General features: G+C 41.0%; 1 protein-coding gene and 1 long non-coding RNA gene across 7 annotated transcripts; both read left to right on the plus strand.

Annotated features, from left to right (window-relative positions):
* Window positions 1-4,390: 4,390 nt before the first annotated feature.
* Window positions 4,391-97,152, plus strand: TSC22D1 (TSC22 domain family member 1). 6 transcript variants are annotated; one of them, XM_032678350.1, is made up of 4 exons: window positions 4,391-4,824; window positions 5,470-8,336; window positions 94,574-94,625; window positions 95,735-97,152. In XM_032678350.1, the coding sequence occupies exons 2-4, from the start codon at window positions 5,503-5,505 to the stop codon at window positions 95,990-95,992; spliced, it is 3,144 nt and encodes a 1,047-aa protein (XP_032534241.1). In that variant the 5' UTR covers window positions 4,391-4,824; window positions 5,470-5,502; the 3' UTR covers window positions 95,993-97,152. The 6 variants fall into 6 exon arrangements, with proteins under 6 accessions (XP_032534241.1, XP_032534240.1, XP_032534243.1 ...); XM_032678349.1 differs by lacking the exon at window positions 4,391-4,824 and having other exon boundaries at window positions 5,461-8,336; XM_032678352.1 differs by lacking the exons at window positions 4,391-4,824; window positions 5,470-8,336 and adding an exon at window positions 81,835-82,351.
* LOC116782154 lies at window positions 35,248-45,812 on the plus strand. The gene is made up of 4 exons (XR_004355154.1): window positions 35,248-37,360; window positions 38,779-38,840; window positions 42,651-42,842; window positions 43,817-45,812. It is a non-coding gene; the product is annotated as an uncharacterized LOC116782154 (long non-coding RNA).
* Window positions 97,153-144,179: the final 47,027 nt, after the last annotated feature.

Consider the following 144,179-nt stretch of genomic DNA (forward strand, 5'->3'; position numbering starts at 1 on the left):
GTCTAAAGAGAGCTGATATTTTCAAAAAGATTGCTAGGTTTGTTGACTTCTACAAGCATTTATTTTATAAAAACCTGTGAGAAAATTTCCTTTTCCAAACGTTCAACATTATTTAATAAGAATTAAAATACGGCATGAAAAATGTCTCAATAGGCGTTTTGGAATAAGTAAACTCAATCAACTCAACCAACCAGCCAACTAAAAACAAAACAAGAAAGGAAGATCAAGACTTGGCTTGAACTTTCTAAGAAAATGCAGAAGCAGAATTACCACATTTTCAGAGCTGAAAGGTGAGAATTTTCTTATGAGCACTTCTCTAAGAAAGAAGAAAAATCTGCATACATCTTTGCAAATCAACTTAGGGACTACAGTCAGCAATATTAATGAACACAGAAAAGCCTTCTGTCTAAACCAACAATGGCAGCTTTTTAAGAAAAAATTTCTTTTCATTAAAGTTTAAAAAAATTATTTATGAAGCAGTCACATAGGATTTAAAGCAGACTGATTTGTCATAATTCTGACTGTCTTGAGTAAAAACCCCATAGTATTCCTGTTTGTTGGCTTTAAAATTTCTCTGTGCAAAGACATAAACTACTGCATATATGAATGCATACAACTGTGTAAAATAGTAAAGGAGCCAAACAAAGAAAATATTAAAATACTGCTTTTTTTGGTATCCTTGGAGAATCTGTGGTAGTAACAAGGCTTGTTGTTTCCTGTCTGAAGAAATATTACATATATGGGAGACAGATCTCTAAATATTTACACTGTGAAGATCTTATTCTCTTGCACTAGCCTGAATCATAAGATTTTGAAGTTGAAATAAGTGTTATTTCAGATATTCACTCTCTCTGCCTGGCAGCAAGGACTGCATCAATCTCATCTGTGCTTGCTCATTTGGGAAGCGTGTATTCAGGAGATGCAATCCAAAGGGATTCCTCTATCCTGGCAACACTGCAGCAGTCTACCGTCTCCGACCTAGGTAAGGATGGGATTGCAGGACTGTCTGCCCTGTAGTCATGAGCAGTGACCATGGTCAGCAAGATGCTGAATCCATCCAGTGATGACACAAGAACCTCTGGCTCTAGCTAGCTGATCAATATGGTTAATTAAAAAATAGCAGGTGGACCTGTTTGGAATAACTATTGGGTAATTTTACTTACTGTCCACCTGTGATCAGTTGTGTGGTGGCTGAATTTTTAAATATTTGGTGTTTGTAAATCAGGTATATGATGAAATTTCTTTCCCTACTTTGAAAAACTAGAGAACACAATCCATAACAATTATAAATTTCAGTGGTTTAATTTTAATTTCGTAAACCTTAATGAGTATGAAAAAAATTAAAATAATTAATCTGAGAATCCCATTTGCATGCTTAGACTGAGGTTTACAAAAAATGAAAGCATGAGAAGTAAGAGTATACCTGAAGAAAACAGATAAACAAAGACAAAGGGTGTAACAGGGAAATGTTCATATTTACAGCATTAAAAATTAATTTCAAACATACCACTTCAGATGTGCTATGTCTAGTCTAGACCGTCATTTGGATTGTTAACCGGTCAGTGACCACTTTATGCAGAAAAAAATAACACTGTTATCTAAATTTCATTTTTTCTTCAGTTTCTCTTGTATAAGAAGAAAACTATATACACCAAATTGAAAGAAACTGTTTCATATGCTGTACTAAAAAGCAGCCCCAAAGACTACCAACTGTTTAAAATGAACGCAAGTTAGTTAGTGTGGGCAAAACAACCAATTCAGCAATAACAATACTACTATTTTAATTTTTTTTCAGGCTTGCTGATGTCGATTAGGTGCATTTGAACTTTGCAGCTCAATCCTTTTTGACTTGCTTTTGCACAAATTTTTAAGGCTAGAAAGCAACTAATCTGTATTCATAGCCTATGTGTTTTAAAAGCAGTTGGACTCTGTTCAAACATTCAAAAAATCATCTTTGAGCTGCAGCTCATCATAGAAGACTTAATTCCTCAAGGAAATTGTTCTGGGAAAGTTATAAGCAGATAGAACAAGAATTTATAATGGAAGTTGGCTTGCAATATCAAGCTCTTATCTCAAAAATGTTTACACATGTGAGTATCTCATTGAAGACAATCTAAGACTTCAGTAGTGCACCAAGCACCAAGATACAGACAGACTGTGGGCACCTTTCTGATGCTGTCCTGAAATCTGGGAGAGTTACACAAAGAGCTGGAGGGAGCTCACATTCAGGCAGTATTACCTTAAAATATGGTCTTCTATCTGATTATCAGTTTTAAAAAAATAACATTTTCTGGCTCTCAGAAAAGGTAGAATCTTATTTAATTTTGTGTCAATTGCTCTGTAGTGCCTGTCAAAGGTAGTACAGCCATGGAAGAAGCCAGGGCTGCAAGTCTACCTTTCAGGTACCTGGAGAGTTGAGCTGAAAGTCTGCATTCCAGATAAAAGGAATTAGGCTGCAAAAGGCAGGGTTTTCTCAAAAGCCACCCCTATCCCCCCACCAACTGAGAGCTAGATAAGCCAGGTTAGGAGGGAGAGGCAAGATGGTAGGGTGAAATTCAGTAACAGGCAGCAAAAGCTCCCACTGTGTGTGTGACCTTGAATCCTCGCCCTTTTCACAAAATGGAGCAAGAAAAACAGCTTTTTAGTTCCTCAGTGATTAAACGCCACACACTAAACATGGGAGACTCAAATCTCCTCTCTGCCTGAAGGAACTAACATTTACATCTCCCACAAGAACTCTCTAATGACTCAGCTATATGATATAATACCTTGGATTCTCACAACTTTTTTCTTGTTAAAGCTCTACTACTCTTCCTTATGTGCTTAAATATTCACTGCAGCAAAAGCCAAGCCCTGTGCCCTGTTGACTGTCCTAATCAGCAGACTTCATAGTCAGATTACAACCTTAGCCAGAGCCCATCAAGTCCTGCAAACACTTTAGCACTCCATGCAACCTAGGGCAGTTTCAAAGCAGTGATTTAAGACATCTCCACCAGCTTATGGCTGCCTCTGTTTGGAGACAAGGCCATGTTGCCAGGAGGTCGGAAAAGGAGCTGCTCTCCAGGTACAATGCATACCCTACTACCAGGCTGCTGGAGCAACAGGGGAGAGGATGCAAATCTGTCCCACTCTCTATAAAAACTCGGGACACCCAAGCTATCGTGCTCTGAAAGCACACCTGGAGAGAGTTCTGCTGATAAGAGAGGGTTCCACTGATGGGAGAGGCAGAGTGATGCTGATGGTGCAGATCCATCAGGCTTGTGTGGCCATGAGATATCTGCCAGGTATCTCTGCAAGCCAACAGGCATAAGGATGCAAAGGAAAATCTCCTGGCAGATATATGTGCATCGAGTGTCTCCAGAGATCAGATGGTTGTCACTCTACAGAGAGGACAAACTCCATTTGGGATGGGATGAGGGCAGCCCCACAATGGCAGGTGTGCCAAGCTTTGCTGCCTGACTCTGAGGATGCCTACACTGAGACATCGAGGGAAGGTCGGCTGATTTCACCTCAATCCCATTTAGCAACTTAAAAATACTTTTGAACAGCACTTTTTTTTTTGGATCAGTGCTTCGGAGTGGTTCCTCTCGAGCTTTCATCAGAAGCTCCTGCACACACACACACACACACACACACACACACACACACACACACACGTAGACACGCCGCTTGTGGATGCAGATGAATGATTCCACCTGACCCGGCCGCCTCCGGGCATCGCCCTCCTCAGCACCGGCGGTGCCGAGAACGCCTGCGGGGTGGGCGGCGGCCATTTCGGAGCGTGAGGGGAGTCACCGGCAGCGACCCCCGCCAGGCTGGATGGAGAGGGGGCACGGAGCGAGCCGCCCGAGGCACAAAGGGGAGGGCCGCCCCGAGCAAGGGAGGTGCACGCGCACTCCGCTTTCCTCCCCGTGCGCGGGGGGAAGGAGCGGGCAGGAATATTCTGGACCGAGGGAGGGGAGGAAGGAGAAGGGGGCTGAGTAACTTGAATAAATCTGCAGCGGAGCTGAGGAGAGGGGGAGGGAGGCGGCGGCAGGTCATGTGAGGCACAGTCATGCTGCAGGCAGTGAAGGGGCATCTGGGGAGGGAAAGGACACGAGGCAGCCTTGGGTGGCGGCTGCCCGCCATGGCCAGGGCCGCAACCTCGCCCCTTCCCCAGCCGGGGCACCCCCTCCTTGCCCGCATTCGGCGCCGCTCGCCCATTTCCGCCACGCGAGCCGAACCCCATTTCCGCCGGCCCCGGCCAGACGGGCTTTATGTCTGCTGGCGCGGCGCGCGTGCGCGGCGGCCGCCGCCATCTTACGTTGTCTCTCGCCCGCCCTCCCCTTTGGCGAGCTCTCCCCTCCTCCCCCCCCGCGGCGCCTCCTCCAGCGCTCCGTGAGGAGACGGGGCCGGCACGGCGAGGGAGAGACCCGCGGCGGCGGGGAAGCTGGGAGTAGACCCCGAGGGAAGAAAGGACGGGGCGGACGCGCACGCGGCAGGAGGAGGATAGATTCCAGGCGCGGTTCTGCGGAGGACCAGTGGGTGCCGCCTGTTATAAAGGGGGAGGAGGCGGCGGAGGGGGAAGGAAGAGCGTGCGGAGCGGAGCCTCCTCCAGAGACAGCCAGACACAGAGGGAGGAGAGAGAGAGGCTGCCTGGCTGGCTCCCCCTTCCTCCCTCCCTCCTTCCTTTTCATGGACTCTCTTGTCGGGTTGCTGCTGCTTTTCTTCCGTCCTTATTCCATCTGTCTAATGCCCAAAATGATTCAGCTCCATGGCTGCCACTGACGGGGATGTCCCTGCCCGGCTCAGCCTGCCGCTGCCGCCCTGCTGTGCGCCAGTCCTGTACGTATCCGCGCCTTCCTCCTCCTCCTACTTAGCAGCGGTGATGGCGAGGGGCGCCGGCCGCCTCGCCGGGCTATCCTGAGGGCCCGCCGGCTGCCCTCGCCCCGCCAAGCCGGGGAGGGAGGGAGGCAAGGAGGGCGGTGCTGCCGGCGAGCCGCGGCGCCCGGCGGAGCCTCCGCGGCGAGGAGGAAGGGGCTCGCCCTTGGGGTGGCCGGCTGGCTGCTCCCCGGGAGAGGCGAGTCGGGGGGCTGGGGAAGTGTGTGTATGGGGGGGGGGGGAGTAGGGGGCGGCCGAGGAGGGAGGTGGTGGTGGAAATCAAAGGAAGGGGGGGCGGGTAGGAAGAAAGAAAGTGAATGGCGGAGGATAGAAAGTGTCACATTCAGAGGCGGCGGAGGACCGGTGCTCGCCCCCTCCCTGTCTCGGAAGGGAGGAGGAGGAGGAGGGGAGGGGGGTGGTGGTTGGCGGTGCCGAGCCGCCTCAGCCCGTGCGCTGCGGGAGCCGGGGGGGGGTGGTTGTGCGTGGTGGTGTCTCTCTGCCCTGCCTTAAGCGGAAAGCTAACTGTGTGTGTGTGTATCTGTGTGTGTGTCTGTCTCTTTCCATACCGGGGGATTGCACTCTTAAAATACACCCGATACAATGCACCAGCCTGACTCAGCCGCAGACATTAGTGCTAGGAAGATGGCGCACCCGGCGATGTTTCCTAGAAGGGGCAGCAGCAGTAGCAGCGGCAGCAGCTGCGTTACTGCTCCCACTGCACCAGGTACTGGCGTTGGGAGCGCTGCCCTCTCTGCCGAGGATTATCAGCCGCCTTTGCTGGTCCAGCCACCGCCTCCATCTCCTGCAGCAGCTTCATCAGCGGGTCCACAGCCGATACCCCCTCCTCCACAAAGCCTGAACCTCCTCTCACAGTCTCAGCTCCAACCGCAGCCTCTTACACAGACTGGAGCTCAGATGAAAAAGAAAAGTGGCTTCCAAATTACCAGTGTGACCCCTGCTCAAATATCAGCTAGTATGAGCTCTAATAACAGCATAGCTGAGGATACAGAAAGCTATGATGATCTGGATGAGTCTCACACTGAAGACCTTTCGTCTTCAGAGATCTTGGATGTGTCTTTATCCAGGGCCACTGACTTGGGAGAACCTGAAAGGAGCTCCTCAGAAGAGACTCTAAATAACTTCCAAGAGGCAGAGACTCCTGGGGCTGTTTCTCCAAATCAGCCTCATCTTCCTCAGCAGCATGCTCCTCTTCCTCATCACCCACAGCAGAGTGTTGTGATCAATGGAAGTGTTCACCCCCACCACGTTCATCATCACCACCATCTTCACCACCACCATCATGGACACCATCATCCATCACATCCTGGCGTAGGTAGTGCCCCTATTTCTGGAGGACCACCGCCCAGTCCATCATTTAGAAAACTATCAACAACTGGAAGCTCTGACAATGTTATATCAACTGCACCAGTTTCTGCTGCATCATCCACTGGTTCCCCGGCATCTGCTGTGTCTAATATACGCACTACAAGTACTCCTGGCAATTTAGGTGTAAGTCCTGCTACTGGAACTAGTACCTTAAATAATATGGGTGGTGGTAGTTCTAGTGTGGCAAGCAATGTGCTTGGTACTATAAATTTAAGCAACATCACGAGTACTGGTAATGTAAATGCTTTGTCTGGAACAAGCAGCAATGCTAATGTGAATATCTTGAGTGGTGTTGGCAATGGTACGAGTGCTTCCTCTAGTGTCATTAACAATGTTACTAATCCAACGGCAGGAATGGCAATGGGATCAAGCCCACAGCCGGCTGCATCTGGCACCTCAAGGTTTAGGGTTGTAAAATTAGATTCTAGTTCTGAACCTTTCAAAAAAGGTAGATGGACATGCACTGAATTCTATGATAAAGAAAATACTGTTGCAGTTTCAGAAGGAGTAGCAGTAAACAAAGCAGTAGAGACGATAAAACAAAACCCGCTTGAAGTGACTTCTGAAAGGGAGAGCACCAGTGGGAGTTCTGTTAGCAGCAATGTAAGCACACTGAGTCACTATACAGAAAGTGTGGGAAGTGGAGAAATGGGAGCACCTACTGTGGTACAGCAGCAAGCGTTTCAAGGTGTGGGTCCACAGCAGATGGATTTTAGCAGTGCTGCTCCTCCAGCAATTCCAGCATCTAGTATACCACAGAGTGTTTCTCAATCACAGCTTGCACAAGTCCAGCTGCATTCTCAAGAAGTAAACTATCCACAGCAGAAGCCAGGGGTCCAACCCCCTGCACAGGCCAGTCTAACCACTGTTACTGGGGTTCAGCCAGCCCCGGTTAATATACTAGGTGTATCCCCATCCCTGGGCCACCAGCAACCTGCCATTCAGAGTATGGCTCAACAGCAGCTGCCATACTCACAGCCAGCGCAGCCTGTGCAGACTTTGCCAGTGGTGCAGCAGCAGCAGTTGCAGTACGGACAACAGCAACAGCAGCAGCAGCAACAGCCGGTTCCTACGCAGATGGCCGCAGGTCACGTTAAGCCGGTGAACCAAAACTCTGTCACGGGGGCTATGCCGGACTACATTCAACATCAACAGATCCTTCAGACTCCAGCTCCTGCCATGCAGCCAAGTTCTACAGGAGTAGGAGCTGGGCAGCCAGTTCCTGTTGCCCAGGCACAGGGCATGCAGCCTTCAGTGCAAGCACATCCAGCCGCTGCCCCAGCTCAGCCTGTTGCTCATGCTCCAGCAGCAATACCAGGTGTAGCTGCCAGTGGTCAAATGCTGAATGTTGGGCAGCAGGGAAGCGTAGCTGCTGTGGTGCAACCACCCTCTGCTGCAAACCAAATTCCACCTCCAGTTATGCCGTCAACTGCTGCTCCTCCATCTTCCCAAGTAGTGCAGCCTGTGCAGACAGGAATAATGCAGCAGGGATTACAGGCTAGTGCTTCAGGCCTTCCTCAGCAAATGGTCATTGCTCAGCAAAATACCTTGTTACCTGTACAGCCGCAGGCACAAGGAGTGGAATCTGTAGTCCAAGGGATGGCTGGCCAGCAGCTGTCTGCGGTTAGCCCTATACCCTCAGCTAGTACTGTTCCTGCAGCAAGTCAAGCTGGTTCAGCTGTGCCTCCTGGCATACCTTCTGCTTCTGTAGGTTTGGGACAGCCCCAGAATATAGCACAGGCTTCGGCTGTGCAGAATGGCAGTTTGGCTCAAAGTGTTAATCAGCCTCCCTTGATATCAACAAGTATAGGTATGCCAGTGGCACAGAGTATGCCACAGCAAATGCCACTAAGCTCTACCCAGTTCCCTGCACAATCACTAGCTCAGTCCATTGTAAGCCAAATTGAAGATGGCAGACGCCCTACAGAACCTTCATTGGTGGGTTTACCTCAAGCTGCCAATGTGGAGAGTGGCGTTGGAGCATCAGCTGTTTCGGATGGGGGTAGCAGCAACATGCCATCTTCTGCATCCCTCTTTCCACTGAAGGTGCTGCCGTTGACAACGCCTCTCGTAGATGGTGAGGATGAGAGGTAAGACTGCCTGTAACTTTATTAAAATATGGACTGTCTGATAGTTTGATTTGCAGTAACTTGGAGGTTTTGTTACAGCCATTCGGTGAAATGAAGCAGAGAGATGTTTCTGTCTAATTAGAAATATTGTTTCTCAGGTCCCAGCATATGCAGGTATTATATTAAAGAACTAGTTTTTCTCTTGAGGGGGTGGGTTGTATTGATTATGCTTTGAAATTACTGCGTGGGTAAATGGTGTTTAACAGTCTGTGACAATGTGTATATTCCCACTGTACAGGGCAAGACAGAAGATTACTGTGGAATATGGGTATGCTAGTGGTGATTATAGTTTAGATTTTTTTATTATACTGAAATAATATTTATTCTTAGGTAGATTTTTTTTCTTTCCACAAGACTAGAGTCCATCCTGCCTCAGCTTCTCTTTTTTTAAGTATTGACTTTACGAAGGTTGAACCAGTTGTGAGTCTGTGGTGTAAGTAAAGCCTTCTCTTTGACAGCCAGGAGATGCTTTAGGCAAATGAGTATGGTGGGGAAAAGGAAGTTCAGCAACACTGTTGTGGCTCTTTAAATTGAACTTAGGCCACTTTTGGTCTTGATGGTTTTGCTTCAAAGCATTAATCCCTGGTGAGAGCTGCTCAGGCCTGCAGAGGGATGGTGAGCCTTTGAATCTGGTGCACCAATTCTGTGCAGTCAGAGTATGAAAACTGCTTTCTTTCTCCCACCCTCACCTATTCAAACTGTGGGTGTTCTCCCACCTTCACATTTTCAAGTAAATGACCACTGGCTGGTCTTAATAGTACGTACATGTGAATAGTCTAATTTCTTTGACAGTGTGTGCAGAGAAGTTGTATCAGTTGTGAAAGGCTATTTTGTGTGCAGCCTGAAGGAATCCAAAGATCAGTTTTGAAGTGTGATTTTTTGATATTAATTATGTGTGGAAATTCCTCAATGTATTGAGGACGTCTTATGATATGGGTTTGCAAGTGGACAGGAAGACTGGTGCTTCTCCCAAAGAACTTCTTATGTAAGAAACTACAATAAGGGGAGAAGTAACTGTTAAGATAAATAAGCAGCCTTTGGAATGTGTGGGAGAACAGAAAAGAATATTAGAAAAACCACGCCTCCAGTAAGGAGACAAAATAAGACACTAAACACAAGGTGGGAAAAATGCCTTAGCAATGGGAGGTGAAGTACTTCTTAAATGTCTTCTTGGTGCCATTACTTAGGAGTATTGTCATTGGCCAAACTTTATTTTGAAAAAATAATAAAATAGGTTGCTGAGAAGGGCTGGATTATTTCCTAATATTGAAGATCCTAACTCTATCAGCAGTCTCTGATTATGTTGATCATGAGGTGTTGACTGCCTTAGTGACTTTCATCACGTCTATCTAAGATACCAGAGAACTATAATGAGTAGCAGCTTGTCTTCCAGGAGTGCTAGGAGACAAGTTCCAACAGTTTCATTCTGATTATGTTTTTTTTAGTCAATAAGTACTTGAAGGTGGTAGAAGACAGACTGAGGTGTTAAAGCCGACAGTATCACCATTGTGCTGCTAGCAGTTAGTTTTCTCAGAAATGTGTTTTGGTTTTCTTTCATTTGAACTTTCTAAACCAAGACTCTAATCCATTTGTTCATGGGTCCCACTTGTCTTTGGTGGTGTGATTTGGTTTTGTTGTTGTGTGGTGTTTGTTTTAGTATTTTTTTACCAAGTTAAAAAGCCCCCTTAGCTTTCAGGGGGATCCCAGCTGAGTAAGGGAATCATAAGCTCATTGATACTCAGCATTTTGGAAAATGACAGCTAGCATGTGTCTGTACCCTGATTTTAAGAGCATATGTTAGCAGTTTGTCATGATTGGTAGTTTTTCCAGAATGTTTAAATCCCTCAGGGTAACAATAGCCAGAAATACCTTCTTCCTCTGTTATTTGGCTAGCCAAAGATCATATCCTTTCTTCTCCCATGCACATTGCCTCTTTGTTCAATCTGTCATCTCCAGGTACACTACACTTTTGTTTAGCTGCAGTTGGAAAATCATTTAGATTCTTTACACAGAGCAGGATATGACTCTGTTAAATGGAGACCAAAAATAATTGTGGTTTTTTTGCATTACCGTAGTGGCCAGGTCACTTTTGTGGACTGTCAGACAATTTACAGCAGCACTTCTCCCTGCATATCTGTATGTAGCATTAAAAACATAGTGAGATCGCCTCTGTTTCCGCTTCCAGGGGATCTCAGGGCAAGGTACTTACATTGTCATCTCAACTGGAATTTTGATCTGCAGCTTAGGTTTCGTTACTAACTAAAGGTAGTGTAAGATACGTTATTTTGCTTCTTTGGCCATCAGATATCTCTAATTAGAGGGTTTTTTCTGGTTTGTTGGATTATACTCTCTTTTACAGGAGGTAAATGGTAACGTGTTTCAGAAGTACGTAAACATTTAAGAAACAGACATATTGTAAATACTTGTGTTTAAAATCCCAATTTCTCTCTGTCTCATCTGCGCACACACGTCCATCACTGAAGATTTCTATCAATACATCCCAAGTGATTCTAAACCTGGCAAGGGAAAAGGTAGAAGAAAGAAGTGAGTGATGACATAATTGGGCCAGCAAAGAAGCTGTAAAATTCCATTTAGTGTGCCTTTGAAAAAACATCTGACCCCTGTAATGCCTTGTATAGATTAACTCCCAGCTTTTCTTAAACCTGTATATAATTGCGTTTAAGGACGCACCAGTATCTTTAAGTCTTTAGTCTGTTCAGTTTTTAGAACACCATTTGCATCTCTTTCTATGTTTGTTATCAGGGCATGGCCTTTTAAATATAGACAGTGTGGAGCGTATCTGCTTTGAGAACCATAACCATTTATTTCCCCAGTGTGAATAACTTTTATTTCAAGTCATAGTGAAGATCAGAAAAAAGAGATACTAAAAATGAACTGCTTGGCAGAATGCTGTGTGGAAAATTAATTTGGAAACTTTATTTATTAAAGAGAGGATACAAATAATACTCTGTATTTTCTGTATTTAAAGAGAAACAAAACCAAAACAAACCACCAAGCAAGAAACCCCAAACCCCACCAAACACTGGTAATTCTTCTGGTTAGTCTTTCTTCGACCTATTGGGTATACCATAGGTGTTTAGATGTTGGTAGATTCGTCATCTCTTTTAATTCTTCAGTCTACAAAAATGAAGGCCAGGTTTTTGGTTGTTAAGTATCTTTTTTTTTTTTTTCTTAGCTTGAAGCATGATATGACCTCAGTGCGTGATTCTCGTAATTTCTTGGATTCGCAGCAGTTACCTTGATTTCTTCAGTTCAGTTATTAAATTCTGTCAATTTTAGACATGGTCTTTTGAGCTTAGTATTTCATCTCTAGAAGTGTAGAAGAGGATTTCTTTTATTTTTATGCTTTTGAAACTTAAGCATGAAAAGTGCATGTTTATATCACAATGAATTTTTTTATGTATTTATACTTAGTGTTTCAAAATAAGTTTTATGTCTTTGTAGACAATGCTCTATGCTTTACTATGCTATAGATGCTTGCAGTAAGATTTTGTACAGACATATTATTCTTAAATTATCTATAAAGTGAAAACGTAAAAAGTCAGTTTATTTTACAGCATTTATAAAGGCTGCTGTAAGTGAATTTAAAAATAACTTAATCTGAAATGTTGTTTACCATTACTAAAAAGCAGATTTTGTGAATGAAGGATAAGAGAACTAATAACTGCCTCCCTGTCCTTGATGGCATTTCCTGTAGAGTTGTTTGCATTCTTTAGGCTGGTGCAAGTTGTGTTCAGCTGTTTTTTCATTTCGTCCAACAGCGAAGCAAAAGAGAAAGGAGGAAAAGGCCATGCTAAACACATAAAAAGTATTCTTTATTATGTGACAATCTTGTAATTTTTTAAGAGAAATTTTTATTAAAAGATCCCTTTAGAAATGTTTTCTGTGTGGGACATATGTTTTGGCTTGTTATCAAGTCTGTGTAGAGGCTGGAAGATTAAAGTTGAACGTGAGAACTGAATGACCTGTGAACAGCCTTTGAGAATCTCTGGTAGTAGCAACTAGTCCTAGATTGTAAAGCAAGAGTAAAGTCAGGAAACTGGATTAATTTTCATCATGTATGCAACTGTGTAGTGGGAAGGCTGATCAGGTACAAGTGAGATTTTTACAGATATAATTGAATACTTTTTGAAGATTTTAATAAGTAGCGGTGAATGAAAATATTAAAATAGAACTGGAAATTTCAGTTATATTTTTGATGTGGAACTTTTGCATACTTATTTTGATTTTGTAAGCAGTTTTAGAGTTTATATGGGCTTTTTCATTTACTGAAAGTTTTGCTGCTCTGTGTTTGAGAAAGGGAAAAGATACTTTATGACAAAGGATTTAGGGTGGATTAGCATAGATTTATGGTGGTATTTTTTTTTTTAGTTGCATCCTAGGGGCAGTGTTATTTTCTGCTTTGCAGATTTTAAACTTGCTTCATAGTCTTGTCACCATTTTGAAAACTGCATGATTTGAATTCTAGGAGATTGACTGTTAAAAAAGTCTGTTCATATCTTCAATGTAGCTTTTATGGAACTTAAGAAAATTGTTAACCTCAGTAATGGCAAGTCAAGTGAGTAAAAAAAGAGCACTTTGGTGAAGAAAATGTGCTTGCTGTTGTCATGCTGACAAGTCCAGTTTCTCATTTCATCTGATTAAATAAAATACCTACTGTTGGTGGAATTGACTTTGTTAGCTCTCTGCTCTGAGTAAAGAACAATAAGGAATTTAGGGTCTGCACCTTGTATGTCTGCTGACCATCTGTATGTGGTAGTACCTGTTTTGATGGACCTTTTCCTGATGTCTTTTATAGATGCATTTTCTGCATGCCAGGATATCCTTTGAACTAAGGACTGCTACAGTGCTTGGCATTGAGTTGTCTTTCAAGACAGGAAGGACCAAAAGATACCAGAGGGTTGTAAAAGCAGTAATTTAGCACTTAAGATAATTTCTCAGCATCTGCCTTATCTCTCCAACTGATAACCTAATTTCCAGAAAACGTTCCTTAACACTACAGTTTTGGCTACTCTTTGGAGCAGTGCATAAGTAATAAGTCATCTATATATGCATATGTCAAACAAACAAGGTTTTAAAATATTTAATGTTGAAAAGCAATCTTTGTTACTGTCTCAGGATTTGCATTCTTCACAGGCTAATCTGGAAATTAGAATTAAAAATACTGACAAATGGATCGGTAGTGAAATGTTTCAGTCTTCAGTAGTTACTGTGATCTAAATAATGCAAACAGAGTTATGACTATAACTGTTTGTGATAATCTGGCAAAGACAGGAGAATAGGAGGGGAAAATAATAAAAAACCAAGCACCACCACCCATCCAAAAAAACCCCCAACCCAACATAGCAAACCCCAATATGTTAACATACCTTGCTTAAGCATAAAGACCCCCTATAACTTGTTCAGTTTACAGAGGGTAATAAAGTAAATAAGCCTTTTCAGACCTGTCTCTAACAGCTTGAAGTAGATCAAATTGTAAACAGTAGTATTGCTAGTATAGGATTTTAAACAAGAAGCTATACAAACATCAATATCACTGATAATAGCAAGTGTATTCTCAATATGACCTTTTGAGGAATAATTTGTGATATGGGCTTGCAGTTTGATGTAGGTGAAACCTAAAAATGACTAGAAAAGAATAGTGTGTCTTTGTTCTCATTGATTAAATGCACTGGTTCTTTTGCTGTTCTCTTGATTAATTTATGAGACTAAAATGTACTGTATGTAATAGATATTACACTTCAACAAATGATTGAAAACTTCTAAAAGTGGGCCTATCCCTTTCATTTAGTGCACTTAGGGCACCAAAGACAGTGCTATTAAGCAAAAACATTCTTCAACAACATGTTAAGAGGGACTAAGGGTAAGATTATTCAGTAAATTATGTCATGGTAAAGATCACCGTAAATAACAAACTAGTTTATTCTCAGCATGGTTGTACAGGAAACCATAGCCTAAAGCTAAGATGGAAAGAGCTCCTGAGTGACTGGGGATACCACTTTATTTATTTAAGCCTGTTTTAAAGCATTCAGAATTAGGAATTGCATGATTGAAGTGCAGCATAATTATGGTATCAAATTGGAGCACCTGATCATCCTTCTGGCTTTAATTTCTGGGAACACTTTAACTCTTGTTCTGCCTTTGGAATTTGCTAACAAAGACAGTAATTTTGCTACAGTCAGTGGTGTAAAAATCCTTATCAGCTCATTTTGTACAAGCCTCCAAATGCCTGTTGTGCATTGTCAGTGTTGGAAGCAGGATTTGGTTTGTGGTTGCAGTTATATGCAAATTCTCCATCTTCCACTGAAGCTGGAGATCAGTTTTCCCAAGAGAGAGATTTAGAGGTTATAAATGCTTGGCAGTCAGGGATTGTAATGACCCCATACTTGCCAATGGTGGAGCCAGGGATAGTTTAGGTATTTTATCATTGTTGGTTACCTTATGGACTAAATGACTTACCAGTACTAAATGAGGACTTCTGACTTGGGTGCTGTGCAGAGGTGAAGAATGATACTCACTGTGGTTCAAACAGAACATTATGCTTTAATAATGGGAACTTGTTCAATTTTATGAAATGTTTTACACTTGCAAAGTAAGATCCTTAACACGTGTTTTGGTAGAGTAAAAAAGTTACAGTAAAGTTGTTCACCATTTTTCTTTGAGCAAGCAATTAATTCCTTTAAATTATTTGGGCATTATTGTGTGCCAGAAATAACTCATGATTTTTTTTTTCCTACTTCACTCTGTGTTATGTGAATTTTGTTAATTGTTTGTCCTTTGTGTTTAATGTTATATGATACTATTTTGAGGTGTTGGTGAGGCTTCATATATTTAAGAACTGTAGGCATTCAGGCTTGAAGTTCTTGTCCCAGTTTCTGTTTCTTCTTGCAGTACAGAGTTGGGGATGGTCCAGAACAGTAAAAGTAGCTTTCCTTTGTTCAACAGAGAATGGACACCTAAACAAACTACTCTTTATAATTAACCTTCCTTGCTGGGGGTTGTAGGTGTTGTACAAACTGAAATGAGTACAGAATTTTGCAAGTACATTAGAAGAACAGAGTAGGAAGTAAAGTAGTTGGAGGTTTTGGTTATTGTTATGGTTTAGAAATTTAACACACTTTTGAAGCTTACTGTAGTCCTTGAAGAGCAACAAATGCAGGTACCACTGATGTTTGGTTTTTGCCTCAAGGAAACTTTCTGAAGACAGCTTTGTATTTGTTTTAATTAAACTTAAGGGGTATCTTGATCATCTCTTTACATACTTTGGAATAACTGATTCTTCTGAGTATAGTGGAGAAGTGCCATTTTATAAATGGCTAAAACAGGCAGCAGAGGATCTTCTCTAAGTTTACACTTGATGAACTTACTACTAGATGAATGGGACCACAGGCTTAAAAATGTAGGCAGTATTTCTAGTAAGGTATAGATTGGATATCAACTAAAAGTTGGTTGTAGAGTGTTTTATAACCTTCTGCTTAAGTGTGTTAAACAAATTGGCCAGCCAAATTGATTGAGGTCCTGTGTGACTTAAGTATTTTTCCAGCCTTCTGTTTGTATGGTTTTGTTTTGTTTGTTTGTTTGTTTGTTTGTTATGGTTGTGTGTGTTTGGTTGTTTTAATTAGCATCAGGAAGTTTTCGGGGCTCTGATTTTTTGGTATGTAATTAATTGAGATTTGAACTTTTCCAACAGCTGTTTAAGCAACAGTGTCTAAGTACTATGCTAAGTATTAGGGACAGTGTTGAAAGCTGCTGAAAATGTGGATCCACATTCAACAATAGTCTTAGTGTCTTAATGCATTTAATAATAGGATGTTGGGTTTTTTACTACTGTACTGTAGTGTGGTTCTTAATGATGAGTTACACGAGTAACAGTAACAGGACTGTGTGCTGAAATTATATGCTTATTTCTGTATCCCCAGTGTTACACTTGTTTCATTTTTTCTGGTAGCATCCGAAGGTGCAAATCAAGTATAAGATACACTATCTTTTTGCAGATATTGTTGGTTTTTTATTTGTAGTCTGCTGTCTTGCGGGTCAATAACAGACCTAGTTATTGGTAACTGAGTGATAATCTTCTTTGGTGCTTACATATCTAGTCAGCAGTCCTTTTAATTGTGTAAGTGTTAACTTTCTGAATTTAGTATCTATTGAGACTTGCTTGTGCTTGGTTTAGAAGTGGTATTTTTCCTTTAAATTTTTGTAGAGAAATGTAAGTTATAGAAATAACTCTGAATGCTTTTCCAGTAACTTTGAACTCTGTGCAATGTAGAGGGATGAAATCCCTGTCAATATAAGAGAAAACTTAAATGGCTTTTGAGCTTCCTCTGGCCTTCATTTCACCTAATTCTGTAACAGTTGTGTATAGATGACAGAGATGATGACTGACAGTCATAACTTGCATACAAGAAACTGTGGAAATAAAAAAAATCAGAATGTAACCATACTAAATTTGTGTTTCTATATATTTAGTGCTTTTGTAGCTTTAAAGGAAGATTGTGACTAAAAATTAACCCAGTAACTCATGTATGATCGCTTTGCTGTCTATTGTGGCTGCAGTTTTGAAATACTTCTCTCTTTAAAGAAAAACAAGCAAAAACTCAGGTGGAGGCTGAATAATGAGTGACTTGTTTGGCATATATTGCTACTGAGCTGGGATAAGCAAAGGAAAAAAAAAATGTAAAAGACTGCTGTAGATTTCCTGGAATATTATTTTCAGCTTGGTAATTTTACTGGATGTATGCGTGTTGAAGTATCATAATGTGTTTTTGTACCATATGAAAGATTCCATATTTTTCTGAGGATGTCTGTCTGTGGACTATAAACAGCATTTTAATTCGTACTTCCAGATTGAGTCTGACAGACGTGGAATGCTATTTTTTCCCTTTAGGATTTCATGAGGGTTCGTGCTGCAATGCCTGCTGTGTAGGGGAAGCAGAACGACCTGGGATGTTTCGTGGTTGTCGTGTGTGTCCGTGCGTGTCAACTTGTGTGTGGTATTAATTGTCATTGTCCCTTGATGTCACTTGCAGTAGAGGATTCTTGGACTCTGAGCATCTCCAAAATCTGACAAGGATGGATTTTGTAGTAATAGTTTATATTTAGCATTATGGTTTATGTTATAATCTGTTCAGTGAAAAATCTTGGCCTGACCTTAACTTGAAATGTCTACTAAACATCTTGATTAATTTTTTTTAAATCCTTTGGTCTAAAATCCTTAACGCTGTTTATCTGTATATATGCATATAAGAACATATAAAGTTTTTTTTTATAAAACAACCCTAAACAAACCTCCTGGTGAGAAAATGAGCAATTGCTGCTCCTACAGCTTCATTTTTTTGCAGTCTTACAAAATAAGACCAAGTGAAAATAAAATGAAAGGAACCGTGAGTTAATGACTATGTGCTTTAAGTACTTGTTAAGTAATTTACTGTTGCACTCAAATGAATTCAAGGTATAAATGTACCTCTTTAATCTGTTGAATGAGGTTATTATGTTAAGAATGGATCAGCATATTGCACTGCCAAGTGTTTCTTTAGTAGTCCTAATGTCCCAAATTGGGTGAAATGTCAAATTACTCATAAATGCTCAGGGATTGGTGTAGGATGTGTGTGTGCCTCCATGTTATTTTCTTTCTTTCCAAGTGTATGAGACTATTTCCAGTTCTGTAATTGCTTGTGAAAAAGAGGAGTTTCTGAGCCTGTATTTGATTGGAGAGGGAGGAGGGAGGGAAGCTCTGAAATGTTCATGATGCTTGTTTTGGTTTTCTTTCTCTTTTTCAGTGAGAAAAGGGATTTTAATTTTTGAAATACTGTCCACGTGTCAGTCAAGCATATACAGTTGTTGGCAATACAGCCTCTTATTTTTGGGATAGTAGCTAAAACACTTAATTGTGTATTGGTGCTCTGCTTTGCTGACTGCTTTATAACGAGGAGAAGAGATGGTCCTGAAGGACTTGGTGTCTGATGTTCAGGTAATGTCTGAACTGATTTTAAGACAGTGATGCTTTGAAACAGGCAAAATCATAAATGTTTTTAGTAGTTTATGGAAAAACAGAGCACCAATTCCGTATAGTGATCTGTGTGTTCCTGTAGAGATGTACACTGCTAATAGTGAAGTACATCATCTCTGGAATACCACTGCATGGAAAATTGAGTCACCGTGTCATCCTGAGAGCTTGGGTCAACCTCTTTGTGGGGTCTCACTGGCTGCCCTTGGGACATCTGGATTCTTAGTGCTGCTTGGTGTTGGAGCACGGTGAAGTAATTGAGCAGTCTTGTTATTTCATTGGGAATTAACATGTAAATAATGATTTGCATGAAAGCATCTCCAACTTCTAGAGAGTAGTGTGATCTGTGGAAGGGGAAAAAGAAATACTAACATATTATAGCACTCATTTGTGGTTATCTTTGCTTTTTGCATTTGTCTGACCATCAGAATCCAATCTCTGGTAATCTTTAACATGTATGTTTACTGTCGAAATACTTAAAATATTTAGAACATGTTTTTTTAGTTCCTTTGAGTTTGTGAGATAGGTGTTTTCTCTGAAAGCATCACAAACAGTTCTGCAAAGAATTTTGTAAAGGACATTGAAATTGTATGAAGTATTCATAGGTATTTTCAAACAGAGGACTGTATTGATATTTACTAATATTTAAGTGGTTAAGCATGTGATCCTCCCTCTTAATACTTTTTAATTAGGGAGACATTTAAGGAAACTTTTTTTAAATTTTATTTTAAAAATGTTTTTTCCTATTCCAACCTCTGAACGTGATAGACTGAACCATTCTTAATGTTTCAGGAACATGTAAATTTTATGAATATCTAAAATGTTCTATTTATTTTTATATTGCAAGAACAACAAGGAAAAACCTCAAACCCCAAAATATTGGGATATCTTTTTGTTAAATGATGGAGTTATCATGATGTGTTAGATGGAAGATCAGGTCAGATCAGTGTCAGGTCCATGCAGTTATCCTAAATGCCAAACACCCATCCTTCTAGTTTGGCTTTAAAAATCCTATGATTTAGTGAATTTACAGGTACTCTTTAGAAATACTTTCTCAAAGTTGCTGTCAGATAGCTCTGGAACAGAAGTACTTTGTGATAGTAATAGACCTGCTATCTGTGACTTAAGAAGAAAGTTGATGCCTGCTGGATTAGGTCTGTAGCCTAATCAGGGAAGTTACAAAATCTTCCCATGCTTTTGTAACTGTAATCATTGGAGTCACACAGATTGCATTCATCAAATGGTATTGCCATGTAGCTGTCACAAATTGGCACAGGCAACTTGGCACTCTGAGGTCTGTGTTCAGAAATGGTCAAGGGTAAGTTTTGGTTGTCTGTAGTAAATTGGAATATGTGTATCTAGAGCTTTTATAAATTATACGCTAGAATTTCTTAATGCCTTTTCTACTAAAAACTTTCTTGGACACCATTCTTAAAAAATGTAACTGTAATATGAAAAACCACATGATATGAAACAAATAGATTCTGTAGCATGTTATATCCTAAATTATATACTCTAACCTAAGATGTAAGTTATTAAAATGGTTTGTTCTGGTACAGAATCTGTTCCTGTGCAGAATTCTTCAAGCGTGATGGGTAAACACTAGGGGTTTTTTATTTTTGCTCATCAGTTGCATGTTTTCCACCATTGATTTATGTTGTCTGCTTCTAATGAAGAGACAAGATTTAAAAAACAAAGCCCCTTCAGAAATCATGAGGTTGCTGGAAAGATCTGCATTTCGTTTCAGAAATAAGAATTGAAGCTACTTGTGGTAGTCTCATCTGCCTAAAGTGACCACAAGAGAAATGTACCAAAAATGATTGCCAGTAAAAATAGGCTCTTTTCTTCATGAAAAAAGATCCAACCATGTTTAAATATTATTTAATTATAGTGCCTGTCAGTGAATGTGACTAGTTTCTGTGAGATTGTTCTTAAGTGACAAACAAAGGTTGTTTTTAATCTCCGACTAGTAAGAAATGGTTTGGAATGCTGTGTCTAAAGAGACTTGCAATTTTTTTTCGTGAAATAAGCAGTTTTTCTCTCACTGAGTATTGATGTGGTGGGTTGAATTAAGATTGGACAGATAGGATACATTAAAGTTAGGACTATTCAGTTCTGGCTCTTCTGAAAATTAAAACTGAATACAAGTTGTGTTTGAAACATGGCAATGAACACTTAAAATGCCAGCATGGCTACTGTTGACTTGGCAACTTTGTTTTCTTGAAGGAAGATCGAGTTAATTCATCTAATCAAGTAATTGATAATAGTAATAGAAAGAGCTGCTGAAGAGGAAGCTCTATAAGAGCCCTATGAAGTGGAGAACTTGAAAATCCTGAATAGAGGTTTACATTTTGGAGCACTTTGCAATAGAGATTCCAAATCTTTACCTACAAGAGCCTTCTGAACCTTTACCTACAAGAAAGGTGACTAGAAATATATGCGTCTCTGTTTCCTTCAATGTAATTTCTTGGGAAGTGGTGGAAGAGTTTACTCTCTCTTAATGATTCATGGCCAGAGGCCCACTTCCATAGGAAGAAGTGACTAGTAGAGAAGCATTTGGCCTGCTAGACTGGGTTTTGTGGAGTCTGACTAGTATGACCAGGTGTTGTAGGGATGCCATATATCTTTGGAAGTGACTGTTTTAATTGGTACTTAACTGTTGAGGCCAGGACTGTCCAGATTTATAAGCAGTAGACCCAATTGTTGGATGCTAATAGTAGATTACCAGGTTAGCATGTTTTATGTGTGTGCAAATTGCATTTTAAGATTTCCTAGTGTATGTTCTTTTCTTGGTGTGAAGTGTTTGTATTGTATCATCACTATATTGCTCTGCTTATATACGTAAGTACAGGCTTCAGAAATTTGTTCTCTTCCTTTCCTGATAATGTTGGCAAAATGAAGGTAACACTGCGTGAACTAATGCATCCTGTTTCTAAGTCTGGAATGGTGTCTTACAGTTCTTCTGCTTCAGCATTGCATCCTGTGCTTTTTCAGTTGTCCAGTTTGGTTCAGCATGCATCTCTCTCAGCATTTGCTGCTCTTTGCTTGAGAACCATTTCTGATGAATGATAAATACTTGGGAAAATGAGGCTCTCTCTTGGTGAGTCTTAAGAGCAGAAACAATAAAAGGGGTTAAGAAAAAGAATGGTATGAGCGATTAACTAAAGTTGGTGCGCTGCTAATTCCTCTTGTCAGACTGTGGGAAGACCTCCATTTGTATTATTTTTCCTTCTTTGTTTTCCTAGAGAGTCAGTCCTTACTGAACCATAAGCCCTTTCTTTGTCCTTGTAGACTAGTTTTGCTCGCTCCTAACATTTGGTGTTAGTAGGAGGTGGAACCACTGTCAGGGTCAATGGCTTTCCTTTTCTCTTACATCACAGATACATTCCCCAAGTACAATGGAGTGTCTTACCCTGGTCATATTTGCCTTCCTAAGGATTTTTCACACTTACCCACTATTACTGTGGTGAATTAATGTGTTTAAGAGTTCCAGATCTCTTGCCAAATGTACCAAAAGGCTAATTTGTTTTTGGTGTAGACAGATGTAAGCCCAGACCATCTTGTAAATTAAGAAGGTACTTTAACTTGAGTCTTAGAAAACAAAAAGCTAATGAGTTAAGGCCTGCTGTGACACTGGAGCCTGTCCTGCAAGATCTCAAAATTCAGTTGTGGTGGTGTATTTTTTTTTAAATGACAAAAGATAATCTACAGGGATTAGAAGGAATTCAAAATGAAATGACCAAGTAATACCTAAACCAAGAAATAAATCTCTAAAGCTGAATGATAAACCTACATCAGACTTGTGATTGAGACCATGACTCACAAGGAGCCTTAAAGCTATGATAACATATTCACTTTTTTGTACTTTACATCCTGATCTAAGCTAGATTTGTAGTTTAGACCTTATGTGCCCTCAAATAATTTGGGAACAAGAGACCATGGGTAAAATTGCCTTGGCTAATATTAAAAATGATTTTGTCTGTGGAGCTCATTGCCACAAGAGTCTGTGGAGGCCTAGAGAAAAAAAAATGTAGTCTGTGTATTGTTATGTAGGAAACGACATAGAATTATAGTAGCACATGGAAAATGAAGATACTTTTGGCTTCAGCTTTTAGGATGAATTCTAGGTAATTCAGGGGAATCAAGTGCATCTTTTGAGATAGATCTTCTGTAACTTCTACTGTGACCTTTTCAGTGACTTTTGGAGTACCTGGTGCTGGCAACTATTGAAGACAGGATACTGCTCCATACTGTCTTTATACTAACTAAAACTTAAAATTCTTTTTATTTGAACTTCGTTGAAAATATCATTGAAGTATGAAGGCAGGAGAGAAAACTCAGAGTCAGATGAAAAAACTGAGGTGGAATGTATGGAAGGAGGCCTTATGACTGCTGATTATAGAAATGTGAATGATCACAAATGATGGCGATTGATACCATGGCTGCTAAAAGCGAGCTGGGATGCAGTGGTGTGTTCTTGAATTTACAGAGTAGCAAAAGTTCAGAGGTTGTTGCACATTTAAAGTAGGGAAAGGTGTAACAACTGCCCTGCTCTATCTAAGTGTAGGTCAGAAATTAAGATGTCATGTAAGCAGAAGCAAGATACTGTTTCATTAAGAACAAAACCACTTATTCACAATCCTTATTTTTCAGGAAGCTGTTCTTGTGCTTGAAAAATGTAATGGTCAGCACAGCAATGGCTTAAAATAGCATTTTGGATGCTATAGCACTGGCATTAGAGCCTCATTGGCAAACGTCCAGGAGGCCTGTAAAAGAAGATGCCTTAAATGTTAAAGCTTCAAATGTTTCTGTTTAAATTTTAAATTTAAATTTTCATTTCTTTTTAAATTTTCTTAAATTTTAAAATTATATGCCTATTTAACAAAATATTTGAGATTAAGCTTAAAGTTCTTTAAAAACACACTAGATAGCAAGAATTCTTATTGGCAACACAAAATAATTGAATTGGTTATAAGAGTGCATGTAGGGTAGGTAGCTGCAAAGAATTACTCAAGTTGTACAGAGTAAAGTGGTAGCTGCACCAGTGAGGTAAAGAAATAATTTCAGCAATCAGATTTTTCAGTTCTCCCTGCTTGTGTATTGTTCAAATTCTTAGTTATATGTCAGGTTGCAGTGCAGGGCTTTCTTTGTAGGCTAGTTCTTTCTAAACATGTAAGTTTGTTTGATGTTATATGTTTCTAAACATATCAGTATGTTTAGTGGTTACATGATGGAATTGTACTGTGTTGTTTGTTCTTTTGTAGGACACTGCAGGTACCACAGAAAGGGGACGGCCTTTAGCAGCCTCCTTCCCTGTTTCTCCCAGTCATTCTTAGTAGTTACATCCCGCCTCAGGGAAGGAAAGATGCCTTCTGTTGTAAAAACCTCTCTCAGTGTATCTGGATAACTCTGTTAGCTGTTGCTAATGAGTAAATAGTCAAATAGCAAGCACTTAATATTATCAGGTTCTCACTTTTACTGCTGCCTGGAAAGGACTGTGAATAAAAGATGTTAAATGTTTCCTGTGCTTCCACTTGTAATTCTGTCGGGTAAATACTGTTACCAAAATTGCTCTGAACTGTCCTCAAAATAAAAAAAGAATGGGACAATTCAGCTTGATTCATGCCTGTATGGTCATGTTTGCAACTGGGGCACTAAGAGTTGTTTTTTAAAAGGAGTGCTACCAGGACTCTTGAGATCTCACATGACTTTTTCAAAACACACCCTCATCACAGTGCTCGTTTTTCAAATGTTTTTAGTAATACTAAGGAGGAATTAGACTTTATGCTAAATTCTGGAGCCATTTTCTAGACCTTCCAGAGTTACCGGCATATCAGATGCTCTGCAGATCAGCAAGCACGTCAGAGGTCACTAAACCCTAAAGGAGACAAGTAATCTACTTAGGGATTTTTTTTTCTGACTTTATTTAGAACTTCTAGGTTGTAATATATTAAAAATAACTTTCTTTTCGTTGTGTCATTTTTCTACTTTAATCCATCCAACAGCAGAGGAGCATGTTTTTATCTTGTCCAGTGCGTAAATCAGTGTTTTGGGGTTAATGAATTTGTGCTTGGACAAGACCTGAATGTGCTCCCCAAAAGAGTACCATTGTGGGAAGGACTTAGGTGAAAACCTAAGTTAAGACAAGCCCCAGGTACTGGATCTGCCTGTTTCTCTCCTTGTTATGTGGCTGTCAGCTAAATATTAGTATTGTGTTTGATCTACAGCACCTCCTCCAGGAATCTTAATTCAGAAGCTGGAGGAGTCTGCAGATTTTTCAGGGATTGTAACTGGTGTTTGTAGAGGATATTTGATTAGGTTTTAAAGTGGATGTACTGTGGATTATACAGAAATAATGCAGTTATCCTGCAAGTTAACAGTAAAATGAGTAATAAATTTAGAAATGCAGGAAGCTTGTTGATCTCATTTTAAATATAAAAATATTTGGCAAAACGAATGCTTCTTTGTAAAAATAATTGTAGTTACCGAAGTCAATAAATTACCCTGGTTTGTATCTGCTGTATAAAAAATGTTATCTCAGATGTTCCCAGTTTGCTACCACACCAGGTAATATTGGAGGGATTTACTCTGAAAATACAAAATTCAAAAATCTTGATGTGTAATATGTTCCAAGTCTTCACATGGCGTATATCTAACATGTGAGACCCTTTAGAATATGTGGGTTTGCTTTGTGTTAGTGTCTTGGCATTAATTTCTTAATCCATTTTTTCCTTCTTTAACCTGTTTTATGTAGTAATTTCTTCTATACTGTCTTTCCATAGTCTTAGTGAAGCGTCTTGAATATGAAATTAGAATATGCTAAATAGGATTAGGCAAGTCCTGAGCTTTGCCATTCAGGAAATTTATCTTCCTCATGCTGGATAGTCTGTTTTTGAACTTTGCATCATCATTGTCTGGGTGATATTGTAATATGCTGTGTTTATGGGAATGCTAAGATGATGAATTAATTGTTCAGTTAGTTTTGAATATCTTAAACTTCTCAGAAAATAGGTGCAGAATTGTTGGAAATGAAATAAAATACCTATAAAGAAATAATGACTGAAATTCTTATTATTTGAGTCCTTACCATGTGGCACATCTTGCTCATGTCTACTGGAAGAGGGGCAAACACGAGCATTTTGTGTTCTTGGAAGACAAACTGCTAAAGGTTGAGGAGGGGGGCAAAACTACGTGTGTAAACTACTTATGTGCAGCTTTACTCTTAAGAAAACGTACCTGACTCTCTCTAATACAAAAGCTTCTATTATGCAATGAGTTAGGACTTCAGTGTGTTTCAAGTATGCAGTATTGGTTAATAGGCTGTAGGGAGAGATGGAATTTTTTTTCTGCTGGATGAGGACTTAAGGTAAGGTGCTCCTGATACTCTTCTTTTTAATTACTTAGAACCGAGAAGTGTGTTGACTCTGTTTTGCCTTTGAAAAGAATTGTCCCTGCTGTTTGTGCTTTAGAAACAATCATACTCTTGTAATTAGAGGTTTGAGACTAATGGAAAAAAATGATGAAAAGGATTGCTGAATTCTAAGTATTTAGATACTTTGGTTTGATTAATTGATGTGCCTTAAATAGTTTTAAAAACTGTATACCAAGATGGTACTGAAGTTCTTTTAAGCAAAAAAACCCAAAAGACAAAACCAAAAAAATCATGTAAGTAGAGTGAGGATGAAAACAAAGCTCAGAGGAAAAATAAGGAAGCCAGAACAACTAAGTGCATAATTTGTAATGTGTAAATTGCTTTGAAATTTGTGACTCCTGATGTCAGTGCTCTTAAAAAATGCAAAAGGGTATAAAAAGGCTTCCATATTATGTATGTCTCTTCTGAAAAGCTTGTTACTCTTATCAGTATGTTTCTTATTTTAAAATAATACGAACTGCTACAGTCCAGAAGCTTTGGGAGATATCAGATGGCAAAGAACAGCTGTAGAACTTCAGTAATTGTATTTACCAATAAATGTATTACTCATATGAGTCTGAAAAGCAAGTTCTTTTGCATTATTTTAAACTCGTATGGAAAATATGAACTGTCCTGAAGGCTTTGGGATCTGATTCAGATACTCGTGTAATGCTTATTTTCTCTTCTGTTTTGGATGGTCTGATCCCTCCTGTAATTTAAGCTTTCCAGTTGTTGCACTAAAGAACCTTCCATTGCGTTCCCGCATCAAAACAAGCTGTTAAGTTCTTTTATTTGTTCTAATAGTTTTTGTCCTCTAAAGGTTAATGTAATCAGTTGAAATAATTAGCTGTGTTATAGAAAGCCTACTTATTAATTAATAAACTCCCATTAAACCTGAGGTTTAATGGAAGTCCAGCTGAAGGGAGATGAACAAATATTTTCCTTAACTTTTTAATTGATACTTGATAATTCTTGCAATCCTGCATAGATCTAGGAAAAGGATTCTTAAGGTATTTGGATGTGATAGTTATTTCTGTGCTGTATTCAGGCAGGATTAATTTCAAAGCCTTTGACAAATGCTTATTATTTCTAGATATCTGGTGCCCATTTTTCCCTGTAGGAAAAGGAAGAGTGATGTAACCAGAGAAGAATTTTCTATTACAATTTACTCATAGTTGTCTAAAAATCCATTGAGATTTTATACTGCAACAGCTTATTAAAAGTGTTTTGGTGTTTTGTTTTTTGGTTTTTTTTGTCAGAATGGCTCTCTAAGGGAACATTAACAAGAGAGAAGGAAGTGTGAATTGCTGTGGTTTTGACACAGAGTTGATTATATTCTTTGAACTTTTCATCTATCTCTTGTAAAAAATGAAACTCAAAAATAGGAATCTGGATGTCTTCCTTGAGAATTTTATTTCTCACAACTTTAACTTTTGAGTAGCTTTTGAAACTATTTATATACTTAAGGTTTTTATTAATGTAACTTTAGTTGAAAGCATATATGTAATTCAGGAGTTTTTATTGAAGCCACTGAAATTATTAATGAGTTGTGTTACATCTCTTCTAGTGTATTTGCAGTATAGTGTTTTCTTTATCATTAATGTGGCCATTAGTTTATGAAAACTAGAAGAGATGTCTTAACTTAAAAAAAATTCTTTGATGTTTAAAACCTTATTTTATAATACATAATATAGAAATGTAATGTGAAATGCCCATGACAATTTCAGTCTTTGATCCGGTTTAAATGAATCACTGTCTTTAATAGGTCCCATATGACTGACAGTGTTTACTTGACAACTAGGGAGGAGCAATTTTGTCTCCTTAATTCTTCTTATGGATTTGAGTTAGTATAACTCAACACTAAATGTCACAATAACAGGAAAAAACAACCAAAAAACCTCATGTTAATATTCATGCTTCAAGACTGGTTACATTATTTGCTTTCTTGATCTTTTGGTTTATTTAGTAGTCTTGGCATGTACTCTCTTCAGTCCCATGTGTCCCGAAGCGTAATCTCTTGAAGTCAATCAGAATAGTGTCCCTGAATATTATTTGCTGTCTTTGCTCTTTTTGGAACTTGCTCTTTGAAGCTTCTGTATCTGATCACACTTTTTTCCATGTCTTTTGGTGTTTCCTGGGTTAAGTCATGCAGATAGAAGAAAATTCATGTTTCCTGTAGCTGTCTCTTGGCTCTTCAGTTTCAAAACAAGTAGTTGGAAATAAATAATACAGCTATTGGACTGTATCAGTTGGAGAACAATTTAACATCTTCACAAAACGTTTTACTCTTGAAATTAAAACTTTAAGATGTCAGGCTTTTGATGTGATGCCCTAATTTTGTTGTATGTAGATTTTTAGTTACAAATCAATAATAGATATTTCCTGCCAGTGAAAGAATGATGTATGGCCTGGAAGAGGCTCTTGACAAAGAGAAAGGTTTCCCCTAAATTGGGAAATATCAAATTGTGACAGATGTGTGAACAAGAGAGTTTACTGATTTGATAATCAGGTGTCAGAATGATATGTTAAATATAGTTGCCTTGTGGCACATTGTGCTTCACATTGTGATAGTTTCTGTAAAGAAAAAGTCTGGTTTTTTTCAAAAAATAGTACACTGGTCTCTAAAATGCAGCTTCTGTTTCCCATAATGAAGTACAAGTACCATTACTACCCACTTTTTAAAAAATAGCCTGGAGGAGAAGAGACTGATCTGTTAGTTGCTAGCCCTGTTTGTTTCCAAGTCTCAGAAGTTGGTACACTGGAACATCTCGCAGCTTGCTCTTCTTTTGTAGCTTCTTTTTCCTTTCTGCTAGCTGACTCTGCTGTGAGCAGTGGGATTTGGACCAGGGGGTCTCCAGAGACCCCTTCCAGCCTCAGCTAGTTGGTGATCCTGTGCAAAATTCGATATACGTCTATAAAATTGGGACCAATGATTGTAAAACAGGAACTGAAGGTGGTGCTTCACTAAAACGGATAACATTCTTCCTCCATCACAGAACTGAAACCAAAGACCTTAAATATCTTAGGTTGATGTGCAGACAGCAAGCCTGAGTTTTATTAGTCCTCTTAAGCTTGCAGTTAAGTCTTGGTTTTCTAGAGCACTTTTAACTAATTTGTGACACACACCTGCATTTTATTTAATTTTTTTCCCCTAAGAACATTTTGCAAGAAACTTGATGTTGATGCTGCTGTAAATTCCAGTGTCTGTCTTATTTCAAACATCTTGCTTCCTTCCTAATGTCCTTTTACCTTTCTCTGTTTGCTGTCTGTATCTTTGCCTTTCTCCCTGACTTGTTGGTTTGCTTTATTTTAAGGCTTCAGATGGGATGTTTTGGAAAGGTGAAAGGAAAGGCAGTGTGGGGAATTCACAGTAGTATTTTATCTCTGCTAAGCCCACAGTTTTGGCATTGTTTGTTATCCATATTTAGTTTATTCTAATACATTATACGATTGTAAGTTTGACTTAAACATAACAAGTTTTCAGAAGCTGTAGAATTTGTGTACAATTTTATATTCCAAGTGTTGCTATGGTGAATTTATTTTTAATGAATTTAATTTACTATACTGTAATTTGAGAGAGAGAACATTTAGCTTTCTGTAAAATTTCCGTAAGGACCTTGAGAACTTACTGTTCCTTCTGCAATCTGTTACTAATGCTTGCCTGTTTTACGCTTTGTTGTGTGATAGCCATATCATATCCCTTTTTCTGGCTCCTCCAGTCTTGGAATCCACAGTGCTATCAGCAAAGCTGCCATGAGTTGAACCCTTTAGGATTGAGGGATTTTTAATTTTGTTATGCGAATTTAGTGGGAGACACCCAAGGAAAGAAAAAGTCTTAGTTTTGTTCCCGTGTTTGAATTTCTTTTCATTGGTACTTGTACAGGGGGGCATAAACTTGAAGTAAAGAACTTTAAAGTTTGGCAGAGTATTGCAGGAGAACCTGCTGTTGTCTATCAGCTCTTCCATTTTTTGTAGTATACTGTGAACCTGTTGCTTTGGGCAGCAACCTACAAGCTTCTGGACAGCTGTCACCTTGTGCAGGCTCTGATACTCCTCCCAGAAAAAGCAGCAGCTGGATAGGGAGATCATCACACAAGGGGAGGGACATCGATTGGACTTGCTACCTTCATCTCTAGCTCTCAAGGGTTCACTAGGCCTAATGAGGTACTTCAGACTTAACTGTTTCTGGATGTTCTAGCTTGGGGAAGTTTCTGTTCATCACTTTCCTTTCCTCATTTTGTGTCTTCTGACCTAGTAGAGAATGTGGCATAAGTGCATGATGGAGTGCAAATAACATGCTTAGAGTATCGTTATTGTAGTAATTCAGAACTTGTTAGGTTTTTGTGTGGTTTTACTTTGGCCAGTAAGCAGACTGGAGTGGATGTATTGGAGCCAAGGAAATGGAATATGCTTTTGAATCATGGTTCAGATTTATTCAAACCATTCTTTTTCCTGTTTGTTGAATTGCTAAATGGCTTTGGTAGATAACTTGAGGCAAAACAAAGGTGGAGGAATTGCAACTGCATGTCCCTCTTCAAACACCCGGTCGTGTGCCTGATGATTACCTTTTCATGAACTTCTGTGAAACTTTTTCAAAACACTTGGGCGTTAAGAATTAAAAGAAACAGGAGAGGTGGGTATTTGTAAGTCTGTCTGTCTTCCCTTTGCCAGGTTCTCTGTTTTGGGGACTGATGGTTTCATGACATCAGAAGTTTCACAAATGATAAACCTGTTTTCCCATCATGTGTTTTTAAGATATATTAGTGTTATGGCTGAGAAATTGCCAATATTTCAGATATCGTCCCGAGTGTGCCTTGATGAAAATGAAAGCAAGTCTAAGGATCAAGTTAGCATGAGAAATAAACCAATGATTCTAACTTCCTAATTGAGTTAAGTTACCTGACAAATCAGACTCTAAAATGTTTTCTGAGATTGTAAACTATCTGAAAACTGTATGAAGACACTTCTTTAGATACACAGTATAGGAACTGGGGAAAGGTCAGCAAAACTGCCTAAGACATTCTGTTGCATTTCTTCTGCAGTGTTAAGTTGAGAATTCCAAAATTCTTCTTTTTTTTAACTAGCCTTTTAGCTGAGCTTGTTGAGTTCTGAGAGAGTATTGCACTACCTTTCATAAATGTCTCATAAATGTGGTTTTGCTTCTTTGAAAGTATTTCAGACTTTGGTTTGTGTTAGGTGAACCAAAACCAAGGCATTCCATTTTCTTTTTTTTTTTTTTTTTTTACAGGATTGCATTCTAATAAAACCACTTTGATTTTAGTTGATCCTTTATTTCATGCTGTTTCTTGAGTGATCCTTATTCTAGCACAGGCTAGGTCTCACTTCATATTTTTCTAAAACACACTCATACTGGTGGTCTCAAAGGAGGAATGCTCCTGAAACTGGGGCAAGGATACTTCAAACTGGGCACTCAAAACTATTTGCAGTCGGTGAACACATTCAAAATGTTTGTGCTTTGGTTGGTTAAAGAGGAAGGGATTTCTAAAATGTTGGGTACTTAAGAACTGGGAACCTAATGTTCTTTCCCCCAGTATGTGCAATTAAAACAAATGTGAGGAAGAACAATTATATCTGTTGCAAAATATTCTTGACAGAGCCTAATTTGTTCTAAATGCTTGATGTCCAGCTCTGGTAAGTGCTGATGTGTTCATTGATCATCCAAAAAAAGTGCATGTGCAAATTCAGAGTTAAAATTACATTAAAACTTTGAGCTGTAAATTCAACTATCAGGCTCTTTAAAAAACAGCATAAAAAAGCATGTAGTTGTTTTAAGTTTTAAGACTGAAAACTCTTTAATTGTTTTAAACCTAGATATAATCTGATTTTTCAAAATGTTCATTGTAAATTCTTGTGCCTTTTTTATGTTTGTTTTATTGTGTATCTCTGTTAGAAAAGTTTTGGTTTCAAGGTTTAGTACCTGTGATGCCTTTTCAATATTTTGCACAGTGATGTCAAACATTTTTATACTGTCCTTCATATGACCTACAAGTAGTAAAATGGAAGTAATGGCAAAAAATGTTTTTGCCAGCTTTACATATTATTTAGAAGGATAGATTTTAATATTAGCAGGTCTCTTGTCAAGCATAGTAATCCTTGCTGTTAATGAATGTTCCCACTGGTAGATGTATGATATTGGAAGGACTCTTAAATATTTGGCAAATAAGGTAGCATTGAACAAAATTGCATTGGAACAGTGTTTAAAAACAAACTAAAAACTATATAGGCTTGCATCAGATTGTGAAAGAGAAGCTGAATTGTACTTAAAAATAGCATGGCTGATGCAATAGTCAGGCTAATGTTGAAGCCTAAGTGTTATACCCATAACATTGGCTCCAGTCCTGCCAATGGCTTCATAAATGAATAAAGTTAATGCTTCAAGAGCATTGAAGTCAGTGGAGTTCAGTCCTGTCAGTGGTTCTGCTACAAAGGGGAGTGTAGGATGTAGGAACTAACCTTAAAAGATTTTACTTTAAATTTGTTTGCCCCCTGGGTATTTTCGTTTAATATTTGAGAAACAAACAAAAAGTTCCCTGAATACTGGAGTTAAAAAAACAAAACAAAAAAAAAAAAACAACAAAAAACCCACTGTGTGTAGGACTTGCAGAGATTTCTATCAGAAGTCTCTATGACTGTGGCACTGCGGTTACCCTTTTCTTATTGCCATATTGCTCTTCCCTTTGTCCCCAATAATTTAATTTCTCCTTGTATCTCTTCTGTGTTCCCCACTGAAGTTTCCCTTTGTGCATTTTGGCTTGCTGAGTGGCTGAAAAAAACCCAAACCCTGCCTGGGCTACTGCTCTCTCCACTTGAGGTGTGCTACCTGGAGCTGGTTGTTGTCCATCAGAATGAGTAATGTTGGGGATGCCTCTTGCTGTCCCTTCCCTTGTACTTGTGGAGGCAAATGCAGGGCCATACTGATCTACTCCATTCTTCCATTCTCCTGTTTTTGGAGGTGTCAAGCTGGGTTTAAGTTGAATAGGGGCTTCAGAAGTTGTTTTGTAGGGAACATGCACCAGAGATACTTGTTGGTGTTTTTGTTTTTGTTATTTTGGTTTTTGTTTTGTTCTTGGAGACCCAGTCAAAATTGAGATTAAATTATGTGTAGTGGGCAGTAATCTTATTGAGTGTGAGAGATTTATCATTGCAAAATGTTTAAATGTAATAACTAAAAATTGGTAAGTTTATGGAGTTCCAAACTGTTTATGTAAACGAAATAGATTTCTATTAACTTTTAGTAATTTTCTGAACAAAATTAATAATTCTAATAAAACGTAGAGACAAGTTAATTGTTATGATAGCTTTGAGCCCTCTTTTCCTGTAACTTGTAGGTTTTTGCATTTAATGCTAACTCCAGTTCTGAAACAGATTGCAAAGTTTGTGTGAATTCTGCTTCCTCATAGTAACTCTGGTTCCTCCCATTGGATTGTGTACTTTATGACTAGGCTGCGTGGAGATGGGTTACTGACGTCCTTGTCCATAGTATCATGTTTTTATTTCAGACTAACTTTGTGTACGCTACATATACATAGTGCAAATGAATGGGTAGTGGTAGTTTAAATCTCACTACCCTGTTTTCCAATTATCCTAAGGCAGATGACAGTGACTTCACTGACTGCAAGCTGCTACACAGGCATAATTTTTTAAAATTATTATCTAGGACACTGCTCAGAATAACCATTTGCTCTGATATCAGTGATGAAGAAGAGGGAAGGAATATGTGTTAATGCATGCTGGGGAATGGGTGGGGAAAGAGAAGATGGATTGGTAGTGTGTAGTGAGAAGAATGTTAAGGTTTACATTTTGTCTCTTTCCCTTTAAAATACTTAAACTTTCTCAATAATGTCTTTTACCACTGCTTATTAAGTTGCAGTTAGATTCATAGAACTGTAGAATGGTTTGGATTGCAAGAGACCTCGAAGATCATCAGTTCCAATGCCTGTCATATATTTGCATACTTCTTTTTAATCTGTACTCAGTATTGTTTTGCTGCAGTTGAAAACTCTAGATACAGTGGAGTTCAAAAATCTGTACTGTGCAGTTAATGATTCATTTTCTTAAAGGCCAGGATTATTATGGTTAAATTATTGGCTCTTTTAGAACAATCTGCCAATGTACATACTTCTGACAGTGATCAAGGGATTCCCCTGAAGCTGTGGAGTTATACCCTTTCTCATGTCCTCCTCCTCAGCCCCCTCAAGTACTGTCTGCCCCCACTTTGGAGTTGGGAGGCATCGTCCAAGTAATTTTCTCTAATGCAGAGTATATGTCTCATTGCACTTTATTGTAGTGAGCCATATTAAGTATGAAACCAAATTATTATTTGATTGTGGTACTTAATGAATCAGTATTTTGTTAGTGCTTTTGTCTTTTCTATGGCACCCCTTTTTCTGTCTGTGTATTTTACATGTACAAGAGAGAGAAAAAAAAATTAAAAGATTGAGTCATAATAATGAGTCAAGATACATTGCCAGAAAAGCATAAGTTGAATATGCTGTAATTCTGAAATCTGCATTTAATTCATCTGGGGGGAAAAAAAAGCTTAATGCTGTACTGAAGTGTGACATTGTGTGCTCACCCAAATACTTCTATAGCTTCTCTTCAACAAAGTTGTGCAGTTGCCTATTCCAAGTACCATTAGAATGCATATTTTTGGGTACCATATATGATTCTTCTATTATGAAGGCTGCTTAGATATGTATGCATGCTTTATTTTATAAAATAGAATGAAAGAACTTGACTGGTAAATGGAAATTCTCTGATGACTTGGAAGAAGGATATTCAAACATCGCCCAGCTAGGAGTAGCAGGCTGTTACAGTAAGTCACATCTTGATGGCAGTTGTGTTTCTGTTGGACTAAAGTCTACAATAAAAACAATTAAGAAATAAAAGAGTAGAAAATGACTTGATGTGCATGTGTAAAATTATATGTATGAAGTAATAATATGCTTGACCATCAAAAAAAGGAGGAGCAAAAACGCAGCTAAGCAATATTAAACTCTGGCCTAGTTTGCTAAATGCTTGTGGGGATTTCAGTTATGCAGATACTAAACTATGAATTAAGAATCATTTTAAACTTGGGGAAATAGCTGTTTGGAAGAGTAACTACACTTAAAAAATACGGACTCATTCTCAGTTGCAATCTATAGAATGTAATGCTTAACTACAACCTCTAGAGAATGGATTTTGAACATGTGCCGACAATTAAGGACTTTACTAGGCATCTCTGCAGTTTTCTTTATGTTGACTGTGTCAACCTTTGTCACATGCACTGTGGTTTCCTTTTTGTACATTTTGGTAAACTGGAAGATGGAGTTTGACTTAATTTAAGAGTATATAGAAGTAACAGCAGCATGGAATGTTTGTGAGGTTTTTTTTAATTTTTTTTTAGGTGGCTAAAAAGCTATTTAGTAGAAAATACAATACTTTGCATATAATATACAGCTAAAACCGGATAACTTTAGGTACAGATCTCTTCAGTCCTGCTGCAAACTAATTTTAGAATCTTACCTTTAAAAGAAAATGGAAGGAAAGGAGACATGTTAGACTTTAATAAGAGAGTTGATCTTAGGAATTTACAGGCAGAAAGGTTTTATTAAATATAACAACTCTTCTGAGGAAACACTGACCTTTACATTTATTTGGTGCAGAAATCAGATCAGGCAACTAATTTCATGGTAAAAGAGTCATGTCAAGAATATCTCTGTTGTATGTTGTCTTCAAAATAAACTATGCACGTTGTAGATACCAATCATATAGAGAAATGTTCAGTAATGATCCAAATGGTGGTGGTTTTTTTCAAGAGAATTCATAAGTCTTTTCCAACCGTAATGATTCTATGGTAGTGTCTTGTGTGTTTGCCTGAGTGTGTGGGAAGCTATTTTTTATCTGCCCTGGATTGTGGTTATTTTTGTCAATGAAATCTTGACTCAAGTGAAGGAAAGAGGGTCCTGTGACATTCAGTGTATGGTTAGACACTCTCCAACACAGATCAGTCAGTGGGGTAAGTTTCTATTTTGGTACAGATGTTTGATGTCTTGTCTTTTTCCCTGTTCTGAATAATTTTGTGAAAATAGTAAACCTAGGCTAGGAATAGTCTTTTTGTGGTTTTGTATGTATTCTTTTATGTGTGACTTGATACTGTTTTTTTGTTCTTGCACACAACCTAAACCAAATACTAATATTTCAACAGGTACAGAATGACAGTCAAACACTGCACACGGGTATGCCTGTGAAGAGGCACTGCCAAAGTTAATCGTGTCTAGTGCAGAAGCTGGGAGTTCTGGCTGATCAAAGCACGTAGGTGTGAAGGTGCTTGCATGGAGGGAAGATAAAGGGACAACTCAAGGCAAACAGTTTTTACTTAAGCAGAGCAAAATGATACATTTCAAAAAGCCTTTACCTCAGCTGACTGATAAACATTTTTAAGATAAAACTTGTGGCAGTCTTATTTAATACTGAAATTTGGGTGAATTTGAAGCGCTAGTCCAATAAGGAAAGTTAAGTCAGCAATTCTTCAGAAAACATTTAATCAGCTAATGAAAGACAGCATGTTTTGTATGGTGGTAGCAGTACAAGATGATCTAGAATGCTTTTTTTGTGTACTGTTAACACATACTAGGTAAAAATAAAAAGTGTAATTCTGATCTAAAACATCGCTGACTGCACTGAGACTTTTTAAACTTGTATCTTGAACCTAAGAGTCAGACTATATATTGCAGAGCTGTTATGGTGTGCTTGCACATCACTTGCAAGTCATAACTAAATCAGTTTGTCTCCACTCTCAACAACTCATGCTAGACAAAAATAAGCCTCAGTTGCATCACAAACTTCTTAATGCTGAAGAACTAACACAGCTTACAATAGCATTTGACATCACTCTGTCTTAGCAGTTAACAGTTTTGTCTGTAGAGTTCTTCCTGCTACTGAAAATGAGGAAAGGATCAAGCCTGTTGGTCAGAGTGCATACTAAATTTATAAACTCTAGACCTTTTGTAGAAATTAGGATTTGGTATGGAAAGTAACCTGGTAAGTGCTCAAATCTGAAATGCAAGTTTTGAGTACTTTCCAAAATAAAACTTTGTGAAACTAGTGACTTTAAAAAAAGTAGGTCCTTTGTTTAGCTTTTATTTACCAGTGTGTCCATATTGCCCTTTGTTAATATTAATCTATTAAATATATATATTAGAGTAAATAATTGCATGAGAGGGGCTTTTTTGCTGTATTTGAGTTCTCCAGAGGTCCCAAACACCAGAGGAAAGTCATGGAGGAGATGATCAAGGGTCAACAGCTACAGGGAAAAGCCTTGAGCTATTCTCATCTGAAGATTCAGATTAGACCTCACCCTACCTCCACTCCAAAACCCCATAAAATTAGGGCATCTGGTGTGGTGTGGCTGTTGAACAGTTCTGGAATAACTCCTCTTAACATTCCTTATGTGTGGTATTTCCACTTCCAGGTTCTGCAGATACGCAGTCTGAAAGACTTTGACCAGAGAAGTGTAGGAATTATGTGAAGATTGAGAACTCAGTAAGAAAAGTGGTGCTTAAAAAAAAAAAAATTTTTTTAAGAAATTTGTGTAACCTAATTGCTTGTAATTGGAATCAAATTAAATTAAACTAACCATGTATTAAGAACTACAAAGTAAAAGTACAAAGGCACTGTTCATACAAGAAACTACAGGTTTTATGTGATTTTTTTTTTTTCCAAGTTCAAGGTATACATAAATACTGTAACCTTTACTGCTACAGTTAGCTTTCTTAAGCAGAAAAAGTGAACAAATAGGCATCATATGATGTCTTAAAAAAAAGTTGTCTGGGTTTTTTTTATTTTTTTTAAATATTGGCTCATGCACTCTACCCAGAAGCACAGAATTTCTCTAAGACTGAAAGAAGGTCTGTTTTTATGACAGAAATGTATGTTGGTGCCAGTGAAGTCTGTTAATCTGATTTAAAACATGGCTTAGTTAGGCCAAAAAAGGTTTTCTCTCGACTGTACTTGGCAAAAAAGCTGACAAGAAATAAAAAGCTTGTTAATGAAGATATTTAAAAATATTCTTGCAATCTAAACAGCTTTTAAAAGGGCAGAATAATTATAACATTGTTTAGCAAATACCCATTTCTTTAATAGTATAAAATTGATGCATCTATTAATGGGAATTATTTTTACAAGGTAGTATTTTCTATAATCAACTAATCATTCAATTTTATACCTCTAGTGTTTTCCTGCTGTTGTATATGTGCCAAGAAATACTGGCTGTGTTTCTCAAATATGTGTTGCTGTGATAGCTATATATAATTTCAGAATTCTTTGTCATGCTGAGTTCAGAAAAGCCATAGCTTTTTGCCTTTCCTAAACTGGCAGTAGGAAGGGTCTTTGAGGGATTGGTACCTATGCCAGTCTTGAGTAGGTATTGTCTGATGCCTTGTCTGATAAAATAGACAGTGCTGTGGCCCTCTGGCTTTTAGTAGGCCTTTAAAGAAGTTGAGCATGAAACATTTATGGAGAGAGGCCTGATGCTTTAAAACACATTCTGAAATTTAGAAAGTCAAGATTCCTACCATTCTGTTTGTTGGCACGTTTAGCTTTGAGTGAAGGGTTGCATGACAATCTTTCAAAATCAACACTTTGACCAATGGTTTTGCTGCCTTTTCTCCATCTTGGGACTGGATAACATTATCCAGTATAGTTGTTATTATGCTCAATGACTTCTACCCCTCTCTCCAATCAAATCTTCTCCCCCCAAAAAAACCCTCAAAACGAAACAACAACAACCCAGAAGTTTTGGAAAACTAGCGGTTTTTCTTAGTGTCAGTAGATTGCAATTTAAACAACCTTATATCACTCATGTTGATACTTTAATACACATGGTATGTTGGTGCTAGTTTCCAGGTGAAAGATGTTTTACTAAAATTTGCTGTTCTTCTAATATTTATTTTGAATAACAGTTCAACTGGATGGTGGCGCATAGATTCTGCGGTGTGTTTGCAGTCTGCACATATTTCTAGAGGTATGATTAATGGCAGCAGGACAATAACTACTTAACCTAGACTAAGTTTTATTTTAAGAATTGCAAGAAGTCCATGTGGCTAGTTGCACCTTAAATCTAAAAAAATTGCATCTTGCTTTAAAATTTTGATTTGAAGGTTGAGAAGTATTTGATCTGACTGCAGGTAACTTGAATCAGGTATGTCAATTTGTGTTTTGTTTCCGTGTTATTTCACTTGGATACTGCAGTTGTTGGAGCGGCAGTATTAGAAATAAAAAAGTATTGTTGCTTATATTCTATACCATTTACCAAATATGGAGATTCAATTTTTTGCTTGTTTTGCAGATGGTATTCTGTAGAATTTACTCACAATTGTTTAAACTTTTCCTTTCTTGGCTATTGAGCTTCTGCTCACTGATGCGGAAAAACAGAGATTAGTCTTCACTCACGAATTGGCCGTGAAACATGCCCTGTAGAGAAAGAAGGTGGAAGAAAGCACTAAAGGGAGTTTTCATCCCAGGAGTGTTTATCAACAGTCAAGTCACTATGGAAGGGCATTGCAGAGATTCCTTTCTTTGCCCAGAGGAGATGAGAATATTGATTATAGGATTCCTTACTGTCTTCCACATGCTCACAAACAGAACTACCATTACCTTTCCTGACTTTATCTGTATCTGAACATCATTGGCATGTTGTTCTTGTATCATCACAACCATAAATTCTTCCTGCTCCAGCTAAAAGGATCCCATCAGAGCCTGCTCTTGACGTAAATCAGCAAACTTGACAATACGGTGACTGAGAAGAACTGTTGGATATTCAACTGCTTAATATTAACATCTCAACTTGGTAGCATGAATTGCTTCTGGTGATTGATGTGAGGCAACAAAAAAACTTTCCCCAAAATTCCTGTAGGAGGGGTTCAGGTACTTTCTATGCTCTTTTCCAGACCTCTTTTTTTTGTTCTTTTAAATCTTCAGAAGACCAAAGGAGTATTCATTAACATTTCTTATCTCAAAATACAGGAGGATTTTGTTTCAACCTGAAATACGTACATGTATGTAAGAATCAATCAGGCTACTGGTTTTGATAGCTAGAACACAGAAGTTACCAGCCTTGTTTATTCTTTACAGTTCAAGACAAGTCTGTTCAAAGGAAAAATTACGTACAAAAGGTTAAAAATTAAAATATTCTCCTTTTCTTGGAGAGATACCATGACCTTGATGTAAGAAGAGGAATTTAAAAACAAGTCATTCCTAATAGCATGCTTCAGATTGATCTTCAGAAACTGTTAATCTGTTTCTGTAAGGAAAACACCAATAGACGAAATCCTCATAATGCCTTTTTTTTTTCCTTATATTTCACATTGGATCTTTGTCTCTTTTGCTTATGAAGAGACATGACTCAAATAAGACCAAGTACTCCTCTCTTCTACGCTCCTGATCTCATACAGTTTAGTATATTGAAGGCTATCCGCGGTCTTTTTCCAGCGAGCAACATCTTCCACTGTGAAGGAGGTTTTCTCACAGGGGCCCTAGGCAGATTCTTGTTTGAAAGAAACCATGCTGCTTCATCTGAACTGATTTGCTCTGATACCTTCTGTTGCTTTGAACTGGAAAGGAGTATTGACTTCAGAAGTATTAGTAAGCTTCAATGCATCGTCAGAAATTGAGCCTGTAGTGCTGTGTATGGCATTGTAACTATGACTTGTAAGTAATTAGTATTAGCGACTTGCAATACCTTGAATCTCAGGGACTTTTCAAGTTATCTGGTTAAAAAGAACATTCTATTCACAAGAGTCTTTTAGAAGAAATGTGCTTTTACTGCTATTGTCCTTTCATGACATTTTTCTTAGCCAGCAAATACAGAGCAGTAAAAACTTGGATTCAACATGTTCTGTTTATTGTATTTTCTCTTTCATTTTTATCTTGTGTCCTCTCCTTTACTGGAAGAAGGGAGTACAAACATCAACCTGGAGACATCTCTTGGCCAAGTACATTTATGTGTGTGTTCATCAGTTATTCCTTCCAAGCAGGAAGACCTCCTTTAACAAAAACATGCATATGAGATGAAAAGACTGAACCTGACTCTCTAATCTTTGCAAGATGGTCTGAAATAATCAAAAAAGCAATGGCTTGTCAAATGAAAAGGTATAGGAACACATCTTGGTCTCATGTTGTTGAGAAGTCATGAAATTCCACTCAGAAACAACTAATCCTATTATTTATGTGAAGCACTCTATTTAGAATAAAACCTCTTACCTTAGATTGAGATACCATCACCATATTCAGTGTCCTCGGAGGAACCAAGAAGCAGAGTATCCTTCTGCATGCACAAGCAGTTTCTCTGGAAGCAGTTTGCTGATTTTTCTGTTTTAATTATTGTAGCATATCAGGGTCTGTCCTTGATGGCTTTATCTGTCACTTTAAAAGAAAAAAAAAAATCCTCTATGCTCCTCAAACTGCAAAAATTGCTGTGGTTTTAATGACAAAACCTAGCATTTCTTTCCCCATCTTCTTGTATTATTTTAAGCACAATGAAAGAAAGCTTCTTTGAACAGGGGAAACTTGTAATTGAAGAACATGTGAGGTACCTAACCATATGAAACTATTTTGTTTAGGTGTGTGCTCTAAAGGAGAGGATCAAGAAACACCACCAATTGCCCCAAAATGAATTAAGTGAAATTGCATCAAACATGATGAGTAATGTACCTTCTTGGTTAACTATTGGATCATACTCTACCTGGTGTCTTAAGAGCAAAGAAGAGCACTCTAGGTAAAATGATGGTGCCTCATCTGAGGCACAGAGCTCAGTGGCTGCCCTACATGCAAATGCCATACGCTGTGCTGTTGTGCAGAAGGTACTGTAATGGATAACAACCAGTAAATGCATACGTGAGCAACTGTGCTTATAACTGTTTTCAGTCCAGTGACTTCTGGTTCTATTTTGTTGTATACTGGCTCCATGATACTGATAAAATTTCACTGGAGTCTTAGCAGCTTTCAGTATTTGTGAAGAAAATTTCAACTCTCCTATGCATTATATTTTTGTTGTTCAAGTAATGACAGTTAAGTCCTAGGACATCTAGGTTTTCAGGGGGAAAAGAGGAATATTTTAGAAATCCAGAACTTGGGTAGGTTCTTAGCTTCCACAGCAATCATCACATGCCTGGGTTAAATATGAGTTTGTCTTAACAGCATTAAAATGCTGTCAGTGTTAGATCAATCTGATTTTGCAAATAAAGTAGAAGACCTGAGATTGGAGTAAGGCCTTTACAGAGGAGTTGGGAGTGGTGTTAGGAAGTCATTGGTGAGGGAAACATTCAGGTAAGTATGATGATTTTTTTCTTGAAGAGATTATGGGGAGACGTTCACTGCATTGCAATAGATGCCATTTTTAATTCATTTGAGAGCAAGTGAACAGAGGAGAGATTTGGATTTTTTTCCAAGAAATGAGCACTTAAATTTTTTTTCACCCCCACCTACATCTACTTGCAACAAACTGAGAGAACTTTCTGGACAAAACATCTTATGATTGATCTCATCTATTGGTAGATGTCTTAAAAGTCTTGAAAGTTCACAGCTCAACACTATGGGTTTGGGGTTTTTTTGGCATCAGAGCATGAAAACACTGCATGTCTAGTACCCATCTCTTGTCATCCTCCCCTATTGCAGTGACTATGTGTATGTCTCTGTGTGGCAGAAAATGAGGAAATGCAGGTCATTATCCAAGAAGTTACCAACTAGCACTTTTCCTTCCCCTCCAGTCCTTCTGCCTCCCTATCCTGGAAGTATGGAGTCCCTGCCTCAGCCTACGGCTTCATTCTTTTTCCAGCTGCCCACAAAAGTAAAGAACCAGTGTGAGAGTTTGAAGAAAGAATCCGCTCAGAGGACTGAGTCTCAAGCAAAATCTCCAGGTTGCAGACTCAGAAAGAAACTTCCTTTGGGGAAGGATCTGCTTCCAGGATTTGCTCGTCTCTTTTTCCTTGGGCAAACAGAGTTCTTGAAGCAAACAACAGGGTTGCAGGTAGGTAGGGCCCCTTTGAACTGCCATCCACTCAGGTGTGAAGGATGGACTTTATGGTGTTTCTCTGTGCATTTTTTTGTTGATGTTGCCTTCCACTTCTCTAGGCTGAGAGAGGGAAAGAATGCGAGCAGCTTAAAGAAAAAGTGTGGGGGAGAGAGAGAGGAGAAAAAATGCTCTGAGCACTTGGAAAGAATGTTCTTTATGCCTCTGTATAAGCTTCCTGTCCATGGGTCATATTTGTGCTTCAGTTCTGTGAAGCACTAATGACATTCTTGGTGTGACCCTTCTCTAGACAGGAAACTACATCAAGTAGAAACTGGTGGCTGGGGCCGAGATAAGGCCAGTGATTGTGTATGGCCCCATAGCCACGCAATTTTCGTCTCCTCCCTGTCTCTTTACACTAGTGCTAGGTTTGAATGTGCTGTAAGGTGGAAGCTGCCCAATCAGTTTGAAATCTGACTGAATTCCCAGCACTGAAGAAGTTCCCCAGTTCTAAACGTGTAAATACGTTCTTCCTTTTGAGGAGCCTGTGGCTGCTGGGTTTGTAAAATCCTGTTCCTTTGTCCATGGGAAGGAAAGAGACTGGAATACTCTGATTTAAGGGGATATGCTGCTAACCCACATGATCAGCAATCCCTCAGGCCCAAAGAAAGGGAATCAGCTCAGGTAAATTCTGCTTTTCTCGCTTCATGCTGTGCCGAGCGACAGCCTCTTCCTTGCAAACATCAGTAGCCCACAGTCAGACCTTTTTTTTTCCAGCTATGTCGTTGCTGGCACAGGAAGTTTATTCTAAATTCCCTTTTGATTTTTAGCAAAAGGAATCACTTGAAAACTGGCAATGAAATTCGAAGGAGATTTTACCAGTTCCTCTTTGGTGCTGAGTTGAAGTCATTTGGAACTATGTTACGTGCATTATTACTTTGGTACATCTTGTGACTCTTCTCTCCCTCTTCATTCCCTCCAAATTGCTTCAGGACACCTTCTAACCTTTATACTGCATCACAAGCCTTCAGCAGAAGATCTTGACAGCCATTTATGTTGCTGGAAGATGACTGGGTTTGGATCTTGGCCTTCCTTAAGCAGGATCTCCTGACAAAAATGGGAAATGACTCCTTTTTCCATCACACAGAACCACCCTAGAAATGGAGGCCTAGGCAGAAAGTTACTTCTAATGCATTGTTCTTTAGGAAACGTTCCTTTTGTTACAGTGTCATATAGATGACTTTTATAAAACCTAAACCTGGCATCTTCCTATCTGAAGATAAGTCAGTAAATCCAAGATTAAGAGTTTACAGGTCTAATAATGTGATCGGATCTTGCTGTCCCTTCCATAGGAGATGCCACGTGAATCTGTGAAACAGGGTTCTGCTGTGGTTAAGACTGTTATATTTGTAAAGCTTTTTCTACTTACATTAAAATGATTAGAAATAATATTAATAAAGCTTCTTTTGAAAATGCTGTTTAATTAGGCTTCTACCTCTCCAGGTCTACTTAAAAATAAATTTAAACCAAAATGTCACAATGGGCAAAATGGGAAGTAGTGCATCTTTTGAGGTTTCCTGTGGGTTTATGTTGCAAAAAGGTATGTTGGAAGTGTTGAGAGCTATGAAAGTGGAAAAAACTTAACTTTTGCTTTAAGAGTGAGAAGTTATTTGTTAGAAAGCAGAAAGCTTTCAGTTGTTTTCTCCCTAAGGTATTCTGTAGCTGAACTTAATTAAATATCTTGGGAGATCTCAAATAAAAACCTTATGTTTGGCGGTAGTGAACAACACATGCACATGCCCATGTACTTTTGTTGTTCTCACTATAGGAAATTAGTTTTGAAGAATAGGACTGACTTTTAATGTTTAGATTAGGAAAGGGGAAAGTTTTATTCTTGAGCTGAGTGTGAGAATGGGTGGCAGGAGTGTGAACTAGACCCTCTGGCAGTAGGTAAAGAACACTTTTATTTTTCTGTTTTCTGCTTCTGGCAATTGGAGTAAACTAGTCAGACGCTTGTGCTTGAATCCAATTAATTTCTTAAATCAGTTACCACAAAACATTGCTTTCTAACTAATGCCTAGATCTTTTGTTATATTCACTAGCTTATTTAAATTGTTGAATAGTCTTAATATAGCCCTGAGGCTACTGCTTCATGGCAGTTGTGACTTCTTACTATGCTGGAATGCATTGCAGTCCTAGTACATTCTAAAAATAATTGTTCAGATGGTGCTGTTTAAGTACATACTTATGTAGTGAGCCATTTTCACTGAACTTTCTGAAATTTAGCTCTCTGTTGGATGGCTTTTTAGTATTTTTTTTTTATTGTGAATATCCAACTTCTTTGTCTTGCTGCTTCTGTGGTTATCAAGTAAAGTGCTGAATTTATAACATGGTATTTTTAGAAGCTGATAGTCTGATGCATGTGTTTAACTATGCAACCACAGTAACACTTGTGAACTTTGAAGTTTAAAAAGAAATCAGTTTAATGTATCAAATTCAATTCTATTTTCTTATAATATGTGGAAATGTGTATGTGATGAAATTAAAATTGAGTAGTTGTTACAGGTACAGACATGAATTGTATGCTGAACAGGAGTAATCTAGAAGTCAAAAGCTGAACATCTGTGAGTCTCAGAAATGAATACTAACATCTGTGGCTAGAGATCTGTGCCAGCAGTGCTTTTAGTTGAAAATACCTGTTTTTCTAACTTCTAGTCCAATTAAGGTCTGATACCTTTTATGCTTAAGAGGTGTACTTGCCTCAGCCACAGTTCTTGGTCATTTTGTTCTGTAGCAGAAGATAAATTGAAGACCATCAAATACTTACGAATGCTGAATACCTACAGTAAAGTAAAACAGGGGCACTGAGAACTGTTTCTCACGTTACTGTCTCAGTTGCTAAAATGACTTTACTCTTTCCCATCACAGTTAGGGGGAAAAAACCCAACAAACACGCCAAAACAAAAGCAAAAACCAAACAAAAAAGCCTCTTGCTATTCTACAGTTAGTATTTTGATATTTCCTGTCTATCACCATTGTGTTAGTATGTTACTGTCATGCTCTGAGTTTTACAGCTGGAATCCTGGATTCTTGATACATCTTTAGAGCAATAACTCCTGCCTTTGTGTTATTAAATAATAAAGATGTCTAAAACAATTTTCTTGTTTATATTGTACTTAACATAATTGTATGAGTATTAAGTGACTCTTTGGATAAACTCCAGAATGCCAGCAAACATGGAAAAACACTGTACAGTTTTAGAGGTTTTTAATCCCCAGGACTAACAGAATTTCACAAAATAATCTTGTAGTGTTTCTGGTTTTCCTCTTTCTTTTCTCTTTAAGATTTCCTTCAGCATTTGAGCTACCTAACTCACTTCATGTGATCCTTAATATCTTCTTGACCAGATGCCAGCTCCTCCTCAGATTCAGTCAATAAAATCCTGGTTTTTGACAGCTCTTTTTTTCTTATCCTAGAAGACCTATCTTGTTTAACCTGAAAGTTTTGCTTTCCTCTTTTCACCTTCTGTCCACCCTCTGTGGCTGATGCTGCAGCTCTTTCTCTGTTACAGGATGCTGTGAGAGTGAGGAATTATTTTGTAAAGATCAGGAAATTTGGGGGGAAATCTCACTGATGTTGCTACTTCAGCCAGAGCTGAACTTGTCATTTGTGTGAGAGATGCTTTGTGAGTTTAGTTTCAGGAAGGGACATGTATCAAAAAGTATTCCTTTTGTAAACCAGCAAATTATGTTGATTTTTATAAACAAAAAAAACGAGACTAAGGAGTGTAGGTTCTAGGTGTTGCTGTCCCCTTGCTTTATAGGAAGAGAGGTGGTAACAAAATATCAACAATTTTCTATGAGTTTCTGAAAGCCAGGCTGGTTTCATTAGCAGTGGTATGCTCTAAGTTGGATTTTATTCTCTCAGTCCTGTTTGTAGGACACTGGGATTTGAGCAGGTAGCAGTGATAAAAATTTTTTTTTTGATCTTATTTTTAATTGAGGAAAGGAGATTCATACCTTGGTTTACCACACCTGAGAGAATCCCTGATCCTTGAAAGAATGACTGTGATTTAGGGGTCAGTTCAGAAAAAATGTTTCTGATAGAAAGCTGGAAAAAAGGCATTTTCTGAAAGCAGTGGTAAGAAATGATTGAACCCTTCCAGTTTTGTTTGTTGCATGGACTTTATGAAGAATTGGCGGCTACACGGCTCCTAAGACAGGTCTGTAAGTTGATGTCAGCAACATGAGGTGAGTTGATGGGTTGTTGCAGGAATTGTTGGGTTTTGCCAATCAAGGGTTGTCTAAATGTCATGGAAGGCATGATGAATTAACTGTTCAAAAAATAGTTTTGAAGACCATATTAAGTTTGTGATTCTTTTGCTGATGACAGTGACACTACCTGATCACTTGTGAATTTTTTCAAAAGAATATAAATGTACTGTTCTCCTGAACTGTGCTGTATCGTGTTGTTTCATTTCCTTGATCTGCACTCAGATGAGGGGCTTTCCTTTGCTCTCTCCCTGGTAGAAACTGAAGTTTCTTGCTTTTTCTGTGTACTGATGAAATGGAGGTCAGGAATATGCATGGGTTTTAGGCTACTGTTACAGAACAGTAAGTGAAGAAATCATACCTTGCACAAATGGGTATCACTTTTACAGGGGCAAAATAACGTTTTTTATCCTGATGGAGGATTGTAGCAGACTGCACAAACAGTTAGAGGGGCATGTGGCTTGGGATGATTTTCTTATCAGTAACTACTTCAACAATTTCAACGTTAACAGTATCTGACCTCCTCTTACCAAATTCAGATAAATTCTGTAATTCTGAAGTAAATGGCTTTTGAATAAATAACAAAACTTTTATGGTTATAATTAATGTGATCATAATTGACTTTCAAAAATAGAAATGTGATTTATACAGATTTCCCCAAAATTTAGCTTTGTCCTGACTTGAATTGAGGTTTATTCACCAAATGGAATTCCTTTAGAGCCCATATTAAAGCACACTTGTCTGTTTGAGTGTTTCAGAGGAATTTTCGCACACCTGCTGCTGGCATGCATTTGTAACTTTTCAGAATAGTAAAATTTGGTATATTTTTTAAAAAATGTTTTCCTGGTGTCTGGAAGTACTTTCTGTTAGATGAGAAAGCATGAAAAATTAATTTGCAAAATCTTTGTGTGTATAAGCGATGGAGAGATGAAATCAGACTGAAGCATGTAACAGTAAATGAAGAACAACTGACATCAGCATAGCTCCTGTGTACAGATGGAATGTTCCTCGGTGACTTCACGATTACAGTGAAATTGAGGCTTAGATAGATACTGGAGTAGTGCTGGAATTGGACTAGCAAGCAACCAGCTAATGTAGGTTCTCTCCCTTATCGGGCAGTAGACTTGACAGAAAGCCATCTGAAGCAGCTAAGCCTTTTCCCCCTGCTCTAAGCAATGATGGTAGTAAAGTCTGGACTCACAGATTTATAGCTTGTGGTTAGGTTCTCTGGTGTATAATAAAGTACTTTTATTATGCCTTGTGCACTAGTTATGTTTATCACCTGATGGTGTCTAAAACCTGAATTAATGCTACAGCTTTTTTTGAGGGGAAAGTAGGGACAAGTTAGAAGGGCTCCTGGACTTGTCCATTTATTTGTATGTAACTTTTTAAGAGCTTGTATATCTTTGGCAACTGATTGAAATTAGAAACAGATTAAAAAAATTGATAGGAGTAGGGACATTCAAAGAAAGAACGAACTTACATTAGTTTCTTTCTTAATAAAGAGTAGTTATAAAAATGAGAACATGCTACAATGAACTTTTTACTTTTCTTGTGTTAATCACTGATCAGTTTTACCTTTATAGTATCCTAGAATACAATTAATATTTTTCATAAATTGCTTAATTGATGTCTGAACTTTGTAAAGCCATATTTACAAAGCACACAAAGTAATTATTTGATTTTTTTTTTTTATTTTGTTTGGAACAATGGTGCTTTGTTCTGTTATGTATTATGCTGAGGTTGTTCCAAGAAGTGATTTCTGTGTTGTTATTTTTGTTCCCTTTATACTTGTACAGGTGATATCTTTTAGGAATCCGTTCCCTTGTATTAGTGTTAAATATTATCAAACTTTTTTAGCTCTTCTTCCATATACTTGCATCTGCTTTGGAGAGTTTTCCCATCTATCTCTTTTGAACAAGTACACTAGTCAGGTCTCTCTGATACTTCCTTTTTAACTAGCTCAGAACTGGTGTTTTTAATAAAGCAGCTTTGCAAATGAGAATGGCGAACAGTAATGCTACATTGGTTCAGACAATAAATGTTTAAGAAAAAGTCAAGGAAACTTTCGTCCCCATGTCAGCCCCGTCGTTGTTCTCCAAAGATACACGTTACTTGGAAGACTTGACGATATCTCCATGGCTTGCAGTCAAACCAGTGCTTCCAGTGTGGCAGTACTTCAGCTACAGGGCATTTTGCTTATCTATCCAGGTAATGTTAACACCTAAATTCCTTCTGTAGTTGAACTCAAGTTATTGTTTCAGATTAATCTTCTGCCTCCTTCAAAGACTTTTTAAAAACTGTAATCTTGGTAACAATGCAATAATGATGCAAAAGGCTGGCTATGCTCCTTGCCCATTCCTTAAGAGTTTGCAAGTTCAACATTTTTCTATAGGCTTTAACGCTATGTATGAATGGATTTATCCGAGATAAATCTCAGATCTTCACTTCCTGTTACACTTAAGCAGTGAATGGTTTGTATTGCCACATTTTGTCACCCTGAATTACCATCTGGTTTGTGTCCCTCTTCAAGCGCCTACTGTTTCAAAATCTGGCTTGCTTTATAGAGTCAATGTACTTTCTAAAGAAACTCTCCTTTCTGCCTTTCTGTAGATACCAAATTATACACAAGATTTTATGACTTGACTAGCTGTTCACATTTGGCTCTTGGCACAGAATGCAGACTTATAGATTGGAGATATTTGAGAACCACATTGTGTAAGCCCTTGGTAAAGTAAATAGCCCCGTCAGACATGGGCATGTGATACTCAGTTATTCTCAGGTCATTCCTTCTTAGAGCTTTGTTTTTATGTGGATTTCACTGGAGTAAATCATGTAGTGACTGGCTTTCTGCAAGGCAGATGTTCTTGTTGTCTGCAGGACCTTTTCTTTTTCTATACCAACTAAAAGAAAATACAGTAAAACTGCCAGAGTTCCATATTTGTTTCCCCCTTCTTCACTCCTGTATTTTCTCATTAACTTCTGGTACAATTAAGGGACTTTATTTACTTAGCAAACTCCCTCCACCATTTGGAGAATCCTTGCAGGTTAGATAAACCTGGAAAATTCACTGCTTTCAGTATGATCCATAACCTGATTTACAAAGTACACTAATCTCAATGCTTAATAAAGCCTTGACCTGTATCAAATATAGGAATTTGTCTTTTAACCTAAAATTACAGCAACTGAAATGTGCTATGAATGCTGGTTTAACCTTCCTCCTCAAACCTAAACATCAGCTTAGTCTGTATAAAATTCAGGATGTAATTATTTTCTCCTTTTTCTCTCTGTGCCAAGAAGGAGACTTGGCTTATTAAATGAGACCCATGGATGATGTTTCAGTACAAACATAATTAATTTGGTTTATAAGGCAAGGGTTTTTATCTTCACCCCAAATGAACCTGAATTCCCTCAATTGCACCTAAAGTTAAAAATTTTTCCCTCAAAATTCTGACTTAAGCATAGCCTGTCATACAAAGATTTTGTTATGACAAAAGTCCCACTGATGTAGAGTTTTGGGACTAAAATACAGTATAATATGTGATACAACATTTCTTTTTAACATGACACAAAAATAATTATCTTCAGAGACTGGGGATTGTACCCTGTTGGCTTTTTTTTCCTCACAGCTTGAGGTGTTTTAGAAAGGAATAATTTGTACTTGTGAAGACCACCTATTTTTAATAAGCCCTCTTCCCCTGTTGCCTAGTTCCTGTCTTATTTAGTGCACTGAGCTTATTTTTTTTGACTGGGTTTTTAGTAGTGTCCTCCTTCTCTAAAGGCAGTAGGAAGATTTGTGTGTGTTAAATATTTAATTGCTTATATGGTGTTTTTTTACTATGCCATTAGCAACAGCTTCAGCTGTGAGTTTGTTAGCCTTTTGGTAAATGAAACTCTTCTTACACGTAAGGGAACTAGATACAAATTTTTAATGTTTTATATAAAATGTTATGCTTTTGTATATAGAAGTGGTGAATTAAATACAGATGTCTTAAAGAACTGCTTCATAGCGCTAGGCACTCATACTGACCTTTAAAATGAAAGCTAAAACAAAAAAAAAAGCTCAAACTAAAGCAACTAACATGACTGCCTGCAGATAACAGACTAAAATAACAAGTTCTGCAAGGATTCCAGGGGAAACTATTCCAATGGTTATAAGGAGGTCGGGTTGAGGATGCAGATGACTACTTTTAAAGTGAGGTCATTCAGTGAGAGAGGATACTGTTTTTTGTAGCTTCAAAACCATTACTCTTGGTATCTTTTAAAATGTTCATGAAGTTAAAAGCATGGACTTGTGTCAGCTCCAGACTCCTGCAGCCTGCAAGAGCATAGGGTCTAGTTTTCTGTGGTGCAAATGAGATTATATGTCTATGTCTGTCTGTATATTAGCAGATACATATCTGTGTCTATATTTCTACAGATAGAGCATGTTGGTGTGGAATATGACTTTTGTAAACAGCTTTGGGGAGTCAAAACTTCCATTTCTTCTGACTTTAAAGAGCATCAAGCCCAGCATCTACTCATTAATTAGATAACGGCTTTAAAATAACTTTTTCCCTTTTAAAACTGTATTACTATATCACATTTATCTAGTTTTTGATGGTTCTGCACTAATGTGTAATGAATGGTTTTGTCCTCACAAGGAGCAGTGATCAGTTCCTGCAGCAATGGTGCCCCTCTGTCATTAGATAGGGCCGTAGGAATCTCTTTTTCTTTTTTGCCATTTGTTACTCTTATGTGCTGCTTTTTTGACTTGACCTGAATGCTGTTGGTCTGTAAGGGCAGTGAGGTTTAAATGCTGAGCACAGACTGATTAACGAGGTATTAAGTCAGTTAATTCGTTCATTTTTAAATAAAGTATTAGCATGGTTTTGGTGGTCACTGATGTGCACTATAAGTTAAAGAGATGGCTTATGTAAGCAGTGTGGATTTCTAAACCATTTGTGGTGTTTGGTAGTTTTAGTTCTCAATCTTAAATTGTGGAATTTAAAGAAATAAGTTGCTGAATCTGCTTGCTTGTGGTAGCTGTTGCAGTAATGAACAGGTATCTTACTACCTTGTTTAAAGATGAAGGTTGTAAATGAATTTAAGGGTGTGCAAGCCTAGTTCAGAACAAGTATTTGTAAATGTGGTTTCTAGAAGGCATTTCTTTGTTTTACAAAACAACACTAGGTTTACTTAGCAAGAGGTGGCTTTGCCACTCCCATGGCTTAGTACTTGAATGCTAGCTCAGAGGAATCTGCAATAAAGTGGTTTAGGGCTGGAGGAAGGTGGGAATCGTGTCCTCTGGAAATGGTACTGAACTAACATGACCAACTTAATTTTTCAGTACTTTTGAAACTTCAGAATGGTGGACTTTGAGTATTTCTTAGTCACAACTGTAACAGTATATAAGATAAAGATCAAAGGTCCCACTGGAGGGGAAAAAAAATTGGAAATCCTTTTTACTGTAGAAGTAGATTCAAATACTGACTTGTTTCTCTTTGTGTTGTATTTACAAGAGCATCAACTGAAGATTTGTATTTTGAGAAGTTACTTTTGAGTTCTGAGGCCATCTATAAAAAGATTTTTCATAAAAAAAGACCTTTCAATACCACTCTCAATTTCATAAAATTGTAGAATATCCTGAGTTGGAAGACACTCACAAGGATAGAGTCCTCTGTGGAGAAGGTATAAGAATTCTGTATGGCATTAACAGAGGACGTGTCTCTGCAGTGCAGCCTCCTCGAGAGGCGGCTACTGAATTTTCATGGAGAGGTTGTAGTCCTTTTGGATAGGCAGGTACTATGTAACACTGTTACCAACTTGTGGTATCTTAACCTTTCAAGAATCTTTGTTTTGGTTTATGAGCTGTGAGCTGATGTGCCTTTGAAGGGCATGCTGGTGTTTCTGGTAGACATAGTCCTCTATTGTATTTGTCTTGCAAATTACAGGATATCTTCCAACTCTAAACGTGCTTATTTGATATCTTTCTTGCTTGGAATGATGACAGTGCATAGGGCGCTGCTTTTTCCCCAAATGCTGTGTTAAGCAGTTGTGCTAGTGCTGTTAAGAGGGTCTGTTCTAATATCTTACCTGGAGATCTGGGGCATATTAACAGCTTTTGGATTATGCTAAACCTATTTGTTACAGCATGTTAGAATAGATGATGTAGTTTGGGGCATGTGTAGGGAGAAGCGAGATACAGACTTTCAGGAGAGGCTAAGAGTTCCTGGGAGCTCTTAATGATTATGTAGGACTTGGTACAATAAATACAAGTACTCCAGGTTTGTCTTGGCACCCCCTTCAACTGTGTATGAAAGGCCATTCAACTTTGTGTGAAAGGCCATTAGTCACATATCTGGAGGCCAGAATAAGAGAGAGAAGTTTATTGCTTGCAGACGGTGCTTCACATGCAGAAATAAGTACTTTCTGCTCGTGTAGTTACATGACATAACATCTTATGCAGCCTGACTGTAACTTTTGAATTGTGCTAATGCAAATCTGAGGCTGGGGTTCTTGTTTTCTACCAATCCTTTTCCTAGAGCTTACTTTGATGTTACATAGACCAATTAAAAGTTCTTAGCAGGTTAGTTTTTACAGTAAAGGGATCACAATTTGCTGAAGTCATTCACTGCAATCCTGTTTGACTGCCTTTTAAAATAGGACTGAAAGTGTAAGTAAGTATAGGAAATGATATTTGAGCTGTAAAGACTTTGTTTTCCTTTCATCATATATATACTTTGAACTTAGTATCGCACTCGTGATTTTGCATGAGGGTGCACAAAGAATAGTTAAAATAATGTTGATGTAACAGAGACTTGGTGATGTTAGAAACCTTAACAGTTCGAGGATTTTAAAATTTGGGTTTCTCTGATCATCAACACAGAAATTGATAAAATTCTCTTATTATTTCCGTAATATTTCCTCTGAGAATTTTAGGCCATGTGTAACTATTACATGTATCTAACGATAACTTCTTGAAAGGGCTCTTTTCATGCCTTCATGTTATGGTGATATCCCAAGTTCTAGCATAATTGGATGTGTCAGGACTTAGTGTTAAATTTGGTCCATCTTGTTATTTTGGTAATGACATTAAAATAGTACAAATTTGACACTATCACATTCTAATATTAAAATTATCCTAATCTATTAGTACATCAGTAGTTATCCATTGACACTAATGGTGAGTGCTTTGTTTCCATTCACTTTATTTTTAATATATTGAAAAATAATGTGGTTTTATGATACAATTTAAAAATCCATGACTGACACGAGTAAGCATGTATTATATACTCAGAAGGGTCTGTCTGTCTTGTACCATTTCCTTCTGTATTCCCTGACTCTCCCTGGAAAAATTCAGAGTTATAGTCTCTAGAACACTGTAATTTTAACCCAGAGACAGAACTGATGTGTAGTCCATTATCCACAAAGACTTCAGGCCTGTGTGATGCCAGTTACTGTCATTGTATAAATATTAAATGTGCATTGTTTTATAAAACTATTTGACCTGAAGAAGCTATTATTTAATTATTCTACTGGGAATGTGTTTTTCCTAATGCAGCGCATGTTAAATAGACATTGTAGGGCTGGAGAGGTCAGGAGTTATGTCCTTTCTCTTCAGCCTTATTCTTTCTACTTCTAATTCTTGCTGTTAGCCAAAATTTTTTAAGAGTATTGCCTTGGAAGTTTTTTTTCCTTTTTAAAAGGGTAGCAATATTCTTCTGTTTTGGAAACCCGCTTTGTGGGTAGGACATCCTTCTTGCCATTTCTTCCTCCCTTTGCCCCAACTGTTGTCATGTTGACATTACAAGCAAACTGAAACTTCCTCTCTCATGTTAAATACAGGAAAGAGATTCTCTGTCCTAGAACCTTCACAAGCTAAGCTAAGAGGTCAGTGTTTATGTAAAAGCAGTTTAAATCCATTGTCTATCTTCTTGTGCGTGATTTTTTGCACTTACGTCCATGTTGAGCTTTAGGCTGCAAACAGCGATGCCACAGCTTCCTCAGTAATAGCACAGGTGAGAAATCAATAATGATGAAGGAAGGATCAAACCAAAAAATACAGCAGTTTGTTAGGAATGTCTGGTATAACCTAAGCATATGGCAGTGTGGGTGGCCATAGACTTTCTGAAGCTCCATGCCTAGAAAACCTGCCTAACAAATATTCAGATGATTCTGTAGCTAGTAGACCATTGAATTCCAGACACTTGGTAATGAGAATTTTTGTAGTCTCACCCACCACTCCAAATTCCTGTCATTCATCTGTCTATTTTAAATGTGTTTCTTGTGGAGTATTTCTAAAATTACCCACTGTTTTGACCTGATGAATGGGAATATGTGAGTTCTTCCTGCTTCTGTTCAGCTGGCGTATGGCTGCTTACACCATTCAAGTAGGGTGGTGCTGTCTTGCATGGAGGAATGGGGGGGCATTCAAAGTGATGTGCTGACTCTTAGTGAATGTTTGAGCTTTCCACAGCAGTGACAGACGGGTTAATTCATCATTGCAGTCTTACTAAGTCAGATTTTCAGAGCCCCTGACTGAAATCTGGCCTTTAAAATCTTGCTCCCCTACAAGAGCCTGCTTTGCTTGCCCTTAGCGGGCTTGCCCAGCCATGTTCCCTCACTCAGCTTGTCTGGCCAAGCTCAATGCTCCCCTAGAATATGTCTATCTGTAAAGTGTTTTGCACAAAGCAATGAACCATTTAACAGTGAGACTTGAGGAGGGCAGCACTGAGTATAATTTGGTAACAGTAATACAGTAACAGTAGCTGTTTTGTCAAATTGTAAATTGTGTCATTGGGATCAAATAGTTTGGAAACACCAAGATTTTGATTCAAATAAAAGCAAAGCTTACTTTTCAGTGCAAATGGAAACGGAAAGGGATCTGTAAGAGCGCCCCATGTACTGGTAGAGGAGGACACAATTAGGCTTACTGGAGAAGGCAGTATGTGGGGAAGCAGTGGAAGAGGGTGGATTTTCACTTGCAACATAAGAAAACCAGCCCTGATTCCTCTTTGTCTGTTCCTCTTCCATTTTCTGACTAATGCTTTTTCTTTTGACTTGTTCTTTTTTCTGTACATGAACAGATTTGTGTCTTTGCAGCTGCTGTAACTGCTAGGTGAGGAAGGATGAGTTCCCTCACCTCCTAGGCATAAAATGGTACTTACAAATTCTGGATAATGTCTTCAGTTTTGCTGCTTCTGCCTTGCGGAGCTGCTGTCTAATTAAAACTTCAGCTTCCCTGTCATCTCCCATACAATCCAAACCTCCCATATTTTTTAATCTCTTTACAGTTCAAATCTTTTAAATACTAGTGGTGAATGAGGTTTTTCTGTCATCCAGTGATTTGATGATTTATTAAAAGTTTAAATCTGTCAAGTGTTAGGTGTGTAATTCGGTGAATTGTGAAGTAAAAGGTTTCAGAGTCATTTGTTTGCTGATAGACAGTGCTATGCAAATACTGTATCGTAGATCATGCAGTTGCTTAGCAATAACATTAACAGTCATGAGTGTTTATAAAGCAAATATAATATGATATGGTCAACAAGGTACGTGGTGCTTTTTGTATTACTTAAGTGTCCTGATAACTGTTGGAAAACGTTTATTAGAGCTTGCTTACACATGAGCAAGCACCTGACACTTAAGAGCAACAACTTGAGTCAGTAAATCTGATAAATGATATGCCTTTTTTAATCTAAAACCTCCCAACTTAAAACAAGTGGTGAGCATGATGATTTTTCCAAACACACTAGCTTTGAACTTTGAAATGTTATTTTCATGGCTTTGATAAATACTCTTAGAATGGTTTTGGATGTTCAGCCTGGAAATATTAAGGTGATAGGTTATGTGATTTAAAAGGCTTGTCTCCATGTGCACAGCAAAGCCCTGAGGCACAGCAGCAGGGGGGGAACGCTGGTAACCTTGTCAGAGAAATAAGCCCCCTGAGCTGGCTCTTGCCGGGGCTGTCACTAGAGATCATCAACCCTCAGGAATCTGGGTGACACTTGAGTAAATGGAGGTCAGCTTGCAGACTGGGAAGGGGTAGACACAGGTAAGAATGTTTTGTGACTGTACATGGCTCAGAGTGGGATGCTTAGGGGAGGGAACAAGGTTGATGAAAGAAAGGATGACAGTGATTTTGTAGGGAATGAATAGAGAAGCAAAAGGATAAAGTGAGCTGGCTCTGTGTAAGCAGGTGGCTGGTCAGTATGTTTGTCTGGCCATGCCCTGTTCTCACCAGCACAGTCTCATTAAACTCTTAATTGTTTAAGGGTAAGGGGCTTCATACTGTGTGTGCCTGTGGGGGTCTCAGTGCCAGCAGCTCGAGTCTGACCATGGGTCACGAGGGCCTGTGTGCTGGGTCAGGTGAGGGTGTGCGTGCCAGAATGTGGTTGCTGGGGACTGTGCAGCAGGACTAGCCAGGCAGTAAGAGAAGAGACTCGGGAATGGCCATGAAGACCTGGGAGAACATGTGTGCATCTACATGAGACAACTGGTGGAGCTGGCGAGGGGGGGAGTCCAGGCCAAGTTCTATGGAGACTCTGGGATCTGGCCAAGCCCCCCATTTGTGCGTGTATTTGTGCATGAAGTAACCAAAGGTCTACAGCTCTGGGGACCAGCTGGGTAGACGGTCCAAGGCCAGATTCTAGGATCTGTAGTGACTGTCTGCATGTTCGTGGGGGGGTCTGAGTACCAGAATGTGGAGTGGGGCCTCAGGGGCTTGTGTGGCGTGCGCTGGCAGCTGGGCAGACTGAGGGTGAGGGGATAGCTGTTATGGAAACTGAGAGCAAGCCCAAGGCCAGTTACAGGGGCTGGTTATATTCTCTGTGTGTGTGTGTGTGCGCACATGTGTACATGTTCTCCTAATGGACTTTTACCCTGACCAGAAAGGAGCCAGGAGGAGGATGTTGGTGCTGCCTGTGTTTACCAAAGTGCTGAGTTTGCACTGACCGGTGTTGCCAGATGTGTGTGCGCTGTGCATGTGTTTTTGTGCTGCGCACGTGTTTTTGTGTATGCTTATGGGGGAATGTGTGCTCAGCCTTGCTACTGGACTGGACCTTGGGACAGGGAGTTGGAGCTGTGGCACCTCTGTTGGGCTGCTGGATTTGGCAGCTACTAATAAAGGGATATAGGTCTGAGAAGAGATGCCGAGGCTCTTTGAAAAATCTTTCCTTACTAAAACTCAAACTGAACATCTGAGACTATCTACTTCAGGAGATACTGATTCCAGTTTTCAAATGTCCTGTGCTGATGAAACGCATAAGAGAAATTGCAGTATAAGGGAAAATAATTTCAGTGTAAAGACTTACAGGTACTGGGGCTTACAGAAAGTCAGAAGTCTGAGATTACACCATTTATAACTAACTTTGAACATATATAACTTAAAAGATAAAACTTGATTTAAAATACAACTTCTAAGTAGGCATTTGGGGTAGGACAACAATATTGTTCCCCCTCTAGACCTCTATTAAGTGGATTTTCAGATTGTTAATTAAATCTTTTTGGTAGCATATTGTAATTTATTTATTATTGTTGAACTTTGTTTTGAGAAAATTTAGGCAAATACAGGGTCCTAGGTCTGACCTTGAAGCCTTTTCCACGCATGTGTACCCTAAAGCAAAATGCATACAAGCAGCCTGTAATTAAGTTCCTGGGATAGTTCTCTCTTTTGATTTAGTGGAGGTTGCAAATCATATTAAGCCTGTAATAAGTTTGTCTATAATGATGTAAAAAAATTCATCTGAATAAAAGCCATCGTTCATAAAACCTTCTAGATACTTGAATTGTTATTTAGTAATACTGTCTAAACTTACGTAAGTTGACAGTTTTTTAAAAAAATACTTTGAATTCTCTCAGCCACATATTTGGCTGGAGGAAATAGCTACCAGTCAAAAAAATCAAAACAGCCCTAATGCAAAAAAAACCAGGAAAAGTGGAAAGATACTTAAAGCAATTCTGTGAATAAATGTTTGATGCTCTTGTGCTCTATGGAGCTTCAGATACTTCACTGTGAGGCTGTTTCAAAATGTCACAGGCAGTGTGTAAATAGGTTGCTAGTATATTCAGCCATATTCATGTACCCAGTACAGATATACTTGTCACTTTTTTTATTTATTTTGTTTTTAATATGAAGTCAGACTTCTGAAGGAACTTATATTAGGCATTTGGCATCATTCTGAGGTCTCATCTGTTTTAAAGCAACTGATGTAGGGGAAAAATGAGGAATGGTTTGCTTCATGTGTACATACTGCTAAAAAATCGGAATGGCTTGTGCTATTTGGGCAATGGTATGCAGCCTAGTAGCAGAAGACTGATGTAACACAGTAGAAAAGAGAGTTAAAGGTCTCTGATATCTTAATGTGGAATAAGTTAATGCAATATATAAAAGCTGAGAGGGTTACTGAATTTGGAAAGAATGATTTAATTTAAAATATGTAGGTTGGAATGCCTGCCTCACAAAGATGGAAGGAAGCGTCCTCTGCTGAACTTAAGATAAAAGAATTTAGACTGAGTTTTTGAAACTAAAAGTGCCTCATCTTTAGTATAAGTAAAGAAAAAAAAAACACCAACAGATATTAATTTCAGCAGAGGAGCCTTTTGGAAAGAACGTGTTATGCAAACCAAGTTTCCAAGGAGTCTAGACAAAACAGACTTTAAGACCTGATATGCAAAATGATTCATGTTCTAGTGCAATTACGGGGTGGGGTGGGGGGGAATGTATTATCAATAAACTAATGTAAAGGATTATTCATCTTTGAAAAAATCTTTTTGTGAGGGTTTAGGAAGATTGATAGTCAGCCTTGTGTGGCACCAGTGTATTGGAAATAGGCTTTTTTAGTTCAGATGAACTGTGATGTTCTGGATCTGGCCATTGAATATGGGTCAGATCTTTGAGAGCTGTGGGAAGGTCTGAGTTCTCAACTACAGTGGACTGATAAAATAATTCTTGTGTCTGATTTTGGATTTTGTTTGTTTGCTGAGGATCATAATGAGCACATGTCCTTTCAGTCTTTGTAGATTCTTCCACTATGGATACACTGAGCTTTTCATTTGTGTTTTGTTTCCTAGCTCACTTAGCAGGTGACTTCCTGAGATGTCTCCTGCTCATCATTGGCAATTGAATATTGTGGCTCCATTATAGGATTACATCTTTGATTCAGAAGTCATTAGCTTCATCCTCTTTGACCACTAAATACAGAAATAAATGTTTTCCATTTTATACTCTGTAAGCTTCTACAAGATATAACGTGACTTCTAAAGCATGTTAGTATTTAATAATAATAAAAATGGGTAGTTCCCTTACCTGAATACTTAAATAAGGACTTTTTTTTTTTTGTCTGTGTAATGTCTCCTTACTGACTAGTCACTTTAAAATGCAAAACACTGGGGTATGGGAACAATTGTCTGCAATAATTCTGGATTCTGTTTCATGATAATATTTTCCCTTCTACTTGTTAACATGGTTGCATGCCTATTCCTGCCTTCACTGATCTTATAAAGCTATTGGTTTTTTCCTATTCTTGCTTGCCAAAAAGTCTTAAGCCAAATTAGTTGATGAAAATGTCTCTATTCTGCTGATGCTGAGTCAGAAGTGTTTATTTAAAGATGATGAATTTAGTAATCATCAAACCATGTTTAAATCATCAGGAATGCTAATTATAGATAGTCTAACCTATATTTCTGAAGTTCTTAATGACTGGAAGCCCGAATCCTTCTTACTTAAGTTAATAAATGCATTGGTTTCAGTTGGAAATGGTGACTATAATGCATGAAAGATAAAGGTAGTAATTATCAAGATGAAAACATGAAACTTGTTTCCCACGAAATAGAGAAGAGAGAAGACGAATGAGGTTCTGTTTTTCCATGCTCTTTAGGGTAAGAAAGGAATAAAATCTTTTGAGATTCTTTTAAGGTGCATATATAATTTTGACTGTTTTGTATTGATGATTTCCTGTGTTTTGGTATATTTTGAATATTATTCTGCCTTTCTAAGTGGTTTTTTTTCCTTAATTCTCATGTCTTCTGTTGTCATTTTTATTAGCTAATATTTGAGGATCATACTGTTGATTATGGCTAGCACATGTGTTTCAGAGTCAATCTGAGAAAGAAAACAAGTCTTCCATTACAGCTTTACAATTTATTCAACACTTTGTTTCCAGTAAGTATTTATAGTGCTAGTATCCATCAATAGACAGAGGGACTTTCCATTAAAAGCTGATTCTGTGATGCAGCTATTTTAGAGAAGAATGAAAAGTTGTCTTCTGTGCATAGACAGGGAGACAATTATTGAGCTTGAGTCTAAATTGCCATAATTTAATTTTTGTCCATTACATCTGATGAGGAAATATACAGATTGTTGTGCCTGCCCTTTTTTTTAATCTGGAAATTCCATTTTCTTAGTGATTGTGAAATGTAATGACATTGTAATGGTCCTGCATGCTGATGTGAAGCGGCACCATTTTACTGAAAATAGAAGCCTCTTATATTTTCAGAGACCGAAATACCATTGTTTCTGGTTTTGCTTTTAAAACGGATGGAAACCTGGGTACTACTTAATAAGAATCTATGAAAAAAGGAAAGAAGATGAGATAATTTTAATGTCTGACTAATTTAGGTGAAGAATCTGTCCATAATTGTACATTACCTGCTTTCAGAAACTGATCACCAGTTCCAGAGAAAAGTCCTGTTTAGGTACAATCAGTTAAAAAATGATTTAGTGCAGCTTCCTAATATGGTATCGTTTGAACTTAGTGGACTCTTACATGTTATGCTAACTGGTGATAAATAAAATTAATGCAGAGTAGGCAAGTACCAGTAACTCATACTTGAGTTACTGTTAGTCTGTCTGTATTCAGGGTGTTTATGAATGTTGTTTCATCAAATTTTAAATAGAAATAATGAGTTTGATGGGCTCTACTAGTACAAAACAAGACATTAAGTACTCTTTATTTTTCAAAGTGTAATGTAAAAAAAAATATTTCACTGTAGACAAGATGGTTGTGTTTTAGAGGCTGGGAGAATTATTGCTTCTATGACTTTATTTTTTTCATTATAAGATTACAGTGACTTCAGGAGAAATGGTATAGATGGCATGTGAGATCAAATAATGCTAAATTTGCAAAATTGATATTTCTTAAAAATGCTGTGGGAAATTCTGTGCTGTTAATGAGGTTAGATTCAATAAGGCACTACTGCTGATGAAAGGCAGACTTACTCAATTGCCATGGATTACATTATATGCATTGCTAAACCTCTCCTTTCTGCACTAACCTACTCCTCCCAATTTAGTTTTATATGGAGGCATATAAAGGTAAGACTACCTTAAGATGTTTCAAGTTTCTGAAAGCTTTGGGAAAGAAATAGTTGTGACTCCCCTGAAAAGAATGTGTTTTATCAGGTTTTCTTTAAATCCTCTCCAAGACTCAAGCATCAAATATACACACATTTTCTGATACCAAGTGTGAGCCTTCTCATTTAGTGCTGAGAAGAAAATAGGATTTTTATCTTGATGATGGGAAAAACCCATCTCAGCACCTATTATCTAATTCTCTTCAGTGAGTTCCTGTTGTGTCAAATTAACCATGGTTTGTTGTTTTGTTTTTTTTTTCTTTTTTTCTGTGACCTGAATCTCTCAAAACTTTGTGACAGCAGGGGATTGTCACTTCATTAAACTTGTGTACGGCTTCAGAGCCAGGACAGTCAGTGTTTGAGAACAAATGAGTCTGCGCATCAGAAGAATGTTTTGTGCCTGTGTAGAGTCCCAGTTCATAACTGCCAAGTTTAGGCAACTGCTTATCTTTGGGCTATTCTTAACCTCAGCAAACATGTATTGCAAACATTTCCAGCATGTCTGTAACCTTGCTGTTAGAGTTCAGTCTAGAGTACAACTTAAAAAAAAAAAAACAACAAAAAAGGAAAATTCCATCATAACTTTGTGACCATCAAATTATTGGAACAGTAGAAATGTCAGTCCTTAACTGTTAGAAACTATAGAAAGACATTTGGTGTGTTTACACTCGGCAGTCATTGCAGACAAGGTTGCTTGAGATTCAAAAAGTAGCTGGCTCTTAATAGACTTCAAAAACACTTAAAATTGTAGTTACGCAATACAGACGTTTTGAGAATAATGTTAAATGGGATGATGTAAGGTTAAGATATCTCCAGTTCACTTACACTGTCTTAACATTTCATGTAGCCTGCTTGCTTTGCTTTTCTCTCACATGTAGGCAGAGGCCACATTGATTTCTACAGCTATAATGTTTCTGTTCTCCTTTTCTTGCTGTATTTTGCTTTTGAATTTCAGAAGTGACTGTAGAGAGCTGTACCCACTGAGCTACTAATTAAATACATATCTTTGGACTTTAACAAACTGCTAATGGTGGCTTAATTCAGGCAACATTCATCTAAACACTTGGACTGAAACAGTGGTTCAGAGTGATAAATTATGAAGGAAACAATCCCAAGATACGCAGGTGATGAACTTTCTGGAAGTGGTCATTTAAGTATTACAGAACAGCACTAAAGCATAAAAACATGCCTATAAATCTGCATGAGTTTTATAACACGAAGTTAAGACCAAAGTATTCTAATTTTTGCCTGCCTTTTAAAATTTTTTTTTTATAATACGTATATATATGTATGCACATATATGTATTACAGATGTGGCATTTTTAAAATGGATTCTACTTGGCATTAATGTTTTGTAACAGTCTCTTGGGGTTCTTGTTTAGATAGCATCTCTCTTGTCAGTTTGGATATGGCCTTCGTTCAATGCTGTCTGCACCCTGGATCATGACATCGTACCTAATTACAACATAATTATTTGTGACCATTGTTTTTAAATATGTAATTGGATCTAATTCACATGATCTGGTAATACAGTTACTGTGAGTTCTTGAGGTTTTGGGGTGCTACAGAGCTAGAACCTAGTCGTATTACATTTGCAAGGCAAGAGAGTGGAGTTTCATCGGGGACATAAAACCTGTTGCCTTCTGCGTGACTGATGTATTTGGTTGTCTTTTCACTATTATTTTTCACTTTGATACTCTCCCTTCTCCCCCTGCCCCAGTTCAAATGTAATTTGAGCATTTATGAAAAGGTTCCATGTACTGAGTTTCTTGGTGTCTTCATCTGCTGCCTTAATTACCCTTGCCAGCAGAAGTCTGAGAGAATGGGACTTTCCTCCTTAAAACCATCCAGGAGGAAGGAGAGTTATACTTTTTATTTTTTGGGCTAGTATGATCTCTTATCTTAAGCTGTCATAAGAAAATGAGTATGACATACTAAAGGTTACTACTGTTGGAGAGTTAAGATTCTGGTTACTACTGTTGGAGAGTTAAGATTCTGGTTTGGTCTCCAGCCAGGAGTGCAGAAATCAATAGCTGAAGTAATTTTTAAAATATAGCTTAATATAAGGTATGTTCTGAGGAGTTGCCTGCTGTACTTCTCTAACTGTAGTTTTGACGAGCCATACTATTTTCCTGGTTCTCATATCCTAGAGATGTAATATTTTGGAAACTGATTGCTGGTTCTTCCAATACTCTGTTTTTTCCCTTTCTGCTGTTTCAAGAAATAACTTGTGCTGTTTTAGTTGAGGGTGGGGGATCACAAATGTGTGGCCTTTGCTGATCTGATTTGCAAGGTCTATATGAAGTTTGCACCATTTTTGGTTACTGCTCTTCAGCATTCCTAAGGTCTAGTCTTTTATATGGCATCTTCCAGCTTGAGATGGTCTGTCAGGATAGTGTTTATGAGCTTAGAGCTCTGTATGTTCTTGTTTAATTACTTCAGAAGGCAACCTGATGTAATTTTGAAGCTCGCCCTTATTTAATAGAGGTTAGACTAGATGAAAGCCAAAGGACCCTTCCAGTCTAATTTTTTCTATAATTTTGTAACACCTGTATCATACTTAAGTTGTTTAGAACTCTTACATTTTAGCTACTTTTTTTCATTGCTTTTTTCTTTTTATTGGACCTGCTGTGTTATTATTTGTTCCCATATGTTGAAGGTAGAAACTTTCAATTCTCTAACTTGTAGAACCTATAGCAAAAGACATTTGGTCAATTAAGAATACTTGCCCTTCAGTATTCTTCCTGTGCATCCTGCCCGAGGTCAATTTGCAGAGATTTTTCTCATGCAGAAAACTCACTGCCTGCTTCACTTTCTACTTGAGAAAAAATAAGATGATTCGGTGAAATAATTGAATAAAACATTGCTTTGATAATTAGGAGTGTAAATATGGGTTTGATCAGATAACTTGTGGAGTCTACGTGCAGTATTGAAACTTCCATAGTAGACAAAACTGCAGGTTGGCACAGTAACAAAAGATTCAGACTCTTTGTGTCAAATCCTGTTATGACAGTTGATTAAATACTAAATTTGGAAGGATAGGTTGCATAAAGTGCCTGTTTTTCATTGAGTTCACAATCTCGCAGGCACATCTTTTTCTGCAAAATACTGTGTTCCAGTACATGTGTAGGTAAGCCAACGAGGAGGAAGGTGAGGTGGAGGTGGAGGAGTGCAAAAAAAGTCAAGGCTTAATCCCTTTTTTTTGTGTGTGTGATTACCATTGCCACTTCTTCAATCACTTGAGTTTCTGAGCATATGGATTTTCAGAAGTTAGTTGGAGTGATTGTTTGAGGTGAACCCAGATCTTTTTTAATGATGTCTTGTCTTACAAGCTTTCACACCGCAGGGCTAAGAAAACTAACAATTGTTTCCATTAATGCTTGACCTGGCAATGTGTATGTTCTGCCTTTTCAGAGGGAAGGCCAGCGTTACTAACAAAACAGTGCTGACATCACTTTTATACTAGTGATGCTTTTGGCAGTTGAAGAACAAGTCTTTGCCATGTTGGCTTCTGCTCTGTTAAAACAAACAAACAAAAAAAACAAGGAAGGGAAAAAACAAAAAACAATTCCTTCAAGTGTTTGTGTGTTCATAAAAAGGAAAAACATTGAGTTGCGTATTCACCTGCACTGAAAATGGTTCCATGGTGGAGTACACTCTCTTTAAACTTCACATTTTTCATAAAGAAACATTTAAAAAAACCAAACAAACATAAAGTCTGATTTTTAAGAGTATATTCTAGCAGCCAGAGGTCTTGGAAATTAAGACTCTAAAATCTTTGTGTTCTAATATGCCACCTCACTTGCATGCCCTGGGTACACACACTTGTGTGTGTTTTCTTAAGCTAAGTTCAGCAAGAGATTGTTTCTATTGGTATTCCTGGGAATAGTGGCAGGATTTGAGTGCACAGCATCTCACTGATTTAGTATTTGCTCAGAGGTAACCGTCAGCCAGCAAAGATGGACTGGGTTGGAGGTGAGAGTGCCAATGACCCTTTGGCAACTTCAGCTAAAACAACTGTTTGGGTTGGTTTTATTTCCTGTCATATGCTGCGAGGCTGGCCCAGAGGATCAGAGTCTTTTCTCAGTAAAGCTGCAATGCTTGTGGGCATGTGTATGTTGAGGACTGGTTAGTGACCTTCTACCAAAAGGAAGGAGTAAATTTAGGGGAGTTTTCAGGAAGACTAGAGGGAATCTAGTAATCCGATTAATATAATTAATATGAGGATTAATTTAGTTTGAGAAGTTACATTAGTTTTATAGTGGGGAAAAGAGATTTTTTTTAAATATACTGTCAATACAGTGTTTTGAAATGAATAAGAGATAATTCTCTTATACATTATGCCTCCATGAATTGAAATTATGGGGTTTTTTCTTTCTCATCAAGTGTGGTTTTTCTGGTGTGACACCAGTATCTTGCTACCTTTTGGCTTTTTTGCTGATGAGAGAGGGGAGAGAGCGCATTGCTTTAGCTTGACTTGTTGGCAAGCGTAGTGTACTGCAGCCTGTCCACTGTGTTCTGCAGGTTACCTCTCCCAAGAAAAATATGGTGTGCTCACAGTCTGATTCAGATCAGTGTCTCTTTCTGCCTCTGTTCACAAGCAGGCTCCAGCAATCAAAGCTGGGCTGGCTTCCTCTATGTGGAGCACCAGGGAGATTTGTCTGGGCTTCCCTGCACATACACAGCCTTAAATATTTACTCAGAGGGAAAAACCAACACAGGTTTTGGCCCCAAGCTCATTTTAGACCTAAAAGTAGTGAATGACTCTGAGGGATGCCCAGGGGAAAAGTCTGATGGCAGGGTTGAGAGGCACCCTGTTTTTTGGGGCAGTCAGTGAGAGGAGATGCTGGTGGGAACATGTCCCAGGGCAAAGGTTCCCTTTCCCACGGTTTGGTAGGACTCTGTCCCTGTGAGCTTCCCCGTGCCACATTCTTCATGCAATGACTCTGTAGTAAAAGAAAACTACTAGGTGGGGATATATAAGGTGGTTGGAGGTGTGTGGCCCAGGCCTATGGGGATGCATAGCAGCTGGGGACAGGTGTGTCTGGCAAGTCCTGGTTTCCCATATTTGGGCTGTGCTCCACCGTCATCCAAGAACCCGCTTTTCACCGCCAGTCGGCTTTTATCTGCTTCGATGCTCTTATTTATGTACCCAGCCTCTGTGTACAAACGAGATACTTTTGTGTCTGTGCTTGTAGCCATTATCTGTGCGAATGCAGGCTAAATCACCCTGTCGCGCCTCCGTTTTCAGGGAGATAAAACCGTTTTCTGTAGGAAGGAAGGAGAGGGACCGCGTGCCACTGCACCCCGCGTTATTCGCGCGGCTCCCGAAGTGTTGGTGTATTTACCAGCGGCGGGTGTGCGCTGTCTCTCGGGGAGGTTTCCTCCGCGGGGCCCTGCAGCGGCCGGGCCCGCAGCGCTCCCTGGCGGCCGCACCGGGGCAGTGCCGCCTTCCCGCGGCTGGGCGGGCTGTCCCGGCGGCTCGGCGCCCTCGGGAGGGATCTTCCCCCGCTCTTCCCAAACTCGTACCCCTGGGGCGAGTGGGCGGGGGCGAGCATCGCCGCAGGGCACAGCGCAGCGAGGCGGCGGGAGCCGCGGGTGTCGGCGGCGTCCCCTCGGAGGGGCCGAGCGGCGGCCGGAGCGGCCGGCAGGTGGCGCGGCGGAGCCACCGCCGCCGGTCCCTCCGTCCCTGCCCGGCGCAGGGAGCGGCCGCCGTGTCCTGAAATAACCGGGTCCGGTGGCGCGCGGACCTCCGGGGATCAACCTCTGCCGCTCTGGATTTTGCCGAGTTAATGTAAACTGCGTAAATAAGTGGTGTCTGCAAGTCGGAAACGCAGCTGAATCCACATCTGACCAAGCTAACAGTAGTTAAGGTTAGTGGGAAGTGGGTTAGGGGAAGGGACAGTGATGCCCCACATGGATGCAGATTCTGATGGCATAGGACAGGCATGAAATGGTACTCAGTAAGTTAGGCAGAGCTTTCCAGTGACCTTATATATGGATTTCCTGGGAGGATGGGGTTGATGGAAGTAACTAATTGCATTGAGGTTGCTTTTGCATTATGTATCATAGTGACTATTTCACCTTCTTATAGGTTGATTCTGCAGAGTCCTGGTCTGGTGTTTCTTATTTAAATTTCACCTCTATTCAGCTTTCAACTTAAAAGTTGTTTCGAGCTAGATTTTTGGGGAGAGGCTGTCACCAGAGACTGACCTCTGCAAGGGCTAGAGGAGCCCACAGACCCCAAAAGGAGGGAAGCATCAAAAAGAAGAAAAGGCAGAAAAAGCTTCAAAGCTGCCAGGGCTGGGTGATATTCAGCTGAGTCTGCAGTGTCAGCAGTGTGGTGTATTGGAATAGAGTTTGTTCAGGTATGGTACTCTCAAGGCATCTTTAATTATTGTTGTGGTTGAATAACTCCCAAATTGTATGAAGCTTGGAAGAAGAATAGTGAATGGTCTGTACTTGTATTTACACTTTATTTTTCTTGTTTGAGTCCTCAGCTAATAAACAAGGGACACTTTTCTGTCTTAGTGTGACTGTAACAGAAAATTCCACATATAAGGAGCCCTCCAGGGGCAGGGTTGGTGGCTATCATGTTAAGCCTTCTGCAGTGAGACTGGGGACCTTCTGGTTATGCAAGCATTGTGTACTTTTAATTCCTGTTTTTGTACACAGTGTGCTGTATGCAAAGTTTAAAAATCTGTCTGACCTCTCTGGTTTTCCTCAAGCATTTTATATGTGGTCAAAGGATGGCTTCTTGTTGTTGTTTTTGGGAATTTTGTTTGGTTTGGCTTTTTGTGTTTTGCATTTTTTAAAGCTGCATTGCTATTTTAGGTGCCTGTTTGTAGTGCTGATGTCAGTGGCAGCTTCCTCTTGCTCAAAGTTGGTGCAAAAGTAAAATAAAACCAGAAAAAATTGTTTCATGCATTTAGAGGAATGTTTATTGCAAAAGTGGATAACTTGTGGTTTATAGTTGTATGGAAATTAGTGTTTTATAGGCGGGTGCACTATTATATAATAGGGGCCTTGAAGGAAAAAGCAGCCACCTAACTGTTGAAGGGAGTCTCAAATCAGCATGAGTGATCACTTGCTTTAAAACCCAAAATGTCGAATACCTTTTAATTCTGATAGAAACTTCCGTTTATGCATGAGTGGCAATTTGAGACTAAAGTTATCTAGTCTTCTCTTAATTCATGTTGGTGAGAAAATAATTGTGACAAATGCTAAAACAGTTAAGATGATAGTGTTTCAGTTTCTTTTGGTACTTTTTGCTGTGCAATTGAACAAAGGTTCAGATCCTTAAAAATCATAATGTAAAAATCATAAGTATTCTTTAGAGCAATGGGAGCTGCTAGATATTGAGCACTCTTTTCGTTGAAATAAATGTAAAAATATCTGAAGCTATAGTGGTTTTAAGGTTAGTCTGTGCAGTTTAGGATTATATATAATGATTTTTCCTCTTTTTTTTCCTTGTTATTTCTGGCTTTCCTAAAAGTGTCATATTGATCTTTTTCTGTGTGCTGTGGATCTCAGCTTTCCTTACAGTGTGGTGTGCTAGAAGACTCTTTTTCTGCATTCTCTACAGAGACAGCTGTAGCTCAGATGAATTATGCATGCTTGATATCCATTGCCTTCACCCGCTGCCCATCTCTACCCATCATCTCATGCTTCCCCCACACTTGGAATGTCATTGCCAACTGCATCTTCTGGGAACAGGGGAAAGGGGAACACCTGGAAGGTTTACTATGTGCCAGTTTACCGAACCAAAGGGAAAAGTACCAGAAAGGACAGAGAAAAGAATATAGGAGAGGTGGAAAAGGAGAAATGGATGGGCTCGGAAGCCAGAATGAAGCAGAGGAACAGAAAAGGTGCTACTACACTTCCCTGTAAGGGTCTTAGTTTGAGTAACCTTATGAAGTCAGAATACCAGTAGTTGCTGTGCCTAATGGACTTTAGCTGCTAGACTTCTCTTAGTCCACTGAATTAATTTTGGTTTTCTGTGTGTGTGCTTTGTTCTATGAGCTTCCTTTTTAGAGTTTGGATTATGCTGGCCGCTGAAAAATCTGCTTTATACGAGGGAAGGATATTTATAAAGGCCAGCCTTAGTTCAGGATGCTCCTTCTTCTGGGCTACTTCTCTGATTAGTAGATGAAAGGCAGAGACCCCTTGGTGTACTGTCCTATAGACATCTAACCTTGCCTATGCTAAAGTGAGCTTTGAGAAATACTGCTTGATATTCAATATGTGAATTATTTTCAGTAAACTTGCAAGCAGACCTCTTTTTTAACTGTGCACTTATCTTGAAAGGTGCCTTTGAATGGACCAGACACGGTTCCATCTGACAAATCCATAACTCTAGTAATACTTTTTGAATAAAATAATTGGATAATGCTGTTATCTGTGTCTATACCTCTTTACTCCTTGGCACAAGTGATTCAGTCACTTCTTGAGTAACCCTGAAGTAACAGGTTTAATGTTAATTGTACTTGCTGTTGTGTATCTCTTAATATGTATGATAACTTTGATTATAATCTTGCTTTTTTTCCCCTCTTTTCTGCTGTCCTTTCTGCCTACCTGCTTATCTTCTTTGGAATGTTGTTCTTCATCTTCTGTTCTGATAAACTTCTGACACAGGTAAATATCAGTTTATTTGTATCTGTGTTTACCGAGCATGCCCTCTACTTGGCAGTGTGCAATGAATCTTGAGTCAGACATGCCACATAGCTGTAGACTGGGAAAGGGAAATCCTACTGCCATGATGCATTTCTTTAGAAAAGTTAATTACCCGGGAATATTTATTTCCTTATCTGCTTTTCTTATTCTTCCCTTTCCTTTAACAACAATAAAATATCCCGACAGAAAATAACAACAAAATTTCATATTTGGTTTTTGGTGGTAGCACGTCCCGCCTGGTGGTTCTTGGAAGACTTTATGCTGATAATGGAATTGGCATGTGTGTGTAAGGAACAGCAGAACAGCCTAGAATGAAAAATGTTTATACACTCTCACTCTTCCCACTTTGCCAGTCACTCTTTTCTGCCTTCACTTTTATATTGTTTACATGGTGTAGCAGGTGGTAATACTTGGTTTTCCATCAGAGGCAGTGTGAAGGAGAAGGCAAGAATATGTGGGCAGGATGAAGTAGAGAACCTTTCATGGCAGTTAGTTGAAGCCCCTTGTAAAATACAGTAGTGGAGTATGTGTAATGGAGTGAGGGGAAAAGAATGTTATTCAACTTGTTAATTGTGTTTATGCCTTTTATTAAAACATGGGAAGTCCAACCTGTGTCAATGGGAAGCCTGTTGCTGTGAAAGCCTGAGCTTTCACTGAGATTATAAGCAATCCAAAGATTACTTATATCAGTATGTATGTACCAGTAAAAATCACTGCAAATGTTTAATGGGATATTGAACTGTTGACTGAAGGAGAAAGTAATAAACTTTGATTTTTATTTTTTTTAAATTTTTTTTTCCAAGTTCCTTGGAAATAAGAACTCTTGGTTCTTTTAACTTGATAAACTGATATTCAGAAGCCAGAAATACAGAGAGTTTATAGAATACATTTAGAACTCATCATCCTTACCACTTCCGGTGCGTTTTTCAGTGAACAATATGAAGTGTTATCCATTACTCATCATCATCATCATGGCCAGTCTTCGCGAACGAAGATTTGGGAAAGGTCTCTGCCCACATTTGTCACAAGCACGCTGGTGATACAGGGCTTTGCAAATGCGGGTAAGGCCTTTGAGCCTGTGCAATGGATTTTTTAGATGAGACACAGTGTGCGCTGAGCTGAGCCCGCCCTTTAATCCTAAGGTTCATCTGCCGGGGCCGAGCGAGCTTGGACAGTGGCAGTGAGGTCCTCAGGATGTAGGTTTGTTTAGAGTGACCTTCTCTTAGATGGATGGCCTTACAGGGCTGACGAGCTCCATCTGCCTGGGTTTAGAGTTGTCCTTCTCTTCTGTGTGTTCCGGGGCTCCCCTCTCATCTCCCATGATGGCACTGTCTGCACAGGCAAAGCTCCCATTCTCTTGCTCCTTTCTGCGCCTGGGGCTGGGCTGGGCCCACGCTGCCGCGAAGCACATGTTCTGGGGCTGGCCTGGGTATCCATTACTAACTACAGCTGAAATGCATATAGGTCAGTAAGCTGGCTTTGTGTCTGTCCGTCTGTCCTCTCTGTTCAAAATGCCTGTGCTTTGAAGAGAAGCAAAAATAGCAGTGTGTTGTTTGCAGTTCACACGGGAGTGCTGCACTCCTAAAAAATCCTCAGGCTTGTGGTGACCAAATCACTTGTGATTGTGGAAAGATGGGTATAGGCTGGGTTTTTGCTTTGGATGGCATTTAACTGACTACACTGAAGGGCAGTGGCCCTGCTGGTTAAACCAAGGGCTGCTGCTTCTGCAGTGCTCCTGGCAGGAGAACTCCGTCGGTGGCAACGCTTTTCTGCATGACTGCAAGAGACAGGGCAGCACAGTTCAGGGCTTTATGCATCATTTTGGAATTAGTTACCCTAGCATTGTCACCTTAATCCTTTCCAGAGGGGTAAGGTGAACCACATAAAGATCTTGTCTAATGTAACTGATTTATTTGCGGTACTTTATGTTAAAGCATTTCTTTACCACGCTGTTATTTGGAGCATGAACGAAGGAGAGAGTCGTCATAGGCTGGATGGTTTTGCTCACGTACAGAGAAGGGAGATTGAGTCTGAAACTCTTAATTTTTTTTTCCTTTTTTTTCTTCTCTTCCAAAAGCTGTCCTCATAGGACAGTAATGTCATAGCATTGGGTTATCAATGGAAGTGTGCATCTGCCAAGGGAAGCTGCAGGGCTTTGGCAGCTGCTTGCTGTAGATTTAGTTTTTTAATTCTTCCCTTCCTATATTTATTTCTCTTTCATTTCCAGAAATGCTCTTTCTGGTTTTTTGGATGTTGTATTAAACATATCAAAAAATAACATCTACTGGTACCTTTCTTTTGGGTTTTTTTAGCCCGTAATTCCTTTATCCTCTTCACTCCCTCATGCAGTTCCTGACCCTTCTCTTTTTGATGCTTTGCTCTCCTTGCTGTTTGGCTTGTCCTAACTACTTTTTCTCCCCGTTCCTTCCCTGCTTCCACTTGCCTTTTTATTTCTATTTTTTGCTTCTTAGTCTTCTGTCTTTCTTTAGTCCATTGATGTGCTTTTCTAGTTTCCAGATCTGTAGTTTGATGGTTTTCCTATGGTTCTGTTATTTAATATTTAATTTCATTATAAATACGTTTCCCAGTCTCATTAATAATAGTATATATAAAAATAATCTCTATTCCACTGAGATACACTCTTCCAAACCCTTATTTTGGTCTCTCAAATAACCTTCATACCTTTTTCACTCACCTGATTAGAGCAATTAAATTCAAGAAAATCACTCATAATTACTGGCTGTGGAACTGAAGTCCCAATTTTTGGTTGAAGAGGGACATTTTAGCACATCTGCAATGTTGTCACATTCTGTGCTCCTGACTGATAAGAGAAGAAATGAAAATACAATCAGCAGGTCTCTGAAGAAAATGCTGTGTCAGGGGCTGCTAATTTCAGAATTGCTGGCTGTTGTTACATAGCCAGATAAGAAAATTGAAGGTGGTGACTTTCAGTCTTTTCTGAAATAAACATTGGCAAACACAAATCAATTTAGAAGAATACCAAAATAGATGCAGGATAAGAGTTAGATGTTCACAGTAAAAATAATGAAGTATAGGAGTAGTGCTGTCTTCCAATGCCTGCTAAAGGAGCTAATGCTTAATGTTAGGATGTTGTTGACACTCGAACTAATGTAGCCTAATCAGTCGTGGTGAGCCACTGATGGGACTCATTACAGGAAAAGAATTGTATAGTATCAGTGTCTCAGTAGCAAGGTATTTAGTTTGCCACCTGTGGTGTTATTTAGTTGATGCTGTTTTCCTCTCAAACCTCTGTAAGCACTTAAGTAGGTTTCACAGCACGGTGGAACTTACCTGTATGTGAACAGATAACACAGAACACTTATCAGACCGTGGAGTTTCACTTTGAGCAGCAAGTTACACCTTGCTTTCTTCGGAATGTTTGGCACTTGCCTTGTGCTGCTCGTGAGAGGTCCTGGCGTGGTCCAGGAGCCGAATGCTTGGGCCTGGTAGAGTGACCTTCTCTTTTGAAGCAGTGTATTCCTGGAGGGCTTTATTCTGGTTTACACATCAGAGAATCACTTTTTTAGCTAGATCTTGCCTTGCAGGGTGTCTGGCCTTATTGAAGAAGAGAAGCAGGATGACAAAGCATTGCTCCTCCTTTAATGGGAAAATATTTGATATGGTAGAGAAAAACCCAGCGTCTCTGGTCTCTGCAGTTTGCTTTAGAGCATTGAAGGTCATGTTATAACTGCTGTGCTTGCAATACCAAAAGGGGTTGGTTACTCCTTTATGAATTCATGCTTGTGTAGTGGCTCAGAGGTGATGTTCTACTTGCCTCCTTTTTGAAAGAGGCTGACTTGTTAAAAATAAGACAGTAGCCTTATGGCTCCCAAAGCTTTTTGGGCGTGAGCTGCTGCTTGAGTACAGGCTGCTCTCTGGAATCTGAAAGAAAGGAAAATCTGGGGGAAGAGAGCTGCAGAGTTAAAAATTCTTCCTATCTTGATAATGGTTAGAACTACATTGTTCTAAATCTTTAATTTACTCCTTTAATATGGATGTCACCAAATGCCCAAGGAATGTCTACTGTAATTTAGTCTCATAAAGTTCCAGTATTACTGAGGAAGAATATCCAAGAATAGCTGTAACTGGTTTCTATTAGCTCACACCTACTGATGGATCCCAGTTTGGAGGTTTGGGCAGGCCAGAGATTTGTTCTGCAATTGTCCTGTGAAGGTTTTGGATGACCCTTCTCAATAGGAAGCTTTGAGTCTCACTTCCTGCTGCATTTGTCTGTCAAAATTAAGTTACCCTTAACTGGGGGGCTCCATTTCATGGATCATGTGACAGGCAACTTCATAATATTCTCAAGTTTTCTCTTGTATGCTTAAGTTAAAAAACACCAACACCACCAAAGACATGTTTCAGGAGGCAGGGTTCCCCTCCAGTCTGGCTGAATGCCTGCAAATCCTTCATTATTAGTTTTGTATTCTGCTGATGTAACATGCACAGTAGATTGACAATCCCTTGCAGCAAAAAATGCTGAGCTGCTATTACTGTGCTGTGCTAGTTCATGTTCATCAGGCTCCTCTTAATCAGAGATTCTGCTGGTTTGGGTTTCATAGGTGCTTCAGTGAAGGAAAGGAGTACTTGCTTTAGACTAGGATAACATAGCATAGCCATGGTAAAGAGATGCCTTATGTGTAGAAGTGGAGGAGATACTAGGCTTGTCTCCTGTAGGCTTAATCTGATTTTAGTCATTGCCACAGTACAAAAACCAGTAACCAGTAACTATTCTAATTGGCAATATGTATTCAGTACCAATGCCCTTAATTACTTCTTTCTCCTCCTCAATATATTTTACTCAATTTTTTTAACATGTTTTGTTGTCCCAGTACTAACATAGTTCCACAGCTTGAATATGCTTTGACATTGTCTGTTCTTCTGTATGATTAAATGATAGAAGTTCGGTGACTTCCAGTTAGTGGAATGTATAGAACTCACTTGCAGATGGCTTACTGTGGTTCATGGAGAAGACTGACTCCTGTAGCTGCTCCTTCATGCTCGTGCTGGTTTCCAGGTGTTCCTAATGTGTGTTCCTAAACCAGGACTGCTTTTGAGATTCAAATTCATATCTCCTTAGAAGCCGGGGTGGTTGATGCTTTATATGTGATAATTGGTTGTTAAATTCTGAGTTAATTACCCAGGAAAGAGACAGTTTTCCAGAGTTTTAAAAAGTCCTCAGAACTATGTGACCGGAGTCATTTCTTTAAAGAAAAACAAATGGACCAGTTCTTGGAAGAAAATTATCTTGGGTCATTAAACACTAAGTTACTCCTTTTTGTGCAGGAACTCCTCAAGCTGCTGGTTGCTGACACATAGGAGGATACCATAGGAAGGTTGCATTTATCTGCCTGCCTTGCTGGGTTCTCACCTAAACATCTGCCTCTGGCCATGCCTGGTGGTGGCTCCCAGGCTAAATGGGTGTTTCAGATCCAGTAAGGCCTTCCCTGTATGTGTTTCTTCATCTTTCACACAGGGAGGATTTGCTGTTCGGCAGCATATATAGGGGTGCCAAGATGAAAATAAAAATTGAGTGTAAATTAACAGACTAAATATGTGCAATTGTAATGCTTATCACTGTGTAACTGAAAGCCATACCTTTTATATCACTTGGTGATGACTCAGATGTTCAATTAGGATGTTAGTAACTAAACTTTTTTTAAATTGTTTAATGACAGACTGAAAACTATCTTCTCTAACTGCATTTCATTACATCTGTTCAAAATACGAAGGTAACAAAAGTACAGCAGTGATTTTTTGGTGCTAGCATTTGGAAATACTTCCCAATTTGTTGTCCACCTTCTTGTCTTTCACTTCACTGCTTTGGTTTTCATTGTAGTGCAGGTGTCTTTTTACAGCTTTTTGTGCTTTTTAACTTTTTTTTGTTGTCAAAACTATTTCCTTTGACAAGCTAGCATGCATTGCTTCATTGAGTGGTTTTAATAAATATTTTCTGAAGTCAGATTTATTTTTTGCATGCTGTCATTGACTAGCAGCCTTGCAAAACCCTGTGCCAAAGCACTGCATAAATATTGATTTAAGATAGGAGAGTGGAGGGTAACAAAGTGTTAAAAAAACCCTGTAGGTTAGGATGCAAATGGTATATGGCACATCGCTGGTAACAGTAAGTGCTGTAACTTGATATAAAGGTTTATTTGTTATATTTGTAAAATAGTAGTCTTGGAGGCTGTGCTGTAATCATGAAACAAACTTTGGAAATCTTAAGTCCTGGTGACTTATGTGAATTTTGGATAACTATTTTAGGAATTCTTTAACCCTTAAATATCTTAAGGATTGCATGTTTGGAACTTTAAAGTTTCCAAAAGAGTTGAATGTCTGGTATGTTTTCTGCTTTATCAGGCACTCGTATGCACATCAGAATTTTAAATTCTTAGTTTGTTGCATCCCATCAAAATTGACATTGTTACCATAGGGTGTTTTATGTCTGTAGCCTAAAGGTTGACTTGCTGCTTTTTCTTATGGTGAAGTCTGCATTATTCAAACTGTCTCTGAAGTCCTCTGTAGAATGTGGAAAATGAGCCTACTAAATGTTTACCCGTGAAGGTATGGCAGCACTCAGTGATGTGTGACACGCTGAGGAATTCAGGCTGAAGTGCTACACTTCATTCAGACTGATGTAAACAGTAAATTCTGCTGGCTGAATGCCAGATTCATTAACTTACAGTTTAGATCTTAACTTGGGCTGCTGCATTTTTTTAAATATTTTTTTTTGTTTTTAATCAAAACTGTCAAGGAATACCACAAATTAAGAATCTTGAAATATGCTCCTCCTTCCCCTGTGGGCATAAGAGCTATGGGTGGGAGAGAACCTAGGTACCCTGATGCTATCATGCATGAAATCTTGTTTTTTGTTTCATTAAATGTTAAAATTTACCCATATCTGACGTTCTGATGTACCTGGAGTGATAATTCATCTGTGTGCAATCTGTCACTTTATATAAAGAGCCAGGGTGGTTCAGGACAAAGGAAGGCATAGCTTGATGCTGAATTCTTGAATGTGGCAGGAGAAGAATGAAGATCCTTGTACTTCAGGCATTTTTCAGTTGCAGCTAGAGGCTGTTTTTCAAAGCAGTAAAAATGTTCAATTGCTTAGTTAATCCAGCAGGCTTACAATATCTTTGTGGTTTTTATTGCCTGTAAGTTGTTGACTTACACATAACTGAGTAATCCTTTTAATTACTTGAATGCACTGTAACGAGCTTTGTCAAATTTATGGGAAATGCTTATGAGAAAAATCATGTAGTTATTGGAATAGCTGCCTCTGAAGCAGTTGTGTTTAAAGATTAATTTGTTTTCAGTCTGGTAACTGACTGAAAATCAGTTTGCTGATTTTCAAATCCTTTGCTTTTTTGTTAAGATGGTGAGTGGAACTGATAAGACTCCTCTGGGGTACAAACCTCCCCAAGTAAAAAAGTGATGAATTTCAATCAGGTGCTTTTAGATCAGTGGTATAGAAACTATTTTACTTGACATAGCTAGAGAAGTAGCATCAAATGAAGCCTGTGAGTGTTGCCTTACTGTAATGTTGTCACCCGAATTGGGGCTGATGCATGAGGAAAAGTGATTAGTATTACCAGAGATGAAGCATTTTCTTTGTGGGCCTAGCAGTGAACTTGCTCCTTTACTGAATATATTCAGCTGCTTCATTCTGCAGTTCTGCATCATATGCGCGTGGCTGTGTGTATATATATGTGTGTGTATGTGTGTGTATGTATGTGTATATATATATATATATTTGCTTTTCACTTTCAAACTGATTCTGACATGGCTTCTTTTAATAAGCAGAGCAAGATACAAGGATTTTAGCATAAACTCATGAGATGCAAATGGAACTATTTATGTGTGTGTGGATGTGAGCCGATAGTACAGTTATTAATCTTTCCTAAGTCTTATTCAGTGCTTAGATTTGTGCCCCTTAAGAAATTGCTTTCCCCCCATTGTAATCTAACACTTAATGATCTTTCTGGCTATATAAGAAATCTGGATTTAAATCAGAGGAGCATTGGAGCTGAGGGATGTATTAGTCAGATGTGCATAACTTACTAGACCTTGTTTTTAACTCTCATGACACAGCTGCTAGCATGATGGAGCTCCTGTTCAAAGGACATCTTGGAATGGGAAAGGAGAAAGTAAAGACTGTCTACAGGAAAGGTTAACATCACTGCTTTCATCCCTTTCCCACTCCAACATACTTCAAAGTGTACTCATTGTTTCAGGCATCCTGGAAAACACCTGTGACCAGTGCACGTACTGTATGTGCAGTAGTTATGGAGAAGGATTGTCCTTTTAGCTGATGTCAACTGTGCAGCTTTACAGAGGTGGATACAGACAATAGAGAGGGCTAGCTAGAAGCATGTTAAAGAGGGTTAGGAGAATGGCAACTTGAAATCTGAAGCCAGTCAGCTCTGTTGCTGCAGTTCTGTGGGATACAGACTTAGCTGAGCGTGGCTGCTACAGGTCAGCTGTGTAGAATGTCCAAGGGAAGCTGTAGCATATGTGATATGTAAGACAGTGTAACCAGTAGGATTCTTAAGGAATTATTATTGTACTGAGTCTCTGACTCTAGAAGGATGTGTAAGGATGCCACTGAAATTAAAATTTCTGTCTTGGTTCAGCTTTCTGTAATTGGTTTTGAGCATTCTTCTAGTCAGCTTGATGCTTCAGCTCTTTAAAATAAGCAAGACTCCTGGCTATAAGTAATATGTCATTTTGAATATTGAAGTTATTCAATAGTACTGGGCTCAGTTGGTTAGAGCATGGTGCTAATCACACCAGGGGCTTGGCTTTGATCCCCTTATGGGCCATTCACTTAAGAGTCGGACTTGACAATCCTTCTGGGTCCCTTCCAACTCAGAATATTCTGTCACAGTCTTAACTATTTTGTTCCTTGCTACTATTGTTGATCCTTTTGTTCCTTACTTATTTTTCCTTGAAGCCTGATCTACCTCTCTCTTTTAGATGTGTTTATACCACGTAAGTCTCCAAGTTTTCAAGATTTGCTCTGCTTTCAGAGTAAGCATCCCTCTTTTAGGGCTATTATATGTGTCTGCCTTTTCTCCAAAGGCCAAGGTCCAGGAATGCAACTTCTCCACGAGTGGCCCCACCTCCGTGACTTTTCAGTGGGAGCTAGAGGAGAATGCTAAAACGAGCCCTGCTTGTTATCCGTTCCCATGCTGTGCTGAGAGGTGCACTTGATGTAATGAGAGAAACATTTATGGCAAAATGTAACTTGTCTGCTTCAATCTCCTTGCTGTGTCTTAAAAGGAACATTCTGAGCGTACAAGGCTCTGGGAAGACAGTTTAGAAATATTCTGCCCTGCTTCACAGTTAGTACATCTGATGCCCTGTTCAAATTATCTGAATTGCCTCTAGGCTTTGGGAATGGGGAAGTAATCTCACTACATCCCTCGTTCCCAAGGGGAAAAAAAAATGCATTTTTTTCTTTTGTTCATTTCCTCACTACTGCCTAAACAAAATATTCCCTGTTTGTGATGGTAGACTTGTTGGTTCTAATAAGTAGAGTTGATTTTACCCCTCCCTTCTTCCCCCAAGCCAGACTCCTTTCTTTTTTATTGTGTAATACCTGCTTCCCTTACTATCAGTTACCACTTCACTGCCTTGGCAAGGTGGAACAGAAATGCAGATAAGTAGTATATGGCCATGCTGTGAGCCAGCTGACAGAGGGCAGGTTTAGATTAGATATTACAAAGAAATTCTTTGCTGTGAGAATGGTGAGACACTGGCAGAGGAGGTCCAGAGAAGCTGTAGATTCCTGGAAGTGTTTAGGACCAGACTGGGAGGGGCCCTGAGCAACTTGCACTAATGTAAGGTGTCCCCTGCCCATGGTGGGGGGTTTGGACAGATGATCTTTAAGGTCCCTTCCAACCCAAACCATTCTGTGATTCTATGAACTTGTTTGACCCTTCCATTTGGTTTCTTTCCAGTATGGTCTTAGAAGGCAAATCTACTTGAGGAGACACATCTGGCATGACTTTAGCAGTCAGCAGTAAGTCCAAGTAACATTTGCTAGGTTTGATTTCTGGTTTTGCCTTTGCATTTTTGTGGTTGCGGTCTGATGAAAAGAGTGTAACATCAGTGCCCATGCACTTTTGTGTGGCAGGAGTTCCTGCGCACGTGCTGCAAACAGCTGGCTACTTCCATGGTGAAGGGTTATCTCCTGGTCTCCAGCTTGCCTGTAGAGTAGGAAAGTGAATCTTGTTTGATTCTCTACAATGTACTGTGGGCAGTCAATTTTTCTTCACACTGAAAAGCATTTAACATGGTAGAGGAAGGAATATGTTTAGGTTGAAGCAATGTTATAATGGTACCTACGCATATAGGGTGATAGTTGCATGGTATGGAGTTACTATAATGCACCAAAACCTCCTTATGGTGATCTGTTTCTGTGAGGAAGAAAATGCAATAGTTGATAGATTTTTGGCTTGATACATGATGAGTTGCTATCTTTTTCTGGTCTGCAGAAGTCTAAATAGATGCATGTCTCAAACTGTCATCACGGGTTCTTTTTAAAATAGCAGTCAGGGATAGGATTTGCCTATGTAAAATATTTTCTGGCAAACGGGGTACTGTCAATTTTGTGTCTAATTGGAACTGCCATTAAGCCCTAGAACTTTAATTTGAGAAGCAGTACAACTTAAGCTGCCTTTCTCTAAGCAGAATTAGCTACCTGTAGTGATTAACATGTGCTTCAGAAAAAGCAGGAGCAGGCTGAATCAGCTTCAGAGTTGGTGAATTTGGCACTGCTGAAAGAAGATGCATTTGTTTGAGATTTGAAAACATAATCATGAAGATTTTAATCTCTTTTGATGCTTTATGTAACAGAACACCATGTGATCTCAGGATCTATGGTGTCGTCACTGTTCGCCCTTCTTGTTTTTCTTGATCATAACCAACCACTATTAAACTCGGCAAACTTTGAATTGAAGCAAGTGGATAATCTTTAACAGGCAAGGCTTTGCAATTCTTGAAAGTGCTGCAGAGTGCAGGACTTGTGGTTAATAGTGGAATGCTAATGCTGATCTTATGGCCACAAAGGACTGAGAGGTATTTCTTCCGACCCTCTGTCTGGGGGAAACTAATCAGCAGGTACTAAATAGATGCCTCGATGAAAGTGGCATTTCTCCAGAAACAAGGTCCTGAACAAATAACCATGAAAGTGTTATTCTTGGAGCTGGAACAGCATCTGAAGAGGTATTTATATAAAGTTTTTAATATGTAGATGCTTGATTTATTTGTTTTCCCTTTTTTTCTTTTTTAATGGTTCCTTTAACTGTTTTGTTGTCCAAGTACTTAAAAATGCTTCTTCTAAATCAAGGTGCTTGGCACTTATTAGACCTATTTCAGACTAGGAATATCATACTGGTTAAGAGTACTGTCATGCAGAGTTGTTTACTTATTCAGTGAAAATCTACATGTCTTGAAATATTTATTGCAGAATTTAAAATAATCCATATTATAAAATGTTTGCCATTACAGTACTTTTCTTTCCTCTTTTCAAAAAAATGTTGTTCCAATTATTCCAAATCTTAAGTGATGTAATACTAAACCAAAAATGGGAATTTTAATAGGGTTTTTAACTTAGTTGATAATAAGTTTATATTAATTCAAATACTTTTTCATACATAATATACACTATCTTCTGTACTGTCACATGATTAAAGAGAATTTTAGTTAATCAGTCTTGTTAAATGTTTGGAGAGGCATTGGAATACAGCTTAGTCTTCTGCAAGTTTCATTTATTAACCTCCTTTTCCATATAAATAGTGAAATATGAAATGCATGTTTTTGATGTGGTTCCTTTTTAGTGTTTAAAGTAAATACCAAGTAACTTGGTGAATCAGAAGAATTATTTTACTGAGTTAAAAATACATGACAGTGGGGGGGAAAAATTGCCTGGACTCTTCATGTTGCAGAGTTGTTTTTCTGTGTATAGAAGGCAAATACCCATCTGTGGAAGGAAGCATGGAATTTCTGATCTCTAAACTTCTGATCTCTAAACTGGTGCTTTTGTTATGGCACACCCTTTAAATCCAACCCCCTTGATTCTGTATAAATTTTGACAAATATCAACTAGTACATATATTTAACTTGACGTTTTTGTCATGTTATGTTTGTGGTATTGCCTGTGGAGAATAGCTTTTCTCTCTGAATGGTGCCTCTTCAAAGAATATAAAATTATACATTGAAAACCTTTTTCTAAAAGCTCAATTTTAATTTTTTCAGTAATCAGCGGTTTCTGAAAACATGCTTGAACTTTTAAATGGACATTGAAAATTATACTAAATGAATCTGAATGTGTAAGGAACCAGTCTAATGGAAATATTCTATAGTAGCAATTGATATATGATGGCAACAGGTATGTTATGAATGAACAGCACGTGTATGAAGCAGTGACTGGTGTCATCACATATTACTGAACAAGAAAGGTAGTATTGAGAAGATTGTTTCCTACCATGAACCAAGTTATTCCATAAAATATGTAATGAAAAAAATGTGGTGGAGTAGATGTGTGATTTTCATTAACCTTTCTGCATTTTATTAAAAGATTTTGCTGGAACTGACTTTTTTACTGATACACCTGGGAGTGTGTTGCGTCACCTCTAGTCATGAACCAACGTCTGCATCTGTTAACATTATACAGAAAATGTTTACAATTTTTCCTGTAGTCTTATTCAGCAAGCTACTTTCTATTCTCATTTGCTTTTGTTTCCTCTAGTTTCTCTTGCAGAGATGCTGCTTTTCCCTTCGTTGTTTTTCTGTGGGTTAGAGTTGGCTGGCTGTCACATCACCATTGCAAATGAAGGTTTAACCTCTCTGGCTAATATTGAATATGGTTCTATGTTTTTCTCCCCAAACTGACCCTGCTGAATGCATGGGTCAAATACAAAGAAGCATTTACCTTTTTCTGGTTAGATGCAGAATTTGAGAGATAGCATCCAGTTGTGTGTTGCTTTCTGGAGGAAAGAGGAACACTTGGAAAAGGGATCCCTAATGTCTATGTGCTATTGGAGAGCTGTCTAGCACTAGGCAGCTGGAAATGGGGATATCAAGGGATAGAAAACCCACTATATTTATGAACTAATTGTTCTTACTGTTTTTAAAAGACAGGCTTTAATTCATCATTAGGCAAATATTAAATAGTTTTACTCTAATGTGAAAAAATAAAAGTCTGACAACCCAACCCCTGAAACCTATTTAAAGGTAATTTTTCACTCAAGTCACATCTCGATCCTTCCAGTGACTTAAAGGATCCTTTCAAGTACCTTGACTTCTTTTCAGTCTATAAGTAAATGTCCCCAACCCCAATCTCGGAATCGGCTCAGTGCTTCTTTTCTACCCGCTTCAGCTTATCAAGAACTTGTTTTAAATGCTGAGTTCTTCAGAAATGGGGCTGAAAAACAGGTTTGGGCAAACTAATTCGAGGCAGGAGCCTATCTGAGTTGCAGCAGGGCTACCCTGTGACTCAAACATTCACTTGTAAATATTTTTGTTTATAGTTGTCATGACTGCTTGTACTTGAGCTGCTGATTGATGTTGCTGTTCACCTGGCCAGGGCCTCTAGCAATTAGCAGTAGCTGGGAAGAGTCAGAGAGGAATTCCCCTGTTCTGTACCTGGATGGGAGGTTACCTAGAGTGGGTTTTAAAAGAGATGACTTGTCCTCTGTGCTTGATGGAACACTGCAGCAGTCGTTCCCTGGCTGCATTGGCAGAGGTGGAAGAGGGGCTTTAAATCCTGTATCACAGCAAGGATTTTCTCTCCTTCCCATGTCTTGGCAGGGTGTCACAGCTCATGGTGTTGATGCTGTAGAAGAATGGCCACTGGGCTAACACCCTTTGTGAGAATGAGGAAACATACCTGGGAGCTGTTTTGGACTCCCATGCATTACTAAGTGGGTTACTCATCTCTGACTTCTGATACTGGAGTTGTTTGGGTTTTGTTTTTGTGGGGATTGGGTTTTGTTTTAAATTTTTTTAAGCCACAGAGGTTTAGGGTGTCGTGGCTTCTGGAGGATGAAGTAATTGTTTTTCAGAAGTGATACGTACCTGGCATAATATATACGTGAGCTTTGGACCTTGTTTTGTACAAAAGACCCTTGGAACATCTAATGAAACATTTTAGGTGGATATCCACTAGAAAACAGGCATCAGCAGTTTTAGGGAGCAAATAAGACTGTTTCATAAACAGGGTGCCACTCATAAGTTTAGTCGTCTCTGCATAATGACAGTTACCCAGATGGGTAGATACTGATTAGGTATGGAATAATATGCTGTAATCTTTCCTTTGCAATGTGTATTAAAAGATTAAGAGTATGTTTTCTGCTGTTTGCAGAATGTCTGCCTCAAGGGTGGCTAAATGTGCATGGTGTCTGCCCCACGTGGCCACCATGGATCCAACAGTCTCAAGTACTTGCCGCTTATAAGCTAGAAGATGCTGTCCTGTGGAAAATGAGAGCTTCTTACTGCCTGAGGTTCCTTTAGAGGATCACTAGGGTTACTGAGGAAGGCTGAATTGCACTTGAAGGAGAAACAGGCCGTCAGGATATTCGGGCTTTATGTAGATGACCTGGACCAATGCCAGCTATTCACAGTCTCTGCCCTAGAAGGTACTCCAGGGACATGTTGAAAATATGCTGAGCCAGCACATCTGCGTTCTGTTCTTTTTGGTTTGCAGTGTGGCAGGGTTACAAGAACGAAGTGTTGTGCTAAAGTAGGTAATACATCTCTAAAGCCAGGTCAAATTAAAATTTCGATCTGGTTGTCTTTATGTAATTTTTAAGTTTTTAAGCACACCTCATTTCACAGTCTTACATATTTTCCCAGGTATCTTGTGTTCTATTTCAAATCAATATTGCTTTACAATTTGTTCCTTCAGCAAGGAGAGTGTAAATGGTATTTATATAGAGATACTGTATTGGGATTTCTGCGGTTGTGAGTCAGCAGGATTTGTGTCTCTTGATTTACTGAAGCTATGCCTGGATTAAGAAGCCTGTGAGTGCTTTCGCACTCCAGAGTTGAGCTTTACCTGTTTTTCAGTGCCGTACAGAGTTGAAGCATAGGCATTCATCTAATTCCTCTCATATCCTTGTTTTCACAGGAAATGGGGTGGAGGAAGGTACAGGTTAGGCAGGAAATCATCCAACAAATGCTCGATTTGGTGGCTGATAAAGGGGAGCAAGACTGGGATACACTGCACTGTGCAATAAATCAGGTCACGTTCTTACGTGTTTCTGGAAATTCTCCCCCTGCTTCCTGATTGGTGATTGGTTGGAGGTACATGGGATTTGATTTCTATAAATTAAAATCTCCATTCAGGTATAAAAATACCTTTGAATACACTACAGTGAATTCAACCTGTTAAAGTGCAGTTCTGCTTCGGTGGAACAGCAGGTCTTGAATTTTCCTTATTTTTTTTTAGGTCGTCGCCAAATGATAAACTGTGTGTTGAGGCATAACTAGAGTAGATTATTTTGAGCACTGAGAGATTAGGAAATATGGTATTGCAAATTTTTGTAATATGCATGCATTAGAGCCAGAGGAGTTAATCTGAAAGTCATTTGCTTAATTGTTCATTGATACTGGTGATACCTGTCAAGCTATGTGCCAGTGATTGCAGAGAGATTGAAATTGTGGGAATGTAAAAGGTCAATTGGATAGAGGTCTGTTGTCTTAATGTATTTGCTAAAGAAGAAAAGTGGCATTGAACTCACAGCTTATCCTCTTCATTTTCCTACATGTGCTAACCAATTGCAGTGTTGGGAGTTTGTTATTATTTAACAGAATGGGCTTAAAAATCGTTCTGCACAGCAGGGTGGTAATGAGCGATCTGCCACCTCACAAGCTGAGAAGGGGTCGACCTCCATCTGATCCCGTGGTGCTCATTTCCCAAACGGAAGTCTTACTTTATGTTTCGTTTCCTTACTTTTCATCATTGGCTGTTTTTATTTATTTCGGTAAAAGCTGGGATAGGGCACTTCGTTCCAAACTTCCTGAAGACCATAGGACAACGCAGGTTAATTGCAGAGGTTTTGGTTTTGTTCCTAGCAACTTTGGATTGGCTTCTAGTATGATAGGTTTCTGGTGTGGGAAATACAGGCATTATTTTAAGTGTTGCACTGAAAAATGGCCATCAAAGGGCAAATGATATTCAATGAGAAGTGTAAGCCAGCTGTTAATGCCATATAAATACTTTTTTACTAAACATGACTAAATTATTAGCTGATCCAAGATTTCCAATATAGTTTCAAGGGGAACAATTAGAAAAAGGGGAGGAGGTGGGAAAAGAGGAAGGAACGGATTCAATAGTTAAAACAAAGAAGTGTAAGCTTTACGAGGGTCTGTGGATGGAGGAAATGGAGGGGCTTAAGGTCCTCCATCCCCCATTTCCACAGTTATCACCACTCAGTAAGACAGTATTTCCATTTTGTGGAAATGTCCCAGTGGGGCTCTGGGATCCCACTGGGATCCACTGGGAGCCCCAAGACCCCACCAGGAGCACTGGGATCCAACTGGAACCCTCTGGAAGCTCCAGGATCCTCCAGAACCTCCAGGATACTTTGGAAGCTCCAGGATCCCCCTGGGAGCCTCTGGAAGCTCCAGGATCGCACCGGGACCCTCCAGAAAAGTCACTTTTCTGCAACCTTAAGGAAACAGAAGATATTAAGAATTTTAAAAATAATAGAAGGTGACCCTTCTCAGTTACAGGTTAATTTGACTAGTTTTTAATTTGATTACTAAATCTCACTATGTGCTATCGAGGTAGTCTGGGATGGGTGGATGTCAGTCATTGTCCTGAAGTTCCTCCTGGGCTATTTATCCTTTTGGTCAGAGATGCCTTTTAATACAGAGAATTTCATCTTTCCAAACGCTCATCATGTTAATGTGCCAAACTCCTTCCTATACTTGCCATGTTCTTTTCTTATGTTAGGCATAACTTGAAATGCTTCAGTGACTCTCTTTCCTCCCCTCTTCATTTAATTTTGGAGTATGTGCTTGAAAAATCTGTTGTACAGTTATAACAAGTGGGATTAAATGCTACTGTAAGTGGTTTTTACCTTGAGGTGTTCTTCTTGCCTTTGAGAAAGGCATTACACTTGAAAAAGCTACACATGAGACTAGGGAATTGAACACATTTTATGAGTTAAATCTAAAATTATTTAAGCCTAATTTCACATAAAGGAAAAATTAATTTCAGCTCCATGCTTTGGATAGTGAAACTTAGAGGTTGTAACATTTTATTACTTTTCTATATATACTGATTTATGGCACTAAGCATCTTTTCCCCTTTCATACTGGGGCAGTGTCAGCATGCAGAATGATACTGTATGCAGCTCTCTGGAGAAAAGAAAATCAATTCTTGGCTCAGATGTCTCACTTAAAACTTTCAGGATGCTAACATGGTTGGTTGATTTCTTCCTTTGCGGTTCTTGGTCAAGGGCACTTGAGAGGATACTGAGGAGGGCTTTCACTCTTAATGAAGTTAAATATTTTTCACTTACTCCTTTTAAGGTTGGATCTCAAATTAGGGAAGCCTGTGCTTCCCAAGCTACATGTTACTGAAAATGTATAGCTCTGTTAAATTTAAGTGGAGTAGCATCTGGATGTAATTTCAGGTTTTGAGTTATGATAGACCTCAGTTGGCTCTGCGGGGAGACTTTAAAACTCAATGGATATACACAGAACAGGGTCCTTCATCTCAGCTGCGTTGCTAGATGGTTATCTGTGGATGATGTCAGGAAAGGGGATGCCATATATCCCTTTCCAAGCATCCAGATTGCTTTAAGATGGTTCATATTTCCTTACAGAGTTCTCTCTGACAAGTAAGGAGTGGATCCTCTTTGTTTGGCTACATCCAGGTACTTGATATGGACCTGATGTTTTGTTTTGTCAGCATTTGAATTGGTAGAATCACAGTAATTCTCATTGAAAACAACTGAGGTTGACTTAGCAATTAGTTGCCTGTCAAAGAGAAAGAGGATATCCTCAGAGGAACCAGTAAGAATGGCTCCTTGTTTGTCTTTTGATCTTACATGGTTATCTTCTTGCTTTAAATGCAGCCTTCTGTCTCTTGTGGAGAGCTCACAGCATGATACTTCTGTGTATGCACTGTGATTAGAGATGCTGTCAGGTTTTTTCCAGAGCCCCACTAGGGTGTATGTATTCTTTCCACTAAATATTTATTTAGTTATGCTTACACATCTGGAAGAAAAAAAAAAAAAGAAATTATAGCACTTCATTTCACTAGTGTCTTGTGTAGTTTTCCCTTTTATCTGTTTTTTTTTAATTGAACTAACCCCAAATTTCTAGCAAAGTAATAAACTAAATTATAGATGCAAATAACTTTACTACGGGGCGGAAAAACACACATTTAGGAAAACTGATAAAGTAATATCTCATAGCAAGAGCTTCTTCAATTTAGAAGTATGTAAATTGAAATTTGCAGAATTCAATCTAGAAATGAAATATATGTTAGCCTTTGGAGCTGAGCAGTAAGTTCCCAACAGTTTGGTTTCTTTAAATCAAGATCTTATCTAAAGATTTGGGACTGGAAAAGGAAGTTGGCTAAGATTCTGTGATCTTTATTTAGACTTTCTGACGTGGTGGGCTTGTGGGGGTGTGGTTTTTTTGATGGTGGTTTTCCTTTTCTTTTTTTCTTTTTTTTTTTTTTTCCCCCCCTTAGTCTGCTAAAACATATATATATATATATATGAATGACTGACTGTGGGGGAAAAAGTTCCCTGGACAGCTTCTCTGGTTATATACCTTTACTGAGATGAAGAAAAAAAATTATGGCCTATTGAAATAAATAAACATTTAGTCCTTGATGTCAACTGCAGCCAGAGTTCCCTCGGTTGGTTATTAGCTTGGAGCAATTTCGTATAAATTGGATATTGGGGGGGGGGGGGGGGGGAAGGTGTCTGTCAATATACAGTTTTGAATTTATGAATTTTAAGGGAGAATAATACTCTGCCATTTATTCACCATTTGTAGATGCCAAGTGAAATGCACAGTCAGATGGAATCTAATTACTGTAGCCTTTTCTTGAGGAAAAGCAGATTTTAATTTTAACCTCTTCAGTACTTGTTATTCTGTAGTTGGAAGTCCACAGCCTGTCTATAGCATAAGATGAAAGTGTGCTGTGACAGAAATTGCTGTTTTCTGATATGGTTTCTGGTGTGATGTCTTTGTAACATAATCAAAAGACAAGATTTATTTTAAGTTCAGGAGATGCTTGTCTAGGACTTTTAATGTTGTAATCTGAAGGGAGCATACTTTGACAAGATACTTGAAAGATATTTTTTTAAGTGAAAGAGTATTTTAACACACATAGAAATATGCCAAACCAGACTTGCATAGAGACAGAATGATTCTGTGCTGCAGCTTACCTCATTACGTGCTCAAGATGAAAAGCACTTTTCTCAAGTGCTAAGCGGGAATAAATTGAGACAAGCGGAAATTATTTGGTGAGAGAAACAGTTTTTAAGAACTGAAACACTACAAAAGGTGACGCCTACTAAAAAGTGCTTGATTACCTTATGTGGAGGATCAAAGATGTTGGTGAGATACTTCTTTGCTATATTGTACTCTCCCCTGCTGGTTTCTCAGTAGCCCATCTCGATCTTCTATTACTTTATGCAGTTTGTGAACACCTGGGGTGCTCCATAGACATGCAGGCTTCCAAAGCCTGTGATCCTGTGTGAGTGGATTCAACAAACGGCTTTCGTTGCCTAACGGGCATAAATTCGTCTAGCTAAGTGCAAACCCCGAGCGGCTTTACAGAAATGGGGAATTCTGCAGCCTTTCTCACCTCTGCTCCCAGGAATGTAAGCTTTTGCAGGAGTCTAATATCTTCTATTATCTGTTAATGAGGTGTTAAAAGAGGTGGTTAGAGGGTTTTGAGTCACAGTAGACATATTGACGCCCTTCTAATGTGAAACGGAGTTTGGAGGACTATTTTCCTTAAATCTTCCACATACTGTTTTATTTCATAAACGAGATATTTTTAAAAAGCAACAGCAACGCCCCAACCTTTAAATATGCGGTTCAGTCTCTGTCCTTGTCAGGCAGATAACGTGGTGTTGAAATGAGAACGTCGGAGATAGTGATGCTCTCCCCTCCTCCCCAAAAACGTCACCCCAGTTTCGGGGATGAAAGTAATTAATGTCGTGGGGGTTTTTATTTCCTAGATGATCCGAGCGCTTAGACCTTTCTCAGCCCTAAAGGGACACTTATGATTTGCTTTTTTACTGAGTGGGCAAAGCAGAACGTGCATATTAATATGCAGTCCTACTTACGCAGCTGATAGCTTTCTGTTGAATCACAACTCTGCTTGTAGGCATCTAAAAATAAATGACAGCTTTTACCAAAAGCCCACTGAAGTTAATGGAACATGGTTACTGAGTTTAGTGGGAATTTGATTTAGGATCATATCTGTTATCTCTTCTTCGTGAAGATTAATATAGATTAAAGAGGGCGGTGTTATTTATTGTTCATTTAGTCTGAGAATTGTATAATTTTGCTGTATTAAATGGACTAATGGCATTTGATAACTATCAGTCATTATGGCAGCACCAACAATCATCTTAGAAAGCATCCATGACATTATTTTTACATGTATAAATGAAACTACATACAAATATCTGCTATCTGTCTTGCAACACCTGCAACAGGTGTTTGGAGGGTATGTCTGTTCAGACCTGTGAGTTTGCTGTCTTCAAGTTCTTTTGTAAGAACCTGATTAGCAGTGATAAAACTTATTTATACCTACTCTGCCCCTGATTAAGAAGTTCCAGGGACAGAGATTGCCCCAGAGGCTGTGTCCAGCTGCAATATCGATAACTGTCCTGACTAACTTCCATGGGGAGTTATTCAAGACGTTACTGATTTTCAAGCCCAACCTGTCATAAAACATTAATTTAGATCAAGTCTGAGACTGAAGCTGATACAGACTCCAGTACAGATTATGTGGTTCTGGATCTGTTTATCGAATGGCTTACGAGTACTGTCATGTGTAGTAAGTAACCTCTGCAGAGGAAGTGGTTGAGTGAAATGTTCATACAACACATGGTTACTGGTGTTTGTCTGTCAGGAGCTGGGAAGCTGGAGCCTGATGCACGTGTTCCAATGTGTTTCTTCCAGTTTACTCGCTGTTACACATCTGTGAGTCAGTACAGACAAGGTTTTTTTCTAAAAAACTTCCTTTAATTTTCAGCCTGTTTGGTGCTATCTTGTGCAGCTTCCCCAGATATCCCACGAGTTGTGCCCTTGGAGGATGGGAACGCTATATGTTAATGGAAAAGTGGCTATGAGGAACTCTTATTCTTAAATGTGACCTCCCTGTGAATAGGATTAGTTTGTACTACTCTGCTGGCATTATTGAATGAAAGAATAGTAGTCTAGGACAACATAAATAAACTAAGAAGGATGATGCAGATACGCAAATGCTAAATTTAGCTTTAAGATGATTACTCCGTGCCTCCTGGCTTTCCTGCTTCTCTGGGAACAACACCTGTGATGTATGTGACTTGCAGCTCTTGGAGAAGTTTGCTATAGAGAATGGAAGAGGTTTTTGACTTTATTTTTTTTGCGCCTTTAAGTACTGTAACAACTCGATGAAAGTGCAGGTCTAGAAAATAGTGGTTTTAGAGGTTGGCTGTTTTTTGTGGCAGTATTTTGTGTTGGTGTAGTTTAGCGTTGGGTCTCTTTCTAAGCTATTACTGGTAGAGAGGATCACTTAAATGGGCAGTGACTGTAGTTGCTGTGTTCCATGATACGAGAGCATAACATTTGTTGAGAAAAACACCAGTTAGGTGGGGGAAGAATATTTTCCTGAATTATTAATGCATGTGCTGCTGCAACTTTTAAGACTGTAAGTGCCATTATGGTGCAATCTAAAGAAAAGTGAAGAGGCATTTTCCCTCTTACGTTGTAGAATAGTGTCAGGTTTGTGCCACTTTTTGTAGACGATCAGTGGCTGAAACTTTTTTTTCAGAAATAGTTTTATGGGCGCATAAGGTGTGTGCAAGGGATAAAGGGGGATCGTCAGAGTCTGAAACAGTTTTACCTACAGTGTTTGGTATCCTGCCTTTACTGCCTTGCACGGACGAAGCGGGCAGAGCTACCGGGTGTGGGGTTTGCTTTCCGAGACTGAAGTTTGCGGATCTCGGGCCGAGGCGGCGGTTCGGGGTCGCTGGATAAGCCGTGGGAGCCGGCACCAGGAATGTCCCGCTCTAGGTCTGTCCCCGGGTGCGGCGCTGCCGCGCGCCGAGAGGTGGCGGTGTCGGCGCGGCCACTGGCGGCCCCTCGGCGCGTCCCGCGCTCCCGCCAGGCCGTGCGGGGTTTCCCCGCCGCTCCTTGGCCCGATAATAATAATAATAATAATAACAATAATTATTATTATTTATTATTTATTATTTATTTTTACCCCCCCTCCCCCTTTTCTGCGGGTGCAGGTCGGCACGGTGCCGGCACCCGCCGCGCCGGGATTCGCGGGTGCGGGGGGACGGAGCCTCCTTCCCCCCCCCAGGCCCCCCACGCGTGCGGGCCCGTCCCGCGGGGGCACCGCCGGCCCGGGGAGGGGGGGGCCGCGATAATAAGATGCGGCGGCGCGGGGCGGGGCCCGGGCGGCGCAGCCAATGGGAGGCGGTGCCGGCGCATAAATGATGGGGGGGGCCTGGATGCCCGGGTTTTGTGCTGCGCGGCGGAGCGCTGACCCCGCGCCCAGCCGGCCGAGCGCAGCCCCGCACGGCCCCGCAGGGTCCCGGCCCCGCCTCGCCCGGCGGAGCGGCCCCGCACGCACACACGCCGCCGGGAGGAGCGAGACCTGATTTTTTTTTTTTTCCCCGTGGAGCGTTTCTGGCCGCGGTCGCATGAATGCCCAATGTTGTAGACCGGTGGCAATGGATCTAGGAGTTTATCAACTAAGACACTTCTCGATTTCGTTCTTATCGTCCTTGCTGGGCACCGACAACTCGTCTCTGAGGCTCGACAGTAGGTAAATAAATGTTGTGTCCGAGCGGCTGTGCCGGCGCGGCGGTGGCGGGGCAGGTGAGCGCCGGGCTGGCTCCTTTGTCCGGGGGAGCCGCAGCGGCGGGCACCGGGCGCCCGCCTCTCCCCCTGGAGGTGCTGCCCTCCCCGGCGCCCAGCGCTTCTGCCGCAGCCTGCAGTCGAGCTCCATCTTTGTGGACTGTTGGGGAACAAAATGTAGGGGTACTTGGTTTGGCTGCGGGCGGGGGGCTCGGGAGCTTCACAGGTTGCTTTGCTGCATTGGAGCATCCCGGTGAGGCGGCGGCAAGCCAGCGTGAGGATGACTTTCTCAGCCAACTGGCTACCAATGCCCGCGTCTCTTGTCTCTTAAATAATTCAGACGCTGCTAATGTTTTTTTTTTTCTCTCTCTCTTTCTTTCTCTCTTGCAGCTCCTCTGGTGCAAGCGTAGTAGCTATCGACAACAAAATCGAGCAAGCGATGGTACGTACCGATGGGGGCATAAAACCTTGTTCGTGTTTGAAGCAGTAAACAATATGGGGATGCGGCGGGCGATGGTTAACCCGTGCGGGGACGCAGTTTGGTAGCGGGACCGGGGAGGGAGGGGGAGACAAGGTTTTGGGTTCAGGGGCTTTTTTTTTTTTTGTCTGCTTGTTTTTGTTTTGTTTTGTTTTTTTTTTTTTAAATTTATTTTTAATCGATCAAAGGCTTCCTGCGGGGAGGAACGCGCACGTTTCTGTATCGATGCCGCGGAGGGAATGACGGCATTGCGCTTGGCTCCTGCCTTCCCAAGCGATTGATCGCGGCTCCATGCGGCGGCGGAGGGGCGCTGCTGGGGCAGAAAGCGGCGTGTGTTTGCGGGGTTTTACACCCCCAAAGAGGGGGCGTTCCGGGGCACTTTTCATTTTATTTTTTTAACTCGGCTCCAAGCGCAGGAGAGCGCACGCTAAACGAGGGCATCCCCCTCGGGCTGTCTCCGGGGCATTCTCTGCTGTCATGCCCTTCTCCCGGCGGGCGGCACGGGCATCGCGGTGCCCGGAGCCGGCGGCTTTTCCTCGGGGGCCGCCGCGGCCGCTACCCCGGCCCCCGCCCAGCACCCGGCGCGGTGCCGGGGGCCCGGCCGCCCTTTGTTACTGGAGCGGTGCCTGGAGCCGCTCTCCCGGGAGCCTCTCCGGCTGTTGCTAGGCAAACTGCGAGCCTTTAACTCCCGGCTATAAATAACTCGGCCGCCCATTGGCCGCGCCGCGCCCTGACGTCACCCGCGGCCGCGCGCGGAAGGCGGGAGGGAGGGAAATGCGGCAACCTGTGCCCAGAACTGGCTGCAGCCGGCGCGCGGGGGGCGGGGTCTGGAACCGGGGGCGGGGCCTAGAGCCGGGGGGCGGGGCCTGCTGCCCTCCCCGGTCCGCACGTGTGTGACAACCCGGGCCCTGCGAGGGACTGACCCGGCCCGGTGCCTTCGCTGGGATGCAGAGCTGGGGGAACACTGGCTCTCTGCAGAGGGGGATCCGTTTCATCTCTGACTGGGCAGAGTGGGAGCCCGGGCCTGACGCTGGGCTGCTTTCCTAATACACCCACTGTCTTGTGCGTTTCAGGATCTGGTAAAGAGCCACTTGATGTACGCAGTAAGGGAGGAAGTGGAGGTCCTGAAAGAGCAAATCAAAGAGCTGATCGAGAAGAACTCACAGCTGGAGCAAGAAAACACTCTGCTAAAAACACTTGCCAGCCCAGAGCAGCTTGCCCAGTTCCAAGCACAGCTGCAGACTGGTTCTCCGCCTTCCTCTTCCCAGTCACAAGGGACAACACAACAGCCTGCTCAGCCGGCATCACAGGGTTCAGGGCCTTCAGCATAGCTCAAGATGTCGTTGCCATCGTGATTGCTGGCCTCTGGACTGCCCAGAGCAAGAAGGACTAGCGGGAATCTGCTACAGCCACCCTTCATCCATTTCAATGCATATTGCAACCCAGACTGGGGACTTCATGCCCTGCATACGTCAGGAGAGACTTCTCCCCCCTGTATTATGCACTTATCTGACTCCCTCTTCCCTCCCTTACCCCTTTGGCTTGAAGGAGTCTTTGTTCTTAGGTTGGTTGAATAAAATAAACTTCTTCCAGAGAATTAGCACAAGTACACTGGGGACTTGAGCAGCTTCTGCAAATGGCTGAGAAACGAAGCTGCATGCCTGAATTTTTTTGGTTTGTTTTTAAATCTTCCGCTCATCCAGTGATACAGCTGATACAAAGTGCTTTTCAAGCTTGGAAACGTGAAGAAATGGACTGGAGTAAAAAGTGGTGGCTCAATCCCCTGTAGTGCATTGGGGTTCCAAAGTGTGGACTGGTGCATATGATCTAAGAGGAAGAGGGAGAAAGGTAATTTCAGTGTTTAACACTTAATTGTCACCTGAAACCTTAAGTGCAAATATTTGCACCGTTTTCTGAAGCAGTGGACAGGTGCATAAAGCTGTATTATATATAGAAGACAGGTAGGTGACATACAGTTGTTGGGTCATAGGATAATTACAATGAAGGTTAATTGCCTACTGTATATTTGTGTATTTAGTGTAATTACTTTGTAAAATAGAAAACTGTAACTATTTAGGTTGTACAGATTGAAGTTTAGTTGTTTCATTGGCTGATCTGAAGAGGTTTGGAAAGTTGTTTTTTTTTTTTATGCGACATAAATAAGAATGCACCTACGCAACTGTTCAGAATTTGACAGATTTATGCTGTTTGTGTAACTTCTGAAGTTCCCTGGCTGCTGATTATCTTGAAGTAAATCATTGTTCATTGTAGTTTGATTGAAGATGGGAAAAAACCACTCCAAAAATTATCAAGCCCTGCTAGCAATGAATTAAAAAGAAAAAATTGGATTTCCCAGTATGGATTTTTTGCATATGATGTGTATAGTAGTATGCATATGTTTTTGTGCATGTTCTCTACAGTTGTAACACGTCAATGTATTTAACTGTTGCACTTGTCAACTTTCAATAAAGCATACAATGTTGATAAATCACTGTTTGTATATTGTACTGGTGTTAACTGCAGTCACTTTCAACATGTTGCAATGCGGTTTTACATAAGCAGTGAGGTCAGGAGGCCAAAGCCAGGGTGCAAGATGCTGCCTGTTGGCTTTTAGTTTCAGCTGAAAATGCTGTTCCTGCTTTCCACAGTTCTTAAAAACAGATCGTGAAGTCAAATGAAGGAGGGGGGAGTAGGGGGCCTGACTAAGCAAAGCTGCTGGTTTTGGGTCAGTCCTGTGCAATCAGGACTGTAGGAGCACAGACGTCTGGTATATGATCAGCCATGAACATATATGTAAGTTGTTTCCTACTGGCAAACTGGCCTTGCTTGGGTGCTGGTCATCCCATGCTGGCAGCAGCTCCCACACCCTTAATTCAGGGTGATGAAGGCACTGAGCACTGCAGCTTCCCAGCGGGTCAGCCTGTATTAGAGTATTATTCTGCCTTCTGAGAAATGTTGAGAAGAATTTCCAGTTCTGTGTGTAGATAAAACTTTTCCTTAAGTTTGGAAAAAAATACTTCCTCTTTAGTAATGATGATTAAACTGAATCTAAGCCTACAAATGTCCAGGTGAATGACTAGATAAGATGCTATTGGATTGATAAGCTGCCACCAGGGGAACAAAGGAATTTGCAGTTTTACGGGGTTGCCTAAAATGTGAATACAAGGAATGAGTTTGACTTAAAATGTAAGGGTTAATTACAATAGGTTTTCTATAGGGTCATATGACTGCTCATTCCATGTAATGAAAATCAGGAGATGCTGTTCTTGTAGAGCTTCATGTTATTGAGAGTAATCAAGTGTAGCAGAGGAAATAAGAAGGCTGAGGATTCAAAGGTAGGACAGGTTACTTGTTTGTGTAACTTATAGCTAAATTCTTGCTTTTGGTCGATCCTCATCATGTAGCAGTTCAGGCAGGCACTGCTTAGCTGGATCACAGCATAAGTAGTTGAATTACCCTTAGTGGGATTGCCATATCCGAGTGCATGCATGAGTGTGTCTCTGTGGGAGCGTGAACTTGAATTTGTAGTTTGTGTTCTTCAGATTTCAGTGTACAATTTAAGTGTTCTTAATGAGGAAACACCAGAGAGAAATGCAAGATTTTTCTTTTTCGTGGATTAAGCTAAAATTAGAAATTGATGATGGCCTTTGTGGCAGAACAGCACTTGAATTATTTGGATCTGACAAAAGGAATGCTAATTTTGGTGCATTTTAAAGGGCTTAATTGTCTTCAGTTGCCTTTATATTCTGACTGTTTCTTTGGCGCTTCCAGGCCATAACATTGTGAAGATTGACTTTTTTATATACTCACATGGCTTTCTTACCCACCTAACTCACCAAAATTTGCAAAGAATTTTTTTTTGTTTAAAAATGAAATTGACCTCTGTGAGTATTTATTCTACTTTGTTTGAAGAGCTGCCTCAACATATTCTAAATTCAAGATTTTTTTTTTTTTAAACTGTTCTTTAATGAAGGATCTGGAAGTCTTCAGGTTTTTTGTTAGGTAATACAGTAATAATTTTAGTCCACTGTATTAAACAGTGGCAAATCAGTGTTGGCAAATCTGATAATTTAGGTATTGGATAATTTTAAAACTATGGAGCTGGTTCTTGGAGCTGTTTATTTATTGGTAAAGTTAGTCTGAGCAACATTTTGTTGCTGAGATGATTTTAGAAATAGCTCTGTCAAAGCTGCAGCCTCTCCATGAAATGGATTCAAATTGACTAAAATTGCACTTGAAATCCAAACAAAGAGTAGATGTTTGTCAGTTATGTTGTAATACTTCTGGAATGAATTGTTTTGATTTTTGCTTTTGTTCTAGAACGTATAATTTTCCAGAGAACTTTAAAATCGAATATTATCAGTGGTCAAGGGTGTCATCTTTTTCCACCAAAATTTTTGTACAAACTCTTGAGATGCTCAAGTTGTCATCCATGATGAGTCATTAACTGTAACCTCTCTTGTATATGTCAAGCTTTTTATTGTCTGCATATCTCCAATTCAGTAACTCTTTAGGCTGTATTCAAACTGTCTGTCATTTAACTTTTTGTTGTCAATTAGCTGCAGACTTGCTTTATTTTTAACAGCAGTATGGTAAACTGATATAAGCAAATTATCACCAAGACCAGGTTGCTGGTTTTTTTCCTCTTGTGGTTTCTTTTTTTTTAACCCAGTAATTTTTTGGCAAATAATTTTAAGGTGAGTCCAGGTTGTTCAGATTCTGAGGACTCTGTAAATACTTGTGTGTGCTGGCTGTGGCTGGGATAGAGCTAATTTTCTTCAGAGTACCCGATATGGCGGCTATGGTTTGGATTTGTGACCAAAACAGTGTTGATAACAGAGACGTTTTTATTATTGCTGAGCAGTGCTGATACAGAGTCAAGGCCTTTTCTGCTTCTCATCACACCCCACCACTGAGTGGGCTGGGAATGCACAAGGAGCTGGGAGGAGACACAGCCAGGACAGCTGCCGCAGCCTGGCCAAAGGGATATCCTATAACGTGTGGCCTCGTGCTGAGCACATAGCTGGGGGAAGAAGAAGGAAGGGGAGATGTTCAGAGTGATGGTGTTTGTCTTCCCAAGTTGCTGCTACACATGATGGAGCACTGCTTTTCTGGAGATGGTTGAACACCTGCCCATGGGACGTGGTGAATAAATTCCTTGTTCTGCTTTACCTGTTAAACTGTCTTTAACTCACTTATTTTCTCCCTTTTCTGATTCTGTCTCCCATTCCACTGGGGGAGAGTGAGCTGTTGTGGTACTTAGCTGCCGGCTGGGGTTAAACCACAGCAGTCATTTTTTGTCACCTAATGTGGGGCTCAAAATAACATCAGATTTGTTTGGAACATGCCAGGTCGGTTTTTATAGCTGTTATTGCTGTTTAACTGTTAATTGACAGGTTCATGTTTGCCATGGAGCTCGCTTGCCTGGCTGTATATTAGAGTCTAATGGTCATTAGTGGCTGCTTGCTGTACTGCTGTGCTGGTTATCACCTTAGTCTGCTGTGTCTGGGAACATTTTGATAACAGCCATGGCGATGTGCTGGGGCTGACAGATGGCCAAGGCATTGCTGCTGTACTGGACAGGCTAGAACTCCAGTGTGAACTTGAGTTGAAAGGACTATGACCTGTGGATGAGTCCACATGGGAGAAGGACACCCTGAGGCATCTGTGGCCCTGGATTAAGCCCATGGCAGAGAAGGTACAGTTCACAGCATCTGTATCCACGGTTATGTCTGTGCTACAGCAGTGTACCTCTGCAGGGACTGTAGCCCAAGGATAAGTCCATGCTGGAGAAGGTACACCTCAAAGCATTGGTGGCTGTGCTTGAAGTCACACTGGAGAACCTCAGTGTGTGTGGCTGTGGACAAGCCCAGGACAAAACAGATGTACCCCTGGGGGGACTGCAGTCACCGGTAAGGCCATACTGGAAAAGGTTTCCTTTAGTGGGTAAGCCCATTCTGGAGCAGGTGCATCTTTGAAGGCATTGTGGCCCATGGATAAGACCATGCAACTGTGGCTGTGGGTAAGTCCATGCCAAAGAAGGTAGACCCCTGAGGAGACTCATAGATAAGGCTTCACTTGGAGCAGGTAAACTCCTAAGGGGCTGCAGTCTGTGGAAAAGTCCAAGCTGGAGCAAGGGGAAGAGTTGATTGCAATGCTAAACCCCATAGTCTGGTCCAAATGGACCAGGGGTGAAGATTGTAATGGAAACACCCTGAAATTGTTGTAACTTGGAATTTGAGTTGTGTGTTACAGGAATTACTACAGGAAGAATCACCTGAACCAGTGGAAGACAAGTCTTACAAGAAGCAGTGCAAGTGCAGCAGTGACCTGACCTGAGCTGGCTTTGGTGCCCAGTAACTCCACACAACACACCACCTCTCCCATCCTGAGTGACCACCATAACAGATGGAGACCAAAGTCATGGAATGAATAAAATCAATGGATGCTTTGTGGACGTTTGTGGATGCTTAATAGACATTTCACAGGGTAGTCCATAGACTAAGGGAATAATACCTATCTGTTATATCAAAGGATGGTGGTAGGTAATGAGGACGTATTGGATAGTGTGGGACCTGAGCATGATGTAAATGGTATGGAATCAGGAGTTGAAAATATGCTGGGTTTGACTATTGTAGAGCTAATATTCTTTATAGTAGCTTGTGTGGGGCTCTAGTTTGGATTTGGGCTGAGAACAGTGTTGATAACAGAGAGATGTTTTCCTTACTGCTGAGCAGTGCTGACACAGAGTCAAGGCCTTTTCTGCCTCTCACCCCATGCCACCAGTGAAGAGTCTGGGAAGGGATACAGCTGGGACAGCTGACCCCAACTGACCACAGGGATATTCCATACCATATGGAAGAAGAAGGAAGGGAGGGATGTTTGGAATGATGGCATTTGTCTTCCCAAGTCACTGTTACACGTGATGGAGCCCCACTTTCCTGGGGATGACTGAACACCTGCCTGCCCACAGGAAGTGATGAATTAATTCCCTGTTTTGCTTTGCTTGTGTGCATGGCTTTTGCTTTACCTATTAAACAGTCTTTATCTTAACCCACGAGTTTTCTCACTTTTCCGATTCTCTCCCCCATCCCACTGCGGCGAGGTAAGCAAGTGACTGTTGTGGAAGGAAATATATTTCAATAACCTGTCTGGAAACTGTCCAGAGAGCACCCAGACAAAACCTCCCAGCAGCAATGGAGCAAATGCAGTGCCTTAAGAGATGTCTCTCCCTAATTCTTATGGAAAAAAATCAATGCCTGGGAGGCAGCTTCCTGTGTTTCAACTGGAAAAAGAACATCACAAGGCTATTTGGGAATTACCACCCTTGATTTTTGTAGCTACAGTGAATTTATTTTTCTCAATACAAAGAATTTTAATTATTATTTATTCCTTGTAGGGTGAAATAGCAGCACTCGAGCTTGCTGACTGACAGCATACTTGTCTAGCTTTAAACGTGCTATTTGCAGAACCCCTCAAGCATCTTGAGTACCTTAGTAACAGTTTATATCTTACAGATGAGACATTATTTCTTATTTTTCTCCTCTCTCTTTAGGATTTTGCTTTTTAACTTCCTGGAGAATTTTCTGCTGGGGTAAACCTGAAAGAAATTAGAAATTCAAGGAAATTACCCTAATTCCAAGCCTTGCTGTTGAGTGTTGCTTCAGATGTATGAAATTAAGTGGAGGATAGTTGCTGGAGGGAGCTCCTGGGAAGTCTGGAATGAACGTAGGCATTTGAAATGCTTGGCGATATTCTGAAAAACACCTGCCACTGGCCCGATTCTTTTCCTGTGATGAGTAAGCAGACTCTTCTGACTGCATTTATTTACTATGTGCTGAGCTAGGCAAACAAACGGCGTGTTTGAAAATCCCAGGGCAAGGAGTTTCCAGCAGACACTGACACCTGCCCTCCTGAATTGGGGTCCAATTTCCAACAGGAGGAAAGCCAATCTCAACAGCAAAGTTAAAAGCCAAACCATGAATAAACTGACTTCCTTGCATTGTAAATACATCGGAAAAGGGCAGCAGTTAGAAAGGGAAAATGAGCAAAACTCTGATTATTTTCCCCAATCTGAATCCCAGGGGGGTTGTCTACTTAGATGCCCCCAGGGTAGTTGTGCTGGGCCAAGAAGCAAGAGAGTTTCTCTAAGACGTAGCCAAGAAACCTCCAAACTGCTGCTCAACAGGATTTGGATACAGTGTAACCACTGGCTGAGGAAAGGGAAAACAGGTCTCAAAAACCTTGTTCCTGAGCTTAGCCAGATTCTTAGGTCATCTCAAAGCTGAACTTCGATTCTTAAGCTGCATTGGGTGGGGGTGGTTTTTCAGTGATGTGTGTGTGGTAATACATATTGGATGTGGTTCAAGTCATCATGAGAAAGTAGCTACAGGGGAAAAAAAAAAGGAAAGTCATAACACTCCAATTTACAGTCTTCTAGTTTGGGGAGACTGAGAGCTCTGTTAAAGTTCTCCCTCTTTGGAGCTTTAAAGGCACTGTAAAATCATAAGAGGTTGAGATCTGGCAAACACAAGCTCAGGGCAAATCCACCTTAATCCTGAAAGTAACAAAAGGATAGTGAATAAAACTTGTGAGCTTTTGAAAAACAAAGTCAAGAAGAACAAACCTCTATAGCCTTCAGAATGGATAGTAGATCTGTTGTTCACCAGAGAGTATGGGAAGGGATGGAGATGAGCTTATTTGTGGATTATTTAAATTACTGTCAGCTGCTTTCCGGTTCAGTATAAAGTCAGGATCTCTAGGAGTTGGAACCTGGGTGTCTGTGCTGAGCTCTCAGATCTCCCCCCCCCCCAAAAAAAAATCTTGTTAAAAGTATCTGCCTGCGTTCTGCTCCCTGTGGAGACTGCAGTAAATAGCCACTCTTACTTCCATTAGTTTTATTACTGAGAACCAGCCTGTTCTGCCTCTTTGCTGCTGCTTTAATTGAAGCTTTGCTACCAGATAGCCATCAGAAAAGACATCTGCAATTCAATTAGATATGTACTTAAACTCACGATCTCCAATCTCTGTGAAACCGGCCGCTGCCAGACTGCTCTCCATGGGCTCACGGGTGTTGCAGCGCTCTGCACTTCTGCCTCCTGCTGCCGGCTCCTCCTCCTCCTGCCCTGCTGGCCCCGCTTACAGATGCTTGAAGTGAGGACCCGTTCCTCACAGCAGGCTGGTAGGAGTTCATTTCTTCTTCCTTGCAAAGCAGAAGAGAAACTAGAAACTTGGTGACACTGAGGAGCTGTGGATCCTGCTTTATAATGTACTAAAAGAGGTTGCTGCAGTCACATCTTTCCGCCTTGGGAGATAGGATGTTAAGGAGCTCCAAAGGTGCTCCGAGGTGACTTATGCATCTTTTACACAGACCTGAAAGCATGATGAATTGATAGGAACGTCCCTACCAAAAGAAGTTGGACTTTTTTGCTAACTTCAGCCTCTGGTGCCATAAGTGCATATTCCCTGGTGCCAGCTGCTCCAGGGCTGCCATTCCTGCTTGCAGTGACGCTGTGAGGTGACTGAGGTGAGGACCAAACACCTTCTGGGCAGGCCAGACCACTGAACCCCTGCAAGGAACAACTCTATGGAAATACTTCCATGACCCTAGAGGTACATGTAGCCTCTAAGTGATGTCAGGCTGGTCCCTGACAGAAACCACAGCCTTGTTTATAAATGTTCTAGAAGGATATTCTGAAGAGCCTTAGTGGTCTTACTTAAAGCATTTCTATGAACTGACTTTAAAGGCTTGCAAAATCACAAGTGAAAGCAGTCAGAAGTGAGGTTCACAGGGGCTTCTTTGTAGAAAAGATGCAGTTGATGAAAGCCCCAAATCTGAAGAGAAGTGAAAAGTGAAGGTGATCGGGGGAGTGGATGTGGTTTACAGCTCACTGCAAGCTTCCTTGCCTTCAGGGAGGAGTGGCCCCCAGTTGATAGAGGACTGAATACTTACCTGGGATGGGAGAAAAGGAAATGAGGATCAGAGCAATACAGCTGAGTGTAGCCTTGATGTGTTGGGGTGCTGTACCTGTCTGTAACCCCAAGTACAGGGTTTAGCAAAGCCTTGGTGAGCACCTTGCAATCATGGGCTTTCTCCACCTGCCTTTCACAAGGAATCTGCCCCAGTGGTGACAATGAAAGTGTTTCAAGTCTGTTAGGGAAGGTCAGAAGGGGGTAGAAGAGTAAGAACATGTATGTGACACAAGAAAAAGTCTCCTAGACCATCTCCCCATCTCCATCAGCTTTAACTTTAAAACCAGTGAGCGGTAGTGGTAGATGAAGTTCAGTTGTGCTCTTAATAAACACCAGGTCTCCATGTAATGAGTTCATGTAGAGGATCTGAGCCAGGTCAACCTGTTTACTCAGAAGGTAATTACTCCTCTGTACCACTTAAGTGCTGTAAATGGACGTGGGGCTTTCTAAGGAGCAGGAGCAGTTTTATCACCAGGGCATGTGAGGAAAACTGAAGCAGGTCCACATGACAATAGGATGCAAATAAGTCAGAGCTGGGTGTGCTCAAGTAGGTGTAGGGTAGAGAAAGTTGATGGGAGAGGCTGTATCCTGATGTGACCAGTTGGATGCCAATACCTTCATTGAATATGTCAGAGCTAGGCACTGATTTTACTCCAGCCCTGGACTGCTTTGGTGGCATTGGTAGCCAGAAAGGTCTAGAAGCAGATATCAGGGCCAAGTGGCCATGATGAACCATATGCAGAGGAGAGGAAATCTGAAAAGGTTTGAAGACAGCATCCCTTTTCTGTTTTCTTCCTCTCAAAATATTGATGTTAGTAATATATTTTTAATTATTAGGGGAAGTGAAATCTTACAGGGGAGGGAAAGTCTAGTATGGGCCCCTATCTGTTTTAAAGAGTTCACAGTGAGGAAGTTTGGGGCTACTATTCTACTGGAGCATCCTCAACACTTAACGGTGTTTTAACTTGCTCCTGGACGCTCTGGGTTTTGGCAGAACAGAGGTGTGTACCCAGACTCCCCAGGCCATCCATTGGATCTGTTGGATGAGGAGGTGGAAGGCCTGTAAGACCAGGTGATGAGAACTTTCAGGTGGCTGTTGCCCACCCATCCTTCCCTCGAGGAGCTGTGGTGCTCGTCATGAGGGTTAATGCCCCCAGCTAGTGCTGAGGCACATGGGGCAATTAGAGGGCCGCACCTCTGCACTTTGTAACCCAGGGGAAAACACTTCCACTTTCCATGGCACTCTTATTTCATCTGGCTGCTTTCATTCAACATGGCTGCTCATAGGCAACGTGGAGGTAAAATTAACCCGTACCACAACTCTGTTTGCATTTCACCACACTGCTTCAGTGGCAAGTGCCTGTTTCTTTTAAGACGTTTTCTCTTGGGAATGTGAAAATACGGGTATGAGTTGTTGGTAATTTAGAGAGGCAAGAGCTCTCATAGCTACTGTCTGGTTTTTACGAGATGGTTAGATCCTTTGCCTTTTCTCTATATATATGTATATATGATGGGCATTTAAATTAATCAAGAGGAATGCTTAAAAAAACCCTAACCCAAACTCATCATCATGGCTGGGCTTTGCGAACAAAGATCTGGGGAGGGCTCTACCCACGTTTGTTATAAGCGCGCTGGTGGCTAAAAAGGCCAATACGAGACAGGCACGTCCAGTTGCAAAAGGCACAGCAGAAAGACTCCTTAGGTGGTATAGTTTCCAAGGCACAATTCTTTCTGCATTGTCTTTTCTCCTCGAGAGTGATCCTGCGTGCTTTCTCGAAAGCACATACTTGTGACTGCTCCTTGTTCTAGAACAGACATATTAGTCACATGTTCTGACCAGTGGATGTTAAGGATTGTATGGAGGCAGTGTTGATGGAAGCATTCTAGGAGTTGCAGGTGGTGGTGGGTCCATATAGGAGAGTAGACAGCACAATGGCTCTGTAAACACTGATCTTGGTACTTTTCTTCAAGTGTTTATTTCGCCAAACTCTTTTATGAAGCTTTCCAAAAGCACTATATGCCTTTGCTAACCTGTTGTCTATCTCTCCGTCAATCTTACCATCCGAGGAGATGAGGCTACCTAGGTAATTAAACTGCTGGACTGATTTGAGCTCTGATTCACCGGTGGTGCTGACAGGTCAATCTGCCAACGGATCACTGTGACTGCGTTATCTCCCTATGCCTTCCACTACACAACAAACAACACGTTGTCCTCTTTAGTATACATGCCCCAACTCTCCAAGCTGACCCTGCTGAAAAAGAAATTTTACACCGACCTGCACTGCCTTAACCCAAACTAATGTGAATAAAAAACACTTTGCAGGAGGCAATGGCAATTCTGCACATGGTAATTTTCGGTGGTTTTGATCATGAAAATCTTACCCTAGTCCATCCCAGGGGGAAGAAAGAGTCCTTTCAGCACAGCCTGGCAGTTCATCACTGTTCCAGCTCCCAGAAGACCAACCAAGCTAGGGGAAGGTTTAAATGAAAACATGTACACTCTTTTTAGATGTTGTATATGAAAACTCTCAGACATTTAATTTCCTTTTTCTTTTTAAAAAGAGAGAAAAGAAAACAACCTTTATTTTTGATCTAAATTTTCGCAAAACTCCATTTCTATCTATACTTAACTCCAAAGTATACCAATGAGGCTAATTGGCAACATCAGTAGAGACATAGTATATATCAGCTATCATCTGTGTTTGAAGTAAACCTTCAGTATCGCTGATTTCTGATGACCTTATCATAATGCCGTATAGAGTTGATGTTTCCATTAAAATATGAGCTTCTGAAATAATGCTGCTCCTATGAGACTTGTACCTTCTATTAAGAATGAGTCAGCTTCTAGCCTCCTGTTTCTGGGTAAAAATGCTGAAAATATCAGTGAGCTGCAATACACCAAACTAGATATCAGAAAAGATATAAGAGGAGAAAAAAAATCCAAAATTTTTTCTTAAGATTAAACAGCATATTTGGACCTGATGTTCTGGATAGTTTGAGCCTGACATTCTGGATAGTTTGACAACTCTGAAATCACATTGGAGCAAATTGTTCTCCCCTGACAGTGACACAAGCTGCCTTTGGTGTTATGGTGCCCTGATCCTGCAAAAAATTGATTAAGCTTTTGGGGTTAAACAAGTACACGGTCAGTCTTCTTGTTTCAAAAAGTGGGACTGAATTTTTTTTATTGATGTGTGAGAGTTTCATGATATTTAAGCATATGCTAGATTTTTAACCTTAAATACCTTTTATCTGTTTTCCCCTCAAGGGGCATTTTTGTATTCAAAACCAGCGTTTTATCTGGTGACTCATATTATCTGCAAATAATCAAGCTGAACTACTAATTGCTTTTGAAGAGGGAATAAAGGATGACATTGTTCTAGATCATCAAAAGCAATTCAATCTGTTCCTTAAGGCAGGAATAAAGGTTTACAAAAATGCGGAAGGCAAAGGGCCTCTCTTTCAGCTGTACAGATGGGCGAGAAGCAGTATTCAAGTTGGGGTTGCACAATTCTACAGCTCTACTGAGCCTCTTAAAATTAGTGTTCAGTTCAGAAGCAGCAGTGTTCATTTGTTCACCCCAAAAGACACTATGGAGTTCTTTTATTATAGCTTCTACAACCTGGACAGTGTGTGGCACCAACTGCTTTGTAGAAGATTGCTTCTTTGGAGCTCTCACAGACAGGGCCCAGGCAGCCAGGGCTAATGCCCTTCTGTGCCCAGTGGGACGGCCACTCTACAGCCATTGATGGTTTCTCACAGAGACCCCAACAGCGAGGGCAGGTCTGTGAATCTAGAACTCTCGGACAACAGGTTTCCTAAAGCTCAGGTTGTGTTTTGAAGAGTCAAGAGAAAGCACTGACTTTTTTCTTTTCCAGAAACTGCTGGCTGTGTCAATTAGACTGAAAAATAGCAACAGCCATTTCCAACAAAAATAACCAGCTACTGCAACGATCCCATCTCTAGTCCCCTACCTATCATCTTTGTAGGACTACATCAGGAGCATAGGAGATGGCAGGAGAACTGTTTCGAAAACTAGAATAATAGAATAATAACGTTGCTGTTGGTTGATTTATAATGCCCAACTCAAACCTCTAGTCTCCCAGGCTCTGGATTTCTGACCTTTTCTCTGAATAATGATTTATTGCATGTTAAGGTACTTACTGCTGGGTTGAAATGACAAATGTACACAATCCTACAGCTTTTGTTCCCAAACAAGCTGCATTTAAAAGGGGAAAAGAGGATCTAGGCTCAGTTGATCTAAGGCTCAATTGTTTCTTGAGCAGTGTTTGTTCCACTCATGTTGGAAATTCATTTTCAGGGCAGTGACACCTGCTGACCTGAAGCGTCAGGGGAGGAAACCAGACCTAAATGTGAGGTGGCCCATGCTTGGTGTCCAATGGTACTGTGCATACTGACACAGAACCCTTACGTGTGGCAGCCTGGGCTGTGGTTCTGTTGCTACAAACAACTCCCTGTGCTGAAATGCCTGCAGACTGCTGCTGCCTTGAGTCTCCTCCTGACCTTGGGTGGTGTGATAGGAGTCCTTCAACCCCAGACTGATTCAAATGTGTGCTTTGAAATGAGGTTATCTGGGAAGACAAGGACTTTCTCCTGGAAGGGTTGAGCGTTGTGCCTCCAATGGCATGGGCCTGACATAGAAGATGATGATCTGCACCAGCACCACAGCAAATGCCATTGCTGCTGTGGGTGAGGATACAAGACCAGCCTCGGGCAAACCTGAGACTTGTTATCTCCCTACCTGGGATTCATCCCAGATATTGCAGGGGGTGTCATAACATAAATGTAGGATGACTGAACCTTTAAGGGACCTGTGGAGGTCATGTGATCCAACTTCTTACTTTAACCAGGGCTAATTTTAGCATTAGAGCAGGTCACTCAGGGCTGTGCGCAGCTGAGTTTTGGAAAACTCCAAGGATAAAAAAGCCACAGCCCTTCTAGGCAACCTCTTCCATTTTTTACTATGTTCGGGGATTTTTTTCGCCCTGATACCCAGTGAGACTTTCCTTTAATGCAGCTTTTGTCTGGGCCCATGAAGTTCCTCACCTCTTTTAAGCATTAAATAAATTGCAAGTTTCAGATGAGGCGTGCCCATCTTTTCCCCCTGGTAAGGCACATCCCCTTGTGCATGCTGCTTTCCTTCTACTATCACTTATCCCGGGTTGCGGACACCTCCTCCAGCTGCTGTGTCCATCGGAGATAATTAACCCTTCTGCAGCTGTGGCTGTCCACATGGAAAGCTAGAGTAGCTAGAATAGCTTTTGTTGACAATTGCTTTTAGGGGGAGGAAGAGGGGCTGGTTGTTTTTACCTGCTCCACCTGCAGCTCCCATGTTTAGGGGCTGCACACTCATGCCCAGTCCTTCTGTGGTGTCCAGGTGCTTAGCATAGTTGATTAGGGAAGAGCTCTTTTTCTCTTCAGGATGCAAATTAAGATAGCAATTAAAATGTGCATGGCTTTTGTTGGTGGTGGTGGTGGCGGTTTTTTTTCCCAGTTTGTAGCTGCAGTATTTGTGTTATTGGAAAGCCATGGGCTCTCTGTGGAGTCATCCTGCATCCTGGGATAAAAGGCAAATGCGTATGGGTGTCTGGTGGAAGCAGTGGGGAGCAGTGCATTTGAGAAACATGGATGAAATAATCAAGCAATTAATTTGTTTAGGAATGACAAAAGAGCCAGCAGGTGATTCTTTTATTCTCTGCCGGGGACAATGAATTCTTGTCTATAAAAAAGACTTTCAAAAAAAGCTTTTCAAGTGGAATCCATCAGAATTTTTTCAATGGACTGTTTTTGACAGAAGAAACTGATTTGTTGAAATGAAGAGGATTACAAAAAAAAATAGCCCAAAGTGCTACAAAATGGTCACAAATCTGTAGAGGAAATATATAAAAGCAATGCTTTCCATTAGCAAATTGTTAATTTTAAAAAAGTCTGGAATTTCACAGTTATATTTTAAAGTTATATATTCTCTAGGGGGTTTTTTTTAACATCATGGCTGACATGTCATGAAATCATCACGGCGCGTAGTAACATCTTATCTTTCCTAGCTCAGAGTGTTGCCTGTTTGTTGTAGTGAAACAGTTTGGCACCTGATCAAAGTGTTTCCTGCCTCTCTTGTAAAAAAAATAGTGTCAAACTTGCATTACAACACAGACAGGAGACACTTTGATCTAGAAAAGAAAATATGTTAGTGTTTACTAACTGGCAGATGGTTTTAATAGTTTTAAAATAAAACAGAATAAAAAAATAAGATATTCTTATATAATATGCAGCACAAACAAAACACCATTAAATTGTATGAAAAAAACCCCTAAACCACAGATAAAAAGCAGGAAAGAGCATTTCTTAAGAATGACTTTTTTTTGGTGAGGGTTTTTCCTTTGCCATTTGCTTTTGAGCAGGCTGGGTTTGCCAGGTGCTGAGCCTGCCCCACACTCTACTGCCAATATGGGAGCATGGAGCTGGCAGGGTTGTGAGACTGGAAACCCCTGGCTTGTTTAAAAAGAGAGATGAGGTTGACCGGTGTGACAAGGATGACTCTTGTGTTGTTGCCATTGGCTTGTTTAGTGTCCAAATAAATTCCAGATCAGCAAGAGCCTATTTTTGGCAAATACATTTCTTAAGCAAAAATATAACCCAAAAGAGCAGCCTGATCTGGAGCATAAACTTGAGACAGTTAGCTGTGGTACATGGGGATCTGTTACAGGAATCAGTGTGCTGAGCTCCAGGTCTGACTCAAGCCTGATTCTAGCTATTTGGGAAATGGGTGCCAATGTCATATCATATGTGTAAGCATATAACTATTGTTATTATTGTTATTATTATTATATTAATTCCAGCATCCAGCAGATCCATATGATAGTGTACACACAGTGAACAGTATCTGGAAACAAACACACACAGAGTCATCACAAAAAGGCACCCTGGTGAGAGTGGAAGGAAGTAAGACCAGCTCTAGGCTGGCTTACCACTATGGTTAAAATCAGTATAAAGCAAAAATGACCTTTTCTGTTGCAGGTCCGTGCTGTTAGATAGGTTGGTAAAAGTCCAGTAAGGGCTCCTGTTCCCTTCTGATAACTCATCCTGCCCTGTTTTGACTGTTGTCCAATAATGTGAAACCATCACTGCTGATCACAGAACCATTTGGGTTGAAAAAGACCTCTAAGATCATGTAGTCCAACCATATAGCAACAGCTGAGCTTGCATCTACCCGTGTCCAAAAGTGCTGGACATGTGTGGGCAGCTGCCAGCAACATGGCTGGCTGGTGATGGGACATCACGTTGGTGTCCTAGCATGGCCTTCCAGCTACACTTACATCTGCCAAATGGAAGAGCAGCTGATCAGACTGTGGCAAGTCCTCAAAAGACATGGGATGGCCAGAAATGTGTTTGCATTTATGTCATCAAAACTAGGAGTGTCCAAGCCCAAGGCACAGCTGTTCTGTCAGAAGAGGCAGCTGTGACAGGGAGTGGCTGTGCTTCCTGACTGTCCCTCAGGGCTGAGCCTGCAGTCCTCTTGCATTCCAAGATGCTGGGCATCTACCTCCCTTACCTATCTGCAGGATGGAGCCAGCACAGCTTGCAGTGTGTCCTGAGAACTGTTCACCATAAAATTCCTTATATGTGGCTTGGTTGAGTGTTGCCTGTAATATTAGGAAAAAGCCAAAGAGAGAAAATGGTACAATGGGGTATTGAAAGGGATACTCAGTTGGGCCATCAGGCTGTTTTCTTCACTGGTCACTTCAGAGGTGTACCATCACACAGAACAGGTGTTGGTAACTTCATGACAAATCCTAAAACCAGGAGAGCTGGGGGTAGAGAGATCATATGTACTGACATCTTTGACACTGGGGTAGCAATGACTTTTTCCTGGAAAACCTGTGAGAGGTTGAGGAGCTGTATAGATGCTGGATTCATGGCAGTCTGATGCTCTTCTCTCGTGCATCTGCAGGGTGAAGCAGCTGATGCCCCTACCACCTGCAGAAGGTTAAGGGGGTAACCTGGGAGCAGTGGCAGCCTTCCCACGGAAAAGGCAGCAGCTTTCCATCGTGCCCCTCATAGCACACCTATGGAAAACAAGGCCATGGCACATGAAGGGTTACTACAGGAGGAAGTACAGGGAAAAGGAAAGATAGATTTCAAGCCACCAACCCCAAAAAAGCTGAAATTGTGGGAAGCTTAACTGAAAAGACAAAAAAAGGGTAGAGAAAGGGAGATCTGAATAGATCCAAGCCTGCTGAGGGGTATAAAAAAGAAAAACACTACCGGCACGAAACCCTTCCAGCTGCTTTCCACAGACCTGGCACAGCAAATTTGTCACAGGAAATAAAGCGGGGAAAGAGAGTGAGATGGGCCAAGGAAAGGAGGGCACATGGAAGGATGCTTTCCACCTCCAGCAATGCCAGAAGGCTGAGCTCACCTCTGCATGTGGGCCTGTGATCAACAATGGATTTTGGGTGCTCTCAGAAGTGTACCCAAATGGGAATGTGAATGGGATTAAATGTCCCCTGAGGACTGGCAAAAGCAATTGCATCTGCTCTGCCCCTGACCACTAAGGGTGAAGCAGGGAGAAGAGAGAGTACTCACTGCTTGGTCTGCCTCCTGCAGCACCCAAACATGCTGGACCTTCTGTAAGCATCTGGGGGAAGGTGTTCTCGACTCATGATTCAGAACATGCTGCAAGACCTGTCAATCCCTCACTTTGTGAAACAGATGAATAAAAAAAATAAAACATAGAAAGAGAGAAGCCACTGAGCTCTTCAACCAGTTCAGTGCATGGAAATGTGCTTCAGCCTCCTGCTGCTGTGCAGACAGATGAGAACACCTTCAAAAGTGGTGACACTGCACAGGGATGCCTTTTCTCTCCTGGGCACTTTGCAAACCCTAATTTAAACCCTGAGCGGAATATACAAGTTCTAGTTGTAAATATTTAACAATTAGCTAGAGCTGAGTGGGTCACTCCACTTCCTCAATAACCAGTGGGAAGGAGGAGACACCTTCCTCCAGACCTGGATTATGTTGCCTCTGGATGGGACACGTTGCCCTCATACTGACCCACAGCAGAACCTGGGCTGGTGTTTAGGCAGAGATGCTACGTGTCAGGATGCCTCAGAGGAGGGGCACCTCTGGTTCACTCACACCATCACCAAGCAATGCTGTTTGGTCTCACATCCCCTCTGCAGCCCCAGTCAAGCAGCACCTGCTCTGGGCGCTGGTGACTTCGTAAATTAATTAAGAAAGATGGGAAGACTGACATTGTATCCTCGTACAAGAGATATCAGGCCTTGCTCAGTTTAGGAGACAATGTAGCTATCGAGAAGATGCCTTTCAGATGTGACATGGCGTGTCAGGAGGCTCCACTGGGGAAGGTTACCAGTCGTGTCTGGTGGGAAGGCAAGGCCGTCACATCCTGCAATCAACTTCCCTGCATGGGACCCAGGAGCTGTGAACCCAAACCCCTGCCAAGTCCCTGGGGATGACACAGGGAGAAGTTACCAGCAAGGTAAATGTTAGGTTAAATACCAAGGTGTTGCAGAAAAGAAACACCAGAAAGTGAAATGATGGATGGTGCAATAAGAAAAGAGAGCTACAAGAAAGTTGGAGAGGGACTTTTTACATAGGCATTTAGTGATTGGACAAGAGGTGATGGCTTCAAACTGAAAGAGAGTAGGTTTAGATTGGCTATTAGAAAGGAATTCTTTATCATGAGAGTGGTGACGCATTGGAACAAGTTGCCCAGAGAAGTTGTGGATGCCCCACCTGTGGAAGTGTTCAAGGCCAGGCTGGATGGGGCTTTGAACAACCTATTTTAGTGGAAGGTGTCCTTACCTATGCCAGGGGGAATTGAAACGAGATGATTTTTAAAGGTCCCTTGTAACCCAAACTATTTTATGATTTTATGAAAGTCAAATTATGGGCAAAAGCTATGAGATTAGTGAAGCTGTAGAAGCCAACCTGAGATGCAGTTTGTATTTTTCACCTTTGGTATTTAGAAAAGGCTTGCAAGAACTAGCTCTAATATATATAAGATACAGGCCTGTGCATGTAACTTCTGGGGTCACTTAGGGTCCTCACGAGGAAGAAGTGAGCAAGGAGAGGATGTGAACAGCTTTAGTGACAAGTACCAACAGAAATGTAGGAAAGCTGTTGCTCTACTTGTGGAGGTGACAGGCTAGGAGCAAAGGCCTGAAGTTGAAGTAGGAGCACAGTTCAAGGTAGGCCTTGAGATAAGAGCTGAGCAGTGGGGAGAAGTCACCTACTGGGGTGAAGCTGCCTGGATTTGCATGGAGCTCAACAAGTGATTCAGAAATGGATTCTGCTGGCAGGAAATGTTTGTCTAAACACAGCCCTCCTGACCATCTTATTAATGAAAAAAGTTGGAGTTTCTGAAAGCCAGCACTAAACCTATGTCATTATCAGTGCTGTGTTTTCAAAATGGGTCTCCAGATAATGAAACTAATTCTGTTTCTCAGGCAAAACAGAAATCTTTGTGTGATTTGCTGATGGCTGTGTGCAAATAATGAACCTCCCTCAGGGTTCGATACTACAAATGTTTTTGCTCAGAAATCAATCCATTGATTGAAGTGGTCATTTACAGCTAGAAAAAACTGCGTTGTCTCCCTAATCCATCCATGAGCTTTAGGAGATGAGGCTACCTACTCAGCTGTGCACTGTTGACTTGATCTCAGTCACAACACGCTTCAACTCCTGTGCTCACTGCTTCCTCCTCTTCCTCCTTCTTGGCATCCTGGCGCTCTAGATTTTCTGGTGCAGAGTTTGTGCCATTTGATCCTACAGGACTGGGTTAGTGTGACAAACATGCAGGGAGGAAGCACAGGAGGCAGCATTTGTGCTGTCTGCCTGAGGATGCTTGAAACTGCTGGGCACCTTGTTCTGGCAAGGAAGAACAGTTTGGAGATAATGATAACTTGTCAGATATGCCTAAGAAGCTGTTCATGTTTTTTTATTTTTTTTTTTAGTCTTTTCACTCTTAGTCAAAGGTCACAGAGCCAAAAAGCTACAGCAACCCTGGTATGGCTGTTCTTAAAGCTCAGGACTAAGTACCAATCCCAGCTTGGCCAGACTTTGCTGAACCTGTGCAAAGAGATAGCCTTACACAATGATTTGTACCAGCATGCTTGTACAGAAACATCATGTTGGGATCTGTTCAGTACGATCACTGGAACATGTGAAAAACAAATGCCTTCAAAAGCACTTCAAGGCTTGTGAAAGCTTGAGAGGTTTTGAAAGGCCTGTAGGTACCAACAGAGCACAACACAGCTCAGGGACTAGATGCTCACAGGCCCCCATCCCTGTCTGAGAAGGTGGCCCAGTTAATCCCAGTTAGAAGTCTCTAATAAGCTTGTAACCTAAAACAAGAAACACAAGAGCAAATTTTGTCACCTGGGCTCACCCAAAAGTCATCTCTTGAGGGTGATTAAAGCTCGTGCAGATAGCAGTGACAGTTGCTACCCTCCCTCACCAGATGCCAACATGCATGAGAACAACCCCCAACAACCACCCCCATGCTGTCCAGTATCTCATCAGCTTTCATGTCCATACATGTTTTCTAGCAAGACTTAGCAGCCATTAGTATTGAATGCTGAAAGTTTGGCGAGGAAAGGCAGCAAAACAAACTTTATTGCATTTTCCTGAGTTTTTTCCTGAGCCACAAACACAAGTTTCAGAAGGAACACTACCAGGCTGGTGACTGCTTTCTACTCTCCAATTCAGCTCCCTGCTTCCCCTCACTGCCCACCTTTTGGAAGCATCTTCATACCTGGTCTGCAGACAACAAAATCAAAGAAAGACAGCAGCTGGATCATAGAGGGGACTTCTGTGGCCTCAAAAATATGGGTGGGGAGAGGGGAAAAGGAGTTTGGGGTTGTTAGTGCTTTGCTCTCTTGCTCTGCTAGCTTATGTGAAAACACATGCAGAAAGACAAGATAAGGAACTCTGTGGTTTCATCTTCTAACCTCAAACAGCAAATGCTCCTCAAAAACGGTTTACTATGTGGTCATGTTGCTTCAAAGAAAGGATAAGAAGTCCAACTGAAAAAAACCCACAATATACTAATTGAAGAATAACATTTAGTCACAGAGAAGCTGTAAATAAAATAGAAGATGCCCTGAGATCTGAACACTTCAACAACTCAATAACATCTCTCTCTCAGGAAGATTCTATTTTTTCTCTTGTGAGATGCTTCAGTTGCTATTGATACAGGCACCTCCTCCCAACAACCAGCTGAATTGTTCCCCCTCCCCCCCAAATCCCATTAAAAGAGATGCTTTTCAGCATATGCCAGGAATATCTTATGTGAAATATGCTAAGATGTTGCAACTTCTATTCAGTTTATTTTGAGTTAGTACGATGAAGCAGCACGAGGCAAGGCTCTGAGGCTTGTGGACAAACATAGAAGGAGAAGTTCATTATAGTAATTTTGGACTGCTGAGTTTCATTTTCATGTGTACTGCTAGAATGATACCACAGAACAGGTTGAATATTTAAAAAAACCCCAAAACATTAAATACCAATATGTTAACTATAGCACTTACAGCTTCACAGAAAAACAGATGTTTTCTAAATGCAGATGTTGCCAGGACTGAAATAACAGCTGGCATATACTGATAATTACTCATTGGACTCATTTAATGGGTAGAGCTTAACAGCAGTGGAGCAAAGGCTGAGTACAGACTGACTCCTTGCCCCGGCTCTGGAGAGTATCTGAATTTCTGCTTTGGCTTCCCTTTCTTTCTTCCTTTTCCTTGCCTTTTTTTATTTCAGTATCATCCATGTCTTCTAACAGCCTCTGTTTCCTCTCCCCTGGCCCTGGGTACTCACCCATGGAGACAGGTCCTGGGGCAGGTCCCTGCTGGCACCAGGGGCACCTTTGGCAACACACCCATCCCCAAGGCAGCCACTGAGCAGGGAAGGAGGTTCAGAGCATCCGAGTGGTGTAATCCACATTAGCCCCTGCTGGGGCAATGTGCCTACCTGGTGCCAAGTGTGACAGTTGAGCTTCAAACACAATTTTGGGGCACAGAGTGTAAAATCCCAATAGCTGGCACAATGCAACTCGGCAGGAACATCCCCTTACCCAAGGAGTGAGACCTGGAGCTTTGTGGGGCTGTGAGCAGAGAAGGCGCAGGAGCAACAACCTAGAATCCCAGGCTGTTTATGCTGTAAGTAGTAGCTCCTGCTGTTAGTCACAGGTGCTCACACATCAGCAAGTGGCAGGAGTGAAAGAGGAAAAACAGACTGACTTGATTTAAAGTAAACATCAGAAAAACAAATCCATCCAAATCCTTGCTTCTTGTTATCAGAAAGGCACTGGCTGTAGGAACGCTATGTTTTACATTAGCTCATAATAGTTAACTTTGAGTTGCATTTTTTTTGGAAGAAAAACAAATCAACTAGTTTTTCCTAAGGACTGGAAAAACCAAGAGCTGTAACATACTTCTTTTAAAGTTAATATTCAGAGATGTGAGGATGATTCAACACTAAAACTGGATTGTGGCCAAACGTAGATGGGGACTCTCACTTCCAAGGTGTATAGCGGGTCACTGTGCCTGACCACTCATAAATTCCAGCTATGGGTCTCCGTCCTCCCCCTTGGGACACTAGAAAAATCCCCTTCCCTCTCTTCCCAGGGGAAGTTTCACTGCTGGGATGGAGGGAAGGGAAAAGAGTACATCTGTGCTTTGCTTTCCACCTATCTCCTTTTCTTGGTGGATTGAGTCCAAGTAAGAACTGAAAGGAGTTTTAAGCAAAGGCACACTAGGCTTGAATTAAAAGTCCTCCTTCATAAGCCAGCTTTTGGCTATTGCCTGCTTCAGCAGCCCAAGTGTTGGTGAGCTGGTGGGTGGGTGTTTGTGGCTCGGTGGACCCCCTGTCCATGGAGCAGTGCCAGAGCCAGAGCTCAGGCACAGCTGCTGCAGCCACAGAGGGGAGATTTTGTCTCCTTTCAGCCACAAAGCCACCACTCCACTACACAGATGTACACACATAGGTTTTTGTTTGCAGGGTGTTGTTCGATACTTCCTCTGCTGTTTTCACTAGGTCAGAGGTACACTTTGCAACAAACAAGCAGGAGGTTTTCCTCCTTTTTGAAGAGAATTCCAGGGAAAAAGAAACCCTGCCTCCTCCAGGCCCCGGAGCAGCATACCTGAGTGTCCCTCATAGAGCCCCACTGATGCACCCACCACCCCCTGCGCCTCCCTGACATCACCTTATCAGGGCTGGGCTACCATTCGTCTCCAGTGGGTGGGGGTTTCACTGTGCTTTACACATGCCACCCAGATCCGCTGTTTGACCATTAACCTTTTCTTATTTAATATATATGTTAATTAATTGCAGGTATATATGCACAAATAATTATGTATATATTTATTATTTATGTTTTGTTGAGTATAATTCTATCACACCTTTTGTTATGGAGGGGTGGTGCAGAAGGAGCTGCTGGTGCTTGTTCCTCTGGCCCTTAAAGTGTACACATTCCCCTGAGCCACCTTGCACACCACAGGCTGTGGCACTGTGGGGCCTCATGGGAGGTGAGGACACTTGCCTAGAGAGGCCTTGTGTGTCCCCTCTCAATCCCCAGTGTGTCCCCACTGTGTGATCCCCGTGCATCCTCCCAGCTGTGTCACACCATGCTTGGCCCCCAAACTGCTACATCTCCCTCATCCTACCACATGCTCTCCCATATGCCCATGTATGACACTATGCCCTCAAGTCTCACTACCTCTCTACATGTGTCCTGCTGTCCTCCCACACCTACCCTTCAATGTTTTCCTACATGTCCTGCTACACTGCCATGTGTCCATGTGTCCCACCATACCCCCATGTGCTCCTCTTTACCCTCATTGTCTCCTGTGCACCTCCCTGGTGTCCCACATGTCCCTCTGCACATCTCTTTTCTTGAGTGTCCCTGTGTTTCATGCATGCTCCTCACACCCTTTACACATCCCACCAACCTCCCTGCATGTCCCCAGTGGTCCCCAATGCTTGTCCCACTATTCCTTCACCCCTGTCCCTTGCACCCTCCTTGTGTGTGCCCCATCAGCTCTCCCTGCTGCCCCATTCCTTACTGTTCCTGGGCAGTGGAGGTTGCTGTCACCTTGGTACAATGTGCTGTCAAACCCTGAGGTGTCACCTTCTGATTTTGGGAAAAGCAGCAAGGTTACCATCTAAGATAAAAGCAAAAACCCCTTTCTTCTTGTGATGGGCGCTGCTTATTTCAAGCCCATATGAGTATAGTCTTGAGTGTTTTGGAGTAAATTGCCTGCTTGTAACACACCAATCAGTTCCTGAAATGAGAGTGCAGGCAGCTCTCTGGCTACTTTGGTCTGGAGCTGTCTCAGCTTTCAGGATATAACACATCCTCAGAAATTATTTCAAGCTGTAGCAAGAAAAACTGGCAAACTGTCCAGCTGCTTGCAGTAGCCCTGCAACAAGATCTGTGTCATGAAAGTATGGCTAAACGTGGCAGAAGAGAGAGGGTGCCCCATGGCATAGCTGCATGTCCAGGTGACTTCTACTGTAACCAATGTAGGTTGTTATTGACAACCAGAAAGCAATAAACCTATTGTTACATGCTTTTTAAGCTAACTTTTGGCTGACAAACAAGAATACCTTCCCAAGGTTGGTATTCTGGTGTTTGCTTTGGGTATTGACATTTCATACTCCATTGTTAAGGGCTGGGAAAAATTGTTTGAGACAGAACTATCTTTGTACAAAGGCATAGGGGCCTAATTTTCATATTATTTGTATAACCTTCTCATTTTACTGGGCATTGAGAGAGGAAGGCTATGTCCATGACACTGTGTGGTACGGAGACCTCTCACCCTGGATGTGTATGGAGATGACCCTGTGGCTCATGGAGAAGGCTTGGTTTGTGTGATTAGACTGGTTTCACATCCAGCCCGATATCCATCTCCACATGTGACCAGATGCTTTGGGAAGACGAAGGACGGGGCTTGAGATGCTTCCCTTGCCAGTCTCTGAGATTTTTGTTCACTTTCTGCAGGTTCCCTGTGCTTGACTTGCTTTCTTGACTGCTGCCGAGGGCTGGGCTCATGCTCTGGTGGATGCTAAATGCGTGACCTGGCTCTTGACTAGCAGTGGTTTGTGCAGAGTCTGTGTGAATCTAGGACTCTCTTTCCCCCTTCAAAATATCTAGTTTTGCAGTTGCACATGTAGAATTTCATCTGCCCTTTGACCACTCACCCTGTGTGCAGTTCTCACAGTGTGTCCTTGTCCTCAGATAGCTTCTTATCAGTGGCAGACTCTCTCACCTTACTCCTGACCCCTTTACTAGGCCATTTACAAAGGTGCTGAGCAGCTGAGGTCACTGTGCAGACGCCGATGGAAGCTCACTGCTATCACGCTGCCATGTGAGAACTGACTGTCTACTCCCGACCTCGGTTTCCTGTTTTCAGCCCACTATCTATAGATAGCAGGACCCACTTTATTATGCCTAAATGGCTCCGTTTCCTGAGGACCTTTCTCTGCAGCACCATTTCATCCTGAGCAGCTTCCTGGGCTAATGGAGCTGTTGTGCCTACTGGTCCCAGCTTGCCTGAGCCTTGGGATGGTGGTACGTATGCTCTGTTGTCCAGAGCCACCCCACCACTCCACTGGTGTCTTTGGTGGAAGCATACGTGCTTTGGGCCCCCCCTACAGTCAAGGTGGGGGTAGAGGGGGAACTCTGGACCCTTCAAGGGATTCCTGTCATCTGGGGGTCCTGCAGCCACTGAGCTGCTGACTCAGAGATGAACAGCAAACAGCAATAGTCTCTGCTCAGCAGAAGTCTGTAAGCATGTGTGGCTCATTTGGTGTATGCACGTATAGCTACCAGGACCAGTATGGTTTCTGAACAAGCCCAGGTGATTTCACAGCTGGAACTGGGCTCTGAGCACATATTTTTAACATGTTTTTCTTATGTGGTAGTGAGTCAGGTTTAAGACATTTATTAGCTCTGCTCTGTTTCTCCTTGTTGCCATTAAACACTCAAGGTGTACCACCAGGAATTGCATTGAATTACCCCTCACTAGCAGCACTTGAGAAGTCTATGCAGTACCTATAGTAGCATCGTGGAAGCACACACTGGATGGGCATAATCTGTTTCTTTTCCCACAGCCCCAGACAAAAATGACACAAAATGGTGACAACTCTCTTATTGTTTTATTTCATGATAATTTTCTTCCCCCTCCTCTCTCTGCCCCACTGAGGGAGTTTGTAAACATCCCCCTGTTCACATTCACTGACTGTTACTGCAGGCATTTCTTTCATGTGACAGCTTGAAAAAGGGATGTGAAAGCTTTCCTTCTTGTCTTCCTGGCCTTTCCCTCCATCATCTGACCTTCATGAATGCTCTCCAGCAAACAGTTTGCCTTTCTTGCATGGTAGAATCTGGAAATAATTGCCTGTGCCACAGCACTTATTTTTATCAAAAAAGCTTGTGTAATTGTGCTGTGGTCTTTGCTTCATGGTCCATTTTCTTAACTCAGAAATGCACTATTATTTTTTTTTTTTTCACCATTGCATATATTGTTTATCTCCATGATTCACTGTTGCCAATAAAGCAGGAAAATAGGAGATAATCACCACTTAAATGCTTTAAAACTAATGCCATGTGTAGGGGAAAAAACCCCAAACCAAGGAAAAAGTCCTAGCATCCTCAGAAGGAGTGTGCAGCAAATACGCTCTAGCCAAAGTACTTGCTTTTTCTGATCATATACAAACTCAAGGTCCTGATAATCTGACAAGCCACAGTTTGAATCCCCAAACACAGCTCAAAGTTTGGCTCACTTGCATCAGAGGCTCAGTAGTTCTGGTTGTTGCTGATCATTTGTTTGCAGTTGGTGTAGCAAGCTCTGGGAGCAGCAAATGTCATAATCCTGTGTCACTGTGTAGCTCCAAGGAGATTGCTGATAAATAACAGTAATATGCACATACACATAATGAATAGAGGAAGCAGACAAACAGGACAATAATTGCTGTCGTGGTGGAGCTTATTAACTAAAATCAGGCAGAAACAGATTTTGAGGGTGGATGCCACCTTTATAATTTCTGGGGGAAAAAAACCCGTCAATGTACATCTTTCAAAATACGTACCCTGAGAAATGTGCTTTATGTGACAAGGAAGGAGCTATAGATATGTGTGTGAGGCTTTTTTTGATGATATCTAGTGTTTGCCCCAAGACTGGCCATGGAGGACTAAACTGGCCCCATTTGACCTGGCTGTCACCGTGACCCAGTCCCCATCAGAGCCTGTTTCCTCACCAAGCATTGCTCCTGCACTCGCCTCCATGAAGTGATCACCCAGCTGATCTGAAAGTCCTCCCTAAATCTGAGTCTATTTCAGTGTCTTGGGATGGCTCCCTCCATTTTCAAAGCCCATGAGTCCCTGCCAAGGGTGCCCTGGTGCAGCTGTCTGACTTTCACACCTTTCAGCAGAACTACTCCAGATTTTGCTAACAATGTAGGAGGTTCACAGTACAACTGAGTGCCCAAACCGTTTCTCTAGCTACAGCATTAGCCAAAAGACAACCTGTAGCCAGCTACTTGGTTGCCCATCCATGGTCTCTATAGGAAGTTATTCCAACAGAAAAAATTATTCCAGCAGAAAACCCAGGTAAAGGAGCTACTTTTTAAACAGATTTAACTCTCTTTTTACAGCTTGGGGTTGACCTAAAGAAGTAGGATACCATATCTATCCTGAATACACACATTTTTAAGATAAAGGGGAAATCTTGGTTACAGTGAAATTTATGAGTCTTTTCCTAGGTTTGTGTTCGCTACCCTGTGAGTCCTGTCTGAGATTCACCATCAAGCCAACATCTTTAGGTTTATCTTGACAGATGAACTTCACAGCTGGGGTTCATCAAGTTGACAAGTCCCAAGGAGGGGTCCCTACAAGGCGGATTTTTGTCTCTGTTGGCTGGCATTAGTGTGAAGTCAGAGGAGTTATTCTCGGTACATACTGGTTTAATTAAAATTAGTTGTATCCTCCGTTAGTGGAAATTAGCGAAGAGGGAAATGTTAGGGAATTCCTTGCTGCTGAACTGTGGAGAAATATATGCAGCAATGGGATTCCCAGGTCCCTTGCTCAGCTAATGAGGTGCACTGCATGGGCTGGGTCCTCTCAGTGCAAATGTGGATAATCAGTGTGGTCTGGAATTGCACTCCTGGGAGAACCAGTCCATCATGCTCCTGCACTGCAGCTCGAGTCTTCTTCCATTCTGAGTTAATAATAAACACAACCCAGCTAAGTGATATACGTGACACATTTATTACCATGTCCTTTAGAAGCAATTTCCTTTCTGCTCTGTTTTCTCACAGACAGTGTAATTACCAAGTTAAAGAGAACAGACAAAAAATAAAAAAAGAAAAAAGTTTCCAGACTTGATCTCTCCCAGATGAAATGACAAAATTAATGAACCAGTGTATACTCTTCAGAGCTGTAAGGAGATACACCTTAGGGTTAGCAGCTGCATTTCAGCAAGTTTTCAAGTGAAGGAACACACTGAAATCAACTCCATAAAGGTACAGCTTAGCAACAGGAGATTTTCACATGATTATACTGAAGTCACTGTTTTGTGCCTAAATGGAAGGCAGGCATCATGACATTCCCAGCTATGTTCTGCAAGACAAACCCAGCCACCATTCCTGGCATAAGAGTTTGCTCAGTTCTGTACAGAAAAAAATGAAAATTGAGGCAAAATCCTCACACTGTTGGAGCGGGTGACTATTGACTTTATCAAAGCCAGGAATTCCCTAGTGTGTTGCCTTGTCTTGGCTTGTACAGGGGGAACACCGTGACTTTTTTGTTGCAAGTTCTTCCTGTCCACTTTATAGCCCCATCACCAGGGAACCTGTTTAACTGAGGACCAGAAAATAATCCCTCTATGGCAAATTGCTCAGCAGCAGCTGCCCTGAACTGTCCTATGCATAGTAGTTGCATAGTGAGCACGATGGTGCTGCGTTAATGACTGGACTTGATGATCTTAAACGTCTTCTCCGACCTTAATGATTCTATACCTCTACACACCAGAAGGCAACGTGAGAGGAGAGTGAGTGAGGGTGTGCAGGCCGAGAAGCATGGCGGGAAAAAGGCTGTTGGATTTCTCTGCACCAGTGTGCCCAGTGAGAAATACTTTCCATCCATGCTTTCAATCCCTTCTGCTCGGAAAGAAAGGACACAGCCCCAAGGCACGATCCCTACAATGGGTTCTATGTAAGTTGTTGCTTATAAGCATTTGTCAAACTGCAGTGAGTGCAAGAGAGTGTGGCAACGTTCAGCAGTGCTTTCCATGGGCGATGGATTATGCTGGGAAATGGGCAGACTGCTGGTGTTTTCTGGCACAGGGAGGCAATCTAAGGTGCTTTTGTTTTAACTTCTAAAGTCCCACATTATTTGGCTTCTGACGTCCCCAGAGGGCCTGCATCAAGTGTCCTGGTCCAGGGGTCATCGTGAGCAGGAGCACTATCTGGGTGGCAGGACCTGGGTGTTTAATTGTACCTGGGAAAGTGCTCTCTGCTTCCCTGTTGGTTGGAGGTTTGGAAGCTTCAGAGCATACTGCAAAGGTTGCAGTTTTGTGTGAGTCTGCCCACTTCATAATAGCTTCCAAGAAGGGTAATTTAGCAGTAGGAAAACAAGGAGACAGAGAAAGCTGGCAGGAGGATGATGCAGCAGAGCAGCAAAACACATGTGCAGTGTTGAGAGGCAGGCAAGGATCCCTCACTCGCCCTTCTCCAGCATTGTCAGACACAGGGCACCCCAAGGGCATCTCCAGACCAAGCACGAGGAAAATCCCTTAGAAGGGTCAAACCCCTCTTCCCTGTGGAGAAGGTCTCAGGAGCTGGATTTTGGGCCTGCTGTCCTGTAGAGCTGGTCTTGAAAGCTGCCTCTGCCAGGGCAGGTATTGGGATCCCGCTGGAGCTTCTACAGCTCTGAAAACCCTGCTGTGTGACCCCTCATGGCCAAACCAAACAGTCAATGGGTCTGGTGCCACAGCACAGTTTCTGCTTCTTTCCAGGGAGCTGTCATGAGATTGGCTTGAATGGGAATGTTTACTACAGCCAAGAGGAGAGAAGGACACCCTTGGGTCTGTGATGCTAGGATATCCCTGCATTGTGGGTCGAACATAAAGAAGTAATTAAGTTTAATCCTTCCAAGGCAGAAATTATGGGCCAGATTTCAGCTGGTGTAAATCAGCATGGCTCTGCTGGGGTCAGTGGAACAAACCCATCCAGTGCCAGTACAGGCTCTGGATTGGTGCCTGCCATTGTGCGCAGTCACAAACACTGCTGAGCGCCATGAAATTAGAATGAAAGATTAATAAAATCATATTTTGTATTGTCCTCAGCACAGACAGGCACGTATTGCTGGTGACTTTGACCCATGTTGCTTTCAAAACAGACTGTTGTGTATAGAAATTAATATGGTTACATGGTGAAAAGTATTATCCTCTGCATTATTTGTTAGTTTAGCCTTATGGCTAAACAATTCACTTCATTTAGCCTTATAGTTTTATTTTAATTTGTACATGGCACTTCCAAGTGCTTTAAAAGCTTAGGTGTTCTCTAGACGATATTCCTGTGAATTTAGGAGCTGATGCCCCTCAGGGGTTTGCCCATAGACTGCCCGTGATACCAGCTGAAACCAAGTGTGCCAAAGGAAGCATCTCTTCAGTTCTTCATTTCCTCCTACAGTTTCTCAAGAATTCCTCTTTACTGACAAACTCTCCAAGACAAGGTTTCATTGCAATTTACAATGGCCATGGTCATTTGGCAAATTGAAGTCCACTCCTTTCCTTTTACAGTATGTATGATACTGAGTGAAAGCCTTAATATGCAGATTTTTTGTTTTGAAGTCGCATCTCAGGACTATATACCAGCCTAACATCCTGCCCCTTTTCCCCTAAATAAGAAGATAGGTTTTTCTAAAATCAAGCCATTTGCTGCCTACGGCTTAGACTCTGTCCCAGAAACTGTAATTGAATTTTGTAGGTTCTATCTCTAACTTACTTGCTTAGGATATTAAAAAGATATAAAAGGATATTTTTTGCCTTAAAACCAGTAATAGTAGATTTGCTGTTTAATCATATCATACTTACGATTTGCAACAGAAACAACTTTGTGGTCCAGATGAAGACTGGAGCAGAAAAAAAGGTCAAATTTTATTTCTTGGAGGTGTAATTGCAATTACTCACCTATGTCTTCTCAGATTAGAGTTAATTACTGGAAAAGATAAGCTGTTCTTTCTTTCATTGTTCCAGCTGGGGTTATACTGGATCAGTGTGACATGGTACATGTTCATTGCACTTAGAGAGACATATTCTCCAGTGAAAATTGACAGAACAATTTCAGCAGACATAAAACCTTCTCCTGAATTTCCACAAGGCCTGTAGATGCTCCTGCCACAGACTAAGTTTTTGCAGTGTTTTCCATAGAGAAAAACCAGGAGAATGGCAATTGTGATGTTGCCTTAGAGATTATTAACGCATCAATCCTCAAATGCGCTACTGCTTCAAATTCATGTCCACGGCACACCCAGGGTGGTTCACTGTGCCTTTCCTCATAGAGAAAGAGCCTTGCTAGGCCAGCTGGATGACAACAAAAACCTTAATAGGCACACTTTGGATATGCTAAAGACTTGTCAAGCATCTGCAGATCCCTGTTGGATTTCTTATAAACTGGAAGAGACTTCCCAAGTTAGGGGGTTTCCAGACAGATGTTTCTGGGGCTACCTTGGTTCCCAGCCTTTGCTGGGCTCTGGTTTCATCTGCTGCATTGCAGAAAACATCTTCATAGCTCAAACTGGCAAAGTTTGGTGTCTTGTGGAGCAATCTTACCTGTGATACCTGTATTAGACATATCTCAAAGACACCTCTGTTTTCTCCTGGAGCTCTTATTCCATGTCTTACCAGTTAAGATGCATATTTTGGGCCACTGGGTCTGTATTGTATGAGTTACCACGGCAGATGTGTGAAGATGTGTTCCTTTGCCTGGAGTTCCCTTGATCTCTCTGTTGATCCAAGGACAGTGGAAGGAATAAGGATTGTCTAAATGGAACTCAGAGCTGCTGGCTGCTGTGATCTGTTCTTCTCCCCATCTCTTCTTTGACTGCTGAGGAAGCATCTTGATGTTAGTCTGGGCTATTAACATCCTGTTTCTACTCTTCACAGCATTCTAACTCAGTTCTCTGCTTGTGTCTGTAACTCTCTTTGATTTTACACATCGTTACCTGATGGTAATCACACATTCAACTTAATTTTGTCATTATACCAGGAAAACCTTCCCTGTCAGAAGCAGGACATGAGAGTTGTTTCACTCACTGCTGCAGCTCCTGGTTTAGCTGTGAGATGAGGGGATTCAAAGCCATCATTGCTCAGCTCATGTATGACAACAGGGCACTGGGCTGGGAGATGAGGAAGGGTGGCAGACAGCCTGCTGTCCCTCTTCAGTGAGGCCTTGCTGTCTAATCTGGAGATCATTTCCTCTCAGCATTCTCTGATTTAGCCCAGTTTTGTGAAACCCTCCACTATTACAGATGGGCTACACTTTCCAAGCATTTCCAACTATTCATGCACCATCATGCTTGACTTCCACCCTGCCCTGGTTCCAGCCAGGACAGGGTTAATGTGTGCAGTAGTCAGGAGGGGACCTGGCTAGGACCCAGAAGCTTTTCTATACCACCTCACCTCATTTTCTGGGAACAGGGGAAGGGGTGCCTTCCGGTGAGTAAAGTTGGCAGAGTGAGCAGTCAGGTAGCTCAGGTTCCCTCTGTTAATGATATTGTTGCTGTTATGGTTCCTCTTCTTATTTCATGGTAATTCCAGCAAATTGTTCTTATCTCAACCCATGATCTTTACCCTTTGTGTCTCCAATTCTCTCCATCCTGCTGCAAGAGTAGGGGGAGGGCGGAGTTAGCTGCACTATTTGCAGTGTTTCAGTGGGAACACTAAATTGGGGAATACATTCCTAAACCACGACACCTTCTATCTTCATTTAAATCCTCCTTGAACAGTCAGTCCTTCCAAGAGGCCTATAAATGCTAACCTAACTGAAGATAATGTCATTATCACTGCGATCAATGGAGTAACTCATCAAGTGCTGAAATAAATCACTTTCCCTGGGGATTACTGCCTAAAAGCCAAATGTAATCAGTAAAGCTTGGGTTTGACAAGGTTGTCACAGACAGAATTCATTTACTAATGAGTTGCAGCCGAATGTCCACATTGGTAATGTGTCTGTGGTTTTAACGAAACATTACAGAGGCCTTTTTCTCAACATTTGTTGCTTGTTAGATATGTTGTTTGTCAGATAAGTCTTCCCACTTGATAAGCAAGTTTTTTCTTCCTCTTTACGCAGCTGAACAATATGTCTCTAAGCATCTTGCTGCCAAATGCTGTTTTCTAAAATCTGATTTGCTCCTTCGGAATAATGTACCTCTTCAGCCTGAATCAACATGCCAGCTATACTACTGCCCATCGATGGAGGGATACTGCTTTTTGAAGTGTTTTTTATAAAATGGTTCCTCCTGAAAAACTCTGAGTGAAAAAGAAAGGTGCTATCTGTTCACTGTGCTGTCAGGAAAAAACTTGAATCACCAATAAGGGTGGTATCTAAGCAACCAAATGCAGTCTACAACCATAATAACAGCACTTCAAAGGTAAATCACTGAGTCTGGTACATGCCCCACTCTCCAATTAATGGCAAATTCTTATCAGCTGTATTGTCTGGCAGACACACATTTAGAGGGCTGAAGTAGTTCTAAAACAACACTTCAAGTGGTAGAACAAAACTCAGAATCATCCAGATCTCCCAAAGTCTAATAGTTTTAAAGAGTTCTTGCAGAAAATGTCCTAGGGGTTTTAATGGAAGACATCAATTCTTACCCTCTACCCGATAGGATATTCCAGTGAATTGTGTCTCTGTTCAAGGCTGACTGCTAAAAGCTACAGAAAAGATATTGCCATAGGTTTTTGAATATTTTACCTAATTTTCCCCATAGAAAAGTGACCTAAGTACATCAACCTAGTGTTTATTACAGTGCAGAAAACTCGCTCTTTGTGAGAGAATCATATGCTGCATCATTGTCTGCTCTATTAAGTGTAAAAACCAGTTAAAATAGGATCAAAATGACCTTTTTCGGTGGGTAATATCACAGGGAGTAATACAGAAACCTGTAAAAAATACCTTTCCCTGTCACAGTCTATGTCCTAAATCCGTCACTCCTCATCTCTATTCCCTGCCATCCATATTCTTTTCTTGTCTTACTGCTGAGAGTGTAATGCTGCCAGAGATTTGGTCCCCAATGAGCTGGTCTCAGAGCAGATCCTGTCTGTGGCTGGTAGCCCTTCTCCTCTTCCCATGGGAAGGGATGCAGCCCCCAGTTTCTCTTAGCTGGGGGGGCAAGCCACACATCTTTATCTCCATCTTCCAGGTAACTTCTAAAAAGCAAGGACAGATTCAGGGGGACTGGATAGGCCATGAAAAGGGAGGTAATGTTTTAAAATCCACTGCAGAAGAGAGCAGCCAGCAGGTAGTTTTTGCTCCTCATGTTTTTTGTGAGAAGGGAAAGGGCTGCAGTGACTGATTCTCAAGTGATCCCATCAAGGACATGCTGGGTGCTGGGCACTGATACCGTGGAGCATTTGGAATTGGGAGACTGGGGTTTTGACTGGGGTTGCAGGCATCCTTTATGGTTAGGGACCAGCAGAGAGAAGTGACAGGGAGTCAGGGGAAGCCTGCTTCCTCATGTGCTGATGCATGGTGTTGAAAGGGTCACAAGTCCTATGGTCCACATGGGAACAAGGACCAGAATTTCAAAACAGCAGATGTTTCCTAGGGGAAACACAGGCAATGTGGCCACCCAGGAGCCTGAGTAGCTTACAAAGAACTTTTCATTCTGCAGTTTGGGTCCTTTTAAGTGGCATGCTAAGATCTCCCCATAATTTCTCTTGGCATAGCTACAAAATGGGGGTGGAAATAATACATGCTTTCAATATCATGCCAGAGGAGTTGTAGAAGCTCAAGGATACAGCAAACGAGAGTGGAAATATGGGTCTAGAACTGGGGCAGGGAAAGACTGTGACTGTATTAGCTGCAGAGTTCTCTGTGCTAACATACATTTGACAAATATTAAAAAAAAATATGGGATGGCATCATAGGGTCTGTCCACATGTAAAACGCTTCTGACAAACTCAGTGTATTTAGTTTTGGGAATAAAACCTCAATTTCTTTAGATGCATGAAAGAACAGACCTATCCACTTGCTCTCATGGAATGACATCTGATCAGAAGCCTCTACACGGGGCACCTTTTGGGGAGTAGAAGGTCCCTGAGCCCACAGAAGCAATCACATGACACTGATGTGTCTATGCCACCAAGACAATGCTCGGTGAAGGACTCAGAATACCATTTAGGAAACGATGAGAGAGGGGGCAGGAAGAGAGGAACCCCTTTTACAGCAAGTATGATGGTATCTTTAACCGAGTCAGAGCAGACAGATTTGGAGACTTGATGAACAATCTAGAGGTTTGAAAAAGACAATTTTGGATACCTGCAGGTACTCTCATCTAATCCCAAAGAATTCTCCAGGATGATGAGAAAAACTAAACCAAAGAAATGCAGTGACAGGTTCCTCCCCCCCAGATCTATGTATTTCTTGTGCCTATGTATTTCTTGTTTAGAAACCAAGATGAATCCTAGGAGCATTGAAGGTTCTTCAGTGTCTGAAAGGAAGGAATATTTGTTCTTGTGTAGAGATTATGTCATGTCTCTTTTATTTCAAGACATATTTCATATGTATATATGAAGAAGCTGAGACTGAAGAAGGAGCTTGTGAGCATGACATCCTTGTTGACATAGCAGGGGACTGCCATGCCTCTTCTGCGACTAAACTTGGACCATAAAACCCAGTCTGGAGGGGGTTTTGGTTCTGGGTGACCCCTTGATCTGCACTAGAAGGAACTCTTGAGGTGAGAGTAAGTTGATTCATTAGGTGGTATTGGATGCCCTGGGCTCATGACAGGGGAGGGCCAGTAGGAGAGGCTGGGAATTGGAGACCCATTGCAGAGCTATCTGTTCTATTTTAGACCCATCACAGACATCCAGATGTTCACAAAGTAGTGGACTGATATTACTGAGACAGCCCCTGCCTATGTCATGTCGTCTGTGGATGTGTTCTCATGGCACAGGGCCAAAACACTGAATAGCAGCTGTGCCGTGGAGAAGGCACAGAGTGGAAAGTTCTCACCCCTAAACCCCCATCACAGTCAACCGTGTTATTAATTACCTGCAAGGAGGGAATTCAAAAGTTCAGAGGTAAAAGATCTCTGGCATCTCCACAGCTCTTGCAAAAGCAGAGTTAAGAAGCCCAGAACCTCCTTCTCAGGGCAGTTTGAGATATTTCTCTCCTTTAAAAAAAAAGTCTATGTTGGCTTCTCAGTTGTACTTGCATATGGGGTACATATGGAGGAGAAAAAAAAAAGCAATGACTGGCGCCAAATGGGGCCTGCTGCAGCTTTTAACAGTCCTCTCTGCTTACCATTAAAATGCAGCTTTGCCCACTGAAAATGCTGCTTTATTGCTGCAAAAATACTTCCCAGAGACATGGCCCTTGAAGCACAGCAGGGAAACGTGACATGAAGCAGGCGGCTCCAGAGTGGCAGGCAGAGGGGCTGAGCGCAGCAGCCGGGTCAGGCTGTCCCACAGACACCCAGCCCTGCTGGCCATCAGCAGCATGGGGAGCTGCTTGTAGGTGGGCTGAGCAGTAGATGGGCTGGGGTTCTTAGGTGAAAAAGCAGCAATGGTGCACGGTTCAAGCTGCCCTGGCTGATGCCTCAGGGAATGGGACTGTGCTGAGCCTCTACCCATCCACTGTGTTCTGCTCGCCACCATGACTCCCCAGATGGTCATCTCTCCTCTATCTTGCCTGGACATTAAGTGGGGACACCTCTCCAGGTCCAAAAGGCTGCTTTCATCTGGGACCTGGCCCTCTACTCTTACCTGGCCCACTACTCTACCGCAGTACTGGCCTCATTTCCATGCTCCCCAGTCTGTGTGCATCGAAAGGCAATTGAGCATGCTTGCTGCATCCCACCACCAGTCCCAGTCTGGGGCCAGCTAGTCCTCCTGCCGTCCTGTATTTTGCATGACACTGCCCAGAGGGGCCAGTCCTGGTGGGGGCTCCTCTTCCTATCAGCCCTGGCAGGGAGCAGGAGGAAAAGTGACAGCCAAGACCTGGAGGGTGACATGTCAACAGGGCCTGGAAAACCCATTGGTTTTTGATGCCTGTGGTGGGCTATGGCTCTGCTGCTGTACCCAGGAAGTGGCTGGCAACTCCTTTGAAGCTGCCTGCCCCCCATCTGCCTGCCAGCTGCCCTTCCTGCTGTGGCTGCCCACAAAGGCATCATGGATAGAAGGCAGAATGGGAAGGATGCTGAGGCTCAGCATTTAGTGGGATGGTGAGCTGCTCACGGCAGGGTTGGGTGATGAAGCATTGGAGACAAGTTTTTTTGAGTGGATGTTGTAAGCTAGGGCCAGAACCCTTTGGGTTTTCCTACCTTCTTCCACAGCACCTGGTAGTTGCTGAGTAGCAGGCCAAAATCTATTTCTGATCAAGGCGAATTGCACTTCAGTGGGATGCCAAATACTTGTGCAGACATACAGAGGCCATTTGGCTTGCAGCTGCATGAGGACTGGGCTGTTTACGGTATGAACCTGCATCAGGAGAGTGCTGGTTTCCACATAAACCTAAATCGCTGATTCAGAGACGTCTGAAAGCAGGGAACAAGGTATGGGCTCACCAAGGGCTCTGGGTTGTCTTAACCCTTTCTGCTGGTTCTTGCCAAAGCCCCTAGGAAAGAGAGGTCGTTTTTCAAGAGTTGTTTTCTTGCCTGTACTATCCATGCCTGTTCTCATGCACTGTATCCATCTCACCCCCCCAGCTGCATCCTCAGCGATCTATGATGGCTGTACGCCCTCTTTAAATGCAACGGCAGGCTGTGAAATACTCTGTTTTTAAAGCTCTGTCTTTTGGCTGCACCACATCTGTGATCAGTACACACTTTAAAGCTTCTTGTGTGACACTGCAGAGTTTTCTTCACCAAACAGGATGCAGAGTAGATGGGAAAGGGTGCATTAGATATCCAAAACCCATGTAGATGTGGTGCTTAGGGACATGGTTAGTGTGGGCCTGGCAGTGCTGGGTTAATGTTTGGACTTGATGATCTTGGAGGTCTTTTCCAACTTTAACAACTCTATGATTCTATATTTTTGCTTTCCCTGTTTCAAATATATACACCTGCACTTATGCAGTAGGCAGCCTTTACGGTCAATACCTGCTCACATTATCTCTTCATGCCAAAGCAAGACTTGTATTCATCTCTTCCTGTGGTAACCCCTTGGTGAAGAGCTGAACTTTTTAGCAGCTAGACTCAGCTAAGACCAATTTTTATGAAGTTACTTCAGAAATCAAAAGTGAAATTAGAAGTTTGATTAAATTGGGAAAGTACTAGTTGCATAGCATTAAGAGGTGGTGGGATTGGTAAAAAATTATAGAAAGAAAATAATGAAAATTCATGAAAATTCTTTTTTTTTTTTTTTAAGCACTGTTTTCAGAATATTTTGCCCACACTCAAAGTTATCCTTCTGTGAAAAAGAAAAGGAATTCCTTTTTTCAGGTCAGTCTCTGGGAAACTATGAGAAACCATAAATTCTGTCACCTCTATTATGGTGAAATTTCTGTGGTAACCACAGGAGGAGATAGAGATGAAAAATACTGGGTTGGAATGGAAAGGAATGAGTGGCTGCTCTTGGGGTATAAGAAAATAACACAGGTGTTAAAGTGCCCTACAGTGCCAACGCAAACAAAGGGTGGTCTGTGCCGAATTTTCTTGGAGTGACAGGGGTGTAGTTTCCAACTACAATGAAATTTCTTTCCATAAAATTTAGTTTAGGAATCAAGATTATGTTTTCAAACCGAAAAATTAACAAATCCAGGGATTTCTGGATTCATGTGCTTTGACAAATGAGGTCGATTTTAATAGCATTAGCACTGAGTGGACAAATGGGACCGATTTGCAGGATGGATTCCAGATATAAAAAAATTGTTGGTGATAAAGATTTATGGATACTGTGTTTGTGCTGATGAAATGCTTGGTTGTTGCTACTTACCATTTAATACTAGTTCCCCTTGGATTTTTTTCTTTTGTTTTCATCCTGTGCCTTTTTTGAGGGCAGGAAAAGAAGAAGACAGCAAATGGATTTAGAGGATGTGAGTGGGGTCAGGCTCTGCATGCACTAAAGAAACAACAAACTGTTTTAGGTCACAGACATTGTTAAATTGCACTCAAAATGTCCCAGTGCTTTTGTTCCAGCTGATATCATAAAGCAGATGTTTTGTTGTTTGTTAAATATGGAGATAAAGCTGAGTTGGTGTGGTGAGGATTGTCACAGTCTGCCTGGGGCACTGTGCCATCAGGAGATGCTTCAGACCTTGGCCGCTGCCGTGCTTTTCTTCCAAACAAGAGCCATGATGTATACAGAGGTGACCAGGAAGGGGTGCTTGAGACTTTGAGTGTGATGGGAATGTCCTGACTCTGCTCCCTCCTGCTGCCTCCAAGGAAAAGAAGAAGAAAAGGTGTGGGGATTTCTAAGGCAAGGCATAACATCTGTTGCTGGACCCCTGGTGGGATTTCTAGGCTGACCCAGGAGAGAAGGAGGTGGAAAGGGAGCAGCCTTTGTTGCCTCCTTGAGCCATCCATGCCTCTGTGGGACATGTGGGTTTTCCCTCTCCTATACAACATTCATGTGCAGGAGGAGGGCAGAGCAGGTCTCTCAGATAGCCTTGGGCAGTGCTGAGCTCCTCATAAAGGCCACTCATTTCAGAGGTAGCTTTGCATCAAAATGTTTTTAAGTACTTGGGGTTTTTTGTACACTGAAGTGGTAGTACTCTGGGAAAGCTTTGGTGGGCTCTGAGCTCATCTAAACACATTTCCATCAGCACCTGATACCAGGGAATGGCATCAGGCTGTGTCTTGCTGCAAGCAGTGTTATAAACCTGGTGGTAGCAAAATGGTTCTCTGGGCCATTCTGCCTCTGAAACCTCTTGTTGGATGGGATGCTGAATAGTTTAGGCGGGATTTCTGTGGCTATTGAAATATTCTGACCTCTGAAGTGACCTTGTTCCTCTATCAATGACTAATATCAATGACTAATAATCTTCAGGTTTCTTTTCTGACTGCTCTTTTTAAAAAACAATAATTCTTGGGATTTGGTGTAAGGTAGCAACTGCAAATAGACAACATTTCTTTAGACATATCAAAATACACAAACAATCCCAAAAAATGTCAGAAGAAGAATTGTCTGGGCAAGTAAAGTTCTATTGCTTTTTGTAATGTTGCCTTTGTAATGTGGGTTTGCAGTTTCATATCATACCATAAAGAGCATATACCTCATGTGGCCTGCTGAAGGCTAATTTGTGTTACATGCCTTGTATTCAGCTTCTATATATATAAAAAAATGTGTGATCTGAATCATTTTCTGCCTCCTGCATTTCTTGCTTTTCTTCTTGCTTATTTTTGCCCTTAAAGATTCTTGGCATTGCTTTTTTTTGGGAGGTTACATAAAAGACTTTAACAACTGTAGCTGTTGTTTAGACATTAACTGCAGCAAAATGAATGTAACATCATCATATTACTCTAATAGGAGGTGATTTCCCTGCTTCAGAAACCAGAAGATCCTCATGTAGCATCTGGTGAATTAAAGTCCAGGAGGAAAGAAGCTGGCAAACAAGACAGAAAGAGCCAGTGTTTTTTTCCTTTTAACTGTTGGCACCATCAACCACCACACCTGCTCCATGGCTGCAACATTTGATGAGCTGATTTGATGAATCTGCACTCTTGGGCTTATTTACATATTTTGAGTTACGTGTCCAAGGTCTAGGGCTGGATTCATCCTGTATCTGGAGCATCAGAAGTAAACATGCAGCTGACTAATTTCCCTAGTCTTTCATAATTGGGCATCTTTAGAAAGTGGTTCACATGTTGGGTAGGACATATTGTCATGTTTTCTAAAAAGACTATGGCCAGTTTTGCAAAATGTTCTTACAAAATCGTCTCTTCATTGAAAATTCAGACAATTCAGGAAGTCTTGCCAAGGAAATGGACCTCCGAGTCACTACCCCAAAAGGAATCGGGCAGAGAAAACATTTCTACCATTTGCCTAGCAAAAAAAAAGATTTGAAAACAGTACAGAAAAGCATCTTTCAGTGTCATTGCAAAGGTGTTTTGTACCAATGAAGATGAGGGTGGGTGCTCAGTGACATTGTCAGATGCCAACCGGTAATGCATTTCTGTCAAGAATGGGAGTTGGCAAGGCAACACTTTTCAGATTCTGCTAAGTAGAAGCTCCTTTTTCTAAGCTGGCCATTAAATACTCAAGAATCTAAATCTCCTTGAAAATCCCATTCCTCGGGAGTTAAGTTGCTTTTCAATATGGTATTTGGGACTCTAAGCCATTTTTCAAAATGCCTTTTTGAAACATGTCATTGTAGATCCTCTTAGATGCTGCTTGTGACCAAAATATGTTGGGGAGGGGTTGTGATATCTGAGAAAATTTGATTATCAATTTGTTGAGCATGTTCTTAGGCAGACTGAGTGCAAAGAGTAATTTTATTTAGCTTGAAGTATCTGGTAAACATAAAGAGAAAAAGGGCTCTGTAGCTGGACAGGTCTTATCTCAGTATCTTTATTTACATGTTCAAAGAACACTGACGCAATTGAGCTACCAAAAGAACTGCTTTCCATCAGCCTGGGAACAGAAACAAATTAGTCTTTAATAGCGTTGTGTGAAAACTATGGCAAATGTTATGTAAAACTGTGCAAAAAGAATGTTTGTGTTCTAGTTCCAGGTCATTCAGTGGGCAAAAAGAGAGACATTTTCTGTGAAATAGCCATGAAGTGGTTTATTATTATATAAGGATAGGAACTGCTAGATCAAACTAATGGTGACATACTGAGAAACAGATACTTCAAAGCAAAATGCAAGACATCCCAGTGTGAATAATTATGAAATAGTCTGACCATAGGGGAAATTTCTGCGTAAATGACTTTAGTCCTAAAAGACTACATGTTTGTATTGCTTCTGAAAAGGTTTTAGACTGATTTCCCACAGACATAGGGGTTATGCAACCAGTGTGCTGCCTGGCTGTGCAAATCTCTGATTCCCTCCCTCTCTGTCTACTCTCCTGTCTCCAGCAACCTCTGTACACATCGAATCTCTGCCATGTGGAGCAGAGCAGAGGAGTTCTAACAAATAGTTAATTTCCTACAGGTTTATGAATATATGCTGCTTCCCAGTGAGGAAAGACAGGTAATTGTGCCAGCTCAAAGTGAGCTTACACCTCAATAGAAACCAGAGAAACCACATGGGAGAGCATCTTGTAAGTGGTCTTACTGTGGGAAAAGCTTCAACTATGGCTCTCCTTCAGCATGAGATGCAAATCCTAAGTAGCCACTGGCACTGCTGGTGCCATCTCTTTCTCCTATTGATTATAACTTTGGATATCCTCAGGATCTAATATAAATGCTTGATTCTTTGTGACTGAACATGTTCTTAGCTTTAACAACCTCCAGGGGCAATGAATGCTAGTTGAATAAAGTGCAGATAGGGCATTTCCTTTTGATACCAGAAATCTATAGATTTCACTGTAGCTCTTCCCATAAAGCAGCTGGGCTTAATTAGGGCATGATGCTCTTTATGGGCCAGCAGGCTAACTTTTAAATTAATTAGAAGTACGTTGAAGGCAGTCTCTTGCCTCTTGGGAATGCTAGAATTGTTTCAAGGTGTTGAAACCTTGTCTCTACCACACTGGGCTGTTTGACCCTTCTCTGCAGTCAAAACCACATCAGAAGATTAATGTTATCCCTCTCCTCAGACCAGGACAGGGTCATTCCATGGCATCCACCTTTTTTACACTGGGCTGTTGTGGAGTCCTCAGGATGAAGATAGTGTTTTCATAGCTTAGCCATCTTCTCAAGGACCTGGGCCACACTGAGCTGTCTCATGCCAATCCATTCCCCTTTCACTGTCAAATGTCACATCTTGTACCACTTCTTCATCACCTTAACAGCAGTATGAAATAAATTAAGCCTCCTAGGAGAAGATCCATGGTCCTTGTCATAGTAATCACATTGGCCCGGTTGGTGTTTAGATGTTGAAAAAGAGTTATGATGGGAAGTTCTACGGTGGAAAGGTGGGTCCTCTGAACTAGAAGGAGATATGTATATGTGTTTCCCACAAAATTCAGTAGCTGGTATAACATTGTTAATGGGGAAATTTATTCATAGATATTTTGGCAAGTTCTCAATGTAGTCTCATTTCAATTGCAATTGCACAACTCTCTTTTTACTTTCCATTTTGTGCAAGGACCATATTGTTCCTAGGAGCAGTATTGTGAAGGCACTTGGACAGACCCACCTGTGAGTTCCTTGCTCCTAAAATAGAATAAGCAAAGTAACATCAATCTATATTTCATTTGGAAGCCCAAATGCTTTATAAGATGAATCAACTCGTCAGGGACAGTCAGGACTGGCAAGTAATATGTCATGTCTGAGACAGTGGATTACATGGTTCAGCTGCTTGACTGCAAATCTCAAGTATGCAGGAAAACATAGTGCTGGAGTCTGTCGAGGCAAGATATTAGAATAAGTTCAGAAATTCACACTGTGTATACATTTGTCCCTACAATGAGCAGAGCCATGTGTTCATTACATTTTCTTGGAGATGTGGCTTTGATTCACACAGAAGTGCTTGAAAGAACCTGGTGGCCTGAGAGAGGAGCAGCAAAACATAGCAGATCCAAAGGGACATAGGCCCTGTTAAGTCCAAATAACTGATGGCAGTTCTTATCAGTTTCTTTTTGAAACAAGGCTCTGAAGAATTTTGCTTGGTCTTTTGGTCAAATAGCTGAGTGTTATGTGTTCTTGAGAGGACAACCTATTTGGTGTAACATTGTGTTTCTCTGAGAAGCCACATCAGCATGTTATTTTCTGTACCTTTTCTTTGGCCCTTATACATTTGTGTCTGTGCATGCAATATGCTTTATGTTCCAGTCTTGTGTGTCTACCACACATCCTTGTTTCCACCCTCCCACATAATCTGTTATAAGGGTGACATTTTTGGCTTTTAAGAGCGGTGTTAACAAGGATCAGATGCTGCCATCACTTATGAAAGATGTATGTTTCCTTTAACATTTATAGTATGCACTGGTAAAAAAAAAAAAATCCGTCAGTGTGGACATTACAGTGAAGTTCTTGTATTTAGCAGGTGAAAAGCCAATATTTGAGCTGTAGTGAGATTTGCTCATGGAAAACCCCTGGAAGCTGTTTTTAGCAGCAAGGCATTAGTCACCCTTGGAAGGCTGCTAGCTGTTCTGCACTTCTGGCTCACACTGTGCCGTGCCACGCCACGTGCGAGGATTGCTTTGGATGCTGCACAGTGTTAACAGCCACTCCCACTTTGCCGCAGGTGTTGAGTTTAAGTGCACAGTTCCTGCTTATTTTAGGAAAACATGATCTCATGTTCCAGACAGCTTTCTCTCCAGCCAGAAGATGTGTGTTATAGTCCTTCCCTGTTCTGGGAGACTGGGGGAACGGGGGTAATGCCCTAACATGTGCGAGGAGTGTGTGGTGGGATTTCTGCTGAATCGATCTGGGAACATGGGGCGATAAAGAGACAATACAAGGGTGACAAAGGGCCAAGAAAAAGATGGTTTCCATGTCAGATGGAGATCAGGCAAAGAGGAGACAGCAGAGCAATGAGGTCATGGAGAGAGGTCTGAGGAGTGGAATCTATTAGATCATCAAAAGTGGTGAATTAAGTCATGCTGCACTAAGGCTAAGGCAACTCCTACAAAAACATAAAGGGGAAAATACAGGTGATGAAGGAAGAATTCAGTTTAACAGACTGGAAAGCTGCCTTGCTTGCAGGGATGCCATCTCAGAGCAATGACTCTCCTTGAGAAGAAGAAAAGCAGATGCTGCCTGATGGACAGTTATTCATCCTCTGCAATTTCCAGTTCCCCCCAATCTCCAGCACAGCTGGGCCAACCAGGGAGGGGACCCTCTCTGCCCCAAGGGGAGTGCCAGATTTGGCTGGCTAGCGGAGCAGAGGGAGGAAAGCTCCAATGAGGATGGCACTGTGCTGGCTGTGCAGGCATGGGGATGAACTTTGGCAAGAATTAGCAGAGGCTCAGCCAGGTCCCTTTTCTGGGACCAGCCAGCCCTTTCCTTCCTCTGTGGCTGAGACAGGGATTTGCAGAGAATAAAGGCTGCTAATACACAGTGTCATTGCTTTATAAGGAAATGTCTTGAAATAATACATACTTATGGCTGTTGTTGATGTCTTTATTTTATGGCAGTCTAAGAGTGTGTGGACTTGAACTGGATTCCAAGAGTTGAACTGGATAAACAGAGCTGGGAACACTTTTTCTGATGTAGGGTATTGAGTAAATATGAAAATGTTAGAAATGATACAGCACTTCATTTAGTCATCTTGTGTTGAAACACCGTGCTGTGTTCTTTGGAGAATTTTCAGGGCCAGGTTACCCTTCATTCAAAATACCTAGAAAGTAAAACATGAAAAAGTATAACAGAAAAAAATCAGGTTGAATGGAGAGTCTTGTTTGATACAAGGCTGTTGGGAGAACAAAACTGGTTGTCTCAGTTGCTAAACTGTTTCTTCAGGTTTTCTGCTAAGGCTCTCCTGGGCAATGATACAATGGGGTCTTAAATATTGACAGGGGATCCTCCTGGTGCAGGGGAACCTGGACCTGAGTGTCTCCAGGATGAGCAGGTTACTTAGCAGAGGTTAGAGTTGTGTTTTGACCTGGCATGTCTCTCTGTATAGGGCCAAAAGCATGTGGGAAGGCACAATGCAGCCGAGAAACTCTCTCCTCTGTTTCCATTTTGTGGCTTCTGCAATAATCTTTCCAAGGAACCTTGTAAACCTCTAAGTAGTGGGGTTTTTAAAACACTGCTGTTATAGTAATAGTTTAGTGCTACCTCCTTTGTTATGTGCTAATGGCGCCCTTCTCTTAGGTCTACTAATAAAAGAAATTTAAACCTCAGTGTGAAAGACCTTGTAAAGTTACAAATCAAACACAGTTTTGCTGTTTTTCCCTGATATACAAGACAGTGGAGTGGCTTCTGCATGGGGGGTTAATGTCAAACCTTAACCAAGGAGCTTGGCAGGTCAGCTGCGAGGCCTGTCGCTGTGGATTTGGGATCACCTCCTCTACCTACTGGGCAGAGCTGCAAAGGAGTGTTTTGCATAGTGAAAGATCTCTTAAATGAGAGGGGAAGGGATGGGGAAACCTCAGACAAATTAGAAATAATAGAGAATATGACATCTGGAATCTGGATAGAATGATTTATAATCTGTGTCACGCTTTGATCATCTCTTTAGTATAACTTTTGAATAAACCTATGCAATATATTCATATAGAATTTATTTCCCTGCAAGTGAATTCTCCAGGCTTGTTCACAGGTCTGTGGAAAATTCTCCTTTTGGTTACAGTCTTTAATTCTATGCATTGCTATTTAAAAAAATAGGAAAAGAGGAATGTGTCTGATTTTCCAAAACTGTCCTGGGTGTCACCTACATACTGTGCAGACAGCCCAGTCATAAAAGCACTAGACTACTGTTATCTTTGCAAGGAGGTGATGAGTGCATGTAGATTGGTAGAGTCTGGGCATTTTTGGAGAAAGCTGTGGTTTAGATGGCATCTTGAGAAGCCTCCCAACTCTATATTTCTTATGATTTCAGTGAGCAATTGCTTACTAGGGAAATAAATAAAAGAAAAATCCATAGGTGAGTGGGAAGTGTGGACTGATTTCTGAAGAAAAGTACAGTGGAAAAGACAGGAAAGCTGAATTTAGACAGATCTAGAAAATATAAAAATGATGCCAACTGTTCCTTTCCTATTGCCAAGACAGTGTGCTTTTATAAAAAGAAAGACTAAGCATCTCCGTAAATCATTAAGAGGTGGTAGTTTTGCTCACGTAATCTTGTCTTTATTTGCTTTTCTGCAAAGGCAAGGACTGTTGCATGTGAACACTGTGAAGGTCAACTCTGGACCATAAAATGAGCTGCTGGAGGCAGAATCACATTTCCCACATATGCTGTGCTTTTCTTAGGGTGGCATAAGTAAGTCAAAAGCTTTCAAAAATGGGACAGAAAGTTAAAAAAATGAAATTATTTTCGTAGTTGGAAAAAGGCAGAGAAAATAAGAGTGAGACCTTGACTGTAGCTTCATTTTTGTTGCCAGTGGTCCCAGAATAAAGGCAGGATCCTTATATATATATATATATCCATCTGGTTTCTACCACAGGATACAGCAGAGCTGACACGTTTCCTCCAGGATGGTTAGATTCTGTTAAAGCAGCATTTTCTCATGGAAAATAGTTTCTAATGGAACATTTTTGACTAACTGTCGGCATGAACATGAAAGGTTCTGACAGCAGGGCTACAGTTACTTCATCCATTAAGAGCACTGGAGGGGCAGGAGGGCGCTAAAGGCATAGCCCTTACCTCTCTGTGGTGGTGTTGAACATGGGCTATCCTGTCTGCAGCTCTGGCCACCTCCAAAATGCTGCAGTGGTGAAAGCCTTGGGGGCTTGCAAGCAGTGTGGTGCTTGGCTGAGTGGTGATGGCTACATCTGCCCACGCAGGGCTTGCTCCCCATGGGCGAACCAGCCGTATTATGACTTTCAGCCTTCTTTTAATCCGATTGATGGAGTGGCCAGAGATGCTGATGGGATTAGAGCTCAGCAGGATGACGAAGCACTTGGGATTTGCCTTTGTGCAGATCCCTGTAGCGCACCAAAGGGGAATGGCTTCTTCTGATTTACAAGCTGTAAGAACCTTGCATTGAGGTGGAGTGTTTTCTCCAAGACATGGGTCCAACCCAAACACATCTCACGATCTCTAGCCAGAGCCTGGCCTGACATTTTTTTGACTGCGCCCAATGCCTTGTGCATGGTTTCAGGCATTGGGATATCACTGTTGCAGACCCAGAGGCACTGTGGAGCCAGTGGATTTCGTGCTCTGGTGACCTGCCAGGCCGCAGCACTGTGGGCACCTCTTTTCTCTCCACTGATGATAAATGACATAACTGTTCCTGACAAGCTCACAAGAGATGATGGGCTGGAGTCCGCAGCAAGTGTAAATCACCCACTGCTCACTGGCAGCAGAAGAGCAAGGTGGAGTTGCACCATCTATGAATTTCGTTCACTGCACTTAAATAGATTCCTTTTTGTTTTCCCCACATGAAAAAAGGAAAATTAAAGAAAACAATTTCTACACCTCCTGACTGCTTTGTTTATAGGAATGGTGTCTCTAAATGCTCCAGCCTGAAGTACTGGTGCTGCTAATAGAGTCAATTGCAAGTATATTGCAGCAGTCATTCCAGTGGCTGTCACAGGAACAGAGCACTCCCTCTTGAGTGAGCCTCCCA

The sequence above is a fragment of the Chiroxiphia lanceolata genome, chromosome 2 (assembly GCF_009829145.1).
Source record: "Chiroxiphia lanceolata isolate bChiLan1 chromosome 2, bChiLan1.pri, whole genome shotgun sequence".
Taxonomy (NCBI): Eukaryota; Metazoa; Chordata; class Aves; order Passeriformes; family Pipridae; genus Chiroxiphia; species Chiroxiphia lanceolata.

Coding starts and splice junctions, on each gene's coding strand:
- TSC22D1 (XM_032678349.1), top strand. CDS start 5,461: ATGCACCAGCCTGACTCAGCCGCAGACATTAGTGCTAGGAAGATGGCG. Junction 8,337..94,573: donor GTAGATGGTGAGGATGAGAG/GTAAGACTGCCT, acceptor TCTCTCTTGCAG/CTCCTCTGGTGCAAGCGTAG. Junction 94,626..95,734: donor ACAAAATCGAGCAAGCGATG/GTACGTACCGAT, acceptor TGTGCGTTTCAG/GATCTGGTAAAGAGCCACTT.